Source organism: Varroa destructor, unplaced genomic scaffold, assembly GCF_002443255.2.
Source record: "Varroa destructor unplaced genomic scaffold, Vdes_3.0 BEIS01000002.1, whole genome shotgun sequence".
Classification (NCBI taxonomy): Eukaryota; Metazoa; Arthropoda; class Arachnida; order Mesostigmata; family Varroidae; genus Varroa; species Varroa destructor.
This window is the reverse complement of record NW_019211455.1, coordinates 31491615-31635793: the sequence shown is the minus strand read 5'-3', so window position 1 is coordinate 31635793 and position 144179 is coordinate 31491615. Positions and strand designations below refer to the sequence as shown.

Sequence of the window (144179 nt, the reverse complement as noted above, 5' to 3'; positions counted from 1 at the left end):
CCCCTTTCTTTAGAAAACGATTGGGGTTAGTTTGCATAGTTGCAACAGTAACGGAATTCCGAATCTACTGGGTTAATTCAAATTTCCTTGAAAAAGAAAATAGCTTTAACTATTATTATACCCTCATGCACTGTGGGCTAAACGTAAAGCCATCGTAATAATACTGTAATAGGCTGGATTGCGATTGCCTTATGTTGCGTGTGTGCCAACAGCCATCTTAAAACTAATTGTTGGCCACTAGTCGTCACAATGGAATCGAGTGCAGTCTTCATTAGACAACGCTTGTTATGTTGCTGGCATTTTGTTTCATGTCTATTGCCAGCGAAAGGTTTGTAATTGGCGCCTTAAAGAAGGAACTTGCTGTATTTTATAATTGGCCTATTTTTCAAAATATTATTTTTATAAGAATACTCGGCAAAAAAAAATATTGACTCAGAATCGTCTCAAACACCACGAATTACTTTCATTTACAAAAAAAAAAAAAAAAAAAAAAGATGCATTAATGATGACTACGAATATTTGGCTTCAGTTTCTAAATGTTTTACTTTGAAGTACCCATAATAGCCCAAGCTCTACTGGGACGTTTGGTTGCATTATTTACGAGCTGATAATAACTCGGCTTGCGATGAGTTCAATCCGCGCGGCCCAAGAAAATTACAGTCAACTTGGATTGTCTTACTGCATTTCTAGCAACATGCACGTACAATAATAATCATATTGCTCAGAGCAGATGTAATCCATATTGCTTACCGTGCTTGTTCGCCGTGACTACATAAGATCTCGTCGATGCAGACATCTCCTATATGATACGCTTTAAGAGGCCTCCCTTTGTCGGTAATTACGATTGGTCGCTAGGAGATTGACAATCTGACAGATTTGCCAAGACGGTTACAGCTTCTGCTCTCCGCCTACCGATGCAGATTGGCTGCAAAATAAGGGTCGACGGTGCAGGTCGAGGACAGGGTAACGGGGATTCGGGCCCAAATCAAGAAATGTATGTTCATTAAAAGTACTGCAACAAGACAACCCGGCGGTAGAAAGCTAGCTCCCTCAACAACGATAAAGGAATGCCACAAGCTGGAAACGGGCACAGCATATATACAATTATAAAAAAAAATCTACAAATTTTAATATTCCTAAGCAGGATCACACGTGAGGACCTTCAATGGAGCCTTTTAAGCGACTATGTTTATATTCATCAGGCTTAAAAAGCGTATGCTATGACAGAAAAGAATGGACGTCTTATAGTAATAATAACACAGGAATAATGTGTCGATGCTCTTGTGGTCCGTCCCTAGACAGGTATTGTCTTTTCAGCAGAAATGTCCATACTACCGGAATACACTCGGTAAATTTGAGGAAACATCTCAACATTCTGTTGTATTGGCACTTCATAACGGTTGGTTTGTTATTGATACATTGCAATTTATAGAATCGTTTTGAGATCCTAGTGACCGTCTTATGTGAGCAAAGCTAAAACACGTTTAATTAGTTTTATGTAAGTTGCGCAGAATTCGAAGCCATAGGAAAGAATATTTCCTGCTAGACATACTAGGAACTTACTTAAGAAAAATCATGGGAGCTCTGAAGCTCGTCTTAGCCAACCGCTAGCAGAAGTAAAGCACGTTTACTACGAATTCCCTTCTGAAGGCAGATGTGGCGCGTCAAAGGATCTTGGTGGACCTTGACAAGTGCAATAATTGGCCAAATCAGGAAAAGACACTCACTCAGTGTCTTTTGCTCTTCACAACGGCTGGTCGACCACCTGTTATTTTTTTGGCGCTTCAGATGATAACGAGTAACGCTCACATATTGTCGTTACCGCTGTGACTATATGCGAAGCTCACTGTGGATAAGATACGTGGCATGTTTTCACCTCGAAATCGATAAAGAAAGTAGCAAATCATTGGGTAGCCACGATATTCAAACACTAGATACCGCGAAATGTCGGCATTTTCCCGTCATCACCACCAGAAAAAAGTTATTGCCGGAATATGGATGGTATGTTGCACTTGAATGAGTCATGAAAACAAAAATGGTTTCTGTGTAATTATATTGTGCTACCGTATTCCTCAGTCTCCACTTTTCGTCATTAAGCTATCCCGACCTGCTAATGGTATCTCAGGGCCTTAAGAGTAAGAGCATGGACTCTATCACGGATTTAAGCCGGTTTGGGCCCGGACTAGGTTTCTAGCAAGGTAGCCTGGCTTCTTGTCGAAAGACCTCCGAGGTGGATTGCCTTCAGATGGCCTCTCGCTCCATCGCGAAGTTCTGTCCATCGGCTCCCACTTCCAGCGGGTGAGGGTGCCACCTCGTTGAGCTGCTGCAAGTTCAGCCTTGACTGGCAGACGAAGCTTCTACTTAGTACGGCTCTGCAAGGAGGACTAAAGCGGCCCTTTTTCACCTGTACGGAACAAAGCAAAGAGCTTCAAAAGGACAACACCGTCAAGCTGCCAATGAACGATAAATTTTTCCTTATTTATAAGATTCCCCAATATACCAGGCGTGGTGTCTACTACAATGTCTACCTTAGCGAAGCTATAGGTATCTTCATTCTCCTTGCAATATATCTATCTATAAAGTCTTCAAAAAAGTTTCTAAACAGACAAAAGTTGCGTCTGCTGTGAGCGTGAGCAAGGATTAAATCACGTTGAAGACACTTGAAAAACAACTGCAGATCTTTCAACGGAAATCAGATCTTTATGGCGGTGGCATTGGTGCCAAAACGCAGGTCAGCATTACTGCACTCTTTGGTGCTGGCAATGTTTTGTCAAGTTGTGAACAGAAGCATATTATAATTCAGCTGGCACATTTTGTTCCATTTGGGTGCCGCTTTCAAGATGAACAACAATATTTGGAACTAAGCAGGAAAGCGACGCAGTGCGAAAGACTTCATGAGAGCTTACTTCACCAGCCCATGCAAAAAAAAAGTAGTGTAAAATAATCCAACACAGTCATCAGCTGCAGCTGTTTACATATACACATACGTAACAGTTGTCTGTCAAGTAAATTATTTGTTGATATTTCTATTGCACACGTCACGCGACGGTCGGTCACAACTTCAGTCGTTCATCATGACTACCACCCAACAAGCAGCTGACAAGAGCGTTCATGCGGCATCAAAGGTATCGTACTTATTTCAGGTTATAAGGAGCAGTGAAGCAATGGTCATTTTTACAGCTGAACCATTTACGTAACTTGCCAAAAGATAGATAGAATGATAACAAAAAGTCTTGTCTGTTTTTTTTTTATTAACTTGCACACATACCGCCATCATAGGTCAGCATCGTTTTTTGAAACATTATTAAGCTGAAAGGAGTACGACCAACCAGTAACAATACCAGACGCATACGGTAAGAGGTTACTGAATATTATCTCGTTTATTACGAATTTCCGACAACAGTTACGCGTACCATATCCCGTCTAAGTGACAACATTCAGCCGGCAAAAGTTAGCAGTTGAAATCTATAGAGAACTTACTCTAGCACAGATCCGATGTTTCCTAGTTATGTAGCCAGGTCGTTTTCAACAGGGAAAGCAGGAATACCTCCGACGAAGTGAATCAGCTTCCAAACAACTTTAGACGTTCGACAAACTTATTTGCACGAGTACTACTACTGAAAATAAAGGCCTTAATTAGGGCGACAAATTACAATTAAAAGTACTCTAGCTTATTTCTTAGGGTAAACGTATAATATATGGCAAAAGTCTCTACTGTGATTCTAAGAGTAGGCGCTGTCTTGATTGCATCGGAACCCATAGCTTACTTGAAAAGGTGAAAATAACAGAAAAATGTTTTCTTATCGATGATGCAATATTTCATCCGGTTGATTTATTGTGCCAGGACGCAATAACGTGCACTTGATTTCATTATTTCGTCAGAGGAAAATCTCGTTTTGGAAAGTTAACTTTCACTACTCGTGATCGCTTAAATGTAGCGCTTAATGTTTAATGTAAAGATTTATAGTGTTCAAACTGTGCCGCTACTACAAGGTGATCCGTTCTAGCTTTAGTGACGTTTAAGCCAATTGGAATTTTCTCAAAGTAGCAATAAAAGAAGATGACGTTTCCCGTACTGATCGATTTGAATGAATCCTTATAACTGTTAGAATTTCCTTATCAACGTCAGAAGCGCATTCGGCGTAATACCTGGAGCCAGAAAACTCTCAACTTATCTGCTAGCCATATTGATCAGTCGCGAATTGTCTGCAAACGACGGTATTTGTTAGAAGTACTAGAGAAGCTAACACGTGCTCCATTAGCACCTCGAGGTTAGGCTACGTACGATATATGAAAACGCGGACTGGAACTTATTGCAACGAGGCATACCTTCGTTTTACCTATATAGTAAATAATATTGCACATTTGTTGATCAGGAATGATTTCAGCGGAAGCCGCTTGTGCCGTTTTTAATTCACCCATTTTGGAATATATTGGTATAAGCTCATCATAAAAATAGCGTATTTTAAGCTTAAACTAAGTGACCTAGTTAAGAAAACGGAAACGCTTCGTTGAAGTTGAAGTGCGCAGGAGCAGAGCTGATTGTATGATAAACAGTGAGATATTACAAATGGACAAGGCCATAGTGGTGAGACTGTCGATGGTGGGTATTGTTACCGTGATGATGGTGATTGCCGAATATCGGCTGTCTCCGTCGAATCAAAACACATAAATGGACTGCGTCATATTCAGAGTCGTATTCTTCGTTGAGGCCCACAAAGTACTAAACACAGAAAGTCGAAATGCTCATGATTTCACATTGACCCTCTGGCCGTGCGGCGACAAACAGCCTCTAGAAACAATAACCCGGTTGACATATAGCTAGCAGAAGATAGCATCAATATGAAAACAACGCAAGTTGTATCATGGCTTGATCGTCCTTTCTACGCAACGTTGCTGCCGATAGGGCTAGCGTTTTCTTCTAGCTAAATTAACGGATGCAACAAATGTAAAATTGAAATCGTTCTCGTTAGGTATTAGTTAATTACAGTAATCGTTCGAGGCGCGAACGGATTTGATTCGAGGCACATTGAATTTAACACAGCACAAAGTCACTGGGGACGCAGGGTTCCAGTGAAGTAAAATCTAATCACTCTGAAGCGCGAAGTGCAAATATTGAAGGCATATAGCAAAGCGTTACGCTCTATCCTTATTTTAAGAAAATAGGTCACTAACATTTTTAAGAGCACACTCCATTACTTCAGATTTTACGCACTATTAAGTACGTCGATTCATGATTGTTTTCATAATAGCGAATCGGTAACATCCGTTTCTTTCAAAAACTCGGCAAAATTAGAATCTACAGGTAAAGGTAGCGCCCTTGTTGACTAAGGGTTGTTTGTGCTATGCCATCGAGTAACCTGAGAATTAGGAGGATAAGCCTTGAACTGCGTGTGCTTCCTAGTATGTAGTTCGCCTGGCCAGCGATTTGTTGTAGAAATGAAGAAGACTGAGTCTTCGAAGGTTCCATTGTCGCCGAGGCCGTGGCTTAGATCCATCATGGTTTTTTGTACTTTAAAAAATTAACGGGAATCATTCGGTAAGTTTAAACGTAAATAGAATATAGATAGGGAATCCTTGTGAAGGCCATCTTAATTTTCCTGAACAAAATGTTATATATTTAAAGAAAATACAACCCGCATCAGCCGACTTAATCAGCTACTCCGAGGGAAGACTAATAAGTAGATTGATTTGAATAACAAATTAGCACATATACTTTAAATCCTATCGTGTTATGTCAATAGCACCTATTGGCGTAGCCAATGCTGAAAAATCTTAAAAACGTTTTTATCGTACAGTTAGCGTTAAATAACACATTATGATTTTTATTTATTAGACATACTTTCTGTGTGTCGTCCGATTCCTACGGACTTTAGACTAAGCAAAGACACTAGCTAGAATATATTTGGAAGGCAAGTCCTTATGAATGAAACTATTATAGCTCAGACGAAAAGTTATCATGTATTTCCCTCAGTGATCTTTTGAATGGAGTTTTCTGTGATTTCATAATTGTATTATGTGGCACTAAGAAATAATGGGGTTTGGCGCGATGTGTTCTATCATTGAACTGGAAGTTTTTCGCTAAATAATGTACATTTACTTAGACGGGAAGTAGCTGTTCCTCACTGATTCAGTGCACTCAGTAAATAAATTCATTTTACAACTCCATCGTCTTATTTTGATTGACGAATCCTAATAACACCTCAGTTGAGGTAGTTATTTGAATGGTTACGTTATGTTCTTTCTCGTCCTGGAGTCTTCTTATGACCCAAGGTATTAAGATGTGATGCACTTCCGTGGTGAAACCCGGCACATACACCTAATCCTTCTTAAAATAAGTGAAGATCGCAAAATGTCATATACCATTATTGTAAGCTTGAAGGCTAAAAATAACTTCATTCGAGCCTTCCGTATCCTCCGCGGCGGAAGTCTAAAAATATCCTTTCAGGTTATTAGGAAAATTATCCATTTGGAACCATTTGGAACAGTATGGAAATAACGTTTTCCCTTAAGGGTACTGCACTGAACCGATACTTCATTGATTATACTACAAACTCAATGGACTTTTTTGTGCGTCTCTCCCATTGACTTCAAATGTTCACCTACCTCTTTGTTTGTTAGATGACGCCATCTGTCATTAGGTGTTCGTCTGTTGATACGGCCATGCTATAGCCATGGTTTGTTATATTAAGTCGTACATAGCGTTTATTTCTGTTCATTCGTGCAAGTACGTACGGTACAGCGGAATGTCTGATAGCACAGAGTGTATTATATAAAAGGCCTCAAGCTGAATATCGTTCTATAGACTAGAAATTAAACATTTATATCAACACAATATTAATAACAGTTTTTAGTGACAAACAAAAAAAATCAATAAAGGGTAAATTGTTCCTTGTATTGGTGTCTCTAAACGACCCCATCGACTTGGCCATGGTGGAATTAAAAAATATTCAATGACGAAGCACGTTTTACCTCAGATAAAAAAAAAAATATATACGAAGCCTTGCGTCTAACCACTTCTTTTCTAAGAAGGTAAAAAATCGTATTACGAAAGTGACCTCAAGAACGTAAAACTTCTTGAAAACCTATATGTTATTATATTGTATCAGATTCTGATACCCAATATTCGAGAGACCAAATTACTTAGTCAAGCCTACTCCAAGCTAATTTCGAAGAGATTCATACAATACGATCTAGATGGAGTTGTCTATCTACCACTCATGCTGACTGCCTGTGAGTAGATGACGGCCTCGAAGGGGCAGTTTCGGTGGCTAAAATCGTCAATGCCATCTTCAGACTGCCCCAGCAGAAAGCAGGCGGGGCAGACGAAATTCATGAAGAACACATCAAAGAGGCGATGGTGTTTCGATATTGTCCGACAAGCTTGTTTAACGCCTGCTTGGATGAAGGTAGAGTTCCACCAGTTTGGGGGAGATGTATAATGATTCTTATCCCTAAAAACAAAAAAGACGCACACGATTTAGGAGCACAGAAACGGATTACAAAGAACAGTCGCGTCTGCAGACGTTTGTCAAGCATTCTCTACAGGTGTCTGAAATCTTGTCTGGATTATTACAGTGTTCTTCCTGACATATAATATGACTTCCACGACGATAGATCGATGGTGACGACTTGTAAGATCTTCAAAATGCTAGAGCTGTTAAAAAAATTTCCTCATCGAGAAAATCGGGTAACTGAAAAAATAGACGACAGGATTCTCTCAAGAAAACAATCTAAATCTATGATTAATCTCGCTTCTCATCAGCGTCGTCACAGCACGAATGATGGAACGTTGTTTCATGAAGATGATTCTTTGCCTTTATGATATCGTAAAATACGGAAAAGTGCAGTTTAGGACAGAAAACAGGCTTGTACGCACTGGTTAGCTTAGCCTGGCCGTAAAACGCTCCTAAACAATTAACTATTTCGGATACTTCAGCGCAAACCAATCAACATTTGGGAGGCGTTTTACGGCGCACGTTGAAAGAAGATTCGAGAAGGCACCAATAGCGGCGGTCACTACTGACAATACGTAAAAGTTATTACTAGACTGAAAATCATCAATTTGAAAATCGCATAAACTTCTGCTTACCGTATTCAAATAATATGGGAAAAGTTAAGCACCCAAAATCAATGAAAAAGTAAAATATATTATTATACCCACCCAAACAGCTTAGGGTGTTTACTGGCCGACGCAGAGCGACTGCTTCACAGTCCACAGATGCTATTGTCTGGTTTGCGAGGACATCATGGAATGGGATCCATTTGTAAGTATCATTAAACTGGATGCTGCAGATCTCATTCCGGGCTATGCAGCCATCTTTGATCAATTTTCAATTTCAATGTGAACTAAAAGTCTTAATAATGTTAACAAGGGTCTATATATGTGTACACTCAGATCTATTTTATTTGTATATCTCATGATATTAAGTCGATTGTTACTTAGCGATCATCCGTTCCCAACATTTTTCGCAAATCGGTATTCCTCAATGGTGCCAATATTTGAATAGCGTATTTGAAAAAGATCCCGCGCCTACTTCAAATCCGCGATATTATCTGCCAGCTAAGAATTTCGAAAAATGGTCATAGGTTTAGATAATTTTGTACTGGGAAATAGCGCAGCGATCTGGCACTTTGCCAATATCAAATAAGTTCTTATCGGCATAGATTTCTATATGGTGTAAAGAGATTTAAAACAATGCTAAAGAACGGTTCTCAGACTCAATATATTTTTACTCATTCTCAATGGTAATCTGTTCGATTGTAAAACCGTATTTTCACGCGGGCTGACAAGACGAAATTTTATAAACATGATAACGCCCAACGAAGCAACTTTAGCTATCCGTAGGGTATCGTTCAAGCGCCAGCAGAGACCCAGCCTGGTCAACTGCGCCCATATATAGTAATCACGCACGGATGACTGCACAATGAGTTCGAGGAAAAAAATCATCCTCGTTTGTTCCACCTGTTATTAAAAAGGCTTGCTGTCGAATTCGTCAGTCGGGTTTGCGAAAACTGAGGAGTCGGCGTTAAGTTAGCAGTAAAAACGGCACGCACACACACACACACACACACACATTCAACTTCATGAAATATACGCGGAGTCACAATATATCTAACACGTAATTTGTTCTTCTATAGGTGGGCCGAGAGCGGTGGGACTCGAAGACTGAGTTCTTGTTAGCCGTGATCGGCTTTGCCGTTGACCTGGGAAATGTGTGGCGGTTTCCGTACATTTGCTATAGAAACGGTGGAGGTATGTGATTTCTTTTATATTTTTGAGGTCGTTACGTTGGTATTTCTGAAACAGTGAACAACAACCTGTTGTGATTTAGGTGGCTGTTAACAAATTAATTTTTACTTTTGCTTACAGGCCGCTTTTCGCTATATAGGATATTGTTTATTAGTGCGCCAAAATAGATAAACTATTCCGAGCTATTACTTACGACCATACCCTTACATTGAGATAAACGTGCAAACGTTACAATTACAATTCAATACATTTCGGAACAATTTTATTGCTTGACAATGAGTTTATCCACAAACTTTTCTAAACGTTCAACTTCTACTAGTCGAGCACGTGCGTGATACGTGCATAGTTCATATGATGTCAAGCTAAAGATAGCACTATAAACAATTTCACCTCCATCCATAGAGTATTTGTACTAATAATGTTTTATGTTTATATAGCTACGTAACGATACGTTACTGTGCGTAATAACAGAATGTTCGATTGTTAGCTATTTTAAAAAGATCTCTTAACCGATCTTGTACTTAATTTTTCGGGTGAATATATTTTTTTTGACGGAGCACAGAACAGTCAGCTGCTTGAATCAGCTGCGGTCCTATTCGTTCATATCTGTATGCATTGATGGGAACGAACGTCACTGGCCAGTCAGAGATTAGATCTCGTTGCATTTGTATATGATACCTGATGCACTTCACTAAGAAGATAATCAAGTGGGTGGAATTGTATTAGATGGGAATACATGATTGTCACTATGGGTTTGTGTTAAAGGTCGATTACCATTGCCTCATCAGTTTTTTTTGCCAGTTTCCTTTTATGACTTACCGCTAGTGGGATAAAGACAAGTTTGAAATGGGTCGAATCGTTCAGAATTTTTATTTTCTCCAAAAAACCAACGAGGACAAAACATCCATGAAGTCTATAGGACAATCAAATCGTGAGCTCAGCATTAGCAGATCGAGGGTCCATTGTACTTTGAGACATGAAAAGGCCCAACAGTTCTGACTGCTACCAAAGAAGATAATTGTAACCGAAAAAACTAACTTTACTAATAACACTTGAGAAATTATATGCAGGAAGCACAGTATCGGAGGGATTCAGTTATATTTACTGGACAACTGTAGATCTATTTGTCACGCAAGGATGCCGTGTCAATATTCCAGGAGTTAAAGTACGGTGCAGCGTTTCAAGCAAAGGAGTAATTCGGCCTTTTCTTTTTGATTGTACAATAAATAGTTCTAGTACAAGAATCTACCACGTATTCAGTGGAAAACTATTGAAAATGGTCAGTTTCATTTCCGCTGAAACTAAATACCTGCGCACGATGTGAAGGCATATCCTGATGGAAACTCCATAAGCACATACGTTGGCCGAAAAGGCCTCATAGAGTACTCTACTCAATGTCCAAGCCTGACGCCGTCTGTCTTTTCTGGTACAGATACTTTGAAAAAATGCCAAAAAGCTATTGAAAAGTTTAGGTTAGCAGTAGAACTACAATGCAACTCAATACCATAATTGAAATGTGTGTCTCAATAAAAATGATAACGATTTTGAATATCTGTAGCATGAGATATATATATAGATTCTTTTGCAATTAACACATCAATCTCATATATAACTTTATATAATATAAAACGTTTATCGAACTATCAAAATAGAATAATCGACCTATTTTTCAGCTCCAAGGTTTTTCAGCAACTATATTTTGCTCTAAGGTCACACTTTCCAGAAGCAGATGGAGAACTCTCGACGCAGGTGACCGCGTAATGAGATAAATATTACATGGCCCTTTTCGACTGTATGAATTAAGTTGACCTTGGACTATTGTATTTCGAACATGTATGAAATAGGGGGTCGTCGATTGATAATTTAAGAAAATTAAGCCACATCAGAGTACGGCTTAAGCTACTGAACGTCTCAAGACGGGCCAACGCATTGTATCCTTAGGCTTACTGTGCCCTCCGTTATTCCAATCAACACGTGCGGCTGTGACGCCATTTTACGTAAGGCATCATCGGAACTATAGAATCAACGCGTCACGGATGTGTCACGTTCTGGTTAATTACAATCATATTATTTTATCATCAACCTATCACCTATGCAATACATTATATAGAAATCATCGGCACTTACGATAGCTGCCTACTTTTCACCGCAATCATTTTTCTATACTTCTTAGACAAAATTTAATCCCCTATTATGCCAGTATTTGGGCCATTCAAAACTAAACTTTAAACAACTAAGCAGAGCTTCGTGAAAACCTACGGTTGACAAATCTTTGACACAGAAAGCTTAGTTCTAAGTGATCGTAAAATTCACAGCAGTTTTTCAAGAGCTGACAAGAGTTTTTCTTTTAGTTTCTCCAGATGGCAGACTTATTTACAAAAAAGATCATGAACAGGCTATGTGGCCCTATCTCAGGCTCGTGTACAACACCTTGCGGGACTATATAAGACAATGACATAGAATTCTTTCTCCCACAAACTAATGACTGATTCTTCGCTCCTTTAGGACACAAAATGATGGGGCTTTCGATGGACACAGCGGTACAGTTTCTCTCTAAGACCTTCCAAGCTATCAGCGGTCTCGTTGAATCAAATTTGACCCGTACACCTCATTTTCCATCGAGTAGCCTCTGTAAAAGACGAAATCTAATCTTCACATATTATACTAGCAGCGGTTAGATATTATTTCTGCACAAGATCGGGAGTTTAAGATTTTGATCCAGGCAGCCGAATTAGATGCTTCGATTATCGGGCTGGACAAGAAGCAATATCTTATTATTCCGCGTCCTCGTTTCCTATTACTCTGGTCCTAGAATTCATGCTCTAGGGACAAGACGCATATCTGGCCTTTTCTAAATCCGTCCCGCAAAGCCCTACAGATTTATCAAATTTACCTAGCAGTTTTGACGGCGAAACCGCTCAGGCAAATCGATACAACTTTCAAAGGCGCTTCGTATCAGTCTCGCACAGGGCGTCTTGGATAGAATGTTGTCACTCAATGAAATTTGCGAATCACTGATACTTCATTGCAAAAAGTGCGTCATACCATAAATGGGCCTATCGGGCAAATATGACAATTAACTAGAGTTTTAATAAATCCCTAATTAGATATAATTTGTACTAATTAAGTATAGAAAAAACCTTAAAGGATCTTTACCACTGTAAAATTGTCTTAGACGTTTAAGGATATCAGCCAGAAGTAAATGCGTCTCGAAAGCATATAGAAAAATATAGAAATAGATGTATAGCTTTTTCCCTTGTGATAAATACATTCGTCGGGTCTTATTTGTAACACTACCTTAGATAAGCGTTGCTTCATCTAATACTACAGTCAGTTACTCCACTTTGCTTAGACATAAGGGGTAAGGGTACACACGTACACAATATATGTGTCTGTATGTATCTATTCTACAGCCTTGTTAGGGGATTGGGCCGGAGGCTGTGCAGTATGGATCGGCAATAGTTCGCCCAAAATTAGCATGTTCTCTATATAGATGCTATGGGCTTGTAAGCCATAGAAGCGGTCGGGCCGCGTTACGAATCGAACACTAGTGTTTTCGTTGAAAGGTAGCGCCCAATTTGTAACAAGACCGTAAAAGTACCCGTCAAGCTTCGAACCACCGACGTTTATAGCCATTTATACATACTAATCACTTGACTGTGACAATAGCCATAGGGTTACCGATTGTACCATGGCAATTTGGGAATCGAATAGCGTATCGCGTTACTGTATAAGGTATCGAGCTTATTCCACGCGCCTAAAAGTGTGACGAATATGAAAACAACCTAAATTTCATAATTAAAAAAACAACTCGATATATGTAAGTATTAGCTCTTTGGTTGGTGTCCTATAGGTTCTCTAATATAAGCATATTGCCTGTCCCGGCAGCTAACTTCGGGGGGTGCGTAGTTATTTGCTTTAAACTTCCCCATAATGTTCATTTACAGCGACATCTAAAATCATCATATTTGATGAAAACAAAATTAAAAGTTTGAATTCGAAAAGATCGTCTGCCCTTTTTCCGTTCGGTTTTAATTAATCCCTTATGTAATCACCAATAGCATTATTCATTTTGGCTACTTAACAAACGAATCTCCGATTTCTATTTTCAGAAGACCGTTCTGTTCTTACAGAAAGCTTGCAAAGGTTCCCTAGTGACGAAACTGTCTACATTGAACTTGCGTCCTTCATGATGTTGATGCCGTGATGATCTTAAAGGCTGTCGGGCAGAGCTTTGATATGTTATTTCGCAGCTTACGAAACAGTTGCCAGTAGGGCACCCCCTTCCGCGAACGTTTCGTGCTGCCCGGAATGATTCGCACGAGCTTGTTTAGCATGGCGGCAACTGGAATCGCTTTCAGACTATTTCAGGAACAAGCACAACAGCAGGTGGCACGAGTTCCGCTCTGATTCAGGCGCCGTCTCATATGAATCTAAACACAGCTCCGCTTCTGTTGTGCTTCTACTGTATAATTGTACTGAGAAAGATTACCTGTACACAAAATAATATTGAATATCCTTAGCTTTGTTTGCCAGCAAAAGCGTCGTCAAGAATACAGCCTTCGAAGAGATCACCTCATGCGCTAAATTTGAGATATTTATTTGAATAGTATAAAAGTTTTAGACATTTACGTTCTAGAGACAAAACAGAGTAACAAGTAATATAATCTTGGTTTAACAACTTTTTGATGGTCGTTTACGAATCGTTAACTTTCAGGTGCGTTTTTAGTGCCGTATTTAATAATGCTGCTATTTGGCGGTCTTCCACTCTTCTACCTCGAGCTTGCGTTAGGCCAATATCACCGATCTGGATGCCTCACCATTTGGCAGTATATTGCACCTGTTTTCAAAGGTGGACAAATTATTGATTGAACATGGTAGATGTAGATTCATTTGGTTTACCGAAGGAAAATATGTAAGCACGGTATGACTGAAAATCGGTACCTGGTTCAATAAAAGGCTAGATAAAACGAGACTAAGACCAACTTGATTAGCTAAATAACCATATTAACTAATCGTATGCGCTATCATAAGATACAACGATAAGCGTTACATCTTATATAAGTTTGTGGCCGTTTTACAGGCATCGGCTACGCGATCTGTGTCATCGACATCTATATGGCCATGTACTATAATACGATCATTGCGTGGGCTGTATACTATCTACAGGTAGAATATACTGAACATTGAGAAACAGGATGCATGATGCATGTTAATTCTCTAGCTTCTCCGTAGCAAAGCGGACCACCTAAATTTCAATAAAGGTTATGCTGGTATTGTTCCTGAAACGCTGCTACCGTTGCTGAAAAGTTCGTTGCAGGACAACAGCCTGTTCAAACCAATACATGCGAGTTAGACACCACTTAGTAATATCCAGTCAATTTTTTTTAATTACTATAATTAAGCGATATCGGGGAATTTCATAAGAGTTAATAGAAACGAAGTTTAAAGTTAAAACTGATCATTATTAGCAACATATAAATGATACCTTCTTACGTCATTTTGGATTTTGCAGGCTTCATTCACACCGATATTACCGTGGACATCTTGCAATAATCCCTGGAATACGCCTGAATGTTCCGAGCTTGGAGGAAGGACCACTGAAGAAAATCCTAACTCAACTGGGGTTATAAAAGAAAAAGTTAGCCCGGCGGAAGAGTACTTCGAGTAAGCAGCCTAAATCGAACGGTTAATTATCTCAGATCTTACCTTTTATCTCGTTATAAAATGAATATATTTCGTTGTTGGTGCTAGGGTATAGCAACTCCGCCGTATACATTCAAATACTCGAAAGGTATTTATACACTTGCTTAGTAATATTTTTGTTACAGACGTCATGTTCTGGAGATGCACAAGTCGCCAGGGTTGGGTGAAATGGGCCCTATCAGGGCGCCCATTGCGGGCTGTTTGCTACTGGTCTTTGGGCTCGTTTACCTAGCCCTCTGGAAAGGCGTGAAATCAACCGGGAAAGTGAGTTTGCTGCTAACCATATAAATCATTACCTTTTAATTAGTAAGCTGAACGTCATACCGAGTAATGTACGCATCAGTATAAAGGCGCTGTAAAATACTTCGAACTTTTTCTCCCTACTTCGATCGCCATCGTCAACGATGTTCTAGATTTACGCAAGCTTAACTGTTTGCATAAATCGGTTATTTCGAAAGCGAAGACTACGTACATCTACTACATAGACAAGCAATAGAATTTGAAATCAATATACGGTCGCGTAGTTCGTGAAATCTTTTACATTTACGCGCTATCAGACGGCATGATTCACTAGCATGCTACTTTATTTCGATGCGATGAATGTCGTTGCCCGATTGATCTGTGCACCTCACGAAGTCGATTTGTTCTCAGAACAGTCGAAACAAAACTAAGCAGCTATTTCTGACTTAAATAAAAGCCTCTCTGCTAGGTCTTCTTCGCTATTATTATTATTATTATTATTATTATTGAAGTTTCTTTTACTCTAGGAAAAGGAAAAAGCCTTTAGTGCGGATCTTGCATATCTGACGGAGTGAACGTTAACGCGTTGTTGTAATGCATCGGTCATGCTTACCTCAACGCAAGCGGTTAGTCTGGCTTGCCTCTATATCTAAATAACCATGTGTTCGTTGTAGCGAAGGGAGATAGATGACCCTGATGCTCCTAAGCAGCTTTTTAGTGAATTTAACATTGAATTTTAATACATGTATCTTCTTTTCGCAGGCGGTCTATATCACGGCTATTGCTCCATACGTTGTTCTGCTTGCTCTACTTATTAAAGGAGTCACCCTCGATGGGGCTTATGACGGTACGTGTCAGTGTAGCTTGTAAATGGTGGTAACTTTCACTCTGGGTAGTCTGATTTTTATTCACGTTCAGAATGTCGATGCAGATATCGAATATACGATTCTACTCATCTGCTTCAGTATCTTCGAATAAGCCTGACATAATTTAGAAGGACACCGGCTTCTTCTTCTTCTTCTTCTTCGGTTAGCGTAAAAAAGTTTTAATCGGAGATCAAGTTAATCAATACAAATCAGACTCATATAACAATGTGCATACATCTCCTGACGCATCCGAGTAGTACAGAAGCAACTACTGATTTTCTCTGATCATTGCAGGAATTGCGTATTATCTGTGGCCTGATTGGACCAAGCTGCAGGAGCGCGAGGTGTGGGTGGACGCAGCAACACAGATCTTCTTCTCGCTGGGACCTGGGTTTGGAACATTGCTGGCCCTATCATCGTATAATCGATTTCATAACAACTGTTATCGGGATGCTTTGCTCACATCCTGTATTAACTGTGGCACCAGCTTCGTCGCCGGGTGTGTAAGCAATGGGGTACCTGTACCCTCTGAGCATGATCCAACCTCTCTAGTTACTGTTCTAGGTGAATATCAAACCATTTAGCCAGCACGAATTTGCTAGCCATACAGAGAAGCCACTATTCCCCACTAATGCAGTCGTTTGACGAATCATCTATTGAACAGATTGGTTATCTTTTCGTTCCTCGGTTATATGGCGAAAATGTTGGGCAGAGATATTAGTAGCGTCGCTGCCACTGGACCAGGGCTCGTGTTCATCGTTTACCCTCAGGTAATTGAAATATAGACTTTATATACATTAACACTGATCCAAATCAAGCAAGGTTAAATCGCAATTCATCGGAAGCTGGTAATTTATTTGGGGGTTTAGGGTCGAAACTTTATGTCGTGTTACTTATTTCAGTAGTACGACTTGTGGGCGCTTCGCCTGAAGACAAGTAATATGAATTAAAATTATGTCGTAAACATACACATAAATCGCACATTAACGGAGCTTAGAAATGTAGCACGGAGGTAAGTTTAGCCGAACGAATTAAATTGAACTATTCCAGAATGTTAGAAAGGCAAGCTTTTGCCGGAAACCTACCGAAATTAATATATAGTAGTATTGATTCGACGATAATATATCTCCTCTGATGTCCCTACTGTTCACCGGCGCCATTTGTTCGTTTTAGGCAATCTCAACACTCCTTTACTCGCCATTATGGAGCGTCATGTTCTTCCTTATGCTGATTACCCTCGGACTTGACAGCACGGTAAGCAGTCACTTCGTAAAATATAAGTGAAACGCTATCTGTTAGCTAACTGTAGACCGCCATTTAAATAAAAGCAACGACATCCAGACATTTATTTCTGTCGTATCTTTTGTATCTTGCGTTGAAGTTCGGAGGGTTGGAAGCGATGTTAACAGGCCTATGTGACGAGTATCCTGATCTATTAAGAAAACATCGAGAAATCTTCGTCGCCGGGGTCCTCGCCTTCATCTTCATATGCGCTCTGCCAACAACAACCTGTGGAGGATTTTATTTGGTATACAGAAAAATATGCCATTTTAACCAACTATTTATATAATCCGTACCTTGTTTCTCTTTACATTGCTATTGAACTGTGAAAAAAAATCTCTATATGAAGCATTTGTACACGCTAGTAGGACATGTCCCCACTAACGTTTAGCATCCCGAACCTAAAAGACTCCGGTAATGTTCCTTTTCGCAACGTAGCATAAGTGAAAGGGCTCTAGACACTGGAATTTTAATTTGTGTACTTAAAACTTGTTCTACAGTTCAGCAATATCAACCGGCACTTTATATTTTCATAGAGTCTGTACATCAACTATAGTTTAGCTACGCCGCGTGTATGGGTGTGCTTGGAGCTGTCCTACCCTTTGAAACCTGCTTCTGCACCCACATACAGTTTAGGTACACCGTCGATTTCGTATACCATTTCGTTCGCGGGTCACCTATTACCTGAGTATCTGATATTTGCTCAGATTTTAAAAACAACTTCTAGTGGCAGAAGTGGTAGATGGTAGTATGCTCGCTACGATAGATAGCTTGCCAAAATGTATCGAGCACAACTCGTGGACTTCGCAGCTCTGCCCGTTGAACTAGTCGATTAAATATTCATAACGGGCAGTTAAAAAAAGCTTAGACAGATCGGTTTTGTGATAGTTTCCTAAGTACGCTGACATAAAATTTTAGTATGATATTTTATAAGACTGCAATCCGCAGGCTAGATCATAATTCTTTATCCACGGCAGCTTATTTCCACGTAGTGACAGTACGGAGGAATAACACGACTTCCGGAGTGGTTCGCAATAGAAATAAATCTTGTTTTAATGTTATACTAGACCGGACCACGGACTTAATCTTATCTGTTAGCAGATCTTGTCCTGTTTAGTAAAGGCAACGAAAGTTCAGTGATACTCCGTTTGCTGACTGAACTTTCAGCCTATGGTGGTCTAGATCCGGAGTGAAGCGTAGATAAACCTCGTTCCGTGCTGAGAGCTAGTTGTCTGAAGCATTCGTTCGCTTAATGGAGGTACCGGACATAAAAAAACACTACATTTATTAACGGAAGCAGTTTTCGCTGCGATGGCCATGTTGTCTGTAGATTGAGTCGACAATTTTTTCTTACCTATGCCCAGCTCGAGGAATCAACAACATCCTGCGAACGGACATTAGGTCGGTCACACAGACAGACACACATAAAGATTTAACACTACAGAAGATGGGCCCGCGGGGTTCGGGCCTTGCCTGCTTTGTCGCTGATTTAACTAATTGACTATTGATATTACATTCAGCCTAACATAAAAGTCCACCAGCGACTAGATTCAGTCATGAGTTGTCTCGTTGCCATTACCTTCTATCATGTAATTCGTTGTCCTTTTGGCAGTTGTTTCAATAGCTTATGCCAATACGTTTGCCGGGAGTTCAGTCTAGATTTGTGAACTTGATTACGAAGCTTTTTTAGTGTTGGTCGATTAACTGTGCCCCCGGGAAGCACGTGAATCAGGCAGCATCAAGACGTAAGGGTTTTTTATTTATTAAATAATTAACTAAATTAGAATAAACATTCAATGATAATTCCATATCTTCTGGTTATTTTGACCTTGTAGCTGCAACGTCACCGAGACTCAACAAGCTCTTTTTGTTTTTGGTTTGTCTATTTTTAAATATTACACTTTATACTTATTATATTCTATTATTTCTGGGACGTCACCAATGTTTGCGAATTTATTTCAAGTCAACATTAGACGCCTCAGCCTTTAAAATGAAACTTAATAGAAATTCATCCCAAAGGAGTTCTTTTAGTTATTTTTACCCCGTAGGTAAATCAGTACGGTGCGATATTAAGCTTATGGTAATAGCGTAATATAGGGCGGCCGTACGGTTACGACACTAAAACGGCTCGGCTAGCTGGACATCCGTGGGATTCGCCCAGTTCATTTCGCCCGGTTTATTTTGCTAATAAACACATTTTGTCTGATAATAGATTTAACATCAACACGCTGTCAACTATTCCCTAATAGCTATAGGCGAAGACAATAATACGATTTCTTCTTTCACAGTGGAATATAAAATTCGTCGTGCAATACAGGTTAAGCACACTCGTTTACCTAAATTTCACGTTGACTCTAAGACAAACGCTAACATCGCGCGGACGATGTTAGCGTTCGTCTTAGAGTTTCGAAACGCAAGGGCGGTGTTTCCAAAAATAGAAAAGAAGAACGAAGTTGCTATCGTCGGTTCAGAGCCAGAAAAATTGCTGTCCCGTTCTATGAGAAAGTGCAACCTTTTTCCTCTGAAGAAAGTCAACCGGCTCCATCTGCTTCGCAGATATTCAGGATTAACCTTTAACGATCAGCCAAAATAGCTTTGAGTTTATCAAATAGACAAACACAAACATTCAACAGTTAGTAGACAGGTGTATAGATGAGTAGATGTAAAAATGATAACTGTGTAGTACTAATATATATAAGAGTATAGTCAGCTTCTTAGTTAATCCTTTTAAGATCGCTATTGCATGGACGCACGTATTTCTGCAGGTGGAGCTTTTAGACACCTACGCGACAGCTGTTAGCGTCTTATTTGTGGTGTTCGTCGAAGGTGTAGTTATTTGCTGGATTTACGGAGCTGAACGGTTTTCGCAGAAGGTGAGTCGAATTATTTGCTATTGCGAGGCGTTCTATTGCTATTCATATAGCATGCATTAATGAAAATATAATTATTTTGGTACCCCCGCTCGCCCTTTAAAGTTCCCCTTTCTGTTTGGCTGTCTACAATTTGTTTATCTCTGAATGCACCCAAAAGTGCCTTATTTCAACTAACATATCGTTCACAACATTCTCTGTCTAGCACTAAGCAATAATACGCAGTCAAAATGATAAAAATTCGACACATAATTATCACAGATGGCGATCGTAGTAATATAGATCAAAAAGAAGAGTGAGTCGTTCCAAAAGACGCACCCGCACCCAGGGTTTGGCATACTCTTCATCTTTTAAGGCCAGCATTGTTTCCGTGCTACAGAAAAGCTTTTAAAAGTAGAAAGTGTTTGACGGTCAATAAATATCTATACTTGGTTTAGTTGTATCAAGCAAGTTAAGCCAATCGGCGAAAAAGAGCCTATAGAAAAGTTATTTTGCTGAAGGTTAATTCCAAATATATATAGCAACTGCTTGGACGGAATAGCAATAATGACGCGAAATGTTTTCATAAGTTTGTTACAAAGGCATCATCTCTACAATAATATATGAGACAATAACGCTATACAAATTATTGTATGATCGTTGCATAGCGCGCGGAAGACTCTCCATGAGAATAGGCCATTTACACCGTTTTTTCGTTATGTAAAAAGTCCTGTAATGTAGAGAATTGCGAAGGTTTTTCTTTAATAAACGGTGACACTGACTTCTTATTAATGAGCTCAACCTTTATGTGCTGGGCTGACTATGGCTGCTGAGATCATATCTCCCACCTGAGTACTTTTTAGGAATTGTCCAAAAATGTCTAAAAAGAAGCTATAGATTGAGATCCGGGAGCTTCTAAATAAATAGCGCGAAAACCTGCGAAGCGTAGTTTCTTTAGGTGTTCCAGTATTTTTACTGAGACGTTGCCGGTACTATGGACAAAAAATTAGAAAGAATTTTAAGGGAGCAAGTAGAATATCTTTTTGATCGCGTCGCAGAAGTTTATCGTCCGACTATTGTGTAGATTCAAAAACAGCACTACATGTTTTTGTCAACTTTTTATTTAAATTTAAAAAATTTACTTTGATTTAAATTGTATTTATGTGCCGAATAAAGCTCATTGCCTCTTCACAGTTATTCTGTTGCGAATACTGTTGGTTTTAGGTCACTGTTCTGCTGTTATTCTCTGACCGCTACCTCCAAGTTGAATTATTAACTTCTTTTAGTAGGTACGCAATCTTACGCTGATCACACTCTTTTTCTGGTGATAGATGCAGCTGATATACGTGTTCGTTAATTAGCGACCGTGCTGTCCGCTTGAGTGGGAAGTGTTGGCCAGTCAGTTAGTGGTTCAAAAGGCTGTGTTTTCAAGCATACAATTCACAATCCTAACACCTAAAACCACTGGATATTACCTCTCTGATCAACGGCAGATTGAATTTGTGTTCTGCTTCTGCGTTAGTGGCGCCAATTTTGAAAAAAAAAAGGTCAATTTAAGAAGCCTTTACATTGCAAGGTTTCAAAAATCCTTAAAGAAAATCATATTCCGTCTAGGCATATGGTATTAGAAACAGTGATAGACCTCCTGTAGGAAGCCTTTCTTTAAACTAGAATTTGAACTAGATTAATCCACGTAGAGGGTCTCAAAAGACGGAAATAATCAAGACTGAAGTTGGTTGAACTTTGTATGGAATAGTTAACGAATAATGTTTGTTGTATAAAACCGAGATTGTCAGCAGAAGTTTTTTCTGTACCTAGTATTTTTACTGCCTAAATGTGCTATGTGGAAATCGAGATAGACTGAGAAACGACATCAGATTAAGGAAAGATGTACAGAGATCTTCCCCGTACATTATATCCTACGCAAAATATAATATAATTTGGATGAAGAATTTATGTATCAGATATCTGTCGTCCAAAAGCGAAGTATTTACCCTATTCTTCTGGCTCCAATAACGCTTCTTAACTCTATGCGAACTGTTTTCTTCACAGGTTTACCAAATGCTCGGTTCCCCGCCAGGCCTATATTGGCGTCTGTGCTGGACCTACATCAGTCCTATATTTTTACTGGTGTGTATTTTTTTTTTCTTATTAATGAATGAACTAGCAAGGTTGAAGGCCACACAGATCAAAATATTCATATATCAGAGTTAATTAGATAATTGGGGTAGATTGGAACGATTAACTTACTGACAATGAATTGTGTACAGAGAACAACTATTGAATTTAATGTAATTGCAGGTGGTATTGGTGTTTTCTTTTGAGCGAGCTCGTACTACAGATTTGGACGTTTCAAAATATCCGTGGTGGTCCGTTCGCGTTGGGGTCGCCACCGCTCTCAGCTCGATGATGCTTGTAAGTTACATTCGTTAAGGTTTAAACTATTGATTATATAGTACGCCCATATCAGTATCAAAATTTACCTCCCACTGTCAGCGTAAGGATTTAACATTGATGTTACTATGCTTTTGAAGGCCTTATTCATCACGAAACAATAAAAGGCAACCTAAAAGGAACTTGTGCCTATACCTTGATAGGATATTGCCGTTCTAATCATATGTGAGTCCCAGCGTAACACACCGGCGCTCCGCTGTTAACTTAAAGCAATAAGCTGAAATCGAAAATACTCAATTCTAAGTTAGAACTGCTTTTTATAAATCGATGCTTTACAGGACAAAAAGAAGAGCAAAGTAGATTCTCAGTTGGTAGTCTATTGCAAATAGCAGGAGATAAACTCAAACTGAAATTTATTGCAGGTGTTGCTAATTGGTAATTTAAAAATGGGTTATCTTTGTTGTAGGCACAAATCGCGATAATTTAGATAAGATATCAATTTTTAGATTTCTTCTGCGAGCACGCTCACCGGCTACAATTGTCATCCAATGATGAACCATTGATACAATGTAGAAACAGGCAGCTTTACGATCCAACGGTCTGCGCTATCATCGTTTTTTTTTATGAACATTATTCCGAGCGCCATCCGTGTAAACAAGGTATTCAATTGACCAGATGTTTCGATGATCAGACTCGCCGATCTGAATTATACTTTCTGCTTCCGAGAGGTCGTGCAGCTATCTCGTCTGACAGCTCCAGCCGCTTATATACTCCTGTACTCTATTCTGGTAACACACGTTTCACTGTCTCTTTCGTCCTTTTCTCTCTCTCGAAAGGACTTCCTGGTAGTTTTCCACCTCATTGTCTGCCTGTTTCTCTATGTGGTGCTGGATACCACTACCACCTTTAAGTAGACGCTGGATATCTCAAACCTGCTATACGGCTAGAGTGGCAAGTAATATAGTTGCTTGAATGTATTGGCCGACTTTTCGACCCAGATCCTCTCCATGTCCTGAGAAAGAGATTTGTTTTTGGTCTAACATGATTCGGAGATATCTATAGAACTTATTTTTGCTTACCTCTTCCCTTCCATTTAAAGAAGCCTTTGTTAGCCTGCTTACATGTGTAACAGTTTAATTATTGCATTTCAGGCAGAGTTTGTGCCTTATTCCTCTTAACATCTTCCGATGTTTGTTGGCTATATATCTAATATTTTGAGAGCATTAAGAAAAACACATGCTGGCTGTTTGCTATGGTCTGTCGCCAGCCAGCTCCAACATCAGCCTAAGACTATTACTTAAAGATATCTCCTCGCCTGTTCTTCCTGAATCCATCTTACATTTCTCCTAAGATTCGTGTTACAATATCTATCCTTTATACTTTTACGAACTAACTTTGATATTAATTTATATGGAAAGCTAAATACTGCGATGGATCGGTAAGTTCTGACAACCCCCATACTCGACAAACCTTTCTCGAGTAAGAATACCCGCATCCTCAGGTCAGTTAGGCAAAATTTTAGACTATAATGGTATTGAAAAGGTTTCTTTTTATAAATATGCATAAATGTACACTATTATCTATATTTAGTTCTATAGCGGATCTACTTTATGTAGTCTCGAGCATTTTTGTTTTTTTTTGTGTGTGATCATTTGCAGTCTAATATTTAGCGGTACATGTCGGTTGTTTCCTTTTCTTCTAATGTTTAGTAGCCACTTTAAATAGTTTTATCCCTCTGTTAAGTACTTCCCTCCCACTGTTGTCTTTTACAGTCACTGCTTAAGCTCATAATTGTTTAGGTTGCGTATACCCTCCCCCCCCCCGCCCCAAGGCACGAAAAACTAGTTCTTAACTAGAAATAATAACATATGGTCATGTTGTTCTTTCTCAACTGTTCACTTTTTTCTTGTATATATATTTCTCGGTCGAAGCGAGCTATCGCTTTAGAGATCAAACGACCCGGTTAAATAATGATTCCTTTTGGTTGTAACGTGTCGTCTTTTTATGTCTGTGTATCTTGCCCACTTGCGTTATTTTCCTAGACCGGAAGGCCAGGTTCGAGTGCGCAATTATGATTCAAGAATTTCGATTGCATTATTCATTGTTTGAACGGTTCTCAAGGGAGTACGTACTTCTCAGAGTTCATATTATTATCCGTGAAGTCACTAATCACTTCGTTTGCCACGCTCTTTGTGTCCATCGGTCGTACTAACCTCACTTTTCCTTTTGAATAATCTATGGGAAGCCTAACATACAACATAACAATATTAAGGCGAGATCCTTTGTGTACGGTCGCGTCAGGTTCCAGCTTTCGCTACTATTTTGAAAACAAGCGCCTTATTTTGCCTGGTTAATTGTGGGCAGTAGGAACCCCAGCGGATGGTACAAGTTGATACTGTGAAGTCACTGGAACAGCGATTCCCGAGAGGCTACCAAACGCTGAAGTGATCCCAAGCGAAACAGCCGCGGTCCTCAGATAGTCCAGAACATGACGGCTGGCTAAATAGGCTAACCATCAAGGTGTCCTATGTTTTGCCGCATCGGCTAGTGACCAACTAACATTGCGAATCTTTGTCAGATATTATTTGCCTCTAGACATTTACAGGTTGCATGAGATACTGTGTCCCTAAAAGGAAGTCGCAAACGTGAGCCTCTCCACACTTTCAGCCCCTCGCGCTTTACGGTTATGTATGTCTTCCGCTATGTTATTTGTTTCAGATTCACACCGACTTATGCGTGCTTCAAGTTTATCTGCATGAGAAGGCAGGCTTACATATCAATTTGGTAGCAACAGTCACCCAGCCATTACCTGTATCAGAACCTTCAGTTGGGAGATTATCGAGCATTAGGGGACAAATGTCATTCTGACCTCGGCTATTAAGTCTGATTTCCCATTTTAGTTACTTTTTTTTTACTCGTCCGGTATAGGAGAGAGCAACCTTCGAATTAGGCCACCAAAATGTCACTAAAATAGTGAACTCAGTTGTAATAGTTCTTGCTTGTCGATCGATTGTTAGGTGCCATTGTATGCGGTCTATATGCTGCTCAAGACGCCAGGCAGTTTCAAGCAGCGATTGGAGATCTGTCTTCGACCCATCGAGCCCAATACCAATCCAACCCTGATCTAAATCCTCTTGAAAATGTCGTCGCCGCGACATCTAGCCTACATATGTATAAGACATATAGCCGTAGATCATTATTGTGGTTATAAAAATGATAACGATAATAATAATAGGAATGACAGTAATAATAACATTAAGATTAATAACAACGATAAGAAGAGGCAGTGGTAATAACATGTCTATTGACTGTTACTGCAAAAAGAGTTCACTCTTATTATTATACACTAACATTAGTGGATTAGCTTTTACAACTGTTGGTCATCACGCCCAGTAGCTATTAGAGAATTCGTTTCTTCATTTTATCCGAATTTATATATAGGAAATGCGGACTCTCGCTTATAAACTATTTTTAATGCGTTTGCTTATTTCTACTGTGTTAACAAGTAGATTGGAACTTTTAGGTATAGCATCAAAGACGAGCTTACGATGAGATAGATCGAAGGTCCTGATAAACGTTTCCCTAACAGACCTATGAAACAGCATAGTAACACTAAGAAAATAATTTATATACTATAAAACTAGGCTTTTCGATCACACTTTTAATTTGTGGCCTAAATTGCTTTTGCCACCAATAAGTTCATCTTTTGAATCGTGCAGACCCATCTGTGCAGACGATTTTTACCGACATTTTATCACCAGAGAAGATCCGGCGACCTGTTGCTTCACTCCTAGAAGGAAACGGTAAACACCACGGGTAAATTTACTGGCTCTGTCAGCCTTAGAAGGGTTCTCTTTTATTTTTTATGACATACGACATGAACCTAAAATCTTGGTGAGCAACTAATAACACGGTAGCCTTGTCAACATTAAAATGCCCAAGTATCGATGGAATCGAAGTCAGAGAATAATTAGAAATTCACTATCGGGCGGTACCAATTCACTGTGAAGTGTGCACTGGGTTTTATCTGTTGTGGGTTAACCTATGCTAAAATCCACTTTTGCTCTTTCTGCCACCGTACACTTAAATACAACGCCGTGTACTGTCGATTTACTGTAATTGAAAGAGCTTAACTGCCACTTTGTGGCGCATGAGGCGAACTCGGCACGTTGAAGTGACAGCTAGAACGTATCGGTAGCACAGAACGCTGCTCGGGAACGAATCACGAGCGTCCTATACGACACGAATCACCCGGTTAGATACGGTGCCGACATTAAGAAAATGGCTTGCTCGAACGTTCTGAGGGTGTATCAATACATATCTTTCCGCCATCTTTTGCCAAGTCAGTACGAAGCAAATTAGCTCTAACATGTAAGTGATGATTTGCAGCAATTTTTCCCTTTGTAAAACGATTTAACACTTCTCAATAGTCAGTGTGCAGCTGAGACAACTCGTGTTATGAGTATACGATATATCGTTATGATGATAAATACCCTTGATATTTAAAAAATTAACAGTGTTCATGTTTATGAAGTAGTGACTGATGATGTTTTATTATTGTTCGGACGGAAAGCTTCAGAAAGCTTTTTCCCATACCTGACTCCACGACAGGCCTACGCCTCGCCCTTTAGCATGGCTTCGCAAGCCTGTCATTTAAATACATCGTTTTTTTGGTTATACCTTAGTTGCTTAATCTTTAAATAGGGCCCTGACGGTACTGGAATCTTTCGGACTGGCTTGAGCCAGCCTTGTTTTGGTTAAAAAATGAATTAGATTTTCTAAAAAGTTACAAATTATAATGATAACAATAGGTCAGCTTGAGTCCGAATGTATGAGCAGCTGGTATAAATAATAAGAATTCTACAATTAAACATTTCTAGTAAAGAATAAACGAAAAATACACTGTGACAGAAATGCGTCAGTACGCAGCCGCGTTGTCTGAACGCTGACGCGACAAATAAGAATTAAGTGAGCATTTAGTACTTGGTATGTGAATTCCGTTGCCGAGGAAGGCAACTGAATATGCATAGCACGTGTGTTGTATATAATATATTAAATAACGACATATCGGGGGGCTAAACTGGGTTACGTAGGTCTGCTATTGTAACCGTTAATCTGGGACAACTCACGTTAGTACCTATAATATCCTATTGCTGTTCTCCTCCCCATAGTTACAAAATATAATAAAACCTCTGGCGAACTACCGAATCAACTAGCTACCTCAGATGTATCGAATAGCGTTGTAGATAGTAAACAAAAAACGAACAACGTCCAATTACCCAATATATATATACCAAATACCCAATATAATAGAATAATGTGAGAACTTCCTCTGCTGTGCTTTTATTTCTACCGGATCTGACAGTTTAGTTAGAAACTGATGATTAGTTACCATGGATCGACAAAATAGCCCACTCCATACCACTGACGAAAGCGTCCAACTTATTTGGCGCCAAATTAAAGTAAAATTTGTATTGTGCGTCGGACGAGAGGACCGTTTTTACAGAGTGTACCTTGCATGATCAAAGCTTTTCATTTGGACGTTAGAAATACACAGAGAAAGAAAGGGTTTCTACGGCGGTTGAATTTTAAAACTGCGTGTGGCCCGATAGGCGTGTGACTTAGACCTATTTTTCCTCAAGGTATCACATGGCTTAAGTGATTTTGGAATAATCTCTCCCCCCCCCCCCCCGCCGCCGCCGCCGCCGCTTTTGGACGCACTTAGCACAGAGTGCTAGTTATTCAATAATTCAGCTATACTGGTAGATTCATTGTGACTTTATCTGCGATCGCGTCCAAGGACCCTGCTTCGCAAAGCTGCGCTCATCGTTGTCTATCGTGTTAGTAGCCTTATTTGTACGTAAGCGTTGTAGTTATATCCGTTCTTGTCGATAGTGTTGTGGACTTTGCGTTTTCTTTAAGATATGGTTTACCGAATCGACGTTCAACTTCACAAGTTCTGACAAGTAGGCACTGAGCGCTTTAGAAATGTTTGCGGCTGGTATAGCTGAGTAAGCAATACACCAACATATAACCTCACTGCTACTATTCACGATTATAGAAAGAGCTATTCGTACATATGTATGTATGTATGTATGTATGTATGTATGTGTGTGTATGTATATACGCTAAACAATGAAAGCGTGTCAGTTAGCCCTGCGGCTGCATGTCACTCAAGTCACTTAATAATAGGTCTAGTTTGTGAACCTTTAAATAATCAACTTTTATTTTAGTTATTTGGTTCATCTGTTACTGCCGTTAGAACTATGACCGTACTGTTCAAGCCTTTTTTACTTATACCCTATTTGACAGAACTATAACAGACTATGATTTTATTTTATGCGATGGTAGCTTTTTATTATAAATCATGTCACAATAATCAAACCATATGCGCATTCCCTGATAATATTTCAATACATTTTTGCATGTTACATAATAGGAAATAATAAATAACATTAATTCTGTGCCAAAAAATTATTTTAGTTTTTCATTTAATTATTTAAAATTGTTGAAAATTAAACTGCATGACTAACAACTGCAGAGGGCCTGGAATTATCTTTCTGACAGCCTTAAATTAAAGCATTTTTCCAAATATTCAAGCTCGAAGATTTTCCTTCTGCTCTCACCTATATATATATATATATATATATATATAAGAATATCCTTCCCTTACCTTTTTTTTTGGCAAGGTCAAGTGCTCTAAAAAAGTGAAATAAGTTATGTGAACTGTTTAAAAACGGTGAATAATTATCTATTTTCTATCTTACAAATAAACTTATGTTAAACAGAATGATATCACTCATTATAAATAGCAATAGACACTTAGTCCTCACTTTTGCTACTTATCAGTGAGAGCGGCTTTCGCTAACCAGTCAGATAGTATTGAATATATTTTAAGATTTATATGATTATATAATATTTCTTTCTACACATACCACTGCTACATATTCTCCTTGAACTATCTAAAAGACGTAAGCTAGATGGTAATTATAAAATGCTATTTGTATTAAATGTTTTTAATTTTGAACATTTCCAGCTATTCCTCATAATCGCCTCTTTGGTATAGTATTAAAAACTGAACCCTAACATTAGCCAGAGTGAGTCCTGTTGGACTTATCTAAGGTTCACTCCACTAGACTTATGAATCACTACGGCAACAGTAAGTATTTACCAACGCTAAAAATTATACCAGCGACGACTGAATGTTTATAGTTCCCATGGTAGCGTTCTTGAAGGTATTGGTATTGGTCATCTAAGTTATATCGGTTTCTATTTCTAATAAGTTCAAATTAAATACAAGTGCCACGGAATTATAAACCTGGCGTAGGCACGCTTCGTTTCCTCCTGGGGAGCCAGCCGTCTCAAGCAATGTTCGGCGGTCATACTAAACGCCGAACACTTTGAAGCATCTATTACCGTATGCTATGGTACACAGATTTTACCATAACTAAAAAAACATTGTTTGGAGGCTATTTAAAAAAAATCCTTTTCAATTCGGTACTGTGGCAATAACCAATTTAGAAAAGCAATTTCAGTAAAAAAAACTAGGATCTTGCCGAGTTGAACGTAGATTATGACTAAAGTAAGTTTTTCAAACGGTATTAACTGAAATAGCTACACTATGCGAACAACGGTTTATATCTAAACCTGTTCACCTTCTTATATGTGAGGTAAAAAGAAGTTGAATAAACTTAAGTATATCATGAGCAGATATTTTCTCACCTTTCAAATGTAGACGACGCAAATTTAAAAATGGTTTTCTTTTTTGGAACATTAAGTCTGACGCTGGTACAAAAATTAGATTTGATTTGTCCTTGTGACCCTTAACTTTAAACTATCTGTTTTAACTCTTTAATTTAGATAACATCAAAAGCAACTTGATCTATGATAATTTTTTTATCATATATATAATATTATATATATTTATGGAATTATCTAGTTTGGCTGGAGAATCTTTCAAATAGTTTGCTTACAAGTGAAAATGGTGGGAAGGTACTTCAAATTAATCTATTTCCGTCCAAGTTTAGAGGATTATAAAAGAAAGAGCTAGTAGCTAAGTTCGCTGTTGCCGCATTACAATCAACTTTCCCGATACAATCAGCTTTTTTCGTGTTTTCTGACATTTTCGTTAAAACTAAAAAATTGTGTAATCATTGCAGTACTAAACATAAATTTAACACATATTTAAAAACGGCGACCCACAAAGAACTGCCCAGAATATTGACACAATACCAGACACGGGCCAAAAAATAGGATCCATTTTGGCTTTTTTGCAACTTTTTCTTCTTCTTGATCCCTTTTTAGTACATACCCAAGTAGCACAAGTACCTTACCTTTTTATTCACTCCGTAAAAGGGTCGTCTGTACAAACAAACGCGCCGCAGAGAGATGGGGCAGTTCTTGGTTTTGAGTCTCATCACGTCATATAAGTGCCTATTTGCTTTCATGCTCTGTCTTTTTTTTTATAGTGTATAGCTTACGATAGGGCTAGCTTGCCTCGTTCACTCGGTGAATTTTACGATAAGTGGGGCAAATGTTTCTGAGTAGTTGACACTTCTAGGGTGGTTCTTGGAAAAATTTGGAACATCCTGATATTCTATGCATTGTATAGTAAGAGATTCCTAATTTCAAACTATAAGCTCTATTTCATATCTTGAAGCCCTAACCTTTTCGGACGTACAGGTACTTTTTAATTTTCATTCCCCAAGGTACAGAACGAGTTGTTCATAGTAAGTATTTGTACAATAGCACACCCAACCTATAGACGGCAGCTTCATCGATATCACACAAACTTTCTTCCGTAGCAAATAAGATCCATGGAAGAATATAACCGTTATGGAAATCAAATAAAAGATAAATTCGGTTTTTTTTTTTGATTATTTAAAGGTCAAGCATTAAATTAAAAATATTATCACACTTGATACATTGGCCACAAATGCGCGAGGAGAAGCCAAGATAAAAATAAGGATGATTAGACAGGCAAAAAGGCCTTTATATGATCGAAAGTGCTACCACGAAAGAAAGGCAGGTATCAATGATCCTTAGTGAAAAAGGCCGCTTTCTTTCAAAGGCACCTGTGGCAGTTTTCTCTTTTAATATCCCTCTATGGCCAAATAAACAATAACATTGCCGAATTTTCTCAAATAAAGAGTTTTTCTTTTCAGATTAAATTAGGTAGATTGCACAGTTAAAGCGTTTAGACGTACAGTTTCTGTCTTTTTTTTTTTCATTTATGTCATTGTCAAAAATTGTTGCGTTTATCCATCATAGCGTCCCTTTGAAGTTTTGGCATCCACCTGTTCGCCTTTGAACGACGCTGAGATGATAAAGTTTTTGCCAGCGTCTGCCAATTCGCTCACACTGCTTCTGGCGCTCGTAAGTTTCCACATGCGTAAGTAGCCTCTACGGGCTTTTAATTATGGATATAAGTTAAGTCTTCAAACCCAGTCTTTCCAGCGATATCAATAAAGTGTTTTTGGGAAAGATGGCCGTCCTGCTATATCTATCTAATATCAAAGTACTTTGATTTTTATAACTCATTATTCGATAGGCGCAAGTTAGTTACGCAAGGCGCAGTTAACGACGCCAACCATCTTCACCAAATAGTACATACTACCACCGGCAGTCACAGAACCGATGTCATTCAGAAATGATCTGAGAACGATCATTTCATCAGAACGATCTTTTTCATGAGGATTGTTTTGGTATTGTTCGGAGATATGTCGCTGTGTTGTAGCAGACCCTGTAGCAATCACTTCTAATTTGTGTTGCTTTGTGGTCGCCTGCTGATCACCGGTCAGGATTAGTAATGGAACTCGCCTCTCGCGGTGTTGATATCTTCTTTGGAAACTATGAGACACTAAGCGTGAAGCTTCAACTGTAGTACGAAATTTTGTAAAAAGTTTAACATTTATTGGTGGCGTTCGATGCTGTCCTATGGATACATAAAGCAGGTCTGAAGAAATGGGGATTGCTTTTTGTTTTGTGGCATCAGTAATCCAGTTTTATGATAAGCACCATTTTATATGATAAATGAAGTAACGCAGATTCGTTAAGGAGGACGATATATTTTAATGACAGCAAATAAAGTCATCTAAAATACACCATTATATCTATGTAAAGCCTTTGCTACTGGTGTGATGCTTGTATATAATGTATTCGTTATATACCAGTCAATTTAATCCTTAATACGATAAATGTGACATTTTTAAAAATCAGCTCACTAGGACCGCTATAACATTGAGTTGAATGGCCAGACAATGTTGGTGGAAAATTAGCGGGCGGGTAACCTATCCGTTCGGCATCCGCTAATAAGTATTCTTTCGTTTAATAGAACCAGTTATCCAGACTTAGACTTGCCCTTTTATACTGAGAAACAGGTTGCTCTAAGTTAATTCATTGTTACGCGTTTTGTATAGCTGAAAATATATGCAAAGTTGTGGGGTGCGTAATGTCTCAAAGTGAACATCCACCAATTATATTCTACTCTGAAAATGTCTCGTAGGCTTACATCGAAAGTCGCTGTGGGGCTTTCGTTCTTCGTATTAGGTAAGGTTCCTTAAATCTATCATTAAGTCTAATTCAACATTATTCGTTAAGATTTCACTTTGAAGCTATAAGGGGTATCGGCTGAGACGATTACCGATTTTCCACACCTTGGGACAGGGGTAACACTAGCAGCATGGAGGCTCAATATTTGGAAATAGTAAAAGTTTGCTTAAATACACACAGTCTCCGCTACCGATAGACGTCTAATGCTATCGCTAAGGCAAATCCTCAACGATGCTCAGCGTTTTATCGAGAGTCAAATCGAAATATTTTTTAACCGATTTCCAGTCTGGAATGCTTCAAATTTCCCACCTTCGGAGACGGTCGAAATGGACTGATCATTGGTCTTCGTAACGGTCGGTCTCCTCCTGCATCTCCAGTGCTCCCGCTTTTTCAACATTTTACAGAAAATTTTGCACTTCGGCGCCATGCTCACAGAAGACACCGCTTTCCGCTTGTGTATGGCAAGTCCCCACTCGAGATGTGAGCTACAGTCGGGACGGATGCCGAAAACCAACATATGCTAGAAAGAGCGTTTCACCACTAAAAATTCGATAATAACACACGCACGTGGAAGAATACATAAGCATATATATAAAACGTAGATTAATGATCGAAGATTAATATTATCCAGGACTGATAAAGGAACGACTAAAAGCCAGGTTGTGATCTCCGTCATAGGGTGTGTTCTTCGTTCCGCATCTTTTGGTACCGAGCAAAGTATTGGGTCTTGTCTTGGTTAGAGTGGATCAGACGTTTACAAGGGCGCTTCTTAACAATGTTCAGGAGTCTACGAGCATACTGAGCTTAACATACCCGGCCCCGGCACAGCTTAGATCTATTTCAGTCATGCTCTTTAAATATTTTAGAGTGTCATATTTTGAATTAAAAGCTGCTATCACACGATTAGCTCGTGCTTTGTATGCGAGACGAACAGAAATTCGCTAATACTGAAAATCGGTTCTCACACTGTCTAATGAAATAACCATCCTAATGCTCTTCTCTTAGAAAAGAGAATTGTGCAAATAATACTAGTGAAGTTAGCAGACGATGATAGCTAACAGGAATAATTTACAATTTATTTGTGGAACAGTTTCCAGTGCACGCGCACAAAGGGTTCGGAAGTTGAGAATAGTTTCACTCTGTCAAATACCTTCTTAAGTCTGTAAGATGCCAACAAAATGTACGCAGTGAGAGAGCGGGTCTTATTACTACTTTGGTTCGATCTCTGATTGTTTTTTTTTTTATTTCTGAAAAACTGTATAGAAGTTTGAATGTGTAGATTTGTAATTGAATATCATGTCTTGGAATCGTTTTTGCAAGAACAAGGTCGAGTGACTGTGTGTTTGAAAAAGAGTGCAAAAATAAGCTGTACCACTCTGTTCTTAATAAATCAACAATCAACGCGAAGTATATAATTGGTAATAAAATCAATTCGTCAAAACCAAACCCACGGCGTGCGTGACAAAATAACAGGAACATTTTAAATATTTCTATCGGAATATACGTAAACTTTGGTATGAATCGAATTCACAATATATGTGAGAGCGCTGGATCCGAGTGGAAGTTGTTCAGATATTAGCGTGTGCGGGGGCACTCAGCTCATATGCGGATGGCAACGCCTCAGTCAATGCGACGGCGAAAATATCGAAAACAATCTAAGTATTGTTGAACCAAAGAAGGCCTTGAGCAATGCTGATGCAAAGTTGGCCTAGCTGACGGTCTGTATCATTAAGGAATAATCGTTAGATAAAATTACAACTACGAAAAACCCAAATGTACTTCGTTAGATGAATGATGTATGTTTGATTCAGCACTACAGAAGCTGGATTTAGATCTGATCTTATAAAATCAACACAACATACTAAATACATACATTAAGGGCAGATTTGCAGTTTCAGTTCAAAGGCCCAGCCGTGTACAACATCGTAGATAGCTGCCAAACCTATTTATCGCTTATTAAGCTTTGTAGCCTTTTCCTTTACGATACGTTTATCCATTTTAAAAACCATATTTGTTTGTTTTCCATTAAACTTAATTTGGTGTTCCATTAAACATACGCCTAAATAAAATAACTATCGAAAATTATTACTATAATAAACAGTTTAAATAAAATCACCTGTCTTACGAAGGTCACAAATGAAAAATATTTAAGCGTTTTTCCTGTTTATCTTAGCGTCAGCATATTGCTAGCAACATTGCTACGTTGGTTGACTAACACTTACAGATATGTGAAAATTATACTCATATAGGTCATATCATAGGTCAATAAAATAGCATCAATCAAGAAACAGCACGTGCCTTCGATACTGATACATATGAATCAGGGTATGCTTCAGCAGAGTAGCTAGGTGAAAACTGTAATCGATCAATAAAGAAAAGACGAGAAATTTTATTATATTTAACAAATCAACATTGAACATAAGATTTAAGGAAAACTGTATAGTAGACGATGCAGCTACGTTTGTTCTTCAGTTTCTGGCTTCCGCTGCGTCGGAGCAATGCGTCTTGCCGCAGAGTACAATTTGATAGGATCCCCGATATCGTTGGCGCAAGCGGACGTTAACTGCACACCAAAATGGTCTGGACAAAACGCGGTTCGTGTGTACAGCCAGACGCATCTTCGTTTTCACCGTCAAAGCTGCGGTTATAGAATATCTAATTTCCGTTAAATTTGGTAGTATCGATATTTGCTTTACTGTCTCTAATTCACTTCAACATTATGCTGTTATCCCATTAGATGGGGGACGCTAGCCGTTTTCGGTGTTTACCATCCAACGTTTGTGACAGCATCAGAGATATTGTATGTACCTATCTGTCCTTAAGAATTAAGATCTACTGCATGCAAAGGTTGGCATTATATAATACATATATTGGCTAATATTAACTTGGATAAATATCTAGACTAAAATTCCGCGGTGTTACTCGAACATACACCAATATTATGATCATCATCATCATTGTTTTTGCTATTATATTGGCGACAAGCAAGTGTCGTTTTTAGAATTGTATTTTAGTACGTGTGTATTACTAGGTATGAGTAACAAGGTAGGAACCAGACGGTCTTAAAAATCATTCCATCTGAGTAATTCCATCCAAATAAAAAAAAAAAAGGAACAGACAAGAACAAATGGTGCTTGCCTTTTTGGGATTCTCTTCGCGTGAGTTCATGGCCCTGTTGGGAACGGTTGCCAGAGTTCTTTGATTGAATATTTGATTTCAATGTATTGATACTATGGCCATGTTAGATCTTACTCTCAATACTAAAAGTGTTTATCGACGCTTGTGTCTCGCTTCGAACATTTCATGCTTACAACAAATGAATAAATATAAACTAACATCTATATCTTGACTGGCTCGTTATATGGCTGGCTCATGTGATCTGGGCAGTCATCGTAGGTGCCGCTTCTGGCCGGGAGGGCAGAAATTCGCCTTTACCACACAAGCGGACAAAATGATCCCAGTACATATTTCAAAAAGCTTATATCGTGTGGAATAAAATAAATGGGTGAATTTTTAAATTTATTTTTTCTAAATTTGCTGCAGTCGAATTATTTTTAAGAAATTATCAATGGATTTGACCCGTTTGATTGGCACATTGGCGACGTGCGTGTAGTCCGAAACGAGATGGGGAAATAGCAATAATTTGCACACTGTTTTTCAGAGCCAATTCAATCGGACTATTAACATTATAATTTATATGTGATCGTATTTATCTAAAATATGGTGCATGTCTCGATAGATTGAACGATTCAACATATTATGAAAGTTGCATCACACGATGCTACACGTTGTTGACAACAGCGATATCCGCCACGACAAATGTCAATCAATATACAATGCCCTAGTTCAACATATATATATATATATATCTATCTCAATTTTTACATGGCAGAGCTGCACTCTGAGGCCACTAATTCGTCCGATTTCTTCGTAAAACTACGAGCGATCGGATCCGGTTTTATAAATGAAGCGGCCCATATAGCCCCGGAGTGATCGTCTAATTTAACCCAGTGTAATGACTTTTCGAAAACGTAACTTACTTCAAGTTTACCTTTTAAAATGTATATTTTTTCACAGTACACCTTAATGTAACTTTTATTATTCCAACTCTAAGAAAAAAAAGCCTTTCTTTTTTTAGAATATTCCTTCTCCTCGCAACACAATGCAAACGTTTCGTGCAGAGTTTAACCGAGCTTTGATGTGTTTGGTTTGCCTAACTATATGAATATCTAATATACGATAGCTTTACTAATAAAGGAATAACATAATTCGGCAAGGTTGCTGCTTGCCTTCTTTCACTTCCCTACTAGTTTAATTTTATAGAATTGCATCTGATACTAATGATTAGAGCTAGATTATTTAACCTAACCTTTTCTCTCGGAATCTCTTTCGTAGCGCGAAACTATAAAGACAGGCAACGTTGCAGTAAAAAATTTCCCTTTCAAGGGAATTCGGCATTAGCAAGGTCTTTTTATTGACTAGACATAGTGAAAGTCTAGTCCCTTTCCGGACAACAAAAAAAACGAGGGCTAATAGAACCCCGAATTCGATCAGGTTCGCTTTCCCCTTAGTTCCCTCATGACAGGTCGCCTTTGAATCCTCTCTAACAAGGAAAGATTTATGCTCGATCCAGGAACGATCGCTGGCGTGCTCACGATTCAGATTATGTGCTTGTTGAACGTAAACAGAATCGCACTCTTAGTGTGAGATGTAGCGAAATAAACGTCATGTCAACTCGTTCTTTAGGAAAGGCAAAACCCCTATCTGCAAACTTTTGTAAATAGCTAAAATATTTAATGCTTGGGTATACGTCTTTTAGGAAAATGGTGCTTCAGTCTATGTTGCGTGACTAGGGTGATTGAGGACTTGGACATATTCTACATATAGCCTCCGGACGGCCTGAATTTTAACCCGTTCAAATACTGTGTATAGTGAGTGCATTATTAAACGAAGGTCGAACACATCGCAACAAAATGAAGTCGACTTGTTTACTGGTTCTGCAAAGAAGAAGTTTCTAAATTTACAACGGGAACAGGGTCTGTGAATGGTAAGGTCCCCAGTTAAAGCTGTTATGGAGATGACCGTTACAAATGGCTTTTCTGGTAAGTGTAAAGGGCTTCGTCGAAACGTCTGTTTCTGCCTAGATTCTGTCCCAGAAACATAATAACATTGTTCATTTCAACGCACCATCCTGTAGATTCTATACAAAGTGAAAATCAAAAACTACGGTAAAGGATACTTTTCAAGTACATAGTGCATGGAATGGTTTATTTTTTTGGAATAGAACAGAATTTAATATCACAAAGAGTTTTCCAGTAGTTTACCAGCAATAATTATCAAGGTGATGACGGTGCATAAAGTAGCAAGCATTGAATTAACGTAACATAAAAAAAAATTAATTAACGAGCCGTTTTAGCATGTAGTTGAATGATAGGCCTATCTACGACGGTTTCCACTAGGCGAAGACAAGTAACCTTATAGCATCTACAAACTTGCGCTTACGATTCACAAATGCTGCTAAGATGTACAAGATTTACCACAAGCATTAAAATCAGGGAAAACCAAATATTTTCAAATTACACAGCTTAATATCATATATAAGTTGCAAAATTATGTTTATTTATGTTGACGACATGAATTATCTTCCGATTGGCTAGTTTATTGTAACAACGTATAGCAGCCGCAGTGAGCTTCATCCAAGAGAATCCGCTTCGCTAAAGCCTCAGTATTATCTGAGAAGAACAATCCAATCAAACACAGTCATCGGGCTCTTGTCGATAGCTATAAGTCGCATAGATCATTTTGACTCAATGAGAAATAATTACATTGGCTAGTAGCACAGTTGGCACATCCGAAAGGATGATTTCCTACAAAAGCTTCAATTTTGAAGAAATCTATTTTACGTAGTGAAGGCATGGCCGAACATCAACGCTGCCAGGAGACTAATTGTTGCTACAGAGTGAACGTACTCTCAAAGTTGGATGAGTTGCATCTGTTTCAGGTCTCTCAAGGGGGTGGACGAGGAGACGTGTCAGGCCCAACTCAAGTAAACTTTTCACTGCTATCGGCCCCGAGGGTTTTGTATGAGTAAGGAGAACTCTATCGTGTCTGGTCTTGCATTTGTCAGCAAACCCGCTGTAACTCTGCTACTCACTTTACTGTAATATCATGTACAAAATAGGTCTAATTCGTTGAAATCTATTTTCCAAAGCAAACTGATTTCCGTGCAGTTACATCTCTGCTCTATAAAGCGGCCAATCTTTAAATCGACAATGCCATTACAAGCTATCTTTAATGTTCAGGTTGGAAAACGGTCCATTAAACAAGCAAGAATTCTTTACTGGGCAATCTGTTTGCATTCAAAGTAGCTTGCCCAACAAATTTAATCGGACCAAACTTATTGGACATCAGTACTCAATAAATGGGCTACCGATTTCATCTGTAAAAACTTAAAATTTTGAGACTTTCAGTTTTTTGAGCCTGATTTTTTATGGCCACATGCTACGTCCAGCTGTTCCCTGGAGAGAAAGCTTTGTGACTGGATAAATTTGCTATATGTTGTAAATTCATACTGTGCATCTCAACGCCTGGACTAAATGCTATGCCGCCTACACCTCATTTATTTTGTCATTTCCATTGTGTACATATGTACCGACTGTACGGTATGTGAACACAGCCTAATTACATTATTGAAAATCCATTCAAACATTATAATGGTTTCTATAGTGTAAAACTCAGTACCTCAATAATTCCTAATTACCCAGGGCGGTATTCAGGGATTCAAGCCGAATTACGGGATGTTTCTGAAATATGAAGTCTATCTTTCGCTAGAGAGGAGGAGAAAACAACTTCAAGAGCCCCTAGAACGCGGTTTAACAAAAATCGTTCTGCATGATTTTGCTGCTAAGAGTGAAGCTTATGTGAACGTGGCTACCCTGCGTGTAATGGTATGGTAATCATGGCTTAGATTAACAAAGTGTAAATGTGCGCATTTTTAAAAAAAACTGCTGTTTCGTTTTGTAGCCATTTTGTTACTTAATCAAGCACGCTTGATGTAGTAGCATTTTTAATCAACTGTTGACGCTCAAATAAGGGTGCTTTACAATTCGATAAAGCTGATTTTTTCGCCTTGAAATAAGAGCATTAGGAAGCCTTCTCTAAAATGGCAATACCTGCATTAACGTCTGCTCGAAAATTTCACCTACCTGTCTATTTCGACAGGTTTCTTGACGTCAGCATTTCAAAATTAACGAACGAGTATCGTACGCTCGCTCTTTATATACGTCCTTACAATAAAAAATCCAAAGTTAATAAGTTGAACTATCACAACGGCAAAATAACAGGTACACCGATTACTCGAAATGGTGTATTCTCATAAACAGGTAATACGATGCCAGTATCGAAATAGCTACCCTAATCCTAATTTTGGACTGATATGACCTGATCGCGCGACTAGTCTTAGATATACACACACACACACAAATGTATTTTCAAAAACATATATCATTCTTTTTCTTTTTTTGGTACCGGATATCTGTGCTAACAATTCTTCAAATCTTGGAAGCGATCTTTGGTCGCATCGATAACAAAGCGAACCAGAGAACCATATGTAACTTCAATCATACTTCACCCCTGAGTCGTATCGAATAAAAGAGCACAGTCTTAACTCTGTGTCATCTATTGTAATGGTAATTTCGTAGAACTTCGAGAAGATATAGAAATACTAAATCTTGTTATTTGTTGTAAAAACAGTTGTTATTTGTTCCTTATTTACTGGAATTTAAGACTAATACAAATAGACAACTAAACGGCATAAGCCTCTTCAAGCGTAGGCGGCCTTCGCAACCGGAACTTTAAGCAACAGTACAATGCCCTGCTTTTATTTATGGATAGCAAGCAGTACTTATGTGGCATCCCTTCGCTGTCGGCCATTCGTAGGATTACCTTTTTTTTCTAGTTTCTATAAAGTGTCGTAGGTGAATGTTTGACTTAATGCTCGCCGATACGACGTCAGTTGTCCACGCTTAACAAATCGACGCATACACGCAGGTCTTCTCACTGCAAAGCGGTGATAGAGTCTATGTAGTTTTAATGCTTACACATGGACCGGTAACCCTTCAGATCTATTTCTGATTTAGCAGTTAAGAGCTCGATTTTTAAGTTCGGCTCCTTACCCAGATGTTGTTTCAAATGCCTCTTTTTGCATCGACTAAGATGTCTTACCTTTGAGTGTGGATCTCTGTTTATGCCACGCACATATATGTAAGGGTTCAATATATTTATGAAGTGCACGGAAAATTTAAAAGCCATATAGGGCCGCAAAAATACACTGAACCCCTGACATTACTTCGGAGAGGGTAACCTTGATTATATATATTATACACAGTATTGATATTAACCGATTTAATTTACAAGGTAGTGCTACGTAATACCCTTTACGTTACACTTTTCACAAATATAGATCAAAGGCTTTTCGAGCCTGCGTCAGGGAACCTATAAATAGGACGAGACTAAGGGTTATGTGGAGTACATGATTGTTACGATGGTGGGTTGTGTTGTATCAATTCTCGACGAAGATAACTGGGTACCTTGTATTTGCAGACGTTCCACAAAGCTCAGCTGCAGATATTTTCTTTTAGGACCCCATTTAACCGATTATATCCAATATATGTGAATTTGAGTGCTCAAACGGTATTATCGTTGTATTTAGGAGAAAGTAAAAGAAAACGAAAAGAGATTTTTTTTGCGAGATGGCTGTCGGTAGATAGGCCAAATAACACGCAAACAGAATACAAAATAATATCTCGGTACAGCGCATATGGGTCAGTGATCGTACAGATTCCTACTCACGTTCGAATATGAGCAAATTCAATCGTTGACAGTAGATTAAAGCCATAAATGCGATCGAACTTTATGCGAAGGTGGCTAGGAGTCTTTTTATTGACCGCATAACACTTGCGATGTGACTTTGCCAAAATATGGAGAAGAAAAGGCCGACATCGATCATTGCTCGAGGTGACGCCTTATCCGCGGTATATAATAGGCAACTAATAATCCTCGTAGCGCCTATGTGAAACTATTTCTTTCTATTTGAAGCCCCTAGGCAAATTCATTCGACTTTTACCTACTGGCTATTTTGGGCGAGATCTGAGTGGAAACGATCCCGGTATAAAATTTCAATTACAACCTCTTAGCAATATACTTCGTATCAGCAGGTAATAAATCTACTTGGACTCCCCCAGATAGGTGTACTAATGAAAAACATGTAAAGCTATAACTGGGTTGGGGATGGAGATAGCGTATATATCTTGGACGCATAACCGTGCCTTCAACAAGTTAGTCAAAGGTACTCATTAGATCAATATCAATGAACATACTGGTCATTTGTAGTGTCCTGATTAAGGCTAAACATTATAATTATTGGAAAAATAATTATGACTTTATTCAAATATTGTATGGCAAGCAAGATTATTCGTCCTTCTATGTGACTATGCAAATCACGTTCCTGCTCGCAGCACTGCCGAACGGCATATTAACATTAATCCCTCTGAAGTGTATTCATGAAAAGCTCTACTATGATATAAACAACCGAGATTCAACAGTATACCTGTTATCAAACGAAGTTCTGCACAATACGTGGACGACTCGTGGCCTTGTACCGAGGCTACGTGCACACTTTGTGACAACAAAGAAAGTGGTTCATATTGACGGTTGCTTCGTATTATAGTTTATCGCTCGATAAAGCGAATTAATTATAGCGTTGAGTGACTATAAGTTCATAAATACGTGGCAGGCACATGTCTGTGTACCATGTCGTCCCTTTCCCTCTGTGCACGTGAATAAACAACAATTAGAAGACTATCGCGGAATAAACGTTTGCGACGGAACGTTACAGTTTAAAGCTACGTTTATTTTTTGCAGGTAGGCGGTTAATCACGATAACATTCCGTAAGTGTTGCATAGAAGATAAACGATACTTCTCGCCGACCGATACAACTAGGACGCGTCTGATCAAGAAATTTGGCCCACGGGCAGATGAAAAAAAGGACAGAGAGACCACGAACCAAATGACCAGGACGTAAGATAGCTAGAGCAGGAAACATATATATGCCGATTCATCGACCTCAATGATGCCGAGCTCGACAACTTACCCTTAGAAGTTCATCTCGCACGGCCATGTGAAGAAAAATGTGTATTACATCGCAGCTAAAATCTCGAATACTGTAGTCCTTTTTGGTCTAATTATTACTAGAAGGCCACGACTCAGGATTACGCGAAATGGTCGAGCCACGCCGGAATTCTGTGAGAAGATGTTTAGCTGACACTTTTTACCCATGCGCCGTGCAAATTAAGCCCTGTGGGCTGAACAAAAACACAAACTTCCATTTTCTCATTTCTGTCTCCTTTTTAGAAGAATTCAAATAGAACGTGAACTTTTGCCGAATCCCATGGAGTTACGACTGTTGTGGTCATTGAAACGATTTTATTTGTTTGTATCAGAATATCCTGTAGTATGATATAAATGATAACAGAGTGTGCAATTCAATCTGTTTCTTTATGCAAAAATTTGCGTATCTTCAGTTACTTTAGTAGATGTTAAGCGCAACACCCCCCAGTTGTCCGGAGATTTTTAATAACATCTAGTGCATGACAATTGGCAAGAAATGGTTGACAGATTGGAACTTTTTGCCACAGCGACCTCAAGGAGAGTACTTTGCTTTCCAATTCAAGAAAAGACAACTGCTAGTTAAGTAAATTTCAATTTGTTCTCGATTCATATTCAGTTCTCGATTTGGTTGGGTGTAGCTCTTATTTTTGCAGGGGTTGGGAGGCGAGAAGTCGGAAACACGGAGGAAGAACCATTTGGGTAGCTTCACTGGAAAATTCTTGTACTCTTATAAACGATGCCTAGCAAATTCCCAGCTACTAGAGGCGATATGATACTATTAGATAGCTTCTCGTTGACGAAACTATGCGACTTAATTTTTGGCCCAGATATTTTGTTTCTGAACCCCCTAGAGCCAGCGCTGCAGCTAACGACTCGACGTAGCGCTGACAGTGCAACCCAATTCCGTATGGAAGAGACTTCAAGAATAAGCTTGCGCTGATACGGAGTCCGCCTCATGTACGTAGCTTCTTTCGGAACAGACGAAAAATTTCGGTTGGAAATCAGCACCACATTCTTCAAAGATAACATACATTGATATATTATCGGATCCGCGTGAAAACCAGATTCAGAATGGTGTGCGTCCGAATCAATCTTGATCCTCTCCACTATCCGCCCTATCTACTGTCACTTGCCAAAAGTCTAGGGCGACGGGATCGCCCGATCCAAATCGACCCCTTAGCAAGGGCGGATTAGACTCGCTTTTCTTGAAGTCGGTATAGTTTTGCCCCAGGAAGAGCTTCAATATGAATGCATAATGAAGCATTTACTGTTCTATGCGATTGTAATTGATCCGACATCACCTAGGATAAGACAAGGTTGATTAGCGTCGCGTGCTACAACTAGCGCGAGGCTGGTAAGGCTAACATTATAAGACTTATGCGATACAGACATTGTGCCCCAGTTATACACTTGTAAAAAAAAAAGATAGCGCGCTACAATTTTATTCAGGGTAGCCAGTGGGTCAGTCACTACGCGTACCTCTTATCATGCTGCCCGAACGACGAATTCACAATATAGTACCGTACGCCACCTGTACTTTATGTGTCTGTTGGCTCGTTCTGCCCAATGGTTCGAAGCCTCGCAAAGTGTTGCCCGACTGCACAATTCATATATTCGCTATCCCATAACAACTTATGACTGCATCATAAATGGACAAGGCCCTCGCATCATCGTTGATCCTGACCGATGATTACTAGGTAAGCACGACGCGTAAACAAATCGGAATTACTGTTTCGTATGGGTTTAGTGGAGAAGCACGGATAACTCTAGAAGTACGGGGTCTGCTTTTAATATAATTTCAGATTAGGGCTGTTGCAGTACCGAAGGCTAATTCTACATCTGAACATTGAGTAAAATATATACGGTTGTATTTTAGTCACTTATCTTACATGCACATACACGGTACATGTACATACAAGGTACATGCAACGCGTTAACAGATTGCTTGGAAGAGACTAACAAGATCACTGGAGCAATAGGAAAAGAAGCATTATTTCCTCGGCGAAATAATTAAGCATTATTGTACCGGAGAGTCGCTACGAGAACGGGAACTCCTTATTCATACAGCATGGTCCCACGAGAACTGCGATGGGCGTCTATAAATGTGTCGGTAAAATCTCCCATGCTAGACTGGGTCTAACCCATATCAAATCTAACAGCAGGCTGACAGCATCGCTGTGGCATTGGAACTATTAACATATTTTAAGAAAAGAACGATATACATGAAACACGGTAACTACAGGAAGATAATTATTAATAATATTGTAATTGGACCAGACAAATAGAATTAGTACAAGCTAATAACACAATTGGCGCTGCAGGACCTCAGGCTGATTTCGAAATGGACCTTGTCAGCGTTCATTTATAGACTATATTAGAGTAGATGTTCAGTGAATCGAATCCGTTCATATTAGATCAGGCTGATGAAGTGGCGGTTATTTTGTGGGCAGGGTAAATGCATCGTGCGGAGCGTTTGTTTATTGGTTTGTCCACCTGAAACAACCGTGCGTTGACTGGCTTGGGCTAATTTTTTCCTGGGGCCGAGACAACGTCAATATGATGATCCCTTTTTCCGGAGGAGAGTTTGTAATATTAATCCAGGTAGATTGGTAGGTTGTTCTGCGATCTACTCTATAACCGTTGAAAATATTTTTGTTTCTTTAAACGTGCGTAAAATTAAATGTCGCATTCACGTTTTTAATCGATTCTTTTGCCCGAATGATCCATAAATGCTGACCTGTTCGTCTTAGATCGTCTTAGTTCAATTTCTTGAAGGGTGCGAGTATTTTTTTTCCTTTAAAAAAAGCGTACTTTTGTTAATTCGAGAAACCGTTGCTAAGGTCCCCTATACATATCTATGAGAAAACCGGTAGAGGGATAGGATAAAGAAAGGTAAATTTTGGTTGAAATTTTCGTGAAATGATCATTTTAACCGGGACCATCAACTAAATCTAGAGTAGACACGAATCAAATGCTGGAATAGGCTAATAACAGAATTCTACCGTCGGGCCGAACAGACCATTATAATACTCCAATCGGAGGACAGGAGCAGAATAACTCCAACAGGATAAACGACGCTATTAAGTCTATTCAATTTATTATTATAGCCGATAGCTGCAACGAAATATTAAACGAATATTGAAACGAAGAGTTCGGGCAGCTTTTTTTTTTAAGCCAATTTGTAGTAAGCATCAATTGAGAAGTTTAGGCGGCTGATACGGCGAACGTTTTGGCAACACAATTCTTATCCGATGTATTTTTTGAGAGGAAACCCAAAATTATCGAACACATTATTTGCTCTGCCCTATTGATGGTATTCCTTAGCACCAGCCGATAGATCTCGACGAACTGATTACGATGTGATACAATGCGTTCCTCACGCCTAGAAAGGATATTTTGTCATAAAAAGGGTCGAAGGCTAAATGTTTTCCATATGTGCCAATAGAATGTAGTAACCGTAAAAGGGTCCGGTTTAGGTATCCGACTGATACCGCGTGCATTGCTTGGTGTTACTTTCACGTATCCCGTAAAATTTGCATGGGTTTATATCGGCATCTTGGAGGTTTGGCTTAACTACATCCTTAAGAGCGTTAATAAACTAGGCGCCTCCTAATTAACTTCTAAATGAAAGGACTCTTAGTAGGTCGCTAGAATTTCATCACAAAGAGAGCTGCACGAGTAAAATGAAGCCAATCGATGCACGTTTTATCTCGGGAAGTTTTTTCATGGAGTGTAACATTAATTAAGGCAAATTGGTCGTTTTTGCAGCGTCCTCAGCAGTCGTTGAGAATTTCTAAAGGATTCATGTGGAAACATTGTTTGTAACTTTTTCGATTTTTACATAGCGATTTGAAGCGAAAAATTTTACTTCTCACTTTTCTACAATCCATTGGTAAGTTGGTGATTTTCTCCAAAAATTTTTATCGTTAATGAAACATAAACTGTCGCAGCTCATTCTCACTAAAAATGCTAATAGATTTTACAGGTGGCACTTTCTTTCTTCCACATAAGTGCGTTGATAAAATTTAAAACATATTAGGTCTTTCGAATGGATGAATACTTTTCTAAAGAGAAGAGCATAGTATTAATTAAATCAAATTGACGCTTTTTTCAAATTTATTTATATTACAACCTTTGCGAATTCGTGAGATGACCACACCGAAATGAATTTAAGAAAATCAACCTGACAATTAATTAATAAAAAAAAAAAAAACGAAAACGTCTAATTTTTCTTTTTTTTTTTGACCATTCAGCGGTAAGATGGCGATTTTCTTCGGGATGGCTCACGTATGATCAAATGTTAAACACTATGTACTGTATATTCTTCAAACGTGCGAATAAGCAACTGCCTTTGAGTGTATTGCCATGGTTGCCAATAATATGCGGCTGGCATCGCTGGTTTACATTTAAACTTTGGCAAATGGTTACCATAGCATTCTACAGGTTTGTTCAAATAACCTCAGATAAGTACAGCAGGACTCGGACCCGGCAGGACCTTGATGCTATATCGCAGAAGGGATTCGGGAAACTTGTTCACGCAGTAGAAATAGCCAACCTGTTAAAGATTAGTATCCATATATTTTCCGAAAGACAATTTCTTAGAGAGGCGTGGTGGTGATTTGCTTAATTTGCGAAATTCCCTGACAGAATGAATATTTTTTCCTAAGCGCATTGCTTCTTTACACAGAGTGTAATTTTAATATGCGCAGATTGATCATCTTCTAATAATTTATCTAACAACTTATGATAGGAGTATACTGTATGGGTTTTTCTTTTTTAAGCTCTACAAAATATACTCAAGGTTGAATTTGAAGGGGAACTTTCGATTTTTTGTTTTCCTACGATACAATGGTAAGATAGCGATTTGCGTCGCAGTGGCTCAATAATTTCTCTTCTCATTCTCAATCTTCCTTTTCGTTATTATATTAATACTAATTCAGATAACTTTCAAAATAATTCATGATTTCTGAACCACCTCGGCACATACGGTTTGTGTTCTTCGATTGGATAAACACTTCTTTCCGGGAAATATAATTAATTAAAACCGAGAAATAAGTCAGATGTAGGAGGGAATCGAGATTACAACAACGTTTTAATGAAAGATTGGGAATCATTATAGCAGATTACGGGGTCTGGGTTAGGAAAAACCTCAAGGGTGGCACACTAGTGACACACAAGAGTGCACAGCTGAGACAGCATAACCACAGAAAACATTTTTGGGTTCATATTAACAATTTGCCTCCCATTTTTGTGACTGAGGCGCTGAATCTGCAATGCTAAAGTGCATGTCTATGTCTTGTAAGTCGAATCATGTTGTTTCGATCTACGTTAACTTCTTCTCTATGATCACTACCGTTCCGTTATGCTTATGAAAATTTGCGATGTCCAAGAGGGCCAATGTCAGGAGGCCCCAAGAGCATAAGATAGAAACGAACAGGACTACTTACTTACTATACGTGCTAGTCCGGTAGAATCTTTCATTTGAGCTGCCTAAATTAATTATCACAAAAAAATCGATATAGTTATTATAGTAAAAATATATGTGAATGTAGAACTCAACTGATAACTAGAGTACCATAATACACCTAATTTCAAACATGCGCGTTTGTAATCTAAAAAAAAATAAAACGAAATGATTACTTTCTGACTGGTCTGGAGCTTTATAAATGGGGATATTTAAGTTAGTCAAAGTTCCAATCCATTCCGAGTGTAGTAAGCCTAGGACCGATCCAATACCGTCGATGTGCTCACGTTATAAATTTCGTTTGTAACTCGGATCGAAATGAATCCACCATCCTTAATAATAATAATGTAAAGTGTGTTTAATATTTCGAAAAAGATCTGGGTATGGGCGTGCAATTGGTAAACGTTGGATCCTTCGGATTCGTGAAACTGGCACAGCTCGTAAATAAAAAGCTTTTAGACGCATATTGAGGGTGGCCTCATATGCATACATACAATGTTATAATATTTTTAATTTATTTACCGGTTACACTCACACAGAGCAGTTACGTACGGACCCTTCTTTTGGTAAGACTCAAGCATATGATGAGGTTAAACTGGATTTTTCCATTTTTCGATACTGAAGACCAAGAGTGGAAACATATATGGCGTCGCCTATATAAGCTTTGATGGCCGTTGTTCAAACCCTGCAGCTATGAAGATGGCGCAAAGGATAAGTGACAATACCATGTTCTGAAAGATTAAGAGACTCAAAAGCGACGACTCAAATGAGGCTTAATACTGAAATTGCTATTCATTTAAAAATGCAGTCTTTAATATAGGCTGAATTTACTTCCAGTTGGCCAGAACACAGATCTGACAAGGATCTGCCAACCTGACGAAATAAAGATAGCGCGGCAGGTGCTATCAGCCTTTTTCACCTTTTTCTATGGTAACTCGAAAAACTGATCGGTGCTTAATACACGAAGGCATTGTGTTTCTCTCACGGCCCCACCTTCGGCCAGTTATGCCTTGCCGTGCATCGATTCTTCTCAGAACACTCAGCGAAAAACGAGGCAGGTCTGTGTTTATCTTTATGTGTTTATGGAATTTAGAGGGCTTGGATGAAATATTGTTTTATTTATTCCCTGACTTCTGCTGACACTGACGTAGCTTCATAGTGGCGATCTTCGCAAATGTTCCGCCTTGTTTATCGGCATCTGAGCGGCGTATTGCGCAGATATTCGTATTGCGTACCTAATAATTGAGGCCGGCCAACTATCGGCTGAATCACTAACTCTTAAAGTAGAAATACGAAATCACAAACCTTAAGCTGATCTCACGACGCAATTCAATTGCCTATTTAAACACTTTGGCTGATTAATATAGAACTTATAGATTATGATTCTCGCTTTTTTAATTAGAGTTGAAAGAGGGCAAAGTTAAAAATCAAAACTTGCAGCGTTGGTCTGATCGTAGATGGTACAATATATCTTCAAAATATATGTCAACAATGCCCACTGATCGTTGGCTTGCTTTTTTTTCAAACGCACGTTTTGATTAGACAAGTCTACCCACAGATAAGCCTGACACACTACGACAATTTCTTCTGCCGTACAGTTCGAGGCTGGAAGTAGCAGACAACAAAGTAGCGTTTGTACGTATTAGAGCAGGTCTTTACTAGCAAACTTGATAAAAAGAGCATATGCTGAGCCCTATATCTGATCTATATCGCTTCAGATTAAACGTGATCTATAAATGTGATCAAAAGTTATACGTGATTGATGCTAGTACGTGAATATTATGGACAAGATCAGAATAGTAAACCTTCTCTCACATTACTCCTCCTACCAAAGGCTTGCCAAATACCTATGACGCGGCGGAAACCATTTTCAGCGTGCGCAATAGTACAGACGTAATGTATATGATGGTGGTCAGAGAACTGCGCGATATTCCCATATGGGTAAAGTGATGATTGTATAGCATTATAAATAATTTGTAAAAAATAAAGCTGGCGAAGGAAATTAAGAGCTCACGGCTATGTGTTTATTGTTCTATCCATTCTGCCGCCGTGACATTTGTTACGAACTATTAGCGTATAGGGTTCTCCATAAGCTATATGAGTAATACTAAGTATTGAACTAAACGTACGTGTTTACTGCGTTAATTGACTTTACTAGTTTGATTTGATGTGATGTAACTTTTTTGCTTGGACGATGTATGTTGGCGTCGCCTAGCGAATTCTCAATAAACTTTTTAATAATAATTTAATAAAAAAACGAGTTTGGCTCAAGGGTAAAGTTCTTAACGGTGTACTCGACCGTAGATAGTTCAACTTAAGAGACTCGATGCTTTTGTCAAACCAATAACAACATTAAGCCTACTAACTGCGTGCAGGAATTAGTTGACTAGATTAGAAATAATATGCGACATTTTAACTTTTAAGTACTCTCTAGACTGTGTAACAGTAGAGCCCAGCAACATTTATTTGAACAACGTAGCTAGATTAAATTCGCGTATGTCTAAAGTCTTCCGAGGGAGATAAAATTAAACAACGGAATTTTAAGTTGAGAACAGCTAAAAGCCTATTCAGATCGGTTGTTTGTACCCTAAGGTTAACTAACCTGAGTATGAATTGGACGATAAAGGTCCCCTTGTCAGGGCAAGAGGTAATGTGAAAGCTAAAAAAAAAAGCCGCTACAGTTTAGTACGAGAAAAACAAAAGGAAGTGATAGTTTAACATTATTATTATATATATATATATATATATATATATATAAAAACAAAGTGCGAATGGAAGACGATTTTACTTCGTCTGTTAGACTTCATCAACAACCTAAAACACGAAATCATAAGTAGATCACAAAATTCTGATACATACTATAGGAATCCATTGAAAAATAATTAAGATTTATATTTGTTCAGTCTTCTTGGTATCAGACAACATTTTCTAAAGTAATTGTCAATTAGAATTCAAAGCAGCGTATATCAAAGTTTTTTTTCCAAAGAGTCGATTAAAGTTTTTGCTATTTTCTAGGTTTGCCTAATATTTGTGCAGGCTAGAAACTGTCGCTCTTGTTTTGTTTGCTGTCCACCCGGGTCGTGTCCATGCATAGGGCAGGGTTTCGTTGCTTATAAGCTTATATAACAAATACATAGTAAACGAGAGATTCGGAGAGACCGTGTCTCCCCATAAAGTTCTACCGGTATGAGCAGACTTTCAGTTGATACCAGCTCTATTCCGTTGACGCTGGGGGAAACACGGTTAACTATCCGAACATACTTTAGATTGCATTCGCCACCTCGGGATATCCTTCAGATAAAATATGGAGATTTTTTTAAATGCATCGAATTTTTGGCTGCTTCAATTGAAGACCGACTTTTTCTTAATAGAAAATCTTCTATTCTTCCTGTTAACCGTAGGACTGCTTATTTCCAAATGATGGCTTTACTCTACCAAACTGTTACATAATTGTACTAATTAGATACAAAATTTAAGGCTATATGATGACGTCTAACGTCCTGCAACTGTGCCCCGTTGTATGCACCATCGCTGGGCCATAGTCTCGCTTTCTAATGCGGTCATATTAAAGCCGGCTCCTAGTAGTCTTAATTTTCGGAGTTGTATGCCACTCTAAATCAATCAGACAGCGCCACAATTAATAGTAGCATAGCTGCCTAGTGAGAGGGACTCCGTTTAAACGACTGCGAAAAGGGCACATGGTTCAGCTAAGAATTTTAAGATTGTCAGCCCCCGTTCACAGAAGGTAACAGTTTAGTGCACTAATGAAAAAGTTCTCCATTTACGCTAATCTAGAGATACAACTGCAAGAACAGAAAAGATCCGACCACGTTAAAAACTGATGAGAATTTGGCCTCAGGTGGTTTGCAGCTTAGATTCCTGATCATTTGCACTTCACTAACGCTTGCAAAATACTGCCGACAAATCGTTACGGGGCAAGAAGCCGTAAATCGAATGGGATTCGTTTTACCGGTTTGAGCTACTGGGAGAACCTGGTGGAAATCCTCCAACTGAGGAACAGAGCGTAACTTCAACGAAAATAAACAACACCAGCTTACGCTTTCTGTTCAGACAACGGGACGCCGCGAACCATTCGATTCTTTTTTAGTTTCACATGCACATAAATAATCCATGGATGATAGTTGTCACGTAAGTACAGCTTTCCATTGCCAAAACGTAGCCCGCGGTCCACTGAAAAGGCAATAACGGAACTGAATTATAAAAATGAAATATCTGTTTCGATGGCAAGCTTTGCTGGAAATAAGGCGGTGCTGCAGCGAACTTTTCAACATTAACAAGTGTATGTCACTGGGCCAACGGGGGCGTGACCCCATCAGGTTCCACAGATATTTACAGTCATGGTACGATTTGTGTCGGCGTTTCTTAATTGCTATACTATAATATTATCGGGTTGGTTAGCTGTTAGCTTAACACTATATGAAATGATTAAGTAAAAGGTGTCCTGTCCGTGGCCTATTAGCAATAATTGAACATAAATAACGTCGCTCGCATACTTTCGTAGTATTAATATTTCCCCGAAGGGGTTCAGGGCAGCGACGCGCCTCGTTATTCTCCCCAGTAGAAGTCAGTTAGGCGTCCAACGCCAAGCAGACGCGTGGAGGTGCGTGTGCTCGAGCGATTAGGTCCAGATTATTATTACTACGAGACAGAAACACAGCAGACATCAGCAGAAACAGAAACAACGAAATAAAATAAAAATGTATTTGTTAAAGGTTACCGGAAGGTTGCTTTATTTGATTTGAAACTAAACCATTTCATATATTAGATGTATAACTTTTTGCACTTGTTGCGAAAGTGTACCTTTCTGAGCCGGCTCAGACTCGGCATTTTTTGTGCTCGTGTAGAGAGTCTGATCTCCTAACTGCCATTGAAGATCCGCGAATTTAGCACGCTACATGCGCTGTACAGCTGTTTAAATGCTTTGAAGCCGTGTTTCGTGTAACGGTGCAGGAAAAGGTCGCATCTGCAATGAAATCTTAGTCAGCGAGCCAGTTTTAATTTTGACTTCGTTTCAAAATCATTCGTTGTTCTCAAACTAGCTACCAACTTGAAAACAGATAGATAGGTAATGTATAGTATAGAGTATCTGGTATATGAATTTTCATGGGACTAATCCTGAATGCGGTGAACTTTCGTGGGGATTGTTAATGTTTCCAACGCGCTATCTATCTCCATGCGACAGTTTGTGCTTGGTAAAATTAATTTTAGACTGTACTTTAGTTCCTCTAATCATTTTTTTTTTCAAATCCTTGCCATTGATTGCCGTTGATTTCCGGTGTCCGCAAGCAAGTCTTGGTCGACTTGTGCTCTTCAGGGTCCATAAACGTTAACTGCATGGCTTCGCTGAAGTGAGTGAAGCATGGAACTGATTCCGTGTGATTAAGTGTATCTCAGAGAGGCGCAATGCCATCAAAGGACGACCTGAATGATATTCGAAGCGCGGAAGTGTGTTTTAGGTCTTCATGAGCGGCGACGGCACGCCGAATTCGCTCGTCCGTTTTACTGCATCCACATTGTCTCCATAAAAAGTTTTGCTCAAACACCATCAGCAATATCGGATATCGTAAGCAGCACCGAATTGTTTTTTTCATTGTGCCATACTCATATAATAGTTGGTGTAAGTGTAAATTTTGCGATATTTTTTGTCATCAACTCAATCACCTTTTGGGTGCCATAGACTTTGATGCGTTACTCAACGCGATGCCTGCTCGACCCATTTTTAAACTCAGTATGCCCAGAATTGATTAAATACTATCTATGATCAAATACGGCTTAGTAAATAGAGAAAAAAAAAAAAAGGTTATGCTTGTAGACTCCGTACTTCATCAGTCGTAGAAAATAATACTATCCAAAAATTCACTATAAGACTCTCATCACGAAAATTTACTGAGTTTACAAGTACTTTAGTAAAGCTGATATCTATTCAAACTAATGATATCAACATCTAACAGGCCACCGGTTTCCTTTACATAGATCTCAACCATGATTATAGATGCCGCTACTTTACTAATAATTCTAAGCCCTGCAGGTACTGATTATACAAGACGCTTTTAGCGCGATGAATATCGATCCGAGATGATACGGTTAAAATACACGCGCCACACCTGGGAATAAATAAAAATAGATCCGTCCATTCGGGTGTTTCAACTGTGAGCAAAGGCGTTGGCTGGTTACTCCCGATCGAATAGATTTTTTTTTTGCCTAACGTGACCACAAAGTTAAGCTGAGGTATATTATTTTAGAAAAGTAGGCTTAATCCCGATCTGATGTTAAAGCACTTACGTAGTAGAGATGCGTGAATAATTAAATCAGATCCATGAGCTGTGTTAGGCTTTTCCGCCAATTGGTGCTGGTCGCTTTGTAGATTTAATCAGTTATATTTTTGTAATAATGTCAATGGCTTCGAACCGAAAGAAGTTTATTTAAAGGCAACCTCAACATGAACTATTCACAGGAGATGAAAGCTGAATTAGATTTCGTTAGCCTGCAAAACAGTTGTTGAGCAACAATTAACGCCAGTATATAAAATCAGACAAACGTAAATTGACCTGCAGGTCATCTGCTACTACGTATTCTCAGGTCCAACTTCTCGATCCTGAATGAGGAGCTATTCTAACTTTACACAAATCTAACAATCGTAGCTCCAAAGTAAGTCGTTTGTCATCAACATTCTGGGCTCCTTATCTATCCATACCGAAGATCTAATTAGCTTATTTATGTCCGTCCTGTTTTTGGATAACGGGGGCATTCTCTTACGGAATGTCCGTTCCGGTCCCCTCAGCGATTCCATTACGACAGCTCTGTCCCGCTCTCTCAATCTCGCTCGCTGTAAACCTTCGAGCTGCTACTGCAACAACGCTGAGGGGTGAATACCATCATGCAAATTTTGTTCAAGCCTGTTCGTCCATCCACTGCCCGGTTTCGTCAGCGTCTTTCTTTTGCTATCGCTTCTTATCGCCACCAACGCTGTCGTCATTGTTGCCCTCATCTAAAATCCTCCTTCATTTTTTCATTTAACGCTCGGAGGCGTCAAGATTTCGTGGCTGGGTAACGCAAGGCGAACGCGTTAGAGGACTCGGTAGGGGACCCCAACTGCTTTGGCTTTGTCAAGTTGCAACTTTCAACGCTTAGCACTTGTTCGGGAAGACGAAACAAGTTCAACACCATTATTAGATCAGTTGCTTGGCTCCCTTCAGCTTCTTCTTCGAGGTGCTTTGGAATAACAAGGTTTACTTCGTTGGGATTTGGCCCAAGACACTTTGGCTAAACAATGAGGCAACGATGAGTAGCACCGATGGCAACAGAAGTGGGATCAGGGTCGCAATGGGCCGTTTGCATTCTCGATCATTATGATCCCGAACTACTTGAGCTAGCCTGAGGGCGACGCGATGCCGCTAGATAGGCGAGCACCAAAACGCTTAGCGTATACTATGTTTTGGCACGTAAAAAGTAGTGCAACTGCACTAATGGTGCGGAACGCCGACGCCCGACGGTTTGGAAAGATATGAAAGTTGGTCTCAAGTTGTGGTCTTTGAGCTTTGAAGCTCGAAAGCTTCGAAAAAGTAGACAGTAGTACAAATAGACACAGAAGTTGTTACATATACGTTTGCAAAGAAGCTGAATTAATTTTATTGAACGGAACGCTTACCGTTTTACGTGCTGAATCCAGCAGCCAGGTTGTGCATGACGTCGCCGGGTTTTTAAAGTAGCTCGCGTGGCAATGACATCGAAAGGTAAACCTATGCAAAGATGCAAAAAATATTTATTGTTTAAATTAGAGCACTAATTATATAGCTTGCAATACGAAAATGTTCGACAATATTGAGTAAAATAACTTTACAATTTGTTGTTGTTGTTGTTGTTGTTGAACGTTGGACAGTCGTTACTTAGGCTGAAAGTCTTGATAGTTGAAATCGTCCAATTAATTTTATGTAAATAAAAACGAAGATGATTTGTTACCTCTACTTAAGTTGTTAAGCGCTGGAATTATAAGCTGTGTCTTTAAATTAGTAAGCAATGTCCTACGGTTATGTAGGTTTATATAAATATCTATAAAAGCGGAGCGAGTGGTTGTGGCGTGGTCAAACAAACCAGCAAACAAAAAAGACCGCTTCATTTTGGTGGCAGGGGTGCAATGACTGGCGGAATAATTGAAATATCAAAGGACTTCGCTGAACGGCTGGCTCATTGGAGGTCGTCTTCGGTGAACTTTGACGAAAAGGATCCTAAGGAATGTCCTGAGGAGTACGAGCTATTAATCCAAGCCGCAAAGCGAGCGCATATACATTTACAAAGAGTAGCGAACGTTTGATTCGATCAGAAGATCACTGCAGGAAAGACATGGGAAAGAGAAGATGTACGAGTGCTTTCTCTCGGAGAAGGCCGACTTTACTCTGGCTGCTTACGTGAAACACACAAGGCAAGAGAGGCGTCCAAGGAATCTATAAGTGTCACGCTGTTTTTTGGTAAATGATCTGGGTGTCTAACTTTGGGTTTAGTGTGATCTTTGTTAGCATTCGAAGAATTCTTCTCTATTTTTTTCACCACAGCGAAGGCAACCTCCTGAGTTTTTTTCGGATATTAGAAGATAGTATGTGAAAAGAATATAGCATTTGCTGGTGGGAGCGTCCGAGGCGAATTGTGCTGGTTCTGCATTATCAAATCGACGACGGGAGTGTAGCTAAAATCACTGGCCAATCCAACTGCTCGATTACCACGACGCTCTAAAACAACGCCGATCTCATGACACACCAAATGCCAAACGGTCGGTTTGTACCTCTAATCAATACACTGTGAGAAAATTGGAAAGCGGTTCCTTACTCAGGCAAGGCACCCTCCATCGTTCCAGCGCAAAGCAATTACGACCCGCGCTTCTTCACGCGGCCGAGGCTTGGGCCTTTCCTAAGTGTCATGAGAGTCATCTAAGTGCAAAGAAAATTGTCCGGCGCCTGATAGCATGTAATTTTTTGGAGAAAGCGATTTTGCTAGAGCACGTGCGTGCGTGCGTGCGTGCACAGCCAAGGCGTGTGCCAACTTGTAGCGGGCGAACACCAGCAATCGCTACATGTACCACTCCGGAAACATGATGTTCGTGACGACGGGAGGTCCACTTGCATAGCCCCGCTGCCGCGGACTTGTGCGGCGCTACCTCTGGCGATGCCAAAGGCCGGCTGTTATGCTACTCGTTAGCCGCCTTTGGAAACGGTGAAATCCCGTTCACACTTTACAAAGATTATAAAAACAGACATAAAATAATTACGACTACCAAAGCCGAGCAACGGAGGGTGTATCAAAGGGGTGTACTTTAGTCTCTGAACATACAAGTTCCACACGCAAATCTATGTGCTGCCATTGTCACTATGTAGATTGACCGCTGGTCGAGGGGCAAAACAATGTTATCAAGTCAGTTTTTAAAAAATACTCTTATCATTATTGTGATGTTGATGGTGATTATTATTCAAAGATTGCAGTAGCGGCCTTTGTTGTTCCAGTGGGTGTTTTCAGGCCTGTAACTCGAAGAGCTTCGAATTTAGCACAAAATCGATTACTGCGTCGTCAAGAAATTTAAAGTTCAATGAAGACAGGGAAATTGAGCTATGGCCTCGTAATCGATGAACAGTGGTCTTCTCTTAGGCAACATAATATGAACAAATGTTGGACATTGATTGAAGTGTGCACTGTCTTACAACAGGTGACAACATCAAATGGGGTAGTTGCGATCGCTCGTCGTATTGTTTAGAGAAGAAACATACTTAAGGAATATACACCGTAGACGTAGAACTCCAACGTAGAACAAACGATTTAAATGAAGACAGAGTCTTTGCGAAAATATCGGACATGACTGAATAAATGATCAATGATCTTGTGAATCTTTCTTGCGCTGGCGTTTAAAGAAAGAACGCCGAACAGGAATTGCAGCGATTTCATCGAAATCCTATTTCGAACGGACGTCATTAACCTGTTCTGGTCAGTTTCCTTTAGGCATATCGACAAATTGGGACAAGAAATCTAAATGGGTCTTTTCGCTAGTCCACTATAATCGTCAACAAAGGTATCGCAGTCCGCATCGCTGAAAAACCTTGAATATGCATGAAAAACACAATCGATCCTATAGATCAATAGAAAGCCTACGAAAATGTTTATCTATCAGTCTGTATGCCAGCACTTGTCTAGCCATGTTGATTCGTAAAGTACGCCTCGAAAGACGTTGGTGCGTACCAAACAATTGTATGACTTTCGACATGAAACGAAACAAAGTTCAATCGGAGTGCGGTTTTACGTTAGTCCTAAATAACTAGTTTGATCAGATATTCTACTATTTGGCAATTTCCATTATACTGAAAACATGACATATATATATATATACTATTGAATTAAAAGCCACAAAACTGGATCAATGTAAGCCATAGTAACACTGTTGCAAATGTCGTTAATTGTGATTTTCGAAGTTCTCGAAAACTCTGTTTTCAGGAACACGGCCGCTAAGCACTTTGTCAGACTAGCTTCTACCGTATATTACGGTATATCAACTAATTTTGTCATTTGAAATGGGTTTAGCAAATACTGGGATAGAAGAGCGCACGGAAACATAATTCCACACCTTATGCCCCTGTCCCAAGTCGTTATGTTTAATAGAATAGTTGCGCCTGAAGGCCACATTTGTTCTACAATACTAAATAGAATTATTTTCTTGTCACGCCTAAATATATCTTTAATAAATAGAATCACCTGTATTCAAGAAAACAGGAAAATTCATTCCTTGAAGCTAAATTTATTTTTTTTTTCTGATGGATATCGCGAGTCAGAGAAGTATAAGCCAGTTTAGTCCGTTGTGTGGCATCTGCTTAGTAATGCAATAGACGGACGGCGCACACGCATGGAAGGCTTAAAAGATTAAACGGGTGACGATCGTAAAACGAGCAATATATATATATATATATATATATATATATATATATATGCCATTGTAAAGAATCAAAGCTGACCGAGAGAGTAATGGTTAAGGGTCAAAGTGAAGAAATACGATGCAGTACTATTGTAGTTTTACCAGTATTTTAGGACGAAGAAATAACTATAAAGGTTCGGCTTCACTTCGCTCATGATCGTACCCTATAGCAGAGGCAGTCTTCCTATGCTGTCTTTCTTGTTTACATTTTATATCGGCAGTTGTTGGAAAATTTGATTTTACAGTTCCGGCCCAACGAAACGACCGCTTCGACCAATGAAAGGGTCATATGTTTTTCTTGGGAATAGCGAAGCGCTGCGGTCCCTCGTTCGGGCAGGCCAATTTTCTTGAGGCGTCTGCGAAGGCGAGCAAACGGACAAAACGGCACGCTAAACCCGAGACGAGAGGGGCCCTCTTTTTCCGTGAAAGAAAAGAAAGCCGGAATGGTGCGAGCTTTTACGAAAAAGCAAACATTAGTTCGATACTAGCTTTCTGTATAGATTCACACTTGTCTACAACAAAGTGAGCGTTTACTGTTCGCTCGTCTAATGGCAAAAGATGGTCAGTGTTGCAGTGGGTGCGGCCGATATGGCTTCTTAGAACCATATAAATATAGCTGAAAGGCATATAATGATTGGTTTTATAATTGCCAACGTTTGCCACTTTTAGTTCAATTGGCTCGCACGCATGTACCCTCTCTTCAGTTTTTCCGCTACGGTTCGACCGATGATACATTGGAAACATTTGCAGCGGTCAGAATCGTCTCCTTGAGAATGGATCTGATCCAATCTGGTCTTACTCGACCACATTTCCCGGTCTCACTTATTCTTACTCAAATCAGCACACATGAGATAAAAAAACATGTTTCGTTACCCCCAGTCGCTTTAGCGATAGGAGCAGTAATAGCAATTGTAGACCAAAAGAAATGAAGTCGCTCTTGTAGTTGGCTTATTGTCGTCGTAGCGGCGTCCTGCGAACGCCAACTCATTTTGAGATTACACCAGGCGGACATGATGCCCCCAGCACATGCTATAGGAAAGTCCAATAATTTCTAATACCTTCGCAGCGTTTAGTCGTGCTAGCCTCTTTCTTCCTTGACCAGACTGAACTATGGTTGTGGCCTATCCCTAAACAAGTCCGTGTTCGTCCGCTCCTTTTAACGTTTTAAGATCCGAGATAGGGTGGCATAGATACGAAAGAATCTAAATGGAAATATGCCGGTGAAAGGTCAAAACCTCCTTCGTCAACGCTGCTACAGGATTAGTGAAAGGGTAGCGCTTCTGTGGGATTAAGCTTTTCATCCGATAAGCTGCTGTGTTCGTTGACACGTGTTTCACTTTTTTCCAGCAAACAAATATCGTCACTCGGAATAGAGCGGAAAAATGGAAGTGAAACGTTCGTGAACAAAGCTAGTAGAAAAACTCGAAGAAGCGTGTGGCTGCGTAGGATCCAAAGATGTATTACCTAAGCTTGCCGAATGTCCAGCCATCTATCTACAGTTAGTGTAGCAAGAAAGAAGAGGAAAATAAAGGAAATGAAGAACACAAGAATGATGACGGCGTGCGTGGTACGACTTTACGCCCACCCACGGGATACACAGGCCGAATTGGAATACGAGCAGATGGCGACGAGAACGAAGGTCGTTTAGAAGGCAGATGACAGGCAAGAAATAAGCAAACAATGAATCTAAATATGGGATTAATGAGAAAACGATCAAGTAAGTAGTTGCCCACGAAACTTCGCTTCAATGCAGGCAAGTGTATGTGTGAATCGCCCGTTTTTCTTTTTCAATTCCTCATTTTAATCCATCATTTAATTACTTTTGACTCTGAGCGTGTCGAATAGCAGTGGTAGACATCATTATAGTATCGGTTATGATAGTACTTTGTGTAGCGATAGTCGTTAGCGCCGATCAATTTTTGCAAAATTGGCGGTCACCACTTCCTGAAAAGAAGTATGTCATATGTATGTATTTATATATATATATATATATACATATATATCTCTGTTTATGTATGGCTCGTTATAACACGCCCTCGTGTATCGAATCACTATAATATATATTATTATAATATATATTGATCACTATAATATACAAAATATGTGGAAAGACATTACATTTTGATGACTTATGAACAACTTTAATTGTGACGTCTTTTGTAGGCTCTAATAGTAGACAAGTTCACGCATATAAGCTGTTCTTTTTCAAATTATAACAGAGTCTCTACGCTGATTTTTTGCATCACTGTTAAATTCTATATGGGTTTATATACAAGCATGGTTAGTTTTTTGCTTTTATTATGGGATTCGGTCTGCGACGCAACAGATTTTTTAATTGTGGCACTTTTTCCACGTCTGAAGTCCGCAAGTGTCACCTAGGTAAGTGTCGAAATAAGGCCACTGTAATTAGCCAGAAGGAATATTTTCCATCCATTTTATAGAGGAGCATTCATATTGACAAAAGTATTTTTATAGTTAATCTGTAATCATGCGTATACAGCGCTCTTTAAATGTATGATATGCAAATTATGGTCCCGAACGTGCTTTCTTCACAGATCCTTTTCGCCCAGGATGACACTTGGCCTTTTTTATCGCGACTTGCCAGATAGCACCATTTTCAATATACCGCGGCCATTATTCCTTTGGGGCGTACGTAACGGATTTTAGAGCGCGAACATTCGAATAAGACGAGCTGTACGAACGATGACAGTCAGGATAACGTTCTGCCGAATATCTAGTAGTGTTGATTTAAATTAGCTCAAAATTATCATAGTAGAAATAATACCGGCTATTCACATTAATCAAATACAGGATGTTTAAAAAATCACGCGGCACTGTGGCGTTCAAAATACTTAGCCAACTTTCCACCAGGTAAGCTAATTTTTGATTTTTTGTTTTATATTCTCTTCATATGACTTCGAGTTGAAGAGTTTCGTTTAAGAGACGCGACTGCGTTATGCTGCGATTATAAGTAAAGAAAATTTACCAACTGTCGTAACATTTATGTGCTACTTATCGGGTATTTTTGTAACCGTAAAGCCGGCTTGTCAGTCGGAGCGCCAGACTGTATTCGTAATTATTCCATTTGCCAAAGTGTATTTCTCCTACTCTGCAGCATTTCGAAAAAATATCGTTCGCTTTGTTCGCGGAACGTACTGCTTACGGAAACCAAAATTCTACGATACATTAGCCCTTCTATTAGTTTCCTACTAGTGATACATACCCTTTGATATAGCCGATTCTATTATCAATGAGACCTAGGTCATTATTTCACCACTAGATTGTTTATTGCCTTCATATATTACAATACAATTTTATGTGTATTTCGGGAAAATCCGACAAATCGAATGAAAGACGTCCAGCTTAATCGATAAAAATTCTGCATGTTCATATCACGCGCGTACTTTGCTCTATTTAGTCTAAGCGAGGGCACACATAGTTTCATCATCGGGCCGACGGCTAAATTACCAGTTCTAGCAATTAATGTACTATAGTTCTGTAATGGTTGTACCTTACCTTCACGTTTCGTTTTTATTCGTTCCTTTTTTATGATATCTCTATACGAAGAGTCATACTGCTGTGCTGCTTTCGCGTTATGCTTCGAACAGGTGGTGCGTCTCTTAGTCGGCTTTCTCCCACTTCTGTTATTTTTATCGCTACTGCGGATTGCTTATACTCGACGAAACCCCTGTCGCTATAACATCCCTTAATTCCGAGGACCTATAAAAGTCATCTTGCGAGATTCATCTACCGTTGAGCCGTCCGCCCGTGAAACTTACTTGAGGTTGATCTCCTTAGATGTTCCACTAGCCTTTTGCTTTGCCCGTTTCCCCCTACCTGGCCCCGCCTAATGTGCTTTTCGTTGCTTTCTGTTTCTTTGCTAACTTGCCTCCTTCGTCTATCGTGTTTGGCCATTCGTTTCTTATTCGAGCACGGCGATTCAGATCCGTTCAGATGCCTTACGTTGTCGAATCTACTATCCGCGATGTAGCAGACAATTGTTGCTGACTTCCCAATAACCACACACATAAATGTACCCATCAACATGTCGATTTAACTAGATGCGCTTAACATACGTACACTGAGGATGAAGGTGCACAAGACCGAAAATTCTTCTCAGCGGCAGCTGTATAATGAACGACGTTTATTCAACAGATCAGCGAGAAGATAGGTACTAGGTCGCTATTCAGTTCTGAAGTATATTTTTAGGCTAATTCTCAATAATACTACCTGTAGGAGCAGCGCTTATATGCCGCGCTGTCAACGATATTATCACAAAATGTACCATGCACGACACTGCTCCCGTTTTTGTAACAGTTTCCACCCTGAACCAAATAAATTCTTCCTTAATATGTGTAATGTAATATTACCTTCTCCTGCCTAGGGGCATATGTAGTCAACGCGACGATAGCTAGACGTCTGCCTGAACGTAACATTTAAAAACGACTTGTGCCTGTCATTGTAGTGCAAACACAGTAGGGTCTGCGTGAGAACACAAAAATTGAATCATATATATATATGTATGCATATATATAAAGCGACAGGCCGCGCCCGTTAGGGAAAATTACGACAATGAATGATACAGTTCAATTTCTAAATAATGAAGGTAATGAAGCCAGTAAAACTTCACTAGTTGACTACAAACTATGGTCCACGAGAGCTCTATGCGAGTGCGGGTCTGTTTGTAAATCAAATATAGTGAAGAAGCTTGGACTATCGCGAATACTTGTACTAGTAGATCGAGGTCGATGTGTTGCATTATCAGAGCTGCTGTCAAGCCAACGCAATTATGTACAGTAAAAAAAAAAGGGCCAATACTGAAAAGAATCGGTCGATGGAAATAACCTTGCACCCCTTTTCCACCCGCCCCTGTTCTCCTGTTCTGGTCTCCGATCTATCAACCCAACGGGAACTGAAAGACAATCCTTAAAGGAGGAATGTTTAGTGGTTCGTGCCACTGACTGCCCGCATTGTATAACAATGGACAAGGAAATTCTCCCGGCATTGAAGACAGCAAAAGCTACTACACCCTAAAATAGATTAGGAGTCATGTTCCTCGCTACACACACCTACATACACATTTAAATCGAACATGAAAGTTATAGAAATCGTAATGGGAAATAGCCTATCATTTCATCAAACCAAAAAAACATCAAAAGCTAAAACATCAAACTAAAAACAAAATACTCAAATAAGCTATTATCTGAATGTTATATATGATACAACAGTAGCGAATAGAGTTTTAGTGTTTGAACATTTCGATAATAATGGTTCGTAATCGTTTGACCAATAACGGGTTACTAAGTTTTCTTCTTATCGCCCCAAAATAACATTGGAAACCTCAGTTGAGCTTGCAGAGAGAACGGCTTAAATCTAGGTGGTCGTTATTCTCGCCGTTCATCCCATCCGGTATTGTTTCGGTATCGTTTACAGCATTGTTTTAGATGTTAGGTTTTACGTCTTAGTTATAGTGAACTAGTTTTAATAGAACGCAATAGTGAGACATGTCTCTATTTTGTATAATGATCAATGCTATGCTTTGGCGCGTATGCGAAAGACTCTGTTCTATATACGACCACCTTCAATAGATTTCTGTAAAGCTTTGTTTCGAACATTCACACGGAGAGATAGAAGCCTACATCACAATGGGAATGATTGGGGAAGAGCAGGGATTTTTTCCTGCAGCACATACTGTGAGGTGCGTCTAGGTCAGAATCCGCGACATCTGCCCCAGGCTTAGTTAACCTGACAAATTTTCTATCGTACATTCAGTGATACCATGAAGGAAACCCGTTTTTGGTTTAATTGCCCATTGAATTGCTAATCGAATGCCCATACTTCCCAACAATATTATCTATCGTGCTAATATCCTTTACCGTACACGAATTGACCGTGATTTTTATTGTGTGTCCAATGCTGACCGCGATGTTGTGTGTACTCTCTAGGCATGGTCGAATGCGTTTGTCTATGTAAACTAATCGTGTCAACTTTATTATTATTATGGTCATCATGATCAACTGCTAGAATAGCGTTGCAGTGAACACTGCCCCAGACTCAGCCTCTCAATTATCTAGCGGCAATCTAATCTTCATATTTTGGGATCCCGCGCGAGTCCTACTGATCGTTCAATGCTCTCTGCAACGTGCCTCAGGATTTGACCGATTTATCGGCAGATACGCGTCCCATTCTGCGCGGTTCCTAACCTGATAAACAGTGACTTAACGAGCTGTATAAAATCAATCTCTTTTCGTGGTAAACGTCACATTGAAAAAAGACTGCAGTTTTAGACAGGACTCAGTGCGTCCTGTGCTAAAGTGTTTTCTGTAGTAGAAGACATCGGCAGTTTAAATAAGCATGCCTTTTTATTCTAGGAGTCATTGGGGGGAGTGTGCGTCACTAATAATCGCATTCAGATCTGCAATACTCGCATGTAAACTCAGGAACCTATCGACATATTTCTCATAACCTTGAAACATGGCTTCAACTTATAACAATCAAAGATATCTATGCTATATAGAAATCTGTCCATAAGTAGTTGTTACAGGCTACAAGGACTGTTGATAATAAACTAGGCATTTAAGATGCACAGACAGGTGAGCATAAGTCCTTGTACCTATTATCAAAAGAACAATCTTAATGCAATTTGCAGCAAGAGAGATACTAAGTTTCTACTACGCTTGTTACTACAAGTAATGAAATTTTGCATTACTTTCTCCATGGATTCCAGATTTCATGGAAAGCATACACAACATTTGTATGTGTTTATAAGATAATACACGGCTGTCATACACAAAGACCGCAATCTAAACGAATGTATATCTGAGACAGCAGAAACAAACCGAGTAAGGGTTCGAATGAATATCGAGACCACCAGAAAATGACGAGTTATGGGACTGGAACGCTGACTGTTCGAAGGCTTTTTCCTCTACCTGTTTTGCAGCATCTAGATGCGCATTATTAATTGGAAAGTAAAAGCAGATAGATATGCTTCCCAAAGACTTACAAATTTCCCTGTACAGCAAACTAATACATTTTTAATTCTACTAGTTTTTCTGCGCATTTCCAAGGATATCACTCTCAACAGGAAATGCCCTGATTCCCCCCCCCCCCCAAGCAAGCAGATAGCTTAAGCACTTTCGAGGCATTTCACACATAGGGTCGACAAAGGAACAATTTACAGAGCGCGTAAAACAAACTTTTAGTTTCCATTAAGCACGAAAAGTTTGGACGTTAATACGGCCCCATGTTGCTCTCATTCAAGTCAACTTAAATTGAGTATGCCTGATGCAGGGTCAACGAGGTACAACGGTGAAGCCTGCGAAAGTCGAGAAGATGTAGCAACTGCCACATGCGAGTGGCCGAATCTAGGAGGGATGCAGGGGTAGGGAGGGTGTATGTGATGAAATCTCCCCGCGCTTCCATGCTATGCGCCACTACGAGCGTACGAGAGCGAACGAAACAGGATGCGCCTATACCAGTATGTATGCAACCACTTGGATGCGATCACTGTGCAACAAGCCGAATGGTGACTAGTGCCGCTGGATAAGGTAGTGGAGTAGCTGACAACCGTGCTGGCTGGGTAAACTGTGAGGGGCTTAGGCTGTGCCGCCAGGTAGAGTCAACCTAAAGAAGAAGCGAACGTTCGTAATGCACTAAAAAGGGAACTGAGCAGCTTCTGGGCCTTCCTCAAATGAAATGCCACAGTGTTGCTATGGCGCTCGGTTCCATTGCCGGCTTAACTAGGAACGCTTCTGCATTTGTCTTCATCCAGTAGCTACAATTGCCATGCAAGCGTATTCAGATGTTCACCATGAGAACCAAAATTAACTATGGTGCCGGAAACTTCGTCGACTCAACCATAAAATCGTGAAAATTACAGCTGTGTCGATTTGGGAAAACCCTAGACAAGCGCAAATTTCCCAGTTGGCCTTCTGGTCTAACTGATTTGGACTAAAGTTAGTACTGTGGCTCTCTGAAGCCCTCTTGGCCTTTCTTTCCCTGCTCTTCAGAGAATTCAATTCCCCAAGTCAGCTTGGAAAAAAGGACGCGGCCTGTAGCCGAGCCGCAGGCAGTAGCAGCAGCAGCAGCGGCAGGCTGTTGGAAGGCCCACAGAACAAACAGGCGACCAAGCATGTAGAAGCTCGAGGCATCCTCTGCGAGGAAAAAGAAAAGTAGAAGGGTGGCAATGGCGGCGTCAGCCACATGTGAACCAAGCGAACACCGAGTGAGCAAAAAGACACTTTGCACTTTGCAGAAGCCGCTCTGGCGCTGTAGCAGTTTCACTCGCAGCTGCCGTCACCAAAAACACTTTCCCGCGTGGTGCTTCCTTCCATCCCTCGCACGTCCGCCCATCCGATCATTTCCAACAGCATCGGTCCGACCATTTTTTCCGCGAACTGCAGCAGTCCCGGCCGCGAGAGCTACACGGATAGAACAGGCTAAACGGGATTAATGAAAGGAAGACAAACTGAAGCCTTACAGATTCAAGAGTGCCTTATCTTCTGAACGACAGATTGCGTCTAACGCTACACAATTGATTCCATATAAACGGTGGAGAGTAGAACGACGTATTAGGCTGTTATAAGCGAATTCGACGGTCTTTCAAATTGGATGAGTTTTGAACTAAGCGTCGCTAGCAAATAGTTTAGCCGGTAAATACTCCAGTCTTCCAGAAACAGTTTGCAAATGAGAGCCGGTTGAGTTTGTTCTAAGAGGAATATGTTTAGAAGAAAAACATATTGTCTCGAAAATCTACGCTCATTGGCGAAGTTTTGTTCCTCAAAGGCCATAACTCTGTGAAAACTCATCGAAGATTGACAAACACATTAAGAAAATAGCGAAAGCCCGATACGTGAATAGTGCAGTTGTTTCAAAAACGGAGATTAGAGTATTAAAAGTTAGCGTGAACGTGACTAGACGTTGCAACCCGAAGGGCAATACGTATTACCATAATCAAGGCGACTTTTTACAAAAGCAACCTCTTTAAGGCTGTGCCGGTCAAAATTGGCGTTTCACATGTAATACGATAAAGAACATAGCTCAAACACTGAAAACGCGGACACTATGTAAAAAAATAGATTCTCAGTTACCATAGATAAGGCGTGGTTCAGTCTCTACCCTAAGCCGGAAAGCGATCCGGAACGTCGCTCTGAAAAGGAATTAGGCTCGTCGACTATATCGGGTAGATTTGAGCGTCTTCTACTAAAAATTCTCGCCACAAATGAAACAACGAAAACAATCCGCTATCGCAAATCTCTCAAGAAACTCATTAGCACCATTGGCATGGCAATCGAAAGCGCGCAGTTTGACAATAGCAGACCTCATCGCGGTGTTCTGAATCGAGCGAAGAAATATGCCCCATTGGCTTCAGCCGACGATTTAAATCCGTGTGATTACGACGCTTTCCATGTCCCACAAAGGACAATCAATGGGCAAATATATCCCATTGTCGATTACATATAGAAAGAAACTACGAACGGAAATGCAAATAGCTGTTCAGGAACCGCAGGAGTACCGGGACAAAAGTGTGACGAATGGAGGAATATACTTCTACTACACATGAAGCAATAATCATTCTAACCTAACTGGCTGAAAAAAAAAGGCTCAAAAATGTTTTTTCAAAAATTTTAATGTCTGCCAGATGCCTGTCAGCCCAATATTTCGTCATTGCATTGCATTTCTGCAAATGGGTCATTGCAAATGGGTCGATGGGAATAAACCATTATGTATCGCTGGTGGGCTCATTAGGTAGCAGCTTTCTGTAGCTCACAGAAGATAACGGTTAACGGAGGCTAACGAGCCTATCTTGCCGCCTAAAACCACGCGCGCTAGCAATTATCATTTTCACAGCAACTATCTATGGCTATAAGACATATATGTGTATGACAATGACCAGCCAAAGCTAATCTGCAACAAAAATTGGCTATAATAAGTACTTGTAGAATTAACTTTGTCAATAATATTTACAAAGTGGGATTTAAAAAAAAAGTTGTAAGTTCCCTTATAGCAACGACGTGATTTTGAGGCTTAACGTAGAGCTAGGATATATGCGTTGCTCACGCGGTTGGTAAATAGATTATTAGTTTTATTGATCCACTTTCCATTCCGTTCGTAAACGAAAAGAGCGAAGCATTTTTGCGACCTGAAAATCTGCTAGCTTTAGCTAAAAGTAGAGCGGCAATGTACTTTAATACTGCATTCGGCAAGATCGAAGCAAGCAACACGGTTAAACTCTAAACAGAGCGGATTATGCTCAACGTGAAGAAGAGGTCTAAAGATCCAACAACTTTACCTTAACTTCAGTATCACGCCGACGTTTGAGCGACAAAGTCGGAATAAAAAGAAATTGTGGTAATGCGACTCATTGTACAGTCTCTGCCTTCAACATTTTGCTATTGCAACTCATTTATTTACAGTTCGGGCGTCCTTAAATTTATAGCAATGTCGGATATCTGATTATTCGAATAAACCTAATCTAAATTAAATTTGTGAAACCTATTTCCCTAATCAACTCTTAGTGGCAACAGTCTTTTTTCGCATCGGGTGGTTGTAGTAAAACTCTAATTACGACAAGGCATCACCGATACGGTGGGTCTACTTAGTTAATATTGCAGTTACTATCATACCGAGTCCTTCTGTCGTCCGTCGACATTTTTACTGCCGGGACAACAAGCCGTAAATAATTTACCTTCCTGTTGTCTAACAAGGTAACGCCAGTTCTGACAACATTGTCGTTGTTATATACCAATTTTCGTCTAAATTTACCAACTACATCTACAGCCAGCTACAGTTATTCTCTGTCCTTACGAAGGCTTCGTTGCGATGCTGTTGCATTATTATTTATTACTCTTATTTTGAATTATCCTTATTGTTGAATTTTGTTGAATCTGAATTGTTTAAGTATACTGGACGCAGATGTCATGACGGTAAGTACGAAATTGAAAAAAGCGTAGCACGCAATGATGCTCTAGTCTTCATCTTCCATCGAAATACGGTTGGAGACTGGCCAGCTGCACCGCTCGTCTCCGCCTCCCGACTCTACTGACTGGGCTGCGGTCTCGTTCGATCGCCACAGAAAATGGACACAAGCTAATCCCTTAAGCTATGCTCGAGTAATAGCTAGCTCAACGAGCTCACCAAGCAAGCGCAGGCGATGCTAAATGAGTTAGTGAACGTAGATGAATTTTATGCAGCGAATGGCTTCGAAGGGTTGTCAGGGGCTTAAGGTCACTGGTAGACTTCTTGCGCTTCTCTGATTGGCGATGCAGGAACTTACGTGTAGACCTGCACCTCCAGATGCTATACGACATAAAGGTCATCATAATGGCGGTCGCTCGCACTCGCTGTCGCTGCAACCACCGTTTTCCCCACACCGGCTACATGAACACAAATCACCCTTATTGTAACAGCGAAAGTAATTGAAGTCATAATCAGATGCCTGCTTCTTCACACCATATTCTACTTCCCTAAACCATGTTTCATGATGGAAGCATCCAAAGGATATGAGGGATGCTTTATCGCGAACCTAATCACACGATATCAGCTAATCACGCGGGACTTTGCTGTCACAGTAAAAAAACGAGTGTTTTGACGAGAAACGTCACAGGAGAAAAATAAAAGCGAGTACGTAATCAAATCTACGAGAAAATCGCCAGAGGCGAACTTAAAATTAACAATACTTTTTTTCGACTTGCCATAGAAAAGCCATCAGGCTATACGCTTTGTTCGGCTTCACAAATTTGGACCACCTCAGACTCTTGTTTCCTAGCACAATTCTCAAGAGACGTAGAGCATGCGCTACACGAAATCAGACTAATTCAGATTCATACGCTGCATAATAGGGGTAAACGTCAAACTCTTTTCGCCAGGCACCAAGCTGCGTAACGCGTCTGCTTAACAAACGTATCTCTTTCATGTAAATTTTTTTTTTCAATTAGTAATTTATGTGAAAAAATATTGCACAATAAATTATCTATATAAAGATAGTTATTCTTATCTTAAGTTAGTATTCTTGACGTTTGACTTTGGGCCTGTGCCTGGGCGCCTCCAGGAGTTCTCGGACAAGCATTTTGTCTTCACACATGGCCCTTTCGTAGAGCAGAGAAATGGTAACACTTTGGTCCCTATATGCTTTTCTAGAATAATATTTGCATATCCGACTTACACGAATGCGTTGTCAAAGATATATAGCTCGTACTGCACTTCGCATAGAAATTGACTCTGTTCAGAACACGAACGGTTCGTGTTCATTATAAAATGTACGCCTTTTTATTTACTCTTCATTGTTTATTTTACATCAGAGCTATGAGTTTCAAGTTCGGCAAAGACATATATCCCATTAAACTTAGACGAATGAAAATATAAAATGAATCATTGCCTCTATACGTTACGTAATTTTAACTTAATGTCATTTCTATGAAATCTAAGTTACGACACGAAGATCTAGCCATCGGAGAAAAATTATTGACAACAAGCTGCCCTTGTTCCGTGATTATAACATATTCTTGGCCTTCGCCAGCGGATTCTATTGATTGGACTTTACAGCTGGAGCAAGGCAGGTCTTTCAGCAACACTGCTCATACTTGTCCTAATTCGAAGGCCTCTCGTGGTAACACATCTAATGAAGGAATGACAAACGCTAAATGTTGGAGCGCAACTTGTTATCCAAATGGTTGACAAATGGATTAATATCTTTGAGAATGAAATGCTGCTACTGTTTGTACTCATAGTATAAACACTGGGGACGAAAATAATGTAGCTCTTATTCGAAGCGGCGCATGATTGAAGGTATTGGAACATCTTTCATCCAGAGACTGATCCTCAATATTGGAGGACAGAAGGACGGACGATTGTTCGTTTGTCTGCATGCTCAGCAAAGCGGTTGCATGCATGCGCGCTCGCTCGCTCGCTCGCCAGATCCGCGGTAAATCGCTCGCGTCGGGAAAGTCTACACAGCGCAGTGTCGACTCTGTGGTACTAAGCTGCACAAATGCAACGTCTTCGGACGATGACGGCCTCGCCAATTCTTATTGACTTATCTTTAAAATTGATTTCCAATATTGGTATACATCCATTCTTCAGCTTCACACACGCGTCTGTCATCGTACAAATAGTGTATATAAAGCGTAATGGATTTCTTGTTCAGTAGAAAAGCGAATGCCGTGAATGTACGATGGCAACGAGCCTATTTATCGAAATAGATCAAGATCAAAGAATGGAAAATGTAGGATTCGTTTATTTTTCCTGCATAGAGATACTGCAATGGACACGCTCACTGCTATTACTACTACTATTGCGAGTCAATCAACCCTATCGACATGTAAACGCCTTGCGTTATTTGTTTTCAAAAATTATTATGTTATTTAATACTATGCAAATCGGCAAAAGTTGCTCTTTACGATTTATTGGTTTCGAAATCTTTTGAAAATCGCCTCCGCACTACAGGGTGTACCGTTTCTTCGGTAGTTCTTTTTCCGCCTACAAACGCCTAACAAGAGCAACGAGCCGAGTGGCCTCATCTTTTCCAGAGGCGGAATACGTCGAGACTGTTATGACTGTCGAATTTTCGCTCTCAGCCACTCGCCATTTTGCTACGGGTGTATGCGCCCGAACATCCTCTCGTCAGAGTAAGTGACACATATTTACTTATTCATTAAGGTTGGTTACTTCCATTTGATCTACATCTATCCCTTGATATTTCCCTAAATGTCAGTAGCCTTTAAAGCATAGGGATCCAGTAAGTGGAAACTTATCATTCTGCGTCGATCTCTATATCAGAGTAAGATCAGATCTTCGATGTGAGACCTTATCAGAAAAGTATCTGAAAAGAGGTGGCTCTTTTTCGTCGTGTATCTGTTCGTCATCAGATGCGATCCGAACGATTGATTAGTACGTGTAACTAAAACGTGACTGAAAAGTTCGTAAAAATAGGTATATACTACAGAGGTAGTTGAAGAGTGATAGTTCTTAAAATTATACTTAAATAACAATTATCGTATTGAGCATAGTTAACATCGGTATAAGCTTTCGTTTGCATGTTGGATTCGTTAATTTTATTGTACAACCCTTATCAAGATGAACATTATTTTGGGCTGTACTATCATATTTAGTGTCCCTGTTTATGACTCCTGAGAGAGAGTATATGTAAAATGAGAAAGAGTATATAAAAGGTGTGGGACACTCCATGCTGAGGGTCGGCCAAGTGAGGTATTGTCTACGACTACGGAATAACTTGCAATCATTGTTTTATTGAAAGATGCCTACTATTAATTTCTCTATAGCGGCTCCGGCCAGGTGTGCATCTGCTTGAGCGTGTTACCATGACAACCATGAGCGTGCGGCCATCACTGGTCCAAGTTTCAGCTCCGGAAATTGGTTATTATGGCGATTGTTACAATGCCCCTCTATAAATATGTTCTATATAGAAGAATAATTCAGATAAATTTAGCGGACGCTGTCGAATAAAATTCCTTACTGTTTACATATTCGACGTGAAAAAACCAAGTGAAATCTCCCAGCAGACGGTTCCAATATTAAAAGCATAGTTAAGTACTGGACTTAATTAGCCAGTAATATATCTTTTAGCGCTACATGCAAGACAGCGATGAGCATAAGTACGTTCAGAAAGATAAAGCTTTTCCATAGTGCCAATGTCATCTAGAGTACTGGTACTTACTAAGAAGTGAAGGGGTGCCAGATAATACTTAGTCTTTTATTTTGAGAAAATATTTTAGCTCACAAATTTGATTCCTGGAGCAGGAGGCCTAAATTAAGAGGAGACATGATTTATGAACTAGATTGATGTAGAGTGCTACGTTTTACCAGGCCTACATTAATGACACGCTTAGATTCAAAAGAAGAATAACGACTGGACCGCTCTACGCAGTCGTATAGGCAATTGGCCTCATGTTAGATTAGTACAAACCGAAGTAGCAGAACTGCATCTTGGACAGTTTTAGTCCTGGCCAACCTAAGTCGACCCTTAACCATCAATAAATTGATGAATGAAAAACCTTCATCTGGCCATCGAATAATCTTGCTTATCCACTTTGCTTGACCTATGATGTCCTCCTTTATAGGGCGAGATTCAACTCTGTATATGTGAGATTTGCACAGGTCGCCTACAAAGCACGTCCACGTATTCTCTGTAGATCCTAGCCTTTGCATAGGTTAACCTCCGCTTTAGGTGACGACCTTTTGGACTTGGGCCGTACAAAGGGTTCGAAACGAACGAAGCGGTTCCAACAGGAACCCGGTAAGCCTCGCAATGTCGTTCACGCTACAGCTGCTACGGTCGTAGCACACTCGCAAATGATATACGAGTCAGTCGTAAGTCACAACGGCACAGCCAGAGGGAACTAAGAAATTTCATTCAAAATTTCTAACTAGAAGATCAAGGTTTTAGGTAGTCCGCTACTGTCCTTGACATCGTTGAACAGAATCAAAGCGTGATTGCTACATGAGGAAACCACAGGGTTATCTCACAGTTCATGTCCTGTGCCTTGTGACAAATGGGTTTTTTTTTCAGAGAGTAACACGACGTACGTGTTCAATGACTTCGCAATACGACGCAGTCCTTTGAAGACGACAGTCGAATAGTTCAATAGTTACCCCATAAATAATGGATATAAATGATTCGTTCGGCAAAATCGGCAAGCATTCGAGACAACGAAAACACCTCTAATCACTTATTACTATAGTTTACGCTGTCAGAAGATATTTAGGTAAGTGCCCTGTCTTCGTTCCGTTCATCTACGTCCAGAGTGATCGATGTCAATGTCGCCAACGGGCGCGTGCATTGAGATAGCGGCTATATTGACACAGATTAACTTTCTATCTTGTTTCTCAACTCTATATAACGTACAATATTTACCAGCGCGGGTGGCATGCCTTGCGTTCATTTAGACTAAATCATACGACGCCTGTAACAACGTTGGACATATTCGTGCTTTGAAGCTATTTATATTAATGTTGTGCTTACCAAACATTCTTACGATGAACTTTTACGCAGCTGCCAATAGATACAGGGTACAACACGGGGTATATGAGTGATTTTTTCCCACTGTTTTTCTAGTAGTGTTTTTTGTCTGAATGTAGTTATTTGCTTCTCTATTTTTTTATCGAATTATACGTACATTTTTTTTTACTCTTACAGCCACTTAAATCTACATACTATGTATTGTATTTACTTGTTCGTGGCCCAACGGTGTTTACTAACACGGGGCTGTTGACAATATATAGGAGATTCGAAACCGAAGGGTTCGGCGCCGTTAACATAGAAAAACAACGGGCTTGTTGGAGCTCACAATACAAGCAGCCACACTCTACGGTAACCTAAGTGAGCTTCATTTTTCGAACACTGTTCGTTGATGCGATCCCACAGCAACTGCATGCTTAGTCACCACCGTCCACGAGTGGACCTAGTCCTGCATGCACCTCAAGTAGTAGCTACCCGTATTGGCATATAAAAAAAGGTGCGCTTCAAGAACCTATACTTTCGGGGAAATCTCACATGTAGTAATGACGCTTGTTCACGATAAAAATACGAGGTGCGGATGGATATCTGCAACTATGGAAAAGGGGCTACTTGTCTGAGCGAAAAAAAATACTTGTTGTGTATTTAGGTTGCTCGCTTAAATACAGAGACGTCTCGTAGATCAATGCAAAAAAAGAAGTCATATGAAAAGCAAAAAAATATTTTACCATATTAGGCATTACAGATTAATATTTTGGAACAAAACAGGGTAATTTGGCCTAGAGTTGTATTATGAAACCTCAATGCCTATAAGTTACCCCATCTTACCGATACGATCTGCGTTACGCAAAACATATCGATACCGAATGTGTAACCGTTATGTAATATATATATATATATATATATATATGTATACCGATTGATATAAAATCGTATTCAGTGTTTTTTTTTAACTTAGTCGGCAGATGCTCAGATGTTAACGAGACTGAAAGCTGCAGGTCTCGCGTCACACGGGTCTGCTTGTTGTCGGAGTCAAGAATATTTTTCTCATAGAATAGAAGATTTTTGTCATTAGCAAGATGCTAAAAGTATTTTCAAAGAAGCTATCTATTAAAGTGCTCACTCAAAGCATTTCATTATCGACGTACGCAATAAGAGTTTACAGACGTATTTCAAGAGGTGTATGGCCTTCGTTTCGATAGCGCAAATTCATTCGAAATGGTAGGGTAAAAATTTAGTCCGGGAATATTGCCAACTAACGAACCTCACGGATACAGAGTAAACATAACTTTCAGCGATTAAATATACCTTGTTAGTATGAGCGTAACGTATTTCTTTTTTGAAAGATTCCAAAAAAATTAGAAGTTAATGCATTTTCTTATTTTTGCCCATAACTCTGTGCATCACGTTGCTTATTTCTTTAACTTTATTTAATGTTAGCCAAACAGAAGAGGTATTGCATAACATTTTTCTCACTTATTGTAGGCTTATAAACCACAATTAGGTCACAAACAAATTTAGGTCAGAACAAATTTAGCTGTAAGAAATTTGCCATTGAAGATTCTTGAATTCTGGCAATGTGTGGTATTACTGAGTTCGCTTTATCGTCTCTATCGAGAAACCTTAAAGCCTCTGCTATATTAGCGTGCTCGCGTCAATACCGCCATAGTTGATTAAGCTTCGGTGTTTCAACATGCTTAGGATACTTGGATGTTAAGGATTATAGGGTGAGTTGAACTAAGTCATAGCTTTGACAAGAATGGAAGCGCAAAAATCTGTAGGACCTATTCCATTGTATAGCTGGTTAATAATGTCTCTGCAGGATAGAATCAGAATGCCATCTTGACAAATAAGTTTGCTTATAGCTATTTAGGGATATGAACAGTACCTTTATTTTTTAAATCAGCCTTACGGCTGCTATATTGTGCAGTAAATATAGATGGGATGAACTCGTTGGGTGCCGCTAACCAGGCAAACTACGCTCCTGCTTCAAACAAATTTTCGTATAAATTATTCACTGTATTGCCCTCAATGTCGTGAGCCTCTGGAATATCGTTTGGAAAACGAGGGGCTTATCTTAATATTGCTAAACCAATACATCTTTACGTATGTTTACAATACAAGATAAACAAAAATAAATATGGCTAACAATAGTAAAATTGACTTAATAAAATAAATAAAAGATTGATATTTTTGCGAAACGAGTTTATAGAGTATTTAAAAAATCTTATTCTTAGAATATTTGCGTGCAATTTAGTAAAAATCGGGTAAAACATAGAATTTTCAAGGCCGCATCTTATGTGTAACCGAAGTAACTTACGTGTAACCCATACGCCGTTTGTTCTACTTGAATTGGCCTAATGTGGCTGTGTGCGAATACGTTTTCTTAAAAAATCAAACAAATAAACTCACGGAATTTATATGAAGTTGAAATTTCCTAGGCACTTCAAGGTGTATTCGCTCTATAAACTGCTCCAACTTCTGATCGTGCGGCCTTCTACAGATCACTAGAAAGTTTCTAGAAATATTCGAACGGCCTACAAGAGAAGAAGTCCTGCTGGAGCCTTACGTCATTGTGATGGAGCATTGTAAAAGAGTAGTAAATGTGTAAAAATTATAAAGATTTCGATCAATCGAGCGCGTTTAACGCCTTTAGACGTTTGCATATGTGCCACGGCTTCTGACAGTGCCCGCAACGTGTTAGATCCGCCACTATTACCTCAGTCGCGAAGCATATTATAGTAGAAAACGACAACAACAACAACAGCCGCGATGGGGCATAAAGTAAAACGGCGAAAGGGTGGAGTTAGAGTGGTTATGGGAGGTATGGCGATGGTGCATAGGGACGCTGCTTTTGGTGGTAGTACGTTAGAAAGGCACAGTGCGAATAGCGATCACCGAGCTAAGCGGCGTAGCGCCAGCAGTTAAGCGGGAACGATGGCCGTAGACTCTAAATAATTGCGTTAGGCCTTAATAGGCCTTAATGACTTGCTGGCGTGGATGCCCTATATGGACCTCTGGCCTAAATCTCGCCACCCTCGCTTGGCTCCCACCTAGAGAGCCTGTTCCAATCTCCACCCCCCGGTGCTACTGCTTTCATCCTTTTCTCACTTTTTACTGCCCCTCTGGGCCCACGCCCCGTCAAAGCAAGCAAAATAACAACATGTGGGATGTGAGTGAACGCTTGCTGCCGTCCATAGGCCAGTCACCTATTACCGGTGCAAGGCTTCAACTAATGTCGCAATGGTTATACATCACAGAAGTTAACCTGAGTGAGTTCAGTGTCAAGAAACGCTTTCAAATAGGGCCCTGTGGGCAAAAAACAGATCGAAATTGGTAAACCTAACAGTTTTCTGACCGTCGGTGGGCGCTAGCCAGTACCTGTTTGGTTTAGATAGGTAGACAGACACATAAGCACAATTTGCGGAGATAACAAGGGAGCGGTTTGTTTGAATGTTTAGGACCGTTTAGGACCCTCAGCAGCAAACCAAGGCTAAGAGTAGCGATTAATCAGCCCTCATCGCATGGCGGGTAGCACGTCGATAACAGTGGTCAGTATTCTACTTATATTCTTGTAGAGGTAAAGCGAGGCGCAATTTGCTCAGCGGGCCCTGGAAAAGAGGCAGTCTGTAAAAAGTATTGGTGTGTATGTTAAGTTTAAAGTTGTATTTAGAACAAAAGTAAGTGACACTACAAGTCAATACACAGTAATTTGCAGTATCAAAACCTACATTGTTTATAATTAGCAGAATCGCTATAAAGATTCGACAACTCAGTATTAGGCATACCAAAACTGCTACGGCTGGCTGGGATCAAACTTGCTTTGGAAATGATGCCATGTGCTACGCATTATATTTAGTCGCTACTTATGCTATTATATTTACCAATTTTTATTATAAATATTATAGTATAATAATACTGAGCATTTCCGATTGATGCGGTTCGCGCAGTATTAGCAAATGCCAAATCTAGACTAGTAGTAAGCAAGATTCAATTTTATCCGAATGGCTATAATCGAACCAGTAGTGAATGCACCGTAACCGTAACTGAGGCAAAAGGAAAAATAGTTGGAAGACGAAGCCTGACTGTGGTTCATCGTGGGTGTTCTATATGTGGCATTGTGTCCTAAGTCCTATACAGTTAGAACTAATCATGTATTAAGCATTGAAATATCCGTGGGTGATTGTAAACAAATTCGCAGATAAAGGTCCGACTCCACTCCTCGAAGTGCAACTGAAGTTAAACACGCTCGTATCTCCCTAACTGTTATATTGACGCTAACTTCTAAAGCTATTGGCGTAGTGAATGCGTGCCCGGATTTCCGCTTATGAACTTAAATAAACGTACCGTTACAACGTGTAGTACAGAAAGTCGATGTCCGCTACCGATTTGCCATCAGACACACGTTCACATCGGACGCAGCATCGTCAGAGTCTAATAGACAAGATAGGGATGATTTCTGAAAGTATTTTTTGAAATTGGAATCTTGTGCTATAGTGACTACACTCGCAGTATCACACCAATCTAAGCATTAATCACTAACGCCCTCGCAAAGTAGAGGATAATAATATTATATGGGAAGTCTCCTCTTGTCGAAGAACCTAGCATTTTAAACATTGCAAAGATATATTATTTTTAATCTTCCAGAATCACGAAATACTGTGATATAATAGCCTTGGTAACCTACATATAAAAATTAATTATATTTTACTGAACTGAACTAATACGGAAGCCTATCTACTTGATCGAATTGAAGCTACTTATAGGCTCTCCAATGGTTCGGCCTCCAAAAATCGAATAAGAAATTTCGGTGTTATCTGTGCTTTACCATCTGCAGGAAGCAAAAACCTGATAACACCATCATCTAACGTCTGATCTTTGGGATCTCAGACGGATAGGTCCCCAAATTTTGCCATTTTTTCTAATACAATTGTGATATGAGAATTTATTGGCTGAGCCTTCGACGACAAAACGAAGATTAAGCAATATTTTTTTCTGAGACACTTATATTGGAGCGGACGGTTTTTCTATAGAGTGTTATTGTTACAAACGAAATCAACATTTACTCTAGAGAATGCTAATATATTTAAATTATCGACATACTGGTTCTAAGATAAGCTATTATATTGGGATTTATTTAATTACAGCACATGCGCCATGCTCTTTATTGGGACACGCCTCATGTTAGACAGAATATAGGCTCTACAGGTATAACAGCTACTGTTTAGGATAACGTAAAAAGATTAAACTTAATCAAATTTAAATAAATACGTCAGTATGTAGGAACTATCTGACCCGATTGAGATCTGACCGGACATAACACTTCAGAACTGAAATAAGCTCGAACGTTTGCTTCAAGTTCAATTTAATAAGACACCTAACATACGAATTCAGATGCCCTCTGTTAACGTAGCATGTCTATTGGCTACGTCTTGTCATTTTGCTTAAACTTTTTTGACTGAAATTTCGGAAGTGTCATAATCTATTCGATATTGGACCATCGTAGTAGAGGATACAGGCCGTTCCAGTGCGCTATGCAACTGACATGTTGAGCAGAAAAACGTGACCGCAACGCAAACTCTTGAATGGCCAAGTAGTAATAAATGAAGGTGATTTAACCTATAAAAGACAAGGCTTTCGCCGTCGTCTACAATATCTCGTTTGGGAGCTGGGCCGGCTGGAGGATGTGCGTTAAGAAAGATGGTCGATTCATTTAAAGCTGCCCTATGAGACTAAATTTGTAGGAATAAACATTTGTAGAGTTTACGCTTACGCGTCTTTTTGCGCTATGCGAGAGAAGGAAAGCCACTGAGCTATCTGTGAATATTGGAAAAGCAAACAGGTTGCAACACCAAAAAAGTAAAGAGTTCTTTGTGAAGTCGGAGAAATTGTATCATCGCGGTTACCACTCTCGTTACTGTTGCCCACGATGACGCCATTCGATTAAGTCGTCGCAACTTATGTCACACACCTGAAGTTGCCTGATAAGGCCGCGACGGGTTGGATAAACCTAACAGGTCGAAATATGCCCCACTTCTCGTTGTTGTACTTGTACAGCGTACCTACCATATCTGTTCCGAATATAGAACTGAATAGGTTTGACAAGCTAAGGTTAGTAACTATGGATCCATTGGAAAAGAGTTCAGAAAATTATGTAGGATATTTACAAATTTGAAGTTAACCTTTGAGGGGGCGATAGAGCTCAGTCAACAAGGCAGCATTCCCAATTTAACTATAAGGCATCAGTATCAATTAATTTATAAAAAAAAGAAAGGCACTAGGGCAAATATAGCTTCGTGTTTAACTGTAATGCGTATTTGATTGAGAACTACTGGAAAGAAGTAAGCATGTGTGCGTGCAGAAAATAATTGTTTTCGTTCTGGTTTATAGCAGCCATCTGAATGAGTTAAAAATAGCACGCAGTAAGAAGCTAGATAGTAAAGAACCTTAAATTTGTTCATTTGATGCAAAAACAAAAAATGGTCTGAAAGTAATACGCCGTTGCCGGAGATTCACAAATATCTATGTAACGCCTTCTCCGCTTAGTACCACCCTATGGGGCTCTCTTAATGAGACTGGTAAAGCACCAATTAGATAAGGCTCCGCATTTCTCTAGCCCTAAAATAATTAATCCCTAATTAATTATCACCTATGCTACTCTGACTATCCAAAATAAACAATAAAATTACTGCTAGAAAACTTACTTAAGTTAAATAAAGTTACTTATAAAAATAGATAAGACCTTGTCTATTGAACACCTTTTGACTGTTTCGGACTTTCGTTTGCAAAAATTCTTTGTCTTGATCAGCTAGGTACGTCGGATATCTTCAAAAAACCCTTGTGTCATCTTGTTGATTGATAACATTAGTTATCACGAATGTTTATTATTTTTATTTCACTAGTCTCATTGGTATCCGACAGGTACCAATGAGACTAGTGAAATGCTGAAAGAGCAGAGTTTTAGCTTTATGAAATACATCGGCACTTCGGTCACAATGAAACATTTCTTATAGCACGTCAGTAGAAGGCTCTAATAATATTGCCGTTCATAGGACAGCCCCATAAGAGCTCCTGATAGAGGATGTCACGCTAGATTTGGATGCGATGATATCATTAGGGTATTCCGAGTGCTTACCATTTGCTTTCTATAGAGTAATCCTGTAAATGCGTAGGGTAATGTTATTCGACTGACGTGTTAGTGTAAAGATGTTCTAGGAAAAAAAAACAGTTGAATTAGTACATGCCCAACTGCAGCTCGAAAAAGCCATCAAACAGGTGGGTTGTTAAATATATTGTCGTCATATAGAACTTCGCTTAATTTAATACAGTTTAGGAACGATGACTAGGCTTCACAATATCTGGGTACGCATGATGGAAGAGTCTTCGACTTGAGTGGAGCAGGAGTCCACGTATACAGCGGTGCGGGCGCATCATCTCCAAACAACTTCACAACGAATTCGGTTAACGCTGGCAAAATACTAGACGGTACCCTCGTCAATGGCGTCGTATCGTTTGGTGATGACAATCAAGGATAAGTGACCGATGCGCTGGGTACGAGCATGTGCCTGCCAATGACGCGGGAGTTTCTTTGTAGGCATAGGCGTGTCCACCGCTGACGCTAATACCACGAGAAGCATCAGCGACTCACAGTCTGTGATCGAAATACATCAATAGCAATATAGGTATTTTCCGTACTACTATTTAGTCTTCCCGTTGGATAACTAGCTAGTATTTGCGTACGTCCTGGTTTCGTGATTCTATTTTTCAAATAAGCAGGCCAGACCCAGCAGTACCCGTGGAACGAATCTCGGCCACAAAGCAATATAATAGACTACACGCATGAGCGATGCCAAAAAAGTTGTGTGACAACAAACGAAATAACGAGTAGTGTGAACACGGAAAAAAAACTTAATATAGAAACTTATAGGAGTCTTTATATGTTCACTCCAGCGTTTAAATAGATCCACATAATAATACGTGTCTAATGGAAACGTCTCTAGCAATAAATGTAAATTTTAGTAAAACATTGTATATTAATATCGGAAATATGAAAATATCAAGTGCAGTAAAAAGAATGCATTAAACTATTTTTCGATGCTCTATTTACGGGTCGTTAAACCATACTATATAATATATCGAATGTAACTATATACCGATATTATAGTTTTTTGACTGACTAAAGTATAGTAGCTGGTCGACTAGTCTCCCATAAGGCCTATATTCTAAAACTAGCTTTGCTCGTGCGTAGACATGTACCTCATTCCTTTGGCCCGGCAAATTTATTCCCAGCTAGTGATTGCATTATTATTTGACACAAGGCTATCACCGTATTGCCTCACACGTTATTACATCAAATATGTAACGTAGACAAAACGTGAGGCTTCCTTGCCACGAATCTGTCTCCTTAAACATTTTGACTCAAGTGAGTAATCTTAAAATTGAACGCTTTTGTACTTTTTGTCATACGAACGTCTGTTATATGCGTATAATTGGCTTGTTTTTCGCCCCCATGGTCTCTGCCCCGTCCCTTCTAGCAAGTCGAAATGGCAAGCAGCTCTAAAATGCTTTCGCTGGATTCTATCGGAGAGCGTCAGGAACGCCCCATTTTTGTTCTCTGTGTCTGAGCAAAAGTCTTTCTGAGAACAGCCTGAACATTCACATTACCTCAATTAGTAGTAGAGAAAGTTGTTCAGGGCAATTCTTTACTGAATTTTAAGTGGTCTAAAAAATCGTCATAGCCACGTCTATTAGTTGTGATTACGTGAATGAATAGAGAGAAAAAAAACAACGTAAAATCCCATCGGTTGAGTAGTAATGATGATGTTCTTGAAAAGACGTGAAATGCTTTTCTTAGATGAGCTCATACTTCTTAAGTCTGGGATGCACGGTTTTTATGCTGCCCTGTAACGAAGACAGCAAACATATTTGTAATGGTGTGCTCGGGGGGTACATCGAGGGGCGCAAAAGTTGCGAAGCTTTCGTATTCATCTGAGCGCAGAAGCATATACAAAAACATATACGAAAAACGAGCTCCTTGTTAAGCGGAGTGTAATACGTGTATTTGGCCTTAAGCAGTGAATTACCGAGGAAAGAGAGCTACGTGGGGTTTATGGCAAATGTGATTATACCTTTTAATAGTAGTCTCTTTAATAGAGACGAAGCACAATTTTAGTCCGTGAAGACAGGGGCATAATGAGGGCAAAACGCTGCCCGTGCGAGGAAAACCTGGCGAACTGTGAATAAGAGAATTGCTACCAAAGAATTGACTAGAGAAGTGAGGTAGGAACTTTTACAAAGTGCAGAGACCTACATTAGAAATACTACTGTTTTGAGATTGACTAATACAAATAAACGATAAGGCCTAATAAATATTTCTATCGTAACCCGTCTGCGATACAAATACCGTTAAATATGTCTCATAATTTTTTGAGGGATCTATCGACCTTTATTCGAGCAAGTCGTTTTAAAGCGTCTTGCGGCCTTAGCATAAACAACGTTGTGCTGTTAGTAGATCTCTGGACTCACTCGCTCCAGAGATACAAATAGATGGAAACGTGAAGATTTTGAAATATGCCGGGACGCTACAATTGCTGTGTAAATGGCCTTTGAAATGCGATTAATTCCATTCAGTGGAAAAATGCTTACCATCATATACCGCAGCTTGCCAATGTAGTAGACAAATTGCCGGATGTCAGTTATGTGTGAGCACTGCCGAGGCTGCATTTTTTTTCCTATTGATTAGAATGTTTAAAATGTATAATTTCATTTTTTTTTAAATTAATAGCTATACTCCATTCACGCGTACCGGCATCTAATCGTATGGAAAGTAACCATGTGGCTCAAATCATATACCTGCTGGGAGAAGGACGGTGAATTCACTAAATTGTCCTTTGCCGTTATGATCGGCACAAAAACCTGCACAGACCTGTTTTGCACGGACATACAGATGCATATTCATATGTGCACAAATTGAAATAATTCAGAGAAAGATCTAATTGCAACACTCAAGATGTTCAAAATAGTTACCCGGCTCAATTTGCACCCTTCGAGGAAATTTTCCTGATGCGTATTTGTTCATCTTTACCAGCGTCGACGTGCTACTTCCACACATGTAGAACCTCTTTTCCCCACGCCTTTATTCTGTTACGGCATCAGTCATGGCGTGCAAAACTACGCTTTCCACACCTCTTCTACTAGACCTGATCAAATACAGTTGGTCTACTATGATATAGCCGATTCAAAACTCTAAGAAATTCTAGTTAAGCAATGCTATAAACGAAATACTAGAAATGCTAACGAACGCATAATGGCCAAGTACGAAGCTATTTGTTTTAGAGTCGTATAGGTCAAGGGGCCTCTCCATTCAAATGGCTTCACGGTGCTAGTTGGGTAAGTTTCGGATATTCTCAAGAAGTCCAGCAGTCTAATGAAAAGTTGTGCACCTTTTCTCATGGTATTTCCATGGCAAGCTGCCTAATCGTTTCTGTAACGCCATAAGTTTTGCAAACACCTTGTAGATAAAATAATAAGAATACATATAATTAACACTGTCTGTGTATTCCAAGCTGCCACTGTACTAGCGGTATACTTACTGGGTCCGTGCGATACCTGTTTCCAAGAAAACCTGAATACGCAGAACGCGCGCGCAAAAAAAATACGAATTTAGAGATTTGACACGTGACCTTATTTTTCAAATCGGATATCTCGATGATGAATAGGTCAGTCTTGCCTGTTATGCATGTTTGATGGAGGTTTTAAGATCACAGCTCGCGACTTACAAGTACTCTTCTATTAACCCGTGTATTAAAATGTCGGTGGATATCTCTGTGCAGTGATTCCCTGTAAAAGACATATGCCAAAACAAGAGTTCGAAATTGCTATGAAAGTGATGTTTGTTTTGTTGCGAAAATAATCAATCGTCAATCTTTTCTGACATATCACAGTCAGGTTTAACATGAGTTAGTTGCTTTCACGCATTTCTTTGTATTAGCTCATTTAGGTTAGGCTAATATGGTTCTGATTTGCCTTGGATGATGAATATAATATATTGTGTGACGAAAGCTAACCTAGATAAAGGCTGCTCATGGAAAACGAAAGCCGTAAGAGTAACCTAAGAACGACTATATCCATTACTAAGGCAAACCGATATCTGTGACAGAGGACATCATAATCGTATTTGTTATCCGGTCATTTGTTTACAAACACACACATGCTGGTTCAAGCACATTTCACATGCACGAACGCTTCTTGGGTACGTTAGTTAGCGTGTGTATGTCCCCATTCAAACTTGCTAGCAACCTATCCCGGGATCTTTCTAAATTGTTTTTGCTACGGTTCTACTAGATATGCAGTAACGGAAATGCACTGAGGACAGCAAACGAGTTTTAGAACATGTGGTGAAATTTGTGGGGCAAGTCATTATTACTATATTTTTCTTGTCAGCCACAAGACAGTATACAATTTAAGAGGAATGGGATATCATTATAGTGTGCATAGATGCCCCTGATAAGGCACGGCGTAACTGCGAGGAGATTGGCTTAGGCGATGCGGGGCATCTAACCATTCTTCCTTTCCCACTGCTTTCCTTCGGATTTGGGAAAGGGCAAAAAAAGGAACGTTTGGGTTAACGCTAGTCTAGAAAATAGCACATAAAGGGCTTCGAGAACGCAGTTTTTTGGATCGAAGGAAATCATTTAAGGGATGCAATTTATGTATAACAAATGTCTTATTGAACGTTTGCTGGTACGTATGAATCAATCTCCTCGTTTAACTGGACTATTTCGTTTCACTGTATACACTACAAGGTCTCAATGACCATGAACCAGAGGGAAAATGTAATTTATTTATGACGGATTTTTTCTCCGGAGTTAGCCAAAAAGTTTTCTTACCTATTTAGTGTTATGGCTAATTTTTTTGATCGGGGGTTAAGATCCATTTTTTAAGCTTATATTTATCTTGCACAAAAAAATATCATAAAAATTAGGCAATTGTGTTCTAACTGTTTCAAATTTTGTCATACCCACAGATCCATATTGTTATGTAGAATGCACTGAATTGTAATTATGTTATTTGGTAAGTGTGACAACCGAACCAGGTCCAAAAAATATTTAGGCGCGCCGTTTTTTTTTGCCTAGAAGGGGCCATAGCTTGAGTTATCGCTGTTTCGGTGTTTTGCAAGCATGGCTCAGTGAAATGAATTTTAGAGTTATCCTTTAAGATGCCTAAAATGCCATTTGCAGGCATTTCTAGAGTTGGGCGCCCTATTGAATCTTTGACCTTATGGACACTGTCCTCGTATATTGCTATTGCTATTATTAATGACTGAGACATAAATCGACATCACCCTATGGCAAAATAACAAGTAATTTCTTAAAGTCTAGTTTAGTAAACTTAAAGTATGACCTCCTTTATTCTTAACGATTATCCCTAATTTACCTTGAGGTAGGTAGCAATTTATTAAGCCTACGGGGGCCAGAAGCAGGTGCTATTCCATGAAATGCCTTTACGAAATGGTTTTCACCCCGTATCAAATGAACGGTTATTATTTCGTGAAACTACTGGTGAAAATCAACAAGTGAGCGTAGAATTTTCCTTCAATATCTTTGCATTAAAACGACAAAACGTACGAGCGGGTGTCGCAGTACAAAAGTTGACTAGAATTCGAAATAATGAGAATGTATATGGCGTTAAACGTAAGCCGTACGTACTAATAGCCATGCACATCCTCCTTCAACAAATTGGCAATGTATGAGAGTCTACCGACTAAATGAAGATGGAAGAATGAACTGAAGGGATTGCGGCCAGTCTTGTCTGTTCAAAATGAGAAACCATCTTGGCAGCAGAATATAGAAAGATAGTAGGCGATTCTTATGAGGACCTGTTTTTCCGTCTCAAGACATCTAATATCAGGGAATTAGACGGAGTTGATCAAGAAAGTAATTATATTCGTGTATATAAGTGTGTACCTCCATTTCTGCGAGTAAAAATCATCGATCTAACTGATCCCCTCGATGTGATAGCAAACTGGACTATTCTTATTTGAAAGATGATTCAATGGTTACCGCAAAGTGATATGCTTCGTATAGACCTGTTTTAAGTTTTAACACCTGGCCTGGCTCAATCCCGTTCCATAAACACACTCAAGGAACCGCTGTGTAACTGTATTCGATTTCTGACAGAGTAGTCTAAATGTACTACTAACTTTAATAGGCATTTTCGTTTTCTCTTTTTGTTACGGATATTTTTTAATACCTTAATGTGTTCATCCAAAGCATAAAGATGCATATGTGGCCCACGTGTATGTCTGACGTCGAGTGAAAAATCCCGACTTTGTTTTCTAACGAGATTGAACTGTTGCCGTTCTAAAGTAACCCAGAATTTGTTCAAACAAATAACTGTGGCATTCGGCAAAAATAATTACCCATACTACCAATAACTTTAATCATTTTGCATCTTCAGAACGACGTCCTTCACTTATGAAAGATATATGGTAGCCAGTCGTGTCCCGAATAATGCCGGTATGGTTGATTCCTTATAAGACGATATGTTTTTACAAGTGACGGGAATAGGTCAGCACTAATCTTTTCAAGAGAAAATAGGCGAGATGTCTTCTGTGAATGTTAAATAAATACTATTACTTACCGTGTTTGCGGGGATTCGCGGATTACTATGGCAGGGAGACTGAGACAAACAAGCGGGCGGGCAAATAGACGAACAGATAGAAGCTGGTCCGTCGTTGTACTATAGCTCAAAAGCGGGGCAGTTCTGCTTCTTTTTTCCGCACTTCATTAGCATACGTGGTTCGTTGCTCCGTCATGTTGCCCTCCACAAATGAAGTTTCTTCCCAGTCGCGTTCTTCGTCTCTCCCTCTGGTTAGTACGTGTCGATTTGTCTGCACTGAGGGCTGACTAGTAACTGTTCAGTGTCGTAGAGATCAACCTCTCAATACACCGCACTTGTTGGCACCTTCACCACAACACTGCTACAAGAAGTATTTCGAAGCCTCGAAGATTAACGCCGCAGTACCATGGCGAGCACCTTAGCGTCTTGCTTCCGTCACACGCTGAACTGCACAGCTCCCTTTCGGGTCCTGTTCTCTGAATAAACTTTCATTTTCCATTGCTCCGCTGGGTCTCCGACGCGCTCTGCGGGAGTGAGCGTGTTACAACAAAGAAGCTAACGGCAGTCGCAGCGGTGTTCCTAGCATCCACTTCAAGGCCACTTGGTGTCTCAAATGGTTCCGTTAAGCCCGACAGTCCCAGCGGTCATAGGGAGGTTAGGCCAGCGATGCACACAACGACTAACCCAACGAAAAGGATTCTCAGCCGAGTGTTAGAAAATGCCGATGCGCGCTGCCTTTTGGTGCAAACGGCGACAACGAGGTACAGGCTTTGGTGTAGTAACTGCGCTGCACTGAATCCTTAGCAAGTAGAAGCCATCCCCTGCCTTCTAGACCAATCAACTCTCGAAGCCGTTTACAAAGCTTGCAAGCTCGAGCCTGAATTGTGAAGGCATTGGAAATGCTAATGAATGAATGAGACGATGAGCCATGACTCGCGCTGGCTATATTACAGCTCAGTAAGTAAGCGGGAAAGATCCGACTCATAAAAGACGATTCCCGATTCATTCCAGCCATGTGCGTCTGGTGTGTTTATACACTGCAATCAGCAAATATCCCCATGCGAGTATGCCTGCGGACCCCTGAAAGTAAATGAGTGAATGAATGTAGCTGGGAGCTACTGGACAAAGTTCGGTCTGAGCGGCTATAGGGAAGCAAGAAGCAAAAAAAATGTGAGAGGAGGACGGATAAGGGGACAGAGAATTCATTAAGAGGCAAGAACCAAACCACAGTTCATTCTCAGCCCGAACTGCTGTTACTGGTGCGCGAGCTAACGTTGTGCGTGAATAGAACAAGACGGGGGTAGTATTGGTAGTAACCGTGGTAACCAACAATGAGAAGCGGAACGTTCGGCACGTTTTGTGTCCCGCATCGCCGCACAATTGAAGCACTGATGTCGAGATTGTTCGAAACTTTGTCGCCCAGGGCCCGCTTAAAAAAGTAGAGAAACAGATGTGAGATATATAAAAAGACAGAAAAAAAAGAGAACGCAATGGATGGGCAGCGAGTAGAGGTTCGAGAAAACTCCCTCCACTTTATTTATTTAGCTAATTAAGAGAAAATGAAGAATTAACACATTCGGAAATCTACAAGGTGACGATGACAACAATGAACGATCGATCATGATAGCGATAGCCGCAGAGAAAACTGCGACGATAATAATAATGCACACGTATAGCTAGAGCGAGATGTAAAATCGAACTAACACAAACATATCATAGTTACTATTTTTGTGTAGATGGTTTTACGGCTCAAAACTATATATAGCACGGGCACGGTGGCGATCATATAAACTTACTTTCATTTCAAGTCGGTTAAATATATACATGTCAGTTCATATGATCATTACCGTCCACAAAACATGTTAAAAATTCACCATCGTTAATCCTGCCAGTTACGTTATCATTTGACGTTCGTTTGCACAATATAGAAAAGGTATCCTTTGCCTTGCCATAGCCGTCGGTCGGGCAAAGTAACTGATAGAAGTCATGGACTGCATATTTAGTTACAATGTAGTACATCATTCTACTTATAATTGTTTATTGCTTTCAATTAAAAAAAAAGCAACTTGGAGTTAACACCGCGCTATTCCGAGGGTCCGTGTTGGTATTTTGGCAGGCTATTTGTTCTTCGAAACTTCTCCTGTCTTTTGTAGACGAGTGAAGATGTATATAAGATATATGATGTAAGGATAGCTTTCTGTCTTGTTACGGTATTATGATCAAAAGCTCTAGAAGTTCACTGAAACACTATGGGGCTAATTGCCTTCTTCTGGACTATATCAACCCAAGAATGTATAGCTTTACGGAGCTAGATTAACTTTTTAGCTGCTGAAGCAATGCTGCCAGGACTTTTTGAAACACAATGAAATTTTAACAGGCAGTACGAAATTGAAATAGTTTCCATGCTTTTCCAGCAAAAAAACCGTGTCGGCGACATAACAAGATCGCATTAATAAAATACTTGTGACCTGCGCGGTAGAAAGAAACTTTGATATCATAGTTATATTGGGATCGAACACATTTTGAAAGCATAAAAGATAGCCATCTGTGTCACACAGCGCTGAGTGACAGTTCTAAAGTTCAAGTAGAGGAAAGATAATTATTCCGACTCACGGGTGTCTCAAATGGGCGGACACAGATTTCATAGCGATGAGCACCAGCAGCACAGGCTGAAAAGCTTCCGTTTGCATTGCAAGTTTAGCACTTAAATAAAATTGTCATCAGTAGTATATTTGATAATCCTAATTAGTACATTCGTACCAACAGCCTAGGCTGTGATGGCTTTGTTTCAATGACTGCTAGACTGGGCTCAACCCTTTCGTCGTGTTAGATAATAAATATGTTTCTCATGAAAAACGATGTTTATTGTTTATTTATTTCATCACACATGTCCCGTGGTTTTTAGTGATATTTATTTTATGTTTAGTTATAGTAGCTTGTATCACTGGAATGCATATTTGTTTCAATATAGAATTTTATTCAAATGAAGACGCTATTATACAAATCCTAACAAATAAGAACTTGAGCACCTTAGCAAATATCATCAGTGTGGTACAGCTAAAATGTTATGTTTTTCTAATGCTAATATTGTACTGTGTATTAACTTGATTTATGCTCTTTTTTTCAAATTTAAGTTGGCAAAAAACCAACCACTAGTCGCGCCTTTGCTTCAAAAATGCCACACACACGCCATTCAGGTTACTAGACACAAACACCGACCATCACCAGCTGGATGAGAATCGGTACACAGCGCTACGATAATCGTCCGTTTACGAAATAAAAGGCACTGATAGAGCTGTATGGTGTAGATTTGGGACGTATATTTAAAGGTTGTCTTTCAACTGTCTACATTTGAGGTGTCAGAATCCAGCTAGAAAGTTCGTGTTAATTTGTTTTTCTGCAGACAACTGTTGCGTTTCCGGTCATTGATTCAACTATTTGGGCGTCGACCGTTTGCGACGATAACGAGTGCTGCGTACTAGAAGATTGAGCGGAAACCTCTTTTACAGTTGATCCAACCCCTCCTCTCGCAAAAAGGAAAAAGTCTGCGCCGGTTAGAAGTTTTTCTCGTTTATAATAATTTCGTAATTAAACAAAAATCGTGGGACCATTTCTCCAATTGTTGGGCGGTGTATTGGAGGCTTAATCTGAATTAGACCCGCATTCAAATTTCGAGCACGATCACATGACGCTATGATAAATAAGAAGTCATTAGGTAGTTAGTCTTTATTTTAGGATAATTTTTATCAAGCGTCAGTGTAGGCATATTTTACTTCGCGCTTTCAGGGAAATTTGTGAACTGTTTTATCAAACATGAAGATACTGTGGTTTATTGTTTGCTATATACTTCAAAACAAAAACCGTCGGAGTCGTCTTAATATAACATAACTAAAATCCAATATTTCTGCATGATTCGGTTGTTGTAAGCTTTTCACTTAAATTTATAATTATAAGAACTCATACTTGAGTTCTTTCGCATATTGGCAAACAGCTGGTACGATTTAAGCACGTATTCCATCTTAGAGCTAGAAAATACTCGTTGAGAGTTATTTTCTTCGATAGCAGGTGTCGGAGGAAAAAAGTAGATTACGGTACTTGATCGAGTTTACATCTTAATGATGAACGACTGTCCCCTTCGCACCAAAAGAAGTGTGATACCAGCAAATAAACATTTAAATAATTTCATCGGAAATATCTTACAAGATTGTCCTAGCAGCATATGACTTGACAATTGCTAGCCTAGCAATATGGGAGAATCACAGAAGATTTCTTAGTGAAACCATTAGTAGCGAAGGGCGACAACTTTATACCTGCTCGAAAACAAGACCTTATACCAGAATGCGTCGCTTTATACAGTCGCTAACAAGCAATCGAATTGAATGACTGAGATTTACAGTTCCTTGTATATAAAGTTCTTGCATGTTTTCTTTGAATTTAATAACGGGTATGTTATGTGAGTTGAGAATGAGTATGTCTGTGTGTGTTACTCTCAGTTTAAACACAGTATTTTCTATACCTATTCCATTGAGGTCAAAAAGCTAACTAAATAAGTCGAATCAGGTTCGGCATGGATGGCAAGCACTCTGTAGTTTAGCGCGCCATTTGTAAGTGACTTACTACGCTTAGAAGGAAGTTTTCGATTCGACTAACGCACTCGACTCGATTTTTTGAGTTCAACAAAGATTGCCTTGGGTTAACTTCAAAAATAGATAGTTGCTGAGCGAAAAAAGGGCCTTAACATGCTTAGTTAGAACATACATTAGTTAAGAACGCAGATGTGCTCTTAACTACTACATATATTTAATCTGACCTTGACAATAAATGTGCGTCAGTGGCTATACAGGGCAAGACTTTCAAGTCTGGATTTTTGTTCTTGTCAATTGTTTATAAGACTGCAAACAAGACCCCACAATAAAATTTCTCGTATATGCTAAAGTATTATTTCTAGAGGGGACGTTTTGTCAACATGAGCGCCGTTCATCGCGATTACAGCTTTAATATGGGACCAATACTACCACTTGTAATTTTCAATATATTCCCTTTTCAATTTGTAAATAATTTAATAATAACTGTACATAAAATAATATTTGTTGGTGTAAACGGGTAACGATATTGCTCAAATACGCGACATATAAAAATCCCAGCGTAGCTAAATCTTGAGCTGATGTCGTGTCAGAAGTTCCAAAAATGCGAAAACTTGCAACGATCAAAAGCCCTAGGAGGTGTAAAAAATCTTAAAAAAGAATTGTTGGAGCTTATCTGGGGTAACCCATTTGGCAGTGAATATATTTTTTTTACTCAAGATGGCCATTAGCTTCTACATAAGAAATCCAGGTATATTAAAATCGCTTTCAAGCCACTTTGAGGAATCTTTGAGCCTTTCAAATTTAAACTCTGTAAAGAACCTTCCGGTTGGCCTTATGAAAACCTTTTTCGGATTCTTCGGCAGCCGCATGATAACTAAAGGTAACAAAAATCATTGATTTCGGGTAAAAAGAAGTTTTTAATTTTGGTGGGAGTTCGTCCTGTATAAGGAAGATTGCATAATAGATAATCTTCATTCACATTTCAAAAGCAATATATTGTTTTTTGCGGTCACAAGTTTTCTCTTTTGTTTCAGAAAGAACTGGCATTTTTCTAATGCCACTAGTAATGGGTGAACGCATGCCCGCTGTAATAAACAGCCCGCTAGAGTTTATTTGAATTCGAATAACTTAGTAGTGTTAGTAGGCCTCTCCCGTCTACCTCCTAACAACCAAGCTAAATTAATTTATTCTAATTTCGTCTAAAGTGATCGACCGGAGGAGCTATTAGAGCTCGGATCGGAGTCGGCGAGATCAGCAATGTTCTGTACTGTAATGAAAAAAGATCAAATCGATTGTCTAATGATCGGCTATGGAGCGAGAATGATCAGATGACCAGAGGGTGCATACTATTTCGAAATAGTGAAATAGAATTCGTGCAAAGCCTTTGTGATTACTTTTAAGTCGATTTTTCAGGGGAAGAAATCAGTTCATTAGAACGCTTTCTTGCCGCGACGAGTATAAAAGTGAGATCGCGGGTTGGCCACGATCTCAGTAAAGCGTAGAAGCTCTTATCGCCTACCGTTCCGCTTGTTCCCTAGAGTTTTTGCTCTAACATCGATCGAGTTTGAGCCGAAGGCGGTCAAGTAAAACTGTGTCTTGAATACTCTTAGAGGTTTTTGTCTACCCATCAGTTGCGTGTGTAGTACGCCGCTAGTTCAGAAAGCGCGTTTCATGTAAACCTCCAGTATGTATTAATTTTGTGTACTTTTTCACGTGAATGTGAACATTTCCGACGAGGTGAGGAAAATGCCTGCAAATTGTCTTTCAAAGGTGCTGTTGAGGCCAGCTAGCAACCAGCGTTACTATTTCCAAGTCCTTTTATGAATAATCGAGCAGAAACAAATTCAGTGATGGAGAAAAGTAAGCGCATAAATCCTGTACCTTTTCCAGTATTCTCTTTAAACTAATAAATACTCCTGTAACGCAATAAGTTTTGTGAAGTTTGGTGATTTACCATTACATATGTATACGTGTTATATATATTATATATCAATTCTGGCTCGATCGCACAATTTTCTTCTGCATCCTCTTGACGCTCTGAGGAAAATTAATTTAGGAAAATTCGTAAAAGAAGCGCTTGACTTAAAAAAGACAGTTTTCTGAACGACAAGTGTCGGCCTTTCTATTTTCAATTTCGAATGATTCATATGTATATATATATATACATACATATATACAGTGTAAACAAAATAGGCTGACAATACTTCAGCGTGCAAAAACTACGGTGTCGAAATACACTAAACTCTGCCTAAAGATGTAAAGCAGGTTTTTTAGTCACACACAACTTAACGAAAACGAACTGTATCGGCTTGATAGCAACTTTTCCGTGCTGAAATGATTTTTGCAGGAACGAATGAGAGATTTACGTAACATTAAACTGTAAGTTTCATTTTTCGAGCTATGCATCCATTTTTGATGATATTAAAGTATCTTACGCAGGAAATTCTCGTGTGAATTCGTGGAAATATGGATGTTTTTATTATACTCGCTTCATTGGTTTCACAAGCGGCTTGATCTCTATACAGAATTTTAAAAGTCAAGATCACCTTTAGAGATAAATATAGTGACTACAAAAAGATAACATATCAAGGGCTAAATTGCAATGAGAGAATTACATGATTGATAGAAGAAAAATGACATCTACAACAGGACACAGGATAATTAGAACGTGATAGTTAAATATTTAGGTGTTTTGAGTTTCATATTCGATCCTATTGTCTTTAAGTATTGGTTTAGACGGTCAGGTCGCGCAAGGACAAAGCCATGCGTTTGAGCTTTGTTTTGAACCTAGGCCACCTCGAATCGAACAACAGTGGAAGCTGTATCGAGCTTACTGAAGACCTCGCGTTCAGAATTCAGGATTATACCAACAACTCTAGGTTGCAGTGCTTAATCGATTGGGAAAAGTAAAATCAGAAAAGAAAATACGTCTCAGCTACTCTCTTTCTTACTTTGAAATATGGTTGTGAAAGGCTTGATAGATCATGCCAAGGGACGGGTATAACGAAACATGCAATGCTCACCCAATTTAAGTGAGGATCAAAAGTAGAATGTTTATTTACGATATCACCGACTCAAAAATGAGTGAATTGACCTTAATAATTTCGACCAGTTGATGTGTTTCGATTTTAGAAACATGTATAGGAGATGACAACTTTTACTTCAAACCAAGTATGTAGATCAGAATCATTTTGATGATAATAGACTTTGCGTAAAGTGTATAGGTAGCATATATCATCTTTAAATAGGCAAAATACAGTGTTCATTATACTAAATTAATGCTATATTTTTTTACAATATAAAAAAAAATATTTCATCCACTAATTGGAATTTTTCTTAAACAAAATGCATCTTAACATTCTACGCCGTTTGTATATATGGTGGTGTATAGATGGTATCAATAAGCTATCACTTCACATGTAAGACGATTAAAATGGAATATCAATTCTTTATATTTGCCACCAAGAACTGTGGCTTCGCCCAATACAGAGCAGTGACAAATTATGAACCGAAGGGGACTCGTTTTCTTTTTAATGAAACTTTGCTTCAAAATTAATATACCACTCATGAGCTTCATATTTCTTAGTCGTTTATGAACTGTAAGCACATTTCAATGTATTTGCACCCACATGATAAACCAGGCTTCTATAATAGTGCCCTTGCCTATATTCAGCTAAAACAAAGGAACCTTTTAATTTCTTCAAGAGATCATCAGTTTTTTCGAGAGAAGCTTCTTGTCTCTTTAGCTCCTATCTACGTTGGTGAAGATTTATTTAACGCGTCTATTTGTAACTTATAGAGTTGTGCATCAATAATTAAAGTAAACCTCCTTTTCAGAAGGATTTTGATGCACAACAATAAAACAGTTATGGTTCCGACTTTTCTTTTAGTTTAAGTTAATAATATACATGAAAAGCCGCAGAGTTTCAGCTCCCACAAAATAAGTGTGGAAAATATAAAGAACATTAAGTGTACAACGTTGAGCCGTACATTCAAATTTACGTTCTGTCGAACGGATATTATCCAACGATTATATTACCATTGTCATTTTTGATGGCCTTTCAAAAGTTAAGGTACGCACTACTTTGTCGATACGTGGCAGAAAAATTACCTATTTCTTAATGCCTATCAAATCTGACTTAGCGTCTATCGAGAGTTTATCATCAAGCTTTGATAAACTGACTACAAAATGCCGTTGTTATGATATCGTGCCCATTTTTCAACTGGATTATAATACCCACGCTACCTAATGTAAGCTTTTTTTTTATTTACAAAGCAGATAATGAATTAGCTCGACAAATTCACTTTCTCAGAAGTGTTGAGCGTGTAGTCAAATCTTCTTGAACCATGTGACCTTCCTACTCTAAGCCCAGGACGTTTATACTATGTCAAAACGATTTAGGGAGTCTTCTTCAGGTGACCGGTACACTTCTAGGAGCTTGCCAAATAGTAAACTTCACCAATGAATTATCGACCGCAGTATTTACTGATGCGAACAAAAGCTAGGCAAACTGGTGCGTTGCAACGCATTTTTAAAAGAGCAGAGTAATTTCCTGAGTATTCAATAGGGGTGTTGTGGAAAGATGTTCTTCTTTCCAAACGCGCCATGAAATATTTGTATCTTCAAAGATTTCATGGCGCGTTTAATCGCCGGCGTACGTCTGTAATGTATGAAAGGTCGGATGGAGTTTTCGATCGCTGAATTTATTAATGTCAATTTAATGTATTTGGACAGTTTAGCTGCGCTCGGAATCGTATTCCATATTCACCAATTATGATGTTGCATGCTCGATTGCAATTCTACTATGTCATGAAAAATTGCTGGTCAGAGCCATAACTATTGACGTCAGTATGAAATTTCGTATACGTATTTTGAGATCCGGTTGGCTAAGAACCAATTAAACTGAGCAGACGCTCATTTAATAGCCTATATCTAACTTTCTGAATACTTATCCTGTTAGTTATCGTAAGCTTAGTACAATCCGTCTGGATGAGGCCGATTCGTTGCAGGCGGATCTCTAGTCAAATTAACCAGCTCCTATTCCTAGCGAATGTATTTATCGGTGTTAATCACTTACGCGTGTGACTAGCAAAGTGATATAAGTTGACTTATTCCGTTCCGCCGTGATAGGCGGCTCGTGAACGTGGTGCGTATCGGAGAAGGGCTTAGGGGAGGCCCGTTATTGTAGAGAATAGTAGCATAACTAGCTTGAGTCACAACTGGCGAATGCGTTAGCCACTGACTATTTGAAAGCTATAATACTAACGGTAACATGCAATAGATGTCTGAAGAAAAATTCAAATCACTACGATCTAGCAAGAGCTCTCGCATTGTATATACATTTACGAACATGGACGCTGTACCGAATATATGATACTAAAAATACGCAGTTAACTATAGTGGTTAAGCACATTCGCTTCACTCATCTTTCTAATAGGTACTTTGTTCGAGACTAACGCTAACAGCCATTTTACTTCCTTATTAGGAGATGGAACCGGCATTCTTTCGGGGTCTCAAAACCCTTCAGGTCCCCATGACTTTGTATCTAAAGAATCGGCAACGGCTGAGTGCGCGTTTGCTCGCAAAGCCTTACGTGATACAGGTAGGTTTATCTTACCGTCCGTCGCTAGACGCTATTGCTCATTGCCTTGTTCAGTAACATTTTATGCTGACTTTTGTTATCAGCGTTATCAATATCTTCCTGCAGAATTTTCACTAGTACTAATTGGTGTGGTGGGTAAGCCTATACTAAAAGCTACTTCATTATATTTATTTTGAACATCTTTTAAATAAAAACAGTGAGCGAGCCGATTTTGCTCTGCTGAGACTTTTTTAGATCCTTGCTAGGTCATACGTGGTGCAGTCATGCACTGGATTCAATTCTGTGTAGCAAAACGGCCACAAGGCCTGGTTTTCAAACTTGGTCAGCAAGCCCGCTCCACTGCTGCGCTGATTTGCCCGTATGAAGGCATGCATCATTTTGATGGAAAACGTTTAGTCTACATGGTAATCTTGGAAACTTATACCGTCGTTCTTAGAACGTTCTCATAAGCCTTTTCGTTATTGAATGCGCTTTTTTGCAAGACGTATGGCGGTGTTTTCTGGATACAACGCTCGGAGCGCGTTCGTGGAAGCTCAGGAGTACTTTCTTCAGAAAGCTGACCTGATTGCTTTCAGTGCAGTCCGAGCTATTGATTTACCACCATGTTAAATTTAGCCGCTAGACAAAACGCAGTATTGTCAAAGACGCACTCTTGAACATTCTCTCAAGTAGTTTTAGAGTCCGTACGATGCGTTTCCTGTCGCGTTTCTTACCCTGTAGACATGAAACACAAGCTAATCTTTGCCGTTTTTCAAAGACGAAGTGTCTAAATCCGCCATGATGAGTGTAGGTTTATTTTAAAAATACAGGCAGTCATTTTTGTAGCAAGACTAGCGAATAATGAAAACATAAGTTCATTGCAATAAAAAACCCTCCAATGTGCGTGTTCTTTATGTGCAACTGTCTCAGGACAAAAGGGGAACCTAGGAAACTAATTTATCCGTGATTTTACGTACATCAACGCGTAGTATAGAATTTTACTGCTATTATGAGTCGCAAAATTTTAGATAGTTGTAAGCGTATTTAGGGTTGTCTGTCATTTTCAGGAAGAAGTGTTTTCTTTGGATAAAGTGTTGAGCTGAGGTTTCAGCTTTGTTGGTTATGATATAGATGAATCTAACAGCATCATTCATGATGCTTGTCTTTGTTTGCAGGAAAAATCGTTTGTACTACTGAAGGGCGGTGAATCTTCATTTTTGTACTGCACGGATAGGGAAAATCTCTTCCGTCAAGAGTCATTCTTCCATTGGGCGTTCGGTGCCGAAGAGCCCGATTGCCTCGGTGCAGTCGAGGTCCGTAGCAGTAATCTCCTTGGTTTTCTCTCAATATCGGCCGTAACAGATAGCTTCTAACTTGTGAAAGCTACACAGGAATGGGATCGTCGTTTTATTTGTTTACACTAAGTACACCTCCTCACTAACGGCAGTAAAAAATGTTGAGAACTGGCCTGGAAGACCAGTTTCCGACAGCAAGATTAAATCTAGTAACAGTACATATATCTAAAGCATATTATCTGTGTATATAACTTGTGTCCGAGAAACAGCGCAGTCGTAGCGCTCCGTGTTTCGTATTTTAATTTCTGCTTTGATAATTTATAAAAAGTTGAAGTTGGAGTGCTTGTATTATTTACATATAAGGTACCTGATAAGGTTGAAAACAAATTACGATAATATTACAGTAATAACATTACGAAATGAGCTATAATGCCGGCTACTGTTATTATAACGGCATTTAACTAACGCTATCATGTGAATGATCTTCGCCGGAGTCACATATAATTTATTTTTTATTTATGTTCTTTGTTTATTTATTTATAGATTTTTTAAAAATTTGTATTTATTATTACTCTTATTTATTTCATTATAGATATAATTCAATGCCATTTGTATGATTATATTGTATTCTGTTCAACGAGACGCGAAACGGATTTTTTAGCTTTTAAACTGTCATGTAACTACTATTAGTTATTTTATGGCTCGGTGCTTAGAATACCGCTGTACCAAGAAGCACTATATGGATAATTCTTCTTTTACCTTAAATTTCCTTATAGGAAAATAGCGAGTGTAAACATGTATATCATTAGAAGTGGTGATAAAGCTCTAAAGCTTAATTTGATTCCTGCCTTCAAGACCATTCCAAATAATCACTATGAAGAGCAGAGCCTTACGGTGGGTCATGTAGTCGTTAGCTAGTCTAATACGAAGTATGCAAACAACTACTGCTATTACCATATTATCCTTACTGCGTGAGAAAAATATTATTTAGGTTTGAAAAAAAAGATTTGTTCGATTGAAGGCTGAAAAGACTTTCGAAATCTTTGGCGTGATCCAGTAGAAAGTCAGGCATTATTAAATGGCGCAGATCAAAGCTATTACCAGAAAAGCCAAAGTATTTTTCTGATTGAAGATAGTTCAAGTTATCAAAAATGGAATTGTAATAATGTATAGTCTAAGTGAATGTTTTATTTTAATAAATACTTTTTATTATTATAGGTAAAGACCGGTCGATCAGTTCTATTTGTACCACGTCGGCCTTGCGAATACGCCGTCTGGTTGGGACATATTCTTTCTACGGAAGAATTCAAAGCGAAATATGGTACTGATGAAGTGCGTTACACAGACGAAATTGTCGCGTTCTTCAAGGTTCGGCAGATCTTCATTTTGATGGATCGAAAGTTGGCAGAATTATTATGCACACATCATATGTATGCGTGCATTATAGACATATCTACGATTCAAGCAGATATATAGATATATCTTTTCAAACGATTTCATTATAATTCGATTGCCGACTTGGTTGTAAGCTGTTATACACAAGATGGTGCCACAATTGCTTCGACGCTGTCTTCCTTCTCTATAGCACCGAACAGTATTACAAGGATTTCAGTTAACAGCAGCACTGAGTGAATTTTGCACCAAATCCTTAGGTGCGGTAACCCTTCGCTTTTGAGATCGATTGCAGGTAGCTCTAATGATAGAAAGGGAAAAGTATGATTTCCAAACCATATTTTATCCATTTCAGGAAAAGGACGCTCAGATGATCTACTTACTTGAAGGTGTCAATTCCGACTCTAAATTAAAGACGGCGGCAGCAACTTTCAACGACATCGATCAATTCAAAACAGACCGTTCGCTCCTTTATAACGAGATTTGCGAACTTCGTGTGATTAAAACCCCTGAGGTATAAGACGTTGCAGCGTCAGGGTCAATAACTCTTTAAATGTTTGTTGTTTTTTTTTAGTGGCCAGTGTGTTATTCGGTCTAGCACGTTATATACAAGTCTATTTTCTTAAATTTACGTTGTGGCTATAGGAAGTAGCGGTAATCCGGTATGCCAACGAGGTGAGCTCTGAAGCCCATAAAAAGGTGATGCGAACTGTTCGACCTGGCATGAAGGAATACCAACTGGAAAGTCTCTTTTTGCACCACTGCTACTCAGAAGGTGGCGCCCGTCACGTGTGCTACACCTGTATCGCAGCTACTGGAGAAAACAGTGCTGTCCTCCACTATGGACACGCAGGTGCACCCAATACGCGGACGCTACATGAAGGAGATATGTGCCTCTTTGATATGGGCTGTGAGTACAGCTGCTATTGCTCGGATATTACCTGCTCGTTCCCCGTCAGCGGGAAGTTCAGTGACAAACAGCGGCTAATATACCAGGCGGTGTACCATGCAAACAAGGCTGTGATGAAAGCAGTCAAACCCGGAGTTAGTTGGATAGACATGCATCTCCTTGCAGAAAGGTGATGAAGGATGCTCTTTGTTACTGCCCACTGTCTCTGTAAAACAAAAACTAAAACACTATGAGGTTTTTCCTTTAAATCAGTGCCAAATGTATAGAAGCACATATTAATAAGAAACGGTGCCTATATCTTCTACTTTATGCGAACATCCGTATCAATTTTGGCAATATCACAGGAAAATCTTAGGTGACCTTATCGCTGGCGGATTGCTACAAGGAGATTTGGAAGCCATGATGTCGGCTCGTCTGGGGGCCGTGTTCATGCCGCACGGTTTAGGCCACTTGATAGGCTGCGATGTCCATGACGTGGGCGGTTACCTCGATACGTGTCCAAAACGACCGGATCAAAAGGGATTAAGGAATCTACGTACAGCACGAACATTGCAGGTGCGTCAACTTCACTTTAACCCGGAGCAAACGGGCGCCAACTCAATATCTGTTGCGTCTTTAGAACTAATGGTAGTTAGGACATGTTGTGCGGTGATCCGATAGCGCAACTGGTTAGGACCGAGAAAGAAATTATTCAATTTGAAGCACGCCTCGTGCACAAAAAAGTGAGGCGCTAAACATCTAGAGATGCTTGCCAAAAGCCTTGCTGAAACTATGTTCAGCTTTCTCTTTGAAATAACGTGCCAGTCATTTCTATATGAAAACAGGAATTCCAATGCGATTGGAGTATTTTTCAACCTTTTATAGTACTAAATCTTTTGTGCTTGATGCTCAGTAGTTACTAAGATCTCCACAGTTCCGAAACTTATGTAAATTTCATATTTCTTTTTTGGGCATAACAAGATCGGTATCTACTTTTAGTAGTTAGAGAATAAGCGAAGGTGTTACGCATAGGCTGCAGAGGATCAATTGCTCATGCTTACGCTTTAATTTTTGCAGGAGAATATGGTTCTAACCATTGAGCCCGGCTGTTACTTCATCGATTGTCTGCTCGATCAGGCTTTTAAGGATCCTGCTCAGGTTCAGTTTCTTGTGCCCGATAAGATAGCGGAATTCCGAGGTTTTGGAGGAGTTCGCATCGAGGATAACGTTGTAATCACGGCTACGGGCTGTGAAAACCTCACAAAGGTTCCACGCACTATTTCGGAAATTGAGTCCTATATCTCTGGCGTGCAAACCGAGACCTAGGAGCCGCCGGCGGCCAGCGACAGTAATAAAGTTTAAAACGAAATATAATTGTCCATTCAAAATTCACGTCCGTCATTGTTATGGCACGAACATGGATGGTGTAGTAGGCTAATTTAGACCTTCTTCTGCAGTCGTTGTCTGAAGTGGTAGGCATTCGCATTAAAAACTTTTATTTGCTGAACAACGTGAGTTCCATACGCTTAGGCTTGTATAAACAAGATTTTATGATTATCTTGTTTCCATTTCAAACGTGATAAATCACCCTTATGTTTAGAGATGAGAGGCAATGAGCTCGTGGTGGATACCCACCAATAGCAGACTTAAGTAAGTGTAGAGACATGTGGAAATATTCACTCAGCGTTAATATGGTGCCGTAGTAAGATGTCATTCCAGCGTTTAGGTCAATCAGGTATTGACATAGACCTTTTTTGTCCTGTGAACTTTGTTTTATAAGTTTTAGAAATTTGATTACTCATATGAAAGGTCTAGCATTTGTATGATCAAAACGCTTATACGAAACGCAATTTGATGTAAATGAAATTAAATTTAACATGCAAAGCTTGTTTATAAAGATACCCATCAGGATATTATAATGCCAACCTACAATTGTAGTTTATTGTGACGTTAATTTGGAATACCTTTGGATAATTTGGAATAATTTGGAATCAAATATGACAAGTGAAGTATATTTTGTTTTAATGCTAAACAATTGCGTATGGATAGGTCAATGAAATCTGATTTTCAAAAAAAAAATATATTAAAATGAACTAGAAAGCCACCATAGCATTCATTTTGTAACATTTCCCATGTATACGAACAGATATCAGACGCCGTGTGTTCGACAAATAGTGCTACAAGAGAGAGAGAGAGAGAAAGCAAGGAGGTGCGCGGGTGGCTTGTAACGGAGAACGCGTAGGAGAGGGGATTTCAGCTTTCCGATAGTAAGTTGACATGGAAAATATGAGTGCCGCGATAAAATAACTTGCTGTGCAAAATACTGTGGATTGTGTTAAAGCGGTCGAGTGGAGAATGTAGAGGAAGCAGCTCGAATCGCCTTGTTCAAGTTGTCCATCACGTGGCCTAGCCAGAGGTGTAGCAACGGCGCTGCTTTGCTTTAGGATTTCCGTTTTTTCACATCGTCAACTAAGACAGCCACCGGCCGTTGAGTAGAAGAAGTGGAGATTGGGTCCACTGATCTAAATGCGTTTAGGAAGTGCGAAAACTCTGATCGGTCACTTATCGCTAAAAAATGACATTGGACCAAATAATAGGTCTTGGTTCAACATTCTACAGCAGGCAGTGGCAAGTTCAATTTCTGACAAAATCGAGTTGACACGGCGAAAAAACACAAAATCTTCATCAATACCTCCTTTTGGTCAACTTTTGAAAAATTTTCAGGAAATGGTGATATCTAGTCGAACAGTTAGTCGTGCCTCACTATTATATGCTAGCTGAGCTGTGCGTCTAACCATTGTAGACTAACACAGGCCATTTCTCCTTTATTTTACGAAAATAAGATACCCAAAGCAGAATGAGCCGATATTAGCCATCATACTCTGATAACTTTTGTAAGTACATCTTACATAGCCTTTGCGCAGCTGTCTAGGCTGGACCTTTTGCGGTGTCGGAAAAGAAGAAAGGAAGAATGAAAGAAAAAGGAAAAGAGGCCTCGGAAAAGTGCCTGTCTCTCTCTCTCGGAAAAGTGATCAGTTTTCATAGTCGGATGTGCACTCAACGAAAAAGCATACTCTTCTCGATTAATCGGCCTAGTATCAGCATCCCATAGACGTTCGTGTCCAGTCTGCCATGACAATGATATGTCTTCAGTTAGTAAAACTAGTCGAGGATGTTTTTAAAAAATGAAATATATATATATATATATATATATATTGTATGGTAGTCCCCAAAACTGAAGACAGCTAGTGTTTCGTCTAGGCTAGAATTTCGCGAAATGAAGGTATCGCTGTGTCGTTTGTTGTAGCACCCTGCATTACCGATTAAGCTTCCTCCTTATCTTTCTTTTCTGTGAGCGCGGATCGCAACAAAAAACGACTTATACATATACATATATATATATATATATATATAGCTACTGCTCTCATTTATTTGACGCTTCTTAATTCCTTATCTAACCATAAACATGATTCGTCCTAATCCATTGTTCTGGGACTAATGCTCTACTAAGTAGATTAGAAACCCCATTTCACGCGATCATTCTATAAAACCTTTAAAACAAATTGTCGACTTGACTCCAACGAAACGATACGCCATTTGAGTAAATCAGAATCAGGATATACAAATTACACATTCTACATTTTACCTGAACTCGTTGTCGATATTTTTGATATTCACTTCTGAATATGATTTGGCGTACGCAAACAAGCCCCGTTCGTTTTCTTGAGACGCTTTATGCAACGCTGCTCAAGCTTAGTTTTAGATTTGACAAAGCAATTTCACTCTACCGTGAGCTAATAAGTGTAGAGCTCGACCCCGACACGTGGACCTTATACCCTTCATAGGAGCCACAGTAACTTGTGAACGGTTCTATGAAATTACATAATCTAGCTGTCTCACAAATAAAGTGATGGACATTGATTTTCCGTATATCTATGCATACCTATGTTCTAACTATGGAGAAGTAGAAGAAAAATATCAACATTGATAATACCATAGGGGCTTCCTTCTCTGACCATGTTTTCTGACGTTTGTCTGAGTTTAAAATTATATTTAGATATTTTCTCCGTTATCACAACGAGTCTCATTGCTAGACATATCAATAGAATTTACTTTGCCGAGCGCAGTCAGACATCTCATATATGTAAACTATTAACACAGTATCATAAGATCAGCGTAGATATAAAAATATTAGGACACTTTCGTGTCATATAGATTGTACCAAAATAGTTGAATAGATGAATGTAAGTAATTTTTAAAACCCCTTAAAGATGATAACGGGGACAATGATATCTATTACACCAGTTTTCTCCGAATCTACAGCATCTATATATGTCATCAAAATCAAAAAAGTCTGTTCCCTGTGGAGTTTATGATGGAACCCATGCACGACAGAGCGAGTCACGACATGTCATTTAGGCCGTTTCATCCTCTTTCATGCACTGATTTTCATCGCAACCCTATCAATGTACTCAAATTGTTGCTCATAATCAGTTTTAAGGTTAGTCTTGAAGGCTTGTGTTGCCGGGAGCGTAAAATGGCGACCAGTGGCGTGCAGTTATATTACTTTTTCAGAAGGGAGGCCGACGACTAGGTGCGATTTGATTGTGCATGCAGCCACCACTGCTTTCCCAGAGGTTTTTCTTATAGCTTGGTAAAACTCCTGTCCTCGACAGAGATCAGTAACTTCCAATATGGAAACTAGTCGACGTTAGTAAGAGGTGATTTGGCGAGGTTTGCAATGTTAGTGGCCGCTGCTTTGCCTTCTCTCTTTTTTAAACATTACGGCCTCTGCCTCAATCAGATTTACCCTTCGTGCCACCGTATATGTCGCATGAAGCCGGGTTAACGTACCCTAAGCCTGCTACACTTGTTAAACACGTTCATAGAGACCTTTGTGAAGATCAGCGCGAACCTAAGCTTATTCCTGGGTGTCAAGCCGACATGAACGAGGTCGAGAAATCGGCAAATACAGCGTACAGAAAATTGCGTGCTCTTGTAACGTCGACCTGCGTGCCATTTCTGTGGAACTTATTGGTGCTTTATGGGAATGGCATGTGCGTTTTTTTAGTAGTTGTTTAGTCGTTTCTATATCAGGCGGCCCCATGATTACGCAACGTTTGTCTGCTAAACATCGGAACACGTGATGATCTAGATTTGTTCACTTCATTTCGCGTCGGAAGCCAGCCATCTTAAGTTATGCCTAAAAGATTAAATGCCGGACGTGGAACACAGAAAACGTCAGTCAACAGGCCGAAGAGCAAATTGTAACGAACTTTTTCTTTGCGATTGTCAACAGTTGCGATGGCGACAGCGTGGTTGGATACCTTTTTCCTTGGGGATTCCTAATACGATAAATAGATGAACAAATGTTGATACGCGAAGCACTAGCGGCCGATCTCGCTGTGTTTAAGGCACTACAGTTCCTGGAAAACTCCAGTTGAATAAGACGATGTGGCCAAACCTAAACCCCAATAAACACTTGCCAAATGTAACTGAAATATTCCCATGCTAAACATGAATATTTAACGGTTACTTACGAAAGCGCCGTCTATCAGGAAGGTCGAATGAAGTCATACCTAAAGGACATACAAACCGTCCTCATGGAAGGCGACTGTGAAATTTAATAAATCAGTTATGCGCTAGCCTATGATAACCTATGACTACTACAACTTAAACTTGCCGCTACTTTTTTGCCTAGTTGAAGTTTATTAGTATATGGGAAAGAAAATATTGACGGATATCGATATCGATCTTCACGCCACGGACGGGAGTACTAATATAGCCTGTAGAGCAGCAAACAGAACGACCCGACATATTCATACATTTTGAAGTGTATGGGTTTTTCACAGCTTTTTTAGGTCAGTGAACGGTCACTTGCCTGATGTTACGCGTACCTGTACAAGATATGGTGCAATATACCCCAAGTACCGCGCAGCATCACGCGCTGCAGTACCCTCACTATGCAGTCTACCTAATCAGGCATAGCAATCCTAAGGTTTTAAAATTTTAAAATTAAAGAACCTCAAAACCCCAGGGGCTTTAGACTTAAAAAAAATCGAATTCACAATGCAATTTTAACATCCATAAACATTTCGTGATAATATTAATAATAAAATAGTATTTCTCTTCTGGGCCGGGCGTGTACTGTACAAAAACATTCATTAAATAGTGCTCACCAACACAATGCAAGAATGGAGATGCTTTTAAAATGTTCATTGCAAACCTTGTTTTGGCCCACAGCTCTCTTGCAGGATAGATTCCCGAGACCTCTGTAAGTTCCCGCACTGTGAACTCTTGCTGAGAGATATTGCGTTGGATTAAGAGCATTCTTTCCCAAGCTACAGCAAAAATCGCACAGGAAATGTCGTATCTTATAATGCAAACATTTGAAAAATTATTGATGGAGGTCAAGGAACTAATCAGGGACAATCGGGTTATAGCTGCATAGGCATAGGCGATGCTCTGCATAGGCGATCAAACGGGCCTCCAGCTGCTTTAAATACTTTTGCCGCTATGGTACATAAGTTTATCGATAGAGCGTTCTGAACACGTAGCTTAGCATACAGAAAACGGGCTGTACCTCAACTAAAAATCTGAAACCTACTTGAACCCTATGGGCAAGGCTAAAGGTGTAGTCAAACCATGTGTTACGTTTCCTTGGAAGAAGAAGGGGTTGTACCGTAGGCTCGAGAATTTCGACTAGATACTGTGCTTAAACTTTGGTGTTTACTTCTCCAAGTACCTAAAGAAGGTCGCGGCACGTTCCAGTAACTTGTCCACATCCAGACGTCATTGTGGCAAAGGTTGGCGTTTGGCGATATTACTCGGGCAATAGGGCCATGGGCATGTGAGCTTGTATACTTACGCCTCTGTGTTTGACTGATTTCCAGCTTACACTTTATTCGGTCACTGGTTACGGTCACTGCAGATATATCGATAATCGAACCTCTAGTATGTGCGAGGCATGTTTGTATCTGGGTAGGACTGAGTATTGATCAACTGTGTTTCAGCAGCATGCTTTGGGGGAAATAGTGCAGCTTGGGTTCGGCTGGTCTTAGCAAGCGTGGGTATCATCAACGATGACTAGAAGAGGGGTAACATCAGGGGACATCACGTGCAGCCTGCTGACAAACTTCCAATCAATCGGCCGTGAATAGGCTTGGTCGCTGGCCGCGTAAAGTAATAATGCTTCACGAGGAATTGGTGCTAGGTCGTTTATATTCTAGTCCGAAATCCAAAGATCTGTATTTCTGTTGGGGCGGTCTGCTTCGTTGCTCTTCAGCCGGGGCAATTCACAAAGAACGAACACGGTAGATTAAATGGGCTATTTGCCTAAGTTTTCCGCTTTAACCTATCCAATGTTAAAGGGAATCATTTTTCGGTTGACTCAACTATAATTTTTCTTGCTTATAATTAAGTAGCCAGTTTTCTAACTTGCTCTTTAAAGTATTCTGCAAATGATAAAGACAACGTTACATCGTTTGGTAGCAGTAATTGATCTGAGCGTTTCAAACTAAGTTTGTGTTGACCAGTGACAAGAACGCTCCCGCTTACAAAAAAATCGTATCGCTACATTTTCAACCGCCACTTGTTTCTTTGACTGTTCGTGACGTTGCGCCGTCCAAAAATGATAATCCGTACGGGGGTAATGCTGGCCGTGGCCGGTAAAGGCGGGGCTGGCTCGGTGAGGGGAGGGATCGCACACGGTTTGTCATATTCCCAAGGGATACGTATAGGCCAGTCGCAGAGAAATGCTGCTTTGCTTCCATTGATTAAAATTCGTGCTAGTGGCATTTTATCTACAGGTGCCATTTAGTCGAAGGGAACGAATGCTTTCGTTTATGTAACCCTACGAAGAAGTCGATACAAGGATGAGAGCCCCTATCGTTACCCGCATTTCGCCCACTTGTTGTACTCCTAGTGACATCGTTTCCCTGGTGGCAAGTGATGAGTGTCATGTAATGACAGCACTTGGTATGTTCATGCGAGAGAACGTACACATTAGTGCGTTGAACAGCACGAGGGGTTTCTCGGCTGAATACTGAGAAAGCCGCGGGGAATAGGCAGCAAGCGCCGGGACAGGGGAAGAGGCTGTGATTTTTCGCTCGGATGATTCGAGAAAAATAATGAGTTAGTAGAGAGAAAAGTCTTGCGGTACAAACTCACCCTGCAACATAATTGACTTAAGTGGCGACCACTTTCCCATAACAGGGACCGGTCGCTGGTTGCACAGTTGACGCATTCTGTCGTCGTCGTTATCATTGCGCCTCGTGACCCACTGGGTCCGCTACTGCCACCGACATAGTTACTCAAGAATGGGATCAACTTTAGAATTTTGTCAAGCATCGAGGCGGCAGAACCCGCCTCAAAGCTAATTGTATGCCACGATATCCCACCACGGCCTCAGGAATGGAACACGAAACAGCGAGCAGCTTGTGCGAAGGGATAGCAAAAGACTGTCGTTGAAGACGTCGCGACAGAATTTAGATGTTCGCATTAAGTATATTTGTCCACGATGGCTATAATGAGATAATGGCAGCTCTGCTAACAAAAGAGTTCAGTAACGCTTTTTCGTGGACGAAGAGTTGAATTGTTAAGTAAATTGTACTAATTTACACATTTTTCAAAATGCACACGATGCCGTGTGTTAATTGGTCCCAGGACAATTTCAAGCTATAAGTTAGACAAAGTTATTACCAGCTCCGGCTATACTGACTTAACAAAATAAATTAATGAAGCTTGAATAGAAAGTAATCACTGCGTAATTTTTTCATGCGCATCAAACCAGTAGACTTATCTCCAGCTGGTAGCAGGCGAGCAAGAAACAGAGTAAATGAATTTCACGGCTTTCAGATGCGAGCTTAACATTCGGCATAAGTGCGAGATGCATATCCTGATAGCCATTTTTTTGTAACTAACAGTTTTTATTTCGTCGTGTCCTTTGGTAGCTGAGATGTTTAGACAAAGCGTGTAGCTTACGGTACCGATCATTCTTATACCTATAAATAGAGTAGACCCTATAACTTCATATAAGTGAACAGGAGTTTTGACTTTTTTTCATTCGCGGAGCCACTTTGAGTCTAGCTGGCTTTCTACTATAGTCGCTTTGTGTACCATTACATAGTCAAATCTAGTTTCACACATTTAGGGGCAAGCACTGCCTGTGCTGTAGATTGCAAGGGTAATCTATTAACTAGCGGTAAGCTCAATAATAGAATATATATTTTCCTTCTAATGAGTCTTATTAAAGACTTTAAAGTTTTATTAACTTCTAGCGGTCGAAACATTGCAAGAGGAGCGAAATATATTTGGTGTTGGTAATTGCTGAATTGGACGAAATTTAAAGAATTAAGTAAAGATAAAACTTTTTGCATTTAGTAACTAGGTGTTCAAATATTTTTATTCCAAGTGGCGTGTCTAGGCACGTCTTTACACGGTGGTGTCTTAAATCAACTGGCTATATCTGGCAACTGCCATAGGCCCGTTGTACATTTTCGGCTACAAGGTCACTTATAGCGGTCGGTTAGAGGTTGACCTAGCATTTTTTCGATTTCTGGAAGCAACTAAACCTATTATGCATTCGTCATCACTTCTTACGACCTTCTGTTATCTTTCAGCCGATTTATTTCGTCATATTAGAAATGTTTTGGTTTTACGCAGCCGGTTTCTGACACTGTCCATTACAAAAATGTACGGTGATAATTTTAATTGCCTCTTGTCGAAAGGTGGTGTTCTACCAACGTGTGGTTAACGAATGCAAGGGCGGCCTTAACGACTTTTATCCTATGTTCTCCGGCATCGTTGTGGTGATCGATGGGCTTGCATATTATTGGAGTCCTTTAAATATATAAATAACAGCTGTTTTTCTTGAATATTCCCAGTACATAGAACCCTTTCACTATCATTAAACGTTAATCAATGCGGTTTTTGAAATGGAGTTCCGATTCGAGACTTGAGGGTATCTACCGCACATCTTTTTTTCCTTGTATTAATATAAATATAGCGATCTTTGTTATCTGTAACAATTTTGTGCATAAACGTGCTTTTGGAGCTGCGTGTTGGCAGACGCCATATTGGATGTTAGTTAGGAGTAGCACAGGGCCGTAGAGAGCGACGACGTACACATAAACTAATTTATTGTTAAAATTCGAGAAAAACGCTAGATCAAGCTGCAATTCTTTGTATGAGTGACGTTCTAAAGTGTAAATTTATAACAGACTCAGCCAGATTATAGCAGGCCACTTATAATACATCACTGTGTAAAAACATGCCTAGAAATGCCACTGAAAATAATTTGGATCAAAACACGTGGTCGCTTAAAGAACAATAAGCTGTGGCTTTCTGTGCTCCTTACTCGATTCATGGGGTATACAGGCCCTTGATTTTCGAGTGAGATTTAATGTGCCTGAGAATAGAAGCACAAACAATCTATCTTCGTAGCCAATCCATCTACTGTCTGCCTAGTGTTTCTCTTCCTTCTGAGGTGCCTTTTGGCGGTCCCGTCTATTTTGGATGGTTGACCGGGTCGGGTAGTCGAAATAACGTTACTATCTATCCAGTTAACTAACGCATTTGCGTGAACCAACATTTAAAAGAAAAACGACGTTTAGCTAGACAATTCAATACAATGAATCTATGAAATTATTTTTTAGGTAAAAACTAAAAACATTAATTATCAGGAAATTTAAGAAAAAAAAAAACAGCATATAGTACCACAAACGTAACGATTAGTTTTAATATGACTGAGACGACGGTTCACGGTGATAAAGAAAACATGTATATGTTAGTGTTTGTCTTACTGGCGGGCCCATGTATAGAACACGTTTCTAGATACTAGCGATTGTCACAATCACTGATATAATATGAGTTCTTACTTTTTATTAAATTACTTCAAAAACTTGAAACACACGTCTTGTCATTTTCGGACATTAGGATTGCGTGGGTATCAGATTATAAGACGCCAACTAAAATTATTAAGCGTATTATTTGTTTAGATATTTTATCTACATTTGGCGTAGAGGTGGCGTCGTATCATTCTAATCAACACTACCCTTAATACTTGATGTTTGTATTGGGTGCCGCAAGCGATGAGTGTGTATATCATCGACTCCGGACAACAGAATTGACATGTAACCTCGGACCACGTCATTTGTTACTTTATATGCTACGTTACAGTCAGACACACATATCTTCTATTATATAATATTTTACAGAGCAGAGCGCACGTGAGCAGGTGGTTGGGAAGTGGCGGCGAGTCATCGGAAGAGGAAAACGTTTTCATTTGGTGAACAGCACCCAACGGGGTGTATTTCAGTTGTCGTTTAAGCAGATGACGAATCTATACGTTCATATGTAGGTAATACAATAGGCACGAAATCGATGAACAACGAGGTCGCATACCATCGACGAGAGAATCGGTGAAATTGTATAATCAGCTGTTCAGCCGGCGCTTTTAGCGATGTCTTAGGTCTTCCTTCACGCGTAGTGGACATAAGGCAGCTGTTCAAAACGCTATTCTCGGAAAAGCAAAATCTTTATGTGAAGTCATCGACCGTCCATATAGGCACTTCTTTGGCAGATTAGCTTAATTGTATGCACTAGCATCGTCGCCTTCTTCTCTCGTAATGTATGGCTTTTTTCTAGGCGTCTAATGGCTGCTTCTCGAACGATAGTTACTAACACTCTGATAATTGTCCGCAGGACATTTCGACGTCGCTTCGGTGGATTTTGCTTCGTCGCTCCCATTTCATGACGGCACTTACCGGTAGACACATCAGTCCGCTTGCAGCGATCACAGCTCCAAAAAAGTAGAAGGTCAAATTGTAGGAACCAGAAAGGTCGTAGAGAAGACCTACAACAATATGACGAACATTGTTATAATGTGGATAAGAATACCTAGGCTTGCTTTTATGCAATGTAATATGGGTCACTCAGATACTTTAATTGAAGACAACTACCTTATGATTGTCCGGACAAACTGATCCTGTCGTATTTTAGCAAACGAGCTTTTTTTTCTCAGTAAGCAGGAGGACAGTTTTAGACCGCATGCAGAGTTGCGTTTGCAGGTAAATAAGCGTTTTCTGAGAATTGCTTAATCTAATCAGTGTACTATGTTAATATAATACGTTAGCCATGGCTTCGATTCGCGTTAAGGGTGAAAAAGCTTTTCTTATCCTACTTGGCACGATAGCGGTAGCGACTGTACCCGCGTGCAGAGTCCACCCACTTCCACGTATGAAACAACAATTGCGTGTCCGTAATTGTAATAACAAAACGTCGGTAGCGGCGGTCGTAGCCATCGTAAGAAATACGTCTTGCACAACTCGCCGTTCGTCCATAGCTTATTAATACAAATGACCGCGAGCCAATAGCCGATGGAGAGTAACACAGCATATAGTATTTCAAATGGGGCTGATATTTCCGCTCTTTGCAGCGATTCGACGAAAGGGTAAATTGGGCCCTATTTATGCCACAGGCCCTCTTTTAAATGACCTTGTGAACATCATAGTTCGGATGCGAGACAATTCAATACATAGCAAATAAAAGTTGAGTGTCATTTACGGCAAAAAGAAAACAACAAGTAATTCAAAAATGACCGCCCGGTAAATATAATCTAGCGCAGTGAAAGAAATTAACTTTATTAGATAAATTAGATTTTGTTCGAGTTATCTTTTCCAATATTTGTTAGATGAAGCTTTTATACCCTCGAGTAAGACAATGTTAAGAACACTTGGAATGATACGTAAATTTTTTACGATGAAAAAATTGCTCGTATGGTTTAAAATGGTAATAGAAGGTTCTTAGGCGCAGAATGTTTGGACATGGACTTTTCTGTTGCGTGTGAACCGTCTAAGCCCCTAAAGAAGTATTTTACCCTATACTCCCTACGAGCAAGCCTATATTTCTGCTGGGGCAAATTCCTGTTAGTCCATAAAACTTAAGTAGACATCTTATATGGATTGTGTACTTTGCTCAAGAACAGAAACAAAATATGGAAAATGCCATACGTTGTCAAGTACTGCTTGAGTAGATACAGGTACGTAGAGAATATGATTAACGTTGAGAAACGGCACAGGGTCTTGCAATGATTTGATTTGTAGATTGCTAAAAGGGGAAAGAAGCACGCTCAGCGAAAAGGTCAGGCGAGATTATGATGTTGAAAGCTATAAGATGTAAGTAAAAGATTGCTGTTACAAAATATCAGCATGTTTGAACTATTAGACACGCGTACCTGCGAATGGGCTTCCAATGAGGGATGCGACTCCCTGGAACAACAAAAGAAGTCCAAAAGCATTCGTCAGCTTTTCCAAACCGAAGAGCTCGACGACTATGATGGACCGCAAAGCTGCGAAACAGGCTGTAATCAACAATAAAGAAATTTTAGTGAATTAGCCATTGAACACAACTATGAATGAAGCGTTGACAAGGAATAGTAGCGAGAATTCAATAGCGTCTGTAGACGTGCGAGAGAGCCAGGTCTATGTTCGGGCGCGAATAAAAATAGCGACGCTTTTCCAAATCGAGAAATGAAAGCAATTACTAGGTAAGCATACTTTAAAAACGAAAAATTATTTTATTAAGTGATATAAGAGGACAAATTTAAATTCTCGCCTGTGTTCCTCTCGCCCGATCTCGTATTTTACGTCATTAAGCCCTTTCTCTCTCTCGCGCTTTTGGCCGCTTTGGATAGAAGTTAAGTTAGAATGGTATTGTCGCAAAAATACGTATCTTTAACAGAGATAGCAAGTGTGTCCTGAACTTGCCACATTTAAAACCACTTCTTTTGAGTACTTTGTGTCTCTGAAGCCTGTAATTATATAACATATAAATGTTTTGTAGATTATCAAGTTTTCATCGACAACGGGTTGACTAGTTACAACCTTACATAGTGTAGTCTCCTGCGAAAACTCTATTTTCACTATTACTATATAATCGAAGTGATGTAGCATCTACTCACCAATAGAAAAACCAAATATAGCAGCGTACACGCAGAGAAGGCCAAACGACTTCATGAGTAGGTTTGGTAGAAGAGCCGTCGCTATTCCGCCTCCTATAAGCGCCACATTATTAATCGCCAGAGCGTTTACTTTAGGCAAATCCGAAACCCAGCCACAGAAGACTCGACCTGCCGTGTTGGTTATCCCGATCACGGCGAGCAACACTACGGCCTTGTCCTACGTGGGTAGAAACGGAATTGGTATCATAGAAGATTAGTTCCTTTTCCAGTTAATGCCATTTGCTCTGGTTTCTTTATTGTACGTAAATAGACTGAGCTAAATGTCTGCGTTCCACAACAGGCGTTTGCTGTAAGTGTTGACGAGCACCCTACGTTCAATCTCCTGTTATTTAATATATATCTATATGCTGGTGTAAAATTGAAAACATTTAGAAGAAGCAGCAGCAGCAACAACTGCAGAGGATTTATATATGAGAATATTATACGTATTTTAGAATAATTTCCCAGACACGTTAACTGTGACATCTCTCATAGGGTACCTACTTTTTATAACTGAGCCGTACCCGGAAGGGTGTTACTAGAGAATCCTAACAACTTCTAGAATAAATTATTTCAATTGAAACTGACCTTTTCAACGCCCTTTGAGGTAGCAGCCTTGCAGAGGTAAAGAAAAGGAATAAAGAAACCCATCATAGTGAGAAATCCGGACAACGCCAAAATCCAGAAAGAGGGACTTTTCAAAAGGTTGAAGCTCAGCATTGATTTTAACGCGTCGATAAGACTCTGTGGGATACAGCCACACATCTGGAATAGACGGCAAATTTCAGTCAATGAATAGGCTCGGTCCATTCTGCGACTGTCTATTCTGTAGATCTGCGAAGAATATCTAGATATTGGGATTTTTACATATGTTCGAAAAGGATTTTTACAAATATACGCATTGATTGCACAAAGACAGTTGCGTTATTAAGCAGTTCCTGCCAGTCAATGATTCACGTCATTAAAGCTAGAGATAATTTGAATGCATGTGTGTCCTACCTTTTGCTGGTTATCATCGCCAAGTAGGGTGGGTATATGCAGAACGCTCGCGTGATAGTCATTGATATTTGTTTGCGACCGGTATTCAGGTATCCTTTGCAAGCTAGCTGAAAGAAACACATCCTTACGAAGCATCGGTTTGAGATCAGGCTGAGTTAAGCGTCGCTCTGTAGACAATGAAGCCAGTGAGAGGCCACGGGCCCGCAGTGCACCGTAATCGATACTCAGTTTACTCCGATGATGATACACGGATTTTCGGCTAGCTCCAATCATTTTCGCATTAGATCCCATCTTTGACGGAATTTCAAACAGATACGATAAAATACAGTGGTCAATGCACGATTGTCGACAAACTTTTAGCTAATATTTGATTTTTTTCCATCAATATAAATGGGATATATATATATATATATATATATATATATATATATATATATATAAGTAAGAACAACTCAGAGGAATGTAACTATCGCTTATGTACAATAGAGTTGCCTTTTATGTTAACCTCATAGTGTATGTACCAGTGTTCTGATAAATTTTTAAGCTTAGTTCAAAGTTAAAAATTGAACTTCAAAGAAGTCATTTGGCAGACGTTACTTATATATATAAAAAAAAAAAAAAAAAAAAAAAAAAAAAGAGTTTTATCACGTGCCAATATCTAACACAGTTAAGAGCACCTTGCGAAGTTCATGTTGTGATCCGACGGGAGTGGATCCCTTGTGAGAGGCTCCATCCATGCTATGTCTGTAGTCGGTATTTAGTTCAAAGTTCGATCGGAACTTTGCAGCAGCTATCGCCTGAAAGCGTAGTAGTAGTAGTAGTAGTAGTAGTAGTAGTATGGAAATCGTTGACGCAGGCAACTCTGACGATTCAGAAAGAAAAATTGCTCGGATCCTGCGGAGAAACTATCCATTGTGAACTAGACATCGTGACATTAACATTTACGTTCACTGAGCTAACAAAATTCTGTCGTATGATTTTCTTGTGGTGTAGAATCGCACAGGTGTTTTCAATTAAAATCAAGCTAGATACATTTAAACCTTATGCATCTGTTTTAGGTCCTAACAGAATTTATCGCATTTAATTAATACGAAGAAAGTAAAAGAACAAATTACGACTACTATAGGGGACCACTTACATGCAAAAACCAAATGACAGAAAATTGGGAAGGTCTCATCAATTCTACCTGAAAACTTCGCTTCGTTAACTACATGTCCTTCGATTATACGTGATCGATGTGCATGAAGCTGACCTTCAAGGGAAATCAAATTCTGCCTCAAAAGGAATAGGGTTCCCTTCGGGAAGATGTAACTACCCTTTCGATATCTATATCAATACTGGACAAATCCAGAGCCCTCTTCATAATCTGTTTATACGGTTCTCATCACAGTACGCATGCGTTACTAATCCAATCATACTATGTACGTTGAAGGTTAACTTTTCCTTGACCTATCAATCTATCTATTTTCGTGCTTTTCTTCCGAAAGTGCAAAACAAATATGTATACTAAACGTGCCTATGATGTGGACCTACGTAATTTGTGACATTTAATTGCATCGTTTAAATAAGGAGACAACTTGCGTTGCTTGAGGACGCTCGGAATTTCGTAGGGTTTCGAGAGCGTAATGAAGTTGCCTTATAGATTCTGCACTTTATACCAAATAACAAACAGGTTCAGTGTGTGTTGAGAAGGACAGATAGCTATAGTTTTTCTAGAATGTGACTTCAGCTCGATATAATTGAAGATGTTATTTTCTCTATGCTGTTACTATTTGTCCCGGTGATAGTTCTATACAGGTAGGGTGATTCGCGCAAGACGTTTTTCACAGAAATCTTTGTCACAAGGACGTCTCTCCACTGTGAGGACCCAACAAGACGAGTCAGCAGGAATAACATCGTATCTTTCAGCTGTCCTAGTAATAGGTGCTAGTCGAATCGAAGTTGACTCCGGAATCGGATTCTCTAACTTGAGAATCAAAAAAAAATTCTACTACCTAAAACCCAGTTTCGAAATTATTCGATATCTGGACTTTTTAGAAAAACTACCGCATTTGACCGCGTTGGTATTCGTGTAAAGGTAGTTGAATGTATCATTTCCCACAATTATACTTAATGCTAGATTCATTTAACTTATAAAAGCCGTTTTTCAGCTATAAGTTAGACACTGACTCCACAAACCTCGTTAACGACTAGGGATGGCGTAGATCCGTTCTGAGCGTTCTTCACATTTCCATTGGGGAAACTGGGCGTGCCGCTTTTCTCAGTATTCATATTGGTGTTATTGTTATTCAAATGTTTAGTTTCTTCAGTCGCGTCCTCATCATCCTGATTATCGGGCAGCTCAGCAGCATTGAGCGGTTTAAATAATGCCGTGATGAATGAGCAGGATAATGCCATACACGCTAGCACGTAGAGCGAGCTCTGCCAGCCGAGTTCGTTCACCAGCCAATTGGTAACAGGACCTAGTTTCCGCGGGAGGATAAGGATAATAATACAGATAATTTACATGCTATTGTTTAGCCTTGGTAACGATTTACGCTCCGATGGTTGGGTACACGTTCCCAAATCGACTTACATGTTTCAGCTTGATTCTTTTTTGTTCCTCACTATTCGGACATTTTTGTCTAACTTCGTTAACTTGAAAATGTTATCAGTACAAATGCAATTTTGCTAATTCGCCCTAAAACTTCGACGGATCTCAACGAAGAAACTGTCCAGTAGTTGCTTACCGAGAATGAAACCTCCCATTCCGGATCCACAAACTGCGATACCAGTCGCGAACGCACGTTTCTTCTCAAAGTAAAAGCTTATCGTGCATGCTGCTGGTAGGTAGATGAAACCAAAACCAATCCCTGTCATACAACCTGCAGTGAAATAAAGTTGACTGATGGTGCTCGCGCTTGCTGAAAGAGCGAGTCCAGCTGCAGCGAGAACTGAGCCCAAAATTGCGACCACTCGGCACCCTAGTGCGTTGGATAAGCCAGCCGCAATTGGACCTACAAAATGTACATATGTTTGCATAGAATTTGTAACACAGTAAACTTTGACTTTGAAAATCTGCTTCCGAACGGCGATCTCTTTTTTTTTTTTATAGCCAGCGACCTTTGCCATTGTTCCCGGACAGCATGCCAGATATTGCACTGGTTCTGCCCAGTGTCGTGCCTGGCTTGAATTTTTTTCGTCTGATAAGTACAGGGCAGGTAGATCTGACGTAAATAATGACTTTTGTCATACGATTGATTATGCTATCGAGAGTTGTATTTCTAGATTTACGCCTCGGTTCCTCTGTAGTAAGCGTCAAAAAGGAACTTGTGACCAAGCAGAGGTGCATACAAACGATTTGGAGCTGCTGATCGGGACAAAGGATTGTCTACTATGTTTGTGCCTTTGATATCAATAGATATTTTACTGGAAAGTCGAAATCCGTCAACCTTCAGATCCAAATTTAAGGCTTCTCATAAGTCATAACGGTGGGTAAGCAAACTCATTATCATTGCACTATCTTGATGGCAACATCATACGTTGGGCAATACAGACTGTCTGTTAGTCTAACAATCTGCAAAAAGATTTTAAATATACGGATTATATTTCAAGTGATTACGAAGGGTTATATTTTGATATATCTTTTAATTTGACTGCCTAATGCGTTTTATTACATATATGCTAAACGTAAAGTTGGCGCCTAAGCCGCGATTCGTTGCGCTTACCGACAAGAAGATACCATCCTGACATTATCGATGCTACCCAGGCCGTCTTCGATTTGCTACTGTTAAAGTGTTTTTCGAACTCTTCTAAAAAGCGACCCATGGAAAAGATAGTTCCGTCTACAACAACGAAACACAGGAAGGAGGTACACACGATCACCTAGACAAAAAGACAACGCTAAATCAGTAAGCCATCACGAGTAGCATCGAGATATAACAACTTTGTGGGTAACCAAGGGTACAATATTTATAACTAAATATTTTGGGCCGAACGAGCCTAGTATGGTTAAGTCTTAGTAAATTGTATTGCAGCAGCTACCTACAATTAAATTTAAACACGTTTCAACACCCTTGCGAGCGACGAAACATTCTGTGCGCCATTATTGGGCAACTCTGCTATAATAGCCAGTAAATATTTTTCGGTTCGCTTCCGGTTGTTGTCATTGTTGTTGTGACAAGGCCGGTCAGCATTACCTGCACATATAGACGGCGGGTACAAGATCCTATTCATCGCTCAGAGACTCGCAGTGCATACGAAATCTATGCGAATAGACATAGACCTATATCCGGTTGGTTTCGCAGTCTGAGGCAATCTTCGAATGGGTGATCAGGAAAAAAGGGGAAATATATTCGTTAAGTGGAGGGGGTGAAGGTTAGCGGCACCATCGCAAAGAAACGTGACTGGTTTTCTTTGCGAACAGACTGCCGCTTTGGGGAGTGATATCGCAGTACACTGAATTTCGTATGGATATCATGTACTGACCGTATTTTTGCTAGCAGCTTTAATGCCATATTAGCCGAACGAGTTATATACACATATATATATATATAGATATACCATTTATAGCATTCATTTAATTGCACTATATTGAGCTCTTCATTACTGATATTTCCACCATTTGCACTGGGCGGGCTTGGTAACTAACTAACATATATTGCCAAACCACCCGTATATGTTTATCAAACATTTCAACCAGGACCTGTACAAAACTTCTCCTCAGTACGTGTGCCTTTTGTCTACTAATTTAGAACTGTTCCCTTAAACGTTACATAGCAGGTTAGCTTTCGAAGGCACTTGGTGTAAACATTTCTGTTCGAAAGAAGTTCGACGTTTGGTTCAGCTAAATTGATAACATCGATTTGGATAACATGGATGGAGCAACAAACTCATTAAGTGTCTAAAATCGTCAAATATTAAAACGGATCAACCAATTTAGAAGTCTGGGGACATTTTTGACTATCATAAAGCCTGGACAGTTAGCTGTATATCGTTGATGAGTACCACGCTCAGTATTGTACGTTTCATGATGACTGGCAAAAATTAGGTAGGAAAAATTTAGGCTAAAATTATATTGTCGCTAGCTTCGGCTCTGGTTTGATGAAAACGGTCGTGCTCAGTTTCTTCGACACCCACTCCAAAGAATGATAGTCAATACAGGCTTATCGAACATCTTTTATTAGAAATAAACAACTTGTATGAAACTCTATCTAGGCCATGTAGGAAGAGGCCTCCATTAAATCGAACTCTCAGGTCCATGCTATTGGCAGGTAAATTTAAGATTAGTGTGACTGCAATAGAGCCATAAACATCAAAGGAATTCTCCATTGCAAGATATTCACACTTTTTGCGAAAGCTCGTAGACAGGCAACAGGCAATTTATCGTGCGCAACTGACAACAATGTAAGTGGTCTGAATTACACCGATACCAATGTGTTAAAAGAAGCAATAAGTTGCAAAATTAGAAATAGTAACACAAATTGGATTGAATATTTTACAGTGGTTTTCGTTTCGAAAATAGGGTCATGCCTTCGACATCAGAGCTGGTCGCCTCTTTTTTTTTTTTGGAAACACCATCCAAAATCGAGGAGTTCTGCGCTTAATGTAGCCGATTTTTTGTTGGAACTACATTGTGGGGTCGAGAAGTAGCATACGAAACCGCCAGGATCCTTGGCCGGAAAATAACCATGTTAATTTTATACTATACATTCAACAAGAATAACTTACTTGAAAGTGTGCATATTGCCGATTATAGCTATTCCTATGCCCAACCGAGAAACGTTGCTACAGTAAGAACCAACTAGTCCGTAGAGGCCAAAGCCGCGTACACACGAGTGCATCACCCTTAAAACTGCCTTTATTTGATTTGCTTCTATAGTGTGCTGTGCGACCCAGTTCCATTTGGAGAGCGGCACTTAATTCACTTTTATCTAAGTTATGTACCTAACTATAATGGCGAATAACAAGAGAATTGCTTTGCCTATATTTGCAACAGTTTTAGGCAGCTTCTTTGTTCTACTTCTCGAGAACAGGGCCCTTAGGGACAGCAGACGACACTCTAAAACACGACAAACATGCATCCAGTGAAAAAACAAGCCAGTTTCAAAGTATGCAAGCTAATAATAAAAACGGAATCCAATTAAGCCGACTTAAATATGCCTATTTTTTTTTTTTATCAACATTGACGCTATATTGTTTATACGAGCTTTCTGACTGATTCGGCCACAAATTTCAAGATTACCATCAAACTGTTGCTATTTCTCCTTGCAGACCGTTCGGGATCCAAAAATAGCTGCGAAGACCGCTTATTACACACTCACCCATCCGTATCCGCCGTCCGGCGCTGTGGTGACGTGAACGTCAACCATATCGTCATCGGCCACTCCATTTTCAGAGATCGCTGATAGGCTTTGGGTGGTTGATACACGAGAAGCTCTCTTCTCACTCATCTCGTCCTTTACTGCTTCTAAATCGACTGAATGAATAATAAATTGAGATAATTCGTTAGCTGTTGTATCACACTGCAATAGATTTAACATCGGTACAAGTGTAATTGAAAGATTCACTAGCACTTCGAATTTTTCGAGATTAAGGTCTATTTGCCTGTAAATCGCGACAGCAAAATTCCCGCCAGCAAAATTCCCGCCTATACTAACATTCTTGAATAGGTATTTTCAAATGTAGCGTATTAATTAATATGTTTGCAATACATTTCGCCTAAAGGGGAAGAGTCACGTTCTCTGATGTTTTTAAATGCGCATGGAAAAAAAAGTATGGGAAGTCATTTAGAGCTTAGTATTCACTATCACGTTTAGCTTGGTCCCAAGCTCCACAGCATCCGTTTGGGCTTTTCCTTTGAAACTGCACGGTATAAAATACGACATAACTACGTATTTGGGATAAAGAGACTTGGCCCATCTTAGAGATATTCTCTATAAATTAGTGCTTAAGGTTGAATGAATTCCAAAAATCAGCTTCGTTAAGGCCAGTTCTATGGGCTCGGTTCTTTAGACCACTCATAAGAGTGTCGACTGAGTGCGCCGACGACAAAGGCCAAGCACAGAGGCCATACAACCTGTTTCAAGAGATATTGCGGCCGATTGTACATCGCTAAGTAGTGGTGCTGATCATACGAGTAGGTACGAGAGGCGACGAGAGCGAACGTCAAAAGCGCGTTACAAAATTCCCCTGGTGACGAAGTTTATCTTCCTGCTTGGACAACTCGTTTTTCAATGTGACCGCTTGTTTTCTATTGATACGGTACGGATCATTTATCTTGCGTACATCTGGGTAGTTTTGCTCAATCTATTAACAATAAATATTTGGTCTCTGGTCTTTCTAAACAACATTGTAACAGACAATGTCCTCTTTAACTCTAAATCAATAGGTTGAAACTGAGAGACCGACTCTTTACATCAGTGGCAGCAAAAAATCCATCTAATTGCTAAATATAATAGTTTACAGAAACATTAATTATGCGAGATTATAGGGCATGCTGCGAATATATACATATATATCATTATAAACTGTAACATTGCCATGAGAGACACTCGCCAAGCATAAGTGGTAAGTTTAACAGGCAGATACTGCGGCTAATACATTGGCTTTTAAGAAGGTTGTTTATATTGTTTGTGTATTGTATAAGTTTGTTTGTACATTAACGTAGAAAACGTCTTCGTATTATTTGAGTTGTTTATGCAAGTTATCAAAAATAACAAGCGCAAATTTATTCACGCACGTAGAAAATATCCTAACTTTATGAACATAGAAATTTCTCTTTGTGTTTGCTGTGATACAAGGGCCTCTCAAAATTAACTTTTGCTATATATATATATATATATATATATATATATATATATATATATATATATAGAACCAAGCAGTTTCCGTAATTTGTTCTTTTGTGTGATAGAGAATAGTACCACATTTATCATCCAACCTCATGCATCTCCTTCTTGGTAATGTTGATCTGGAACACTTGTGGCTGTACGGTGCCATCCAATGTTATCTAGTCGCTTCTCTGAGTCTTGAGTGAGGTGACATAATTTCATCACTATAGGACTTCGATGGTTTCTGAGCAAAGAATTGCAACGAATGATTTTTACATCTCTCTATTGAAACTAAATTCACATGATTAAGATCGATTCGATAAAAGCCGATATGAGCCTATGTCCTGTTATAATCTTGCTAGCCATTGACAGTAGGGGTACAAATCAATCGTTTGCCAGGTGGCAATAGCTCATGATGTACGAGTCCCTTCTAATCTCGCTAAACACATATTACTACCTCTTTTGGCGTCTGTTCGAGCTTTGCTACAGATCGTAGAGAACACTTTCTTTTACACGTTACTGTTGTATGTTATCTACTTTTCTATCATTCATAATCAATCAACTTATAGAGGTGGTTCAATTTCATTGCGTTTTATAGAGTTTTGCAGGTGAAATTACAAGCGATTTAATTATTTCTCGTGAGTTCGTATAGCGGTAACCGTATAGTTATTTGGCAGTATCATGGTGATTCACATATCGGTCTCTCAATAACTTTTTTTTACGTATTCGATGGATTACTACAAGGAGCATCTCTTGCTTGAATTCTAGCAGAAGGCTGCTCTGTCCTAAGTACTTGCTGAACACCTTTATTACAGGCAGATCTGAACCTTAACATTTAAGCCATAATGCATTTTCGACAATTCAATATCTTCAACTATTCGATCTGATCTTTTCAATTATTTTGACTCGTTATCTAATAAAATTACTACACACTTTGTGAGATAATAACGATTGGCTCGTAACGAGGCACATTAAAACTAATACCATGTGTGGTGCCCATATAATTACCTATTCATCTATGTACACACTATTGGGATATTCATTCGTGTTGTAAAAGTAGGCACTCGTCAAACGAGGTCAACAGTTCTACTACGAGTACTGTTATTATTTTTACTGTTTATGGACGGATGCGTAGCATCCAATTATGTTAATTATCGGTAAACGGCAGCTTCGCTGACCACAGAGCGCATCAAGGTTCCTTTTGACTTTGTTTTAGCTGGAATCGTCTAGAAATGTCGAAGCTAAATGAACGTTCTTAGTCCGTTCGCGGTGAAAAGACAACATGGGGGACAGAAAGTGGAGAGCTAAATAAAGCTTTTAAATTAAAGTTGATTAACTGCTCTACAACAAAGTAGGAGCCGTTGGCGGGATTCAAATGTCTTTAGCAAAGTTGCTTGTTTTGTCATCAGTAGTGCAGTATTTTACTGTACACTCAAAACGCTGATAATCTCATATAGTAGTGAACGAGAAATTCATCTAGATGAGAAAATCGATGTCACAGTCACAATGAATGAAAAAAAAAAGTAACCTAACCGACAGTGCTTTTACAAGATCACAGATAGCGAACACTGATAGACAAAATTGCAGGTATACTGTAACGTACGGCAGAATGTGGCCTATGAAAAAAAAGAATGCATTTGCTCAGAGTGAGGCAAAAGTGAAGCTTGGCTTGGTCTATAGATCGGAGTGGACCCGAACATAGATGAGTAAAACATTCGGCAAAAAAATCGGTGTGTGACTCATGTTGGAATCTTTTTGCGAGCCCAAGTTCAGTTCAACCAGGAGATATTCTCGGAGAATGGGGGGCAGAAAGCTCATTTTTTTTGCTAGTCTGTTGACCTAGCTTTATTTTTTGGCCCTTGTCAGCACTAGGTATCGAACAGGCGCAAGGTTCGCTGAAATCAATAAACGGGACAATCGATGTGACCTCTATGTAGATATATAGGACATGGAACTCATAGCAACGCTTTTCGATAACCTGTTTAGCCAAATGAGACCACTATCATGATAATCATCAGCGTGTTTTATACTCTTCACGGACCTCATATGTTGAACCCCTCTTATTACTTTTGGCGCATTCACAAAAAATGTCCGTTTCAACTAACGCTGCAATTCCTGATAGGCTAAATCTTATTTTTCTCTATTTAAACAAAAAATGTACGTTTTGCCTAATCCGATGCTACTAAAAGTTGGCTAGAGCTCATCATCTCTTTTCTAATAGTTCAATGTCGACATTGCGAGCAATCCATTTTGAAAAATTCAACGGAATTTCTATGACAACCAAATGGGTCACACAGAATGATATAACGTAACCATGAATTGGTCTTGACTAACCGCAGTAAACAAATGCAAACGATTTGACAATAGATTTCGCAGAATTTCTGCGCACAGCATAAGAGATAAAGTAGTGGATAAGTGTTCCCCAACCTCTAGTAACGTATCGACCCACTTTCAGAGAAATCAACTCGACGCGACAGTTCTGCGGGGCGATTTAGGTCGGACAGGGTGGGATTAGCTTTTAAATACCTAACCCTTGTTCCCAATGAAATGCCTAATTTTCTATAATTTATTTGGCTGGTCTTGTTTTAGTGTACCGGCAGCTTGAATAGGGTGAAAAACATATTATGAGCCAACAATAAGCGCCGAATTCTACCAGGAAGTGCGGATGTAGGTAGTTGTTGGTGCATCTAACCCGTGTTACATTTAAAAAACTTTTCTAAAAAAGCTGCGTCGCACATCATTTCGCAAACTTTAAATTGTTTGTCTGGCATCTGTTATGAATTTTCTGATAAGAAGCTCGCGCTAAACAGTAGACTAACTTAACGCTTACCGAAATTGAACATCATATGAATAGTGGAAAGCAAAGTTATTTCGACCATCTTATCTTCTAAACGATTGCGTTTATCCGCATGGCATCATGAAATTTAAATTTTCGCGCCTTCTTTCTGTTGAAAAGGATACTCTACCAGGTCAACCCTCAGCCAGCTTTTCAAATAGAGGGACTTTTCAGCTTTACAATCCGCAATTTTTGATTCAAGTATAATGTAGAATATCATTTATTACCTAGGTATTGTGTAAAATACTGGTCACAGTCGACGACCCCGTCGGCTTGAAGGACCCATCTCGAAACGTTTAATTCAGTCATTTTCTTTTTCCAAAATTTCTTTCTAATTCTTCGGCCTTGTTTGCAATACAATTTGTCCTAAACAGAGTAGGTGAAAAGAAATTGCTTAATTTCTCATTATTCTATATAGGTGTTACTAATCATTTAGAGACGACTCCTTCCCTTGATAGCTCAGCTAATCATCATCTCGCGTTCCTGGCTGAACCCGATGAGGTCCGCAGTCAGGGAATCAGTCCAGGGAAAGACTATATATCTGCGTAGACGGGGAGAGAGTAAGACGAGGCATTCTTTTTGCGTTCGATTGAGGTGAGTTACTCGGGCCGGATGACAGACGTTAGTCGTAAGCCAGTGGCAGCTGCAACAGCAACTGTTATACTACTGCCTGTCCCGTTAGTCGCCAAACGGTCTCCTCGAGGGGCAAACAGCGATGGATGAAGAAGAAACTCAAGACGCAAATCGATCTCCGTCGATCGATCGATCGATCGAGTGGGCTGGTCTCTCGGCTCTCCTACGATCAAGCAACGTTTCACCATTATGACGAGCAGCCGTTAGAATGACACAGATACGATGAACGGTATAGCCCATCAGCATAATCAGCAACACTATTATCGCTCTTTTCAATTGTCATTCTTTTGGTTAGGGCCCGCGTGTAGCCTCGCTTTCATGCCGCTAACTGGCTTTCTGTTACTGAACACGATCACGGCCAGCAAGCCAACCACGTAGCAGAGGGTGCTTTAGCTGCAAACAACTCTCCGACCCAGTCCATTTATTGCAATAGCCATAATTATGGTGCTCATTAATATCAACTTCGATCAGAATGCACGTACATATCCATATGCGTATTAATACGGCACACAGGATGAAAAGGCGTCAACAGTTAAATCGAAAGGGTTAGCGGCTCTTCTCTTAGCAGTTTTCTCCTAGCAGAACTTGCAGTTATTGAGTGTACTAGTCGGCGACAATTGGGCCATAATATCCACTGGCTAGAAAAACATCAACGAACTGTCAAATAGAGAAATGGCGACTCTATTGTTCCCCTTTGAATGGTTGTTTTTTTGATCACCCGAACTTTATATTAATATTAATGCCTTTCTGGATACCTTGAGACCTCTAGAAATATACACAGAAATGTAAAGCAGTCTTACGTGTTATAACTCATGGCTTGTGCTGATAGTTACGTTTACTTGTTACTATTCGCTGATGAGCACTATATATCAGCAGTCTAAAGCGAACTTTCGATAGCTCAGCAAACGACATCTGTGGCTGGCAAAAGTAGGAAACGGACATATATCATTCCCTTGAATTAGGATGTAGTACATTACAAATCATTTCACTGGCGCCCGACACGGTTAACACAAGCAAAATGTCACCAATGATGAAAGCTTCAACGAGATAGCGAGAAAGCGTCTAAAGGAAAAATCGAAGACTTAATCTGCATGTCCCGTTAGTAGCGAGTATGTTTGCATACTAAATAGGTCGCAAAATAAACATGGCCAGAAATAACTAGATACGCAAAGCGAGCTAGCCTCAACATTAGGCTGATATAGTGATAGATTTACGGTAGGAAAGGGTGAATTAGTCCTGTCTAAGTAATGTTTAAAAAGCATTGGTACAAAGTTCTTATGTTTTGCAACGTATATTGATCAATATCTTTCGATTATGTTGAATTCTTGTTGAAGATTTTTCAGCCGCTGTTCACGGTCCGCCTAGCCGTTTACGAAATTAGTATATTCAACTAGGTGCAATACGGCATTCATGCAGAGTTATGAAAGAAAATAGGCAAATGTTTGATAGATGGCTTTCTGGGGCAGGCTGTCTCTGTGGCGTGGGAAACCTACTACAGTGTTTCGCAGGATAAGAAGTTAGCTATTTTCGCTATCAGATCGTCCGTCCACTTAACGGAACAAAAACCGGAACAATTGTGCTACACTATGTGGCGGAACAGAGCAGAGTAAAAGCTCGGACAAAACGAAGAGTATATAGTTGAAGAATATTACACATCCAGCGACCGTATTAGGGAAAAGCCAGCAGTAAATTTCGACGTTCCATTTGTGCATATTCAATAAAGATCAAAATGGATCGACCTTTTTTGCCTTTAGCGAACGCATTACGCAACAAGTGCTTAACTATTCCTTATCCTGGATGAGAAACGACCGACTCTATAAATGAGACATCGAGAAAGGAGCTCTTGGCAACGCCTTTTGCAATATGGCTATAACCATAACAGCTATACGTACAACTGTCTGCTATTTGTAGAATACGGCTATTTGACATAAGTGGCGGCAGCATCATACTAGTAAGCATCACAAGATAAGCAGAACACTGTTTACCCTGCAGGCCTACCCTCGATAATATGAGACCTCTTAAAACGTGACCTTGCAGAATAAGCCAACCTGGGTATTAGGTGCAAATAGGAAAAGGCGTCTGACTTTCGGTTGTTGTAACATGGAGCTCTAACCCTTCCCGACGCAAAGATTTAGGCACACAGGCCACAATGGAACTGAATTGTGTCACTTTTAGATAATACATAGTACTGGACTGGCAATATAAGTTCGGGCCCAGACAACATAGAATGCTAGTTCGGTTAGTACTCATTTTATACGGTAATTGTTTTCCTCTATAGTTTGCCATTGTGCTAGAGCTTCTGTAAATAGTTTAGGTAAAAAATACGACGCTCCATGACGTTGGAGATGCTACTGACGAGGCATAACAATAGTTCTATACTTTCTAGCGCTTTTTAGCTTCTTCTTTAAATGCATATTATTTGGTACTACTTTTCCATAAACATTTTTTTCTGATGCAATAATAACAATTCCAATACTGACACTTGTCACCAACGCGAGTAATCGGAAGAAACTGAGAATCAGCTGGTTAATTCACGCAGCTACTGTCTTATTAGGGTTCATTTGCGCGCTTCTGCGTTTTAAGTAAATATTTAGGACAGTCCTTATGATTGTGGTGCTAAAATAACAGCCCTTTCAATATCGCTATACGTGTATATTTATTTACCTTGTGGACATTTATATAGTTTATGATGGGCGATTCGTTGAAGATGTATCAGGGATTTGTGCAAGAAGCAGAACGTTATGGGTTTTCATTGACACTTATTATTTTGATACTTGACAGCTTTACGCGTTCAGTATAACGTTGGCTTACAGTTTGAGCAGTCCTTGCTAATTTCTTCGCTTAGATTAAGCAGAACGTTTCTCTTAGGGGCAATACTCCCTTCGAAAAGTCTAGCTGACTATGATTTTAAAAATCAAGTAATTGCTCGAAGAAACTCACAGTGTCTTAGTTGTGGCTATTCACATCTGGCTCTTTGTCCGTCGGATGGAACTGCGCCATATGGGCGCACGCCAGAACAACAGAGCCGGAAACATAAGAAAAATCCCGCTGCCGATCGTCTTAAAGGATTCAAAGCTTGCCCATCGATTAATCGTTTTGTTGATATAGAATAAAAATCAGAATGTTAAGTAAAATAGAAAGTCAAACATATACTGAGTTCTCACAATAAAATACTTTGAAATTAAGCTAGCGAATTGTCCAGCTAACTTAGCTAACTTGGACGGTACTGTTCACTTAGAGCTGGTTGGGCTTCGACGCTTGGAGCGGCTAAATCCGTTTCGGAGTGAAACGTTGGCGGCATAAAAGAGTTTGCTTACTTGCTATAGGGCATTCAAGCAAAAGCTTTTTGAAGTTTTTTTGCAGAAATGGCGATATCGAGACTTCTGTATAGAATAGTTAGCGAGATTAAAACACGTTAGTTAATTATTGCTTTAGCTCTTGTAATGCGTAACGGATTTCCGGGCCAGCAACAGCTTTGTTCTTGCTTCGAGCACCGATAAATCAACAAAGAAAAGGCCAAGCAATTAAATTAGTATAGCATTGTACTCTACGCAATGGACGGGTAATAATTAAGAGTCACAGTTTGAATCAGCGCAGATATATCCAGAGGTTGCGGTTGCATGGATGTTGTGTCCTTTACTCACAGCCGTCTGAATCGTATTTAAACTTGGGCGTTCTAAAGGATTATACCATTAAAAAAAAATGATATTGTCGAATGAGGAAAGACACACCGTAGGTTTGAGACGTTTTGCAGCGGGAAAAAACAACTATTTGTTGCTTAAAAATTAATTTTTCGAATAAATGTACCTCTTGATAGTCTGAAGCGCGATCTAAGTAACGACGTAACGAACATCAGCATAGCTCTAGCATGTATCTTATGGGAAATCGTCTTTCAACAACAGCAAATAAGAGGACAGAATCACAATATAAAACTGCTAAATTTGGATTTCGGATAATTATGTACAGTTCTTAAGAATCTTGACATAAAACACCGACGTATTCGAGGTGCGAAAATTGGATTTTTGGAGTTTCAACATGGACTTGATTCGATTTCCGGCGGAAAATGGCAATAGTAACTTTATCTTTGAGCACGATTTCCGGGGGATAAATTACTAGTTTCAACAGGCACAACGAAGAGGGTGCAAAAAAGACGACGTCAATAGAGCTAGCTCTTATTACCGTGCCACTTGTTGCTTGAACAGGCAGTAGTTCTTCACGAATCACTCTTTTCGAAATACGGTAGCTTAGTATGTAACGAAGTGGCAGCGGGTATTATTACGTAATTTAGAATTAAGCGTACAGATGCGTAGCTCTGGAGTTGCTTGACAGGGAATATGAGCTTCGTAAGTAAACCACCTTAACGTTCCGGTGACATCGAAACACAGTCGATGCTAAAAAAACAAAATAACACTGATAAAATCATACATAGGGCAAATATCATCAGCCGAACCCCCTAATTACAATTTTCAAACTTCCAACAAATAGCTATTGTGTTCATATATATGATTCTTGCAAATAGAGATTCGTTGATCAAAAGCTGCCGTCTAAGGGCATTCATTTTGTCCACCAAGTATACTATATATATCTCTTACTCTTCGTTCCAAGGGCTGTGTATTCAAAATTACTCTTTCAGGCAACGTACATCTCAGAATTTATAATCTTAGAAAATCGTACCCATTTGAATTGTTTTTAGTTAATATACAAAAATCAAGCCGGACGTGTATGCCTACAGAAACGATGGCTCTTTCTCTCTATCTAATGAGATCATAATTTTTCGTAGGAAATTCCGCATGTCTTTCCACCCGTTTTTTGATTTCTCCACAGTTACAGAGCTGTGTATGATCTAGACTAAATTGCATTAATTGGAACAGATGTATACTAATTAAGAACATATCTAGATATATTGTAGGTTACCAGTGAATGCCCCCTAACCCAGTTTTTCTGTTAATTAATATGCATTGGCCAAAATAAGTGGCGACGGTTGCAATGAATGATATCGTTTGCATGATATTATTAGTCACATGCTCCGTGCTTTATCAATAGCATTCAAAAGTTTCTGGCCTATTAGATCTTAACGCTTACGATAAACAACACCCTAAATAACCTACCAAATAAGGAAAATCATTAAAAATCTGGTTCTTAACTACCTGCATTAGCCGTGGCTACCTGCTTCGAAGTACCTACGACTACCTGCTTGAGACATCCTGGAGCATTACTGAGATATTCGTAATTCCCAAGCGTCACCATTGCATGAAATCATTCTTTAGCCTAGAATAAATTTCCTAGGTACCTGAAAGTGATCGACGAAATTTAGTTGCGCCTTTCCTAATGTTAAAATCACCACATGTTTTTACATTATTAATTTCTTCTTGAAAATGGTTTTCTAGGGACCCTCATGTAAGGGATTCGGTTCAAAGTCGTCCTTGTTGCAAGCAACGTACAAATAAGGACTGGTGGGATCTTGTTGCGTTGAATAATATTAATGTCTGCAAACGACGTGGGAAAGGTCCGACAGTGTCTCGTGTCGTATGTCATCAAAACCACTTATTATAAGTAAACAAATCCTTATATGTAACGGTTGAGGTAGAATGCCAAAATGAAGGCTAGCAAGGAACCCCTAAGCTTTCCGGATGACAGAAAGCCTATTATATCCAATTCGATAAAACGAGTTCCCCTATAGGCGATAGCACAGCTTGAAGTTTAGTCACCTGATTTTCTTTTTAATATATGAACGACGGGCCAACGCTGGGGTGAAGAATAGATTTCTTTGCTGAAGTAACACTCCGTCACGCCCTACGTTGAGTCGTGGTACGCGGCGGAAATAACTGTTGGTAATGTTACCAACATTGACGACACCGCTTAGCAGTTCGTTAAGTCCCTTGCGCACAATCGTTTATCTCGAAGATGTTTACTCAACACACGGTTGCTCATCGAAGAAATTTAACATTACAGTGTTTATTACAAACACCAAATTTCAATGAAATAACGGTGCACCAAAAAATCAGTACTGCACAGTATCACTCTTGTAAATGTGCATTTTCGGTCTACCTATTGCAAATAGACAAAGGCTTTAGTAAAAAAAAAACATCAGCCCCTGTAGCGTCGTGTGCTCTATGACAGATACAATACTTAGCTGTACTCGACTGCGTTCGACGCCGTTTGCGTACGCCTTGAGATCGGCCACACTCCCCTGAACGGTCAGCCCACTCTCTCCCCATTGTCTAGTTTGCTCTTCCTCTTTTCTTGCCATTAGCTGGTCCGCTGATCGCCCCTCCCCCTCGCGTGCGTTGAACGGTTAATTAAGATTGCCGCGAGAGCCGAAAACGGTGCAAATAGAGGCAAAAACAACCATTAAAAGGAGAGGTATCTTCAACATCCTGTCGATGCAGACGCTCGTAAAAAATGCGCGAGTGATAGAGAGTAGCATAAACTAGCCAAGTGCTTTTCGATATCCTGTCTGAGCAATAATAGCTTTGAACTTCTTTTCTCGTTCAATCCCGTTGATCCTTTCCTTGCCTCAAAATACTCTTTGATACATTAACGGACCTCTCGATCGTGGTGTAAATGTATGCGAAAGCCAAAACTCTAGACACATGACTCCTACGTGTAATACTTCTCTAGGAAAACTCCGAGATTTCTCTGTAAGGGTGTTTTCTCAGACTGGGCCAATTATCAATATTATTCGTTGGCTCTCAGAGTATTAGATTTTGGTCACCTGTTTTTCCGCAGATGTATTTTTTCGTTTATTATTTTTTAGCAGGCGAGTAAATAGATACCATCAAGACGCATTAACCCTTGAGTTCTAAGACAGCCGCCATGATAAAGGGTGAAGCGAGTTTACGACAAAGGCCATGTCATTCTTCTGCTAGAGGACTATTATTGTAGCACTTTTGTGTTGTATGGACCTCCATGCGCATAGTGTGAGGCGGAGATCTTTTGCTAAATACGTGTTCATCGTTAGTATTATTGGAAGTCGCATATATTTGACACATCAATGGGAAAATTCGGAAAATATACGCGTAGTATTTGCCGTTGGTACAGGCGGAAAAGCGACTGGCTTTATCGGAGACGGATCTCTAGTAAGCGATAATTCTGAAACTTCGTCACCCGCTGTGAACATGGCTCTGCGCATTACAGGACATAAAATAAAAAGAAAACAGGCACACAGGGACTGACAACCGGACCATATTAAAAAAAAACGTATGGCTTGTCTAATAGTTAGTTATTAATTAATAGTCGTTTAGATTATACGATTTCCTGTGCTCGACTTGCAACGATGTAGGGACTGGCTTTTAAACGCCATTATGAGACGGAAGTGCCTAATGTAAACAAGTCTAGCTAAACATTACAGGCACACGTGCTGCAACACAGATCGAAGGCTTATTAGGTTAGACTGTAAAAGGCACTGGCTAGTTGTGCCAGGTTGCCGAATGCTATTATTCTATGATGCTAGTAAAATTGAGGCCTCTGTCGTTCATGTACAGCCCCGTAATAGATCCTCAGACGATGATGGTGTCGTTACACTTAGCTGATTATTTAGGAGGTCGGTTCGACATCGGAAAGACAACATGGCAATACTTTGCCATTGTGTGAGCTGAAGAGATATAGAGACAATTTAATATCTGCAAGACGCTCTCGTAGTTGCTTGAAATACAGAACTATCTGTTCGATAGTTGCTTTTTGCAAACGAAATTTTCCTAATGGATTAATTCAACGATGCAGATCTTTATCGAAAGCGTGCTTCTTAATCAAAAAGCATCACACCATCGTAAATCATTGTGTGTTCATAACTTATCGCGGGGAAGGATTTTTATATTGACAATTGAAGACGAAGCGTACGCACCCTACTACTTTCACCTGTAGCCTACTCATAAAGTCACTACGTCAGAGCTGTGGTTTGTACGGCTAAACCTCGAGCAAAAAAGCCGCTGATCGCTGGTTTAGGTATCCCGTCGAGATATGTACACCGCAGTGCGTGTATGATGAAATAACAAAAAAAAAAAAAAAAATCAAGAACGTTTACTACACATTAATTTATTGGCGTCTTAGACTTTCCGAAGAGGAATGTCGACTCCATCGAAGTGGTGGCCTGGAAGACTAAGCCTTTGGTTGAACAAGGCCAAAGAGGAGAGGTTGTTGCGCTGCTAGATGACCCGTAAACACTTTGTGTGAATAATTTATTTTATATCGCCACTACTAGTAACCGACAATGATCTTGTCGATCAAATGAAACGCTTACTAATGTTTACATTTTAATGTAAACGTTTGTCAAGCTTTCGAGAGATACACATTCAATACACAGCATTTTTCTCTCAGTTCATGAAAATCAAGCTTGACAAATAACGTTCATAGATAAATGAGGGATGTCGTTTTCGTTCGAACGACGATAAAAAAAAAGGGTCCAGGTTGCCTTTGACGATATATTTATTATTCAGAGGTCGATATCGGAAACAGGTCCTAGGAAAACCGAAGGTCGGTTTCTTTTTATCAGTTGCACTGGTTCTTAATGTAAAGCATCCCTGCAAATTATCGCCATTGTATTGATAAAGGAACCGTGGAAAAATATTCTGCCGTTTTTTTTTTTTTTTTTAGTGTGAGTGTCAACACAACTTTCACTGCGTCTCGTAATTTATGTGGGTCGAAATTAGAACACCCTCCTCTATTTTTGGCATACACGTATCCCATTTTTATCTTTCTACACTTTGCCCTCATACGTGATGATGTGCTGTGATTAAGATTAGGTAAATTCCGCGAATGCTCTGCTGTGTGCTTCAAGGGTAGATGTAAACCCGCATGTTGGCAAGAGTTACCGCCAAATTCTAACTACTAATTTAAGTTCAACGTCGTATTTTTATCTCTAACAAGGCTGAAGTGCCCGTAAGAGTTGAGCGACGACTCGGTTTCTTTGAATTGTGTTATCCATTTTGATTATCGATCGAACGTTATACTGTTCACATTAATACCAAACGATAGCTTAACAATTTGAATACTTACAATGTATACAATAGATAACTGACAATCAATTGAGAGCGAGTCGTTGACTTATAGTAACCGTCCAAGCTTAGTCTAAATAAAACGGTTTTAAATAACTAATCATACTGAGTGTGAAATCTTGACCCAAATGGGCCAATCAAAATATTTTAGGGTAATTCTTACACAGTGTTACAACGGCCAACAATGTTAAACTCACCATTTTGCGTTGGATGGTGGTTCTCCCGGAGGGCAACCATGATCAATTTTCTCTCTGCGAAGACTTCTGTCTACCTTCGATATTTATTTTCACGTTGTTAAAACTATCTGATGATAAGTATAGCTAGAAGTTCCCCTGTTTCAGAAGCACTTTGTTAACGGTACTTAATAGCTACGAAAGGGAATGATTTTGTGTTGGTTTTCTACCATCGATGGCTCAGAACGCACGGTTTGATTAATTGGTGCATCGATTGGTTTGTTTGTACCGATATGAATATATTAAATATTATTGTACAGTACGCTTTTCTTTCACTATGACAACGTCTACACGTGTCCGATGCTGTCTAGTGCGATCTACACGAATAATTGATTGATTAAGCCATCAACGTCGGGTATCAGCAACGGGTAGTACCAACGACGTGTGCACGTAGGGACGTCCTCTGATACGGAAACACTTTTGAGTGTTGTTAGATCGCGTTTTTTCTCCGTGTCGTAGAAGCACGTTGAGAGCAGTATGCCTGCTGTGTGCGATCGATGCAAAATTGCGCTGGCCACAGCTTTCGTTTGGGAATAATGACGCGCCGTTCGCGAGGACATAGGAGGAACACCAAGAACTGACAACGAAGAGTTGCTAGGGGCGGTTTCTACACAGTTACTATTGCTGCTGCTGCTGCTACTGCTGCTGCTGTAGCTACCACTACGGGACTCCTCGACAGATGGCTGAACCGAAAAGGATTGCATCGGTGACGGATTCGAGCCAGCTCCGGTAAGTTTCAAGAGGCTCTCGGCTGCTCTAGTGGCGGTAGGAGCAACGCTGGTAGTCGGGCGACACTTTCCCCCAGCGTTTTCAAGAAGAGGTGCTCCCGAGTGCTGCTGATGCTGCTCCTGTAAACCCTCTCTGCTAGACGCCCTGGATAACTCCTAGATGATGCTGCTGGTGCTGCGGAAGACCACGATAGAAGTGGTGCCGGCGGCAGTAGTCTCAGCCCCTCCTGAAATGCCAACGGAACGTATAGAACTGAAACGACATAGACGATTGAACAAATACGGGACGCTGACTTGATCCATTGACCAGTCGGCTAGAGGGAAAGCAAAACAGTTACCGGTAGCAGCACAAAGTGGTTTAGCGGCGGTAAATGCCGCTATGAGCGTGGGTCTCACAATAATCCCAAAGGGAGATCTTGGTTGGTGTATGTGAGTCGTGTGCGGCGTATCTTAAACGACAGCTGCCGCTGCAGCGCGCTGCGTGATGATGATACGCTCTCACTGACCCCGGTGGTAGGCAAAGAGACGAAAAAGAAGTGCAAAAAATGACTGCATGACGCCGAAAGCGGGACCTACTGAGGGTGTTAGAAAAATCGAAGCGGATGCAGTGATGATGTTTCAATGACAAGAGCACCACCACTAGTAGTACGGCTAATCCATGTTTGTAAGCGACAAACAGCGTGTTTCGCTCTCTAACCCGTTCTTCAATCCTCCTGTTTGTTTTCCATCAAAATCATCATGTCCATTCATCTGCATAATAGTACTTTGGTCATATCGTAATATCTCAGTGTCCCATTCAATATGTCAATTGATCTACTACGATGAGGGTCAGAACGGCAATCCGAACTTACCAATAAGGTAACTAGCTGCTTTGACCCTACTTTGGGCGACAACATTGTTTCATTTGTAAACTGGAAACTTATGTAACGGTCGGCTTTGGACGTTGACTGAGATATAAACTAAAGTTTCAGATTGATGGACGGTGTACTGGAATGAAACTTTAGAGACAGGTAGTTCAGACGATGCAACCCGTCGCTGAAAAATTTTCACATAGAGGGAGAAGGAGATTATTTATTCCAGTTACGATCATACGACATGGCTCACAGCGTACAGCTTATGCCATTGGACAAAGTTATCAGAATAGTATTTCAACAAAACAATAAGCTCTGTGTCGTCGTTTTCTTTTCGGTTGATTGATTAGGTAAAGACGAGTTAGAGAGGGAAAAACCGTAGTAGTATATTCAGGCATTGTTCAAGGCCAAATACATTCACTATGTATTTCAACTACTAATTAGGCCTAGGTACTTCAACTATTAATTAACCCTAATATTTACAGTATGGCATAAGTCAGATCATGTAGGCAAATGTCATAATGAAAGGCCAGCTAAATGTTAAGGCCAACTGACTGACCCAATACGAAAAAAAAAAAACTTATAAATTGTCAGGATCGATCGTCATCTACAGAATTATTTGGTACGACTACATGTTAAAAGTTACATTGGATTTTCGCTTTTAGATTATCAGCGATAACTAGAGGATGTACCCGCTAATACACGGCCAAGCATTCACGATACTGAACCTGGAACATCCAAGAAGCCACATTGTAGATTTGCCGGCTGGATATTATGAAACACACATGGCCCTCTCCCGAAACTTATATTGTCTAGCCTAGAGCAGCTGCCTAAGATAGTGTTACTTTTTGTTCTCAGATGAACGGCAAGCATCGAATAAAAAATGCATCATACAAAGTGCATCAATGCTGCCTGTATCCCTGGATTGGTAGTACTGATCGAACGCCATCAAAACCTAGTATAATTGACAAGAAGTGCTTTTACTAGCGTTTTGTCGGCGACACCTGATGACTGCGGTTCTTCCCGCAAGGTTTTCCTTTCTTAAGGAGCCGGCGAGCTTCAGGACGGGCACTCAAGAGGATAACGATGCCGGCTTGACTTTTATGAGCGGCGACGAAGCGAGCGTAAATTGAGCCTCTCAGGTACACTTGATGTGTATGCTTTTAATACACAAACAAGAAATTCGAAGATACTTTTTTTCGGGTGATAGGCTAAGCATCTATGCATAGATCGTTAGGCATGACTAAGGCGTATTTCGTCATGCAGTTGGTGAACCATACCGATCAAATGAAATTGCAATTAAATGCTACATTCTGTATAATTTTCTTTTGAGGACTCATATAGTGCATTGACATGATAGTGATAAATAGGAACATTATCGTGATTTATGGCCTTGTCCCAATTTTTCCACAAGATCTTTGATCGAGTGTCGGAGTGCGTTCTTTTGTAGAGTAAATAATCATTATTGTATGAATTAGGAAATGGGTGAATTACTTCTAACTAGAAGTTCAGACAGAATCACCTCATACACAAGTTTAAGCCAGGTAATAGGTGCTTGTAACAAATGAAAAAAAATTAGGCTAACTTCGAATGGTCAGTTCAGTCTTTTGTTGTTTTTAGTAGAACAAATATCAAGTAACAAATTAGGTAGTGCACTTTGATTTCAGCGTTGTTTTTAACATGGCTTTGGGGAATACTCAAGAAGCACTTATCTAAGCTGTCTACGATGCAGATTTTGGGTCCATGACTTGGGTTTCGATAAGTCAAATAAAAATGAATATAAAATTCATGATAATGATGATAGTTGTTCTAGGAACTCTACAAAAGCTAACTGTCATCCCTATCGATCTGTCTCAGCTATGGGACTATTTATCATTCGGTAGTGTTAACCTATCTAAACCCGAACCGCATCACGAGATCGTGCGTTATTAATGGAATGGTCAGGGGCTATGCTTGGGGTTTAACTCGAATGGTTGGGGAGCCTAGGTTGTTCCACTTGACTTCTGTGTGCACGACTCAGTCGTATTTTATTGTGCATGTCAAGGTGCATGAGTCTTTAATAAGAAAATCTGTCTCTATTGTCTCAGAAGGAAGTCAGTGAAAACCCACTTCAGGGTCGATTCAATGCTAAACGTACCGACATTTCTTATGTACTGTCTCCTAGCCGCGGCCGATCGAATAGTTACCGTTTTTTAAAATTAGTTATAGATTTTTTTTATAAAGCTCGATAGCAATGTAAAAATGTTTAGATAAGTACCCTTCTAAAAAATTCGGAGAGATAATTAGTGAAGCTAGTGTTAAAACGGTTCAGTGGCCAACATTACTTGAGTTGCGTATACCTTCCTAACTTTATCCCTTGGGAATGGGCAAACTATTAGACTAAAAGAATACAATTCCAACAATGCAATAGAAAACATAATACAATATAGCGTGATGCAGTAATTTTCGATAATAAAAAAATGTCAGATTATTTCTATAGGCTATGACGTTTTTCTTGTTTTGTAATAACCACATCGTATTTTTGGTCTTAAGTGTTCATATAAAGAAAAGCATGCCTTTTCGAAATGCATTGTCAAAATATAAAACTCAACAAAAAAAAAAAGAGGTTTTCGCATTATTAAAAACATTTATGAGTAGCATCCAAAAATTATTATTATTACTATGAGGTGTTTCTTTCTTCAACACAAATTCTGTGAAGCAGCTTTGCTTCATTCATTAACTAGATTCTCGAGACCGAATCGTTTACGCTGCTCAAGAAAACTCAAAAGAAACACTTTTAGCATTTGTACTCAAGGAAGCACCAACTTAAAAAACATAATCGTCAGACACTGACGACAGACTTGTGAGCTTTTGCTTGGGATCTTGGATAAAACGGTTGGAGCCAAATAGAACTCCGCACAGATGGCCTCGAGCCGTTTTTCCAGAAGCGGAAAAGAGCGAGTGTATTTGTCCAAATTACGTCTCTATATCCTCACAAACTAACTGTCAACCTGTGAAAGTATGAACAATGCAGGTGTAATTCTCCTATGGGAAAAAACGTAAACTTACACCAATACTCACAGATACATAGGCCACCTTAGTGCTGCCCGGCTCGTCGTTGTGTATAACTTGTTCCGCATGATAAAACATGGATATACTCGCGGAAGTCCGAGTTAGTAGATCACATACTAAATAAACAATTTTATTCAGAGGTAAAACTATAACCAAATTTTCTTGAAGGACGTACTTCTCGTTAAAACTTTGTATTTCACTAGTACTTGTCAGAGTACGTATACTATCGCTAGCTTTCACTGGCAGGAGCACAAAGAGCGCCGCGCATTTGCATCGTTCCGCCAGCAATAACAATAGTGCCATTAAAAACCACTATCGGCTATCGCGAACATCGGTTTATAACATTGACCTGACGGCGACGACATCCACCGTCCCTCTATCTTACGGTTGTAATTGAGGATAGAAATATTCTTCAGGCTAAAATGCTTCATTTACTACTGTTCATCCTTCGACTATTCGAAGTTATTCGACGGTTTGTTATACATAACTAGATATATGAATGTACATTACTACAGATATGAAAGCCAACTAAATTATTCTCGTTATACAAACTTTTTCCTATCGTTTAAAAATTTTCTCATCGTTTTCGTTTGGAACAGGATTTCCCCTAAGGAAAGACAATTCTGTGCTTTCCTTTTTTATGTCTGGCGACTTATTAACCGATCGGCAAATAAACCAGTGACACCCGTTCCACTGTTAAGTTGATCCCATTTCTTAACAACAAAAATTACGTCGTGCAATTATCAGAAAAGTGTCGATGCGACCGTAGCTGAGATCAGGAGAGGTCAGTCATCAGGGAAAATTTTGTCATCTTCGAACAGACTTACATGTATGCGGATCTAAAGATGAATCTACTTGGGTGCACAGTAGCCCATCGTCAAGATGAAGCGAACTTGAGAGATAGAGCCCTTAACGTCGCATTGCATGCTATAGCAAATCGAAATTCTAATATTCACTGATAAGGCGTTAA

At 39.6% G+C, this 144179-nt stretch overlaps 3 protein-coding genes and 3 long non-coding RNA genes across 22 annotated transcripts; 3 read left to right on the top strand and 3 right to left on the bottom strand.

Annotated features, from left to right (window-relative positions):
- The first annotated feature begins 2355 nt into the window (after positions 1-2355).
- Positions 2356-27920, top strand: SerT (Serotonin transporter). 4 transcript variants are annotated; one of them, XR_015321814.1, is made up of 16 exons: positions 2356-3125; positions 9142-9256; positions 13971-14105; positions 14337-14422; positions 14769-14920; positions 15085-15223; positions 15962-16046; positions 16360-16564; positions 16730-16835; positions 17239-17319; positions 17447-17593; positions 20112-20219; positions 22248-22325; positions 22497-22610; positions 25168-25277; positions 25607-27920. XR_015321814.1 is itself a non-coding variant. In XM_086980925.1 (15 exons), the coding sequence occupies exons 1-15, from the start codon at positions 3075-3077 to the stop codon at positions 25715-25717; spliced, it is 1713 nt and encodes a 570-aa protein (XP_086837051.1). In that variant the 5' UTR covers positions 2357-3074; the 3' UTR covers positions 25718-27920. The 4 variants fall into 4 exon arrangements, 3 of the variants coding, with proteins under 3 accessions (XP_086837051.1, XP_086837052.1, XP_022648870.1); XM_086980925.1 differs by lacking the exon at positions 25168-25277 and having other exon boundaries at positions 2357-3125; XM_086980926.1 differs by lacking the exons at positions 2356-3125; positions 25168-25277 and adding an exon at positions 8228-8267.
- On the bottom strand, positions 5642-9595 carry LOC147757668 (uncharacterized). 3 transcript variants are annotated; one of them, XR_015321818.1, is made up of 3 exons: positions 9455-9595; positions 8165-9301; positions 5642-7454 (listed from the first exon to the last, which is right to left on the bottom strand). It is a non-coding gene; the product is annotated as an uncharacterized LOC147757668 (long non-coding RNA). The 3 variants fall into 3 exon arrangements; XR_015321816.1 differs by having other exon boundaries at positions 9461-9591; XR_015321817.1 differs by having other exon boundaries at positions 9447-9555.
- A 7770-nt stretch (positions 27921-35690) lies between the features above and the next one.
- On the top strand, positions 35691-43675 carry LOC147757667 (uncharacterized). The gene is made up of 3 exons (XR_015321455.1): positions 35691-35940; positions 37960-38242; positions 43062-43675. It is a non-coding gene; the product is annotated as an uncharacterized LOC147757667 (long non-coding RNA).
- A 2037-nt stretch (positions 43676-45712) lies between these two features.
- Positions 45713-90539, bottom strand: LOC111245756 (uncharacterized). Of its 4 annotated transcripts, XR_002671454.2 has the most exons (7): positions 78124-78259; positions 56442-56532; positions 53594-53756; positions 53287-53431; positions 52831-52963; positions 51375-51431; positions 49554-50377 (listed from the first exon to the last, which is right to left on the bottom strand). It is a non-coding gene; the product is annotated as an uncharacterized LOC111245756 (long non-coding RNA). The 4 variants fall into 4 exon arrangements; XR_002671453.2 differs by lacking the exons at positions 49554-50377; positions 51375-51431 and adding an exon at positions 45713-46102 and having other exon boundaries at positions 78124-78249; XR_015321481.1 differs by lacking the exons at positions 49554-50377; positions 51375-51431; positions 78124-78259 and adding an exon at positions 89353-90539 and having other exon boundaries at positions 51443-52963.
- Positions 90540-92536: 1997 nt separating this feature from the next.
- Positions 92537-107005, top strand: Dip-C (dipeptidase C). 3 transcript variants are annotated; one of them, XM_022792264.2, is made up of 8 exons: positions 92537-92884; positions 99404-99520; positions 100675-100812; positions 102013-102162; positions 102542-102700; positions 102832-103265; positions 103441-103651; positions 104153-107005. In XM_022792264.2, the coding sequence occupies exons 2-8, from the start codon at positions 99407-99409 to the stop codon at positions 104399-104401; spliced, it is 1455 nt and encodes a 484-aa protein (XP_022647999.1). In that variant the 5' UTR covers positions 92537-92884; positions 99404-99406; the 3' UTR covers positions 104402-107005. The 3 variants fall into 3 exon arrangements, with proteins under 3 accessions (XP_022647999.1, XP_086834859.1, XP_086834860.1); XM_086978733.1 differs by lacking the exon at positions 92537-92884 and adding an exon at positions 99043-99064; XM_086978734.1 differs by lacking the exons at positions 92537-92884; positions 99404-99520 and adding an exon at positions 101571-101688.
- A 6780-nt stretch (positions 107006-113785) lies between these two features.
- On the bottom strand, positions 113786-143504 carry LOC111245103 (monocarboxylate transporter 14-like). 7 transcript variants are annotated; one of them, XM_022792956.2, is made up of 12 exons: positions 143219-143504; positions 138544-139534; positions 124376-124530; positions 121781-121937; positions 120803-121069; positions 120252-120535; positions 118751-118870; positions 118074-118364; positions 117663-117839; positions 117036-117252; positions 116310-116435; positions 113786-114929 (listed from the first exon to the last, which is right to left on the bottom strand). In XM_022792956.2, the coding sequence occupies exons 2-12, from the start codon at positions 138581-138583 to the stop codon at positions 114754-114756; spliced, it is 2010 nt and encodes a 669-aa protein (XP_022648691.1). In that variant the 5' UTR covers positions 138584-139534; positions 143219-143504; the 3' UTR covers positions 113786-114753. The 7 variants fall into 7 exon arrangements, with proteins under 7 accessions (XP_022648691.1, XP_086834857.1, XP_022648692.1 ...); XM_086978731.1 differs by lacking the exon at positions 138544-139534; XM_022792957.2 differs by lacking the exons at positions 138544-139534; positions 143219-143504 and adding an exon at positions 135062-135483.
- Positions 143505-144179: the final 675 nt, after the last annotated feature.

What these genes read in the sequence shown, in the direction of transcription:
- SerT (XM_086980925.1), top strand. Translation starts at nt 3,075, where the DNA reads ATGACTACCACCCAACAAGCAGCTGACAAGAGCGTTCATGCGGCATCA. An exon ending in TATTGCACCTGTTTTCAAAG is followed by an intron (nt 14,106 to 14,336) that starts GTGGACAAATTA and finishes GCCGTTTTACAG; the next exon opens with GCATCGGCTACGCGATCTGT. An exon ending in GGCACCAGCTTCGTCGCCGG is followed by an intron (nt 16,565 to 16,729) that starts GTGTGTAAGCAA and finishes TCTATTGAACAG; the next exon opens with ATTGGTTATCTTTTCGTTCC.
- Dip-C (XM_022792264.2), top strand. Translation starts at nt 99,407, where the DNA reads ATGGAACCGGCATTCTTTCGGGGTCTCAAAACCCTTCAGGTCCCCATG. An exon ending in CAAAGCCTTACGTGATACAG is followed by an intron (nt 99,521 to 100,674) that starts GTAGGTTTATCT and finishes CTTTGTTTGCAG; the next exon opens with GAAAAATCGTTTGTACTACT. An exon ending in ATTGCCTCGGTGCAGTCGAG is followed by an intron (nt 100,813 to 102,012) that starts GTCCGTAGCAGT and finishes TTATTATTATAG; the next exon opens with GTAAAGACCGGTCGATCAGT.
- LOC111245103 (XM_086978729.1), bottom strand. Translation starts at nt 124,973, where the DNA reads ATGGGCCAAGTCTCTTTATCCCAAATACGTAGTTATGTCGTATTTTAT. An exon ending in CACAACATGAACTTCGCAAG is followed by an intron (nt 118,365 to 118,750) that starts GTGCTCTTAACT and finishes ATTCCGTCAAAG; the next exon opens with ATGGGATCTAATGCGAAAAT. An exon ending in CATTGGAAGCCCATTCGCAG is followed by an intron (nt 114,930 to 116,309) that starts GTACGCGTGTCT and finishes ATATTGTTGTAG; the next exon opens with GTCTTCTCTACGACCTTTCT.